The sequence below is a fragment of the Coregonus clupeaformis genome, chromosome 12 (genome assembly GCF_020615455.1).
Source record: "Coregonus clupeaformis isolate EN_2021a chromosome 12, ASM2061545v1, whole genome shotgun sequence".
Lineage (NCBI taxonomy): Eukaryota > Metazoa > Chordata > Actinopteri > Salmoniformes > Salmonidae > Coregonus > Coregonus clupeaformis.
In genome coordinates this window covers 56377536-56521714 of record NC_059203.1, presented here as the reverse complement: position 1 = coordinate 56521714, position 144179 = coordinate 56377536, and the positions used below count along the sequence as shown (strand labels likewise).

At 41.4% G+C, this 144179-nt stretch overlaps 2 protein-coding genes across 2 annotated transcripts; one reads left to right on the top strand and one right to left on the bottom strand.

Annotated features, from left to right (window-relative positions):
• The first annotated feature begins 59291 nt into the window (after positions 1–59291).
• On the top strand, positions 59292–63863 carry abraa (actin binding Rho activating protein a). Its single transcript, XM_045223983.1, has 2 exons — positions 59292–59949; positions 62824–63863. The coding sequence occupies exons 1-2, from the start codon at positions 59383–59385 to the stop codon at positions 63271–63273; spliced, it is 1017 nt and encodes a 338-aa protein (XP_045079918.1). The 5' UTR covers positions 59292–59382; the 3' UTR covers positions 63274–63863.
• A 7993-nt stretch (positions 63864–71856) lies between these two features.
• On the bottom strand, positions 71857–133019 carry LOC123492103 (regulating synaptic membrane exocytosis protein 4-like). Its single transcript, XM_045224090.1, has 6 exons — positions 132378–133019; positions 108065–108203; positions 81981–82093; positions 81540–81641; positions 77221–77360; positions 71857–74226 (listed from the first exon to the last, which is right to left on the bottom strand). Exons 1-6 carry the CDS (start codon positions 132514–132516, stop codon positions 74008–74010), a joined length of 852 nt encoding a protein of 283 aa, XP_045080025.1. The 5' UTR covers positions 132517–133019; the 3' UTR covers positions 71857–74007.
• Positions 133020–144179: the final 11160 nt, after the last annotated feature.

Sequence of the window (144179 nt, the reverse complement as noted above, 5' to 3'; positions counted from 1 at the left end):
ATTATAAATACTTGGTTTGAGACAAAGAAGATCAGAACAGACATATTATTTTGGGACACTGTTCTCCAGATGCTGCAGACGTCTGTAAACTTATGCTGAAATCTTGTGATATAAATAAAACGTATAATCAAAGTACAGTATAAGCGGACTCCTTGGTTTCACAGCATAATTAGCAACGTTTACTCGACACAACACTAACATTGCTAAAACATGTTTTCACTTTGTCATTATGGTGTATTGTGTGTAGATGGCTGAGAAAAAACAAACAATTTAATGATTTTTTAATTCAGGCTGTAACAAAACAAAATGTGGAATAAGTCTAGGGGTATGGATACTTTCTGAAGGCACACCTGCAAATTCGAAAATGTCCTCTTCGTATTGGTAGTCAGACACGTTGGTAGCGTAGTAGTTAAAATTAGCGTCTTCATCATTGACAAAACTGAAGACCTATTTGGGAATTTTGAATTACTATAATAGGTTTCTACCAAAACTCTCCACACCACTGGCACATCTGCACAGGCTGCTGAGGAAAGAAGAGCCATGGAGTTGGGGACCCGAGCAGGAAAGGGCCTTCGAAAAGTCAAAAGAGCTGTTACAGTCAAGCAGCGTGTTAGTGCATTATGATGAGAACAAGAAAATGATTCTCTCGTGATGCATCACCCTACTCGGTGGGAGCGGTGCTGTCCCAATGCATGCCAGCTAGGGCAGAGAGGCCAATCGGATTTGTATCACTCACACTCACATCTGCTGAAAAGAACTATTCACAGCTAGACAAGGAGGGTTTAGGTATCATATTTGTGCGGAATAACTTTCATAAGTACATTTATGGGAGGAAGTTCACAATCTGCACTGATCACAAACCCCTAGTTTCACTGTTTAAGCACCTGCAAGTGCACCACTCCATCCCTGGGAGTGGCCAGACAAGCAATGGAGAAGGCTACACATTGACTGCAGGTCCTTTCATGGTGATAGTAGAAGTATACTTAAAGTGAATGGACATTTATCCAGTTGACACAGCTACAGCTGCACTCACCATTGAGTTCCTGAGGAAGATCTTCAGTACACTAGGCCTTCCTGAAATTTGTGCGTTTGACAATACAACATGTTTGACAAGTGACAGTTTCACAGAATTCATGTCTAGGAATGGAATCACTCACGTGACATTGGCCCCATTCCCTCCATCATTGAATTGATTAGCCAAGAAGGTGGTGCAAACTTTCAAAGAGCTGATGAAAAAGAGCTCAGGAGACACACTGGACACCAGTAGAGAGCCTTGTTTAGTTATAGGATCACTCCACAGTTAACTATAGGACTGTCACCAGCAGAGATGCTGCAGGGTAGGAAGTTGAGGTCAACTTTAGATTTGATTCACCCAGATCTGAAAAGCTAAGTGAAAGCAAAGCAAACAGGTCAGAGCTCATAGCTTAGGAGTAGGTGATGCTGTAAGTACCAAGAACTATGGTTATGGTCCTAAGTGGATCTCAGAGCTGGGGGATTGCAGAGTTGTGCGTAAGTACATTGACCAGCTGGACGTGGAGGACTGCTCCGTAGAGGTATATCTAATTGATGTGAGAAATATCAAAATGTCTGTGTTTGTAGCCAGCACTTTCAGCCAGAAGAATTCGAAATGGAACTGAAGTCTCAGCTGATGGGGTTGCCATGTCGTTGAACATTGAAAAGTGATGCTATTCTATCGATTTTCCCCTTCACTTCACAAAGGAAGCTATCCGATCAGCCAACATCAGCACAGCTGAAAATAAGTCAAGCTGAGGTAACGTAGCTAACGTTACCTAGCTAACTAGCTAGCTAGCGAACTACATTTGTTTATCTAAACCAAAATCTAGCTAGCTAGCTCTCATACTATGCTGGCTAGACAATCCAAAGCATATCAATGTAATTAGCCAGCTGCTATCTGGCGATGTGATTTGTAACTTTGCAAGCTAACGTTAGCTTCATTAGGTTACGTTAGCTAACCGTTAGCTAGCTACTTAACTAACTACCACAGAGGCTAATGTGACTGTGTTCTATTTAGAGTCCGATCCCATCAATATCTGCAGAGGCATCAACATCAAGCTCAGCACCAGGCAGTAGTGTAAGTATCCATCTAAAATCGTACTTAAATCTACTAAATCTTTCCATGACTCCATGATGAGAAAATAAATATACTGGAGCTAGGGATAAACATGGTCCGTGTCTTGTTGTCATAGTTGGTGTGTTTACAACTAGGCTATAACTTCTACTGTAGTTTTCTCTGTATTATGGAGGCTTAGTTGATTGTTCGTGTAAGGCTTGAAGTCTAAATTGGAGAAAAGGAGGTATTAGTAAGGAAGTATTAGTAAGGAGGGGATGGTGTGGGTGACTGACTGGTGTCTGTTGGGGGTAGGTATTGTGTGTATGCATGATCTATTGACATGAGGAGGGTGGGTGGATATAGTATCTTGTTTGAGTGACTAATCCCGACTAATCCTGCTGATGATGACGATGACCTTGATACCAGCTTCAGTACAGAGCCTGTAAACCCATTGTATGAAAGCTTTCAGCCTGGAATAAGCTCAAGCTCAACATCATCTGACTTTGAAACAAGCCGGGATAGCCAAAGGTATTTATAAAAGCACAATACCCTCTTCAGAAAATAAAATCACCAGTACACTAAACTGTCCACAAGACAAGTGCTCCTCAGACTTTTCACACCCTTGCAGTCAGTTCTTTGGCATGGGGAGAGGGGCTGTTAGTATACTCTTCTAGCCTATTCACTCTATTGTTGGCAGTGCTTGTCTACGGACAACTGTAGGTGCTCATACATAACAATACACAACTGTCTACAGGTCAAACCCCCCTCAAACTTTTCACATCTTTGCTAACAGCCCATTTCAATGCCCTATTATTGACTCTGAGTGTAACAACATGGTTTATTGTATGGTTAAACATCCTCATGATCAGTCTTCGTGTCTTTCCAGGAGACTTGCAGTACAAATAAATATTCTGCAAGAGGTCGAAGCAGTGGGTGGTGAAGAAGGTGTACGAGAGGCTTGTCCACCTGGCTGTGGAGTGCAGAAAGGACCAGATGGTTGTCTACAAGGAGCCAGAGTCACAGCCCCCCCAAACCCAACTTCCCTGCCAACATCGCCACAGCGCCAAAGCCTGTTAAACCAGCTGCCATTGGGCAACACAAGAAGAGGTTCACTAGCTAAAGAACATTCTGGAACCTGCCTGGATAACTAACACAACATCCATATTCAGTTAGACTGATGTTGTAGTATAAAATAGAATGCCTAGTATGCTCACAACTGCATTGTGGTATAGATTTTGCTAGCTGTTGTACACATGTATATAATGGTGTTTTATGTCATATTTTTTTTACAAGTGTACTGACAAGTGACTAAATGATTCCAGTTCCATCCGAAACCAATAAAGTGTTGACTTCAACTTCTTGATCAGTTTGTTGTGTTATTCATTATATGTATTTGGATAAACTAGCTTCAATCTTACTACTAAAACAAATGATTCAGGGAGACGGTGTATCATTTAAACTAATTTGTTGGCAAGTAAACATGTTTTTATTTTTTTATTTCACCTTTATTTTACCAGGTAAGCCAGTTGAGAACAAGTTCATTCACAACTACGACCTGGCCAAGTTAAAGCAAAGTAGTGCGATAAAAACAACAACACAGAGTTACATATGGGGTAAAACAAAACATAAAGTCAAAAATACAACAGAAAATCTATATACAGTGTGTGCAAATGTAGCAAGTTATGGAGGTAAGGCAATAAATAGGCCATAGTGCAAAATAATTACAATTAGTATTAACACTGTGTCACGATCGTCGACAGATGAAGCGGACCAAGGCGCAGCGTGATAAGCGTACATTCTTTATTTAGTACACAACACGAACCAAAACAATAAACCAAACGATACGTGAAGTCCTAGGTTATACACAAAACCCTCCGGAACAAGATCCCACAAAAAACTAGTGAAAACAGGCTACCTAAGAATGGTCCCCAATCAGAGACAACGAGCTACAGCTGCCTCTGATTGGGAACCACCCTGGCCAACATAGATCAAAACGAACTAGAACCAAAAACATAGAAAACAAAACATAGAAAATCCACACCCTGGCTCAACATATAAGAGTCCCCAGAGCCAGGGCGTGACACACTGGAATGATAGAGATTATGTGCAAATAGAGATACTGGGGTGCAAATGAGCAAAATAAATAACAATATGGGGATGAGGTAGTTGGGTGGGCTAATTTCAGATGGGCTGTGTACAGGTGCAGTGATCGGTAAGGTGTTCTGACAACTGATGCTTAAAGTTAGTGAGGGAGATAAGAGTCTCCAGCTTCAGAGATTTTTGCAGATCGTTCCAGTCATAGGCAGCAGAGAACTGGAAGGAATGGCGGCCAAAGGAAGTGTTGGCTTTGGGGATGACCAGTGAGATATACCTGCTGGAACGCATACTACGGGTGGGTGTTGCTATGGTGACCAATGAGCTAAGATAAGGCGGGGATTTGCCTAGCAGTGATTTATAGATGGCCTGGAGCCAGTGGGTTTGGGGACGAATATGTAGGGAGGACCAGCCAACAAGAGCGTACAGGTCACAGTGGTGGGTAATATATGGGGCTTTGGTGACAAAACGGATGGCACTGTGATAGACTACATCCAATTTGCTGAGTAGAGTGTTGGAGGCTATTTTGTAAATGACATCGCCAAAGTCAAGGATCGGTAGGTTAGTCAGTTTTACGAGGGCATGTTTGGCAGCATGAGTGAAGGAGGCTTTGTTGCGAAATAGGAAGCCGATTCTAGATTTAACTTTGGATGGGAGATGCTTAATGTGAGTCTGGAAGGAGAGTTTACAGTCTAACCAGACACCTACGTATTTGTAGTTGTCCACATACTCTAGGTCAGACCCGCCGAGAGTAGTGATTCTAGTCAGGTGGGCGGGTGCCAGCAGCGTTCGATTGAAGAGCATGCATTTAGAGGTTTGTTAACACAGTGTCCAATGAAGGGCCAGATGTATACAAAATGGTGTCATCTGCTTAGAGGTGGATCTGAGAGTCACCAGCAGCAAGAGCGACATCATTGATATACACAGATAAAAGAGTCGGCCCAAGAATTGAACCCTGTGGCACCCCCATAGAGACTGTCATAGTTCCAGACAACAGGCCCTCCGATTTGACATATTGAACTCTATCTGAGAAGAAGTTGGTGAACCAGGCGAGGCAGTCATTTGAAAAACCAAGGCTATTTAGTCTGCCAATAAGAATGCGGTGGTTGACAGAGTCAAAAGCCTTGGCCAGGTCGATGAAGACGGCTGCACAGTACTGTCGATTATCGATTGCTGTTATATTATCGTTTAGGACCTTGAGCGTGGCTGAGGTGCACCCATGACCAGCTCGGAAACTGGATTGCATAGCGGAGAAGGTACGGTGTGATTCGAAATGGTCGGTGATCTGTTTGTTAACTTGGCTTTCAAAAACTTTCGAAAGGCAGGGCAGGATGGATATAGGTCTGTAACAGTTTGGATCTAGAGTGTCACCCCCTTTGAAGAGGGATTGACGTGGCAGCTTTCTAATCTCTAGGGATCTCAGACGAAAGAGAGGTTGAACAGGCTAGTAATAGGGGTTGCGACAATTTCGGCGGCTAATTTTAGAAAGAAAGGGTACAGATTGTCTAGCCCAGATGATTTGTAGGGATCCAGATTTTGCAGCTCTATCAGAACATCAGCTGTCGGAATTTGTGTGAAGGAGAAGCGGGGGGCATAGGCAAGTTGCAGCGGAGGGTGCAGAGCTGGTGGCCGGGGTAGTGGTAGCCAGGTGGAAAGCATGGCCAGCCATAGCAAAATGTTTGTTGAAATTCTCGATTATTGTCGGTGGTGATAGTGATTCCTAGCCTCAGTGCAGTGGGCAGCTGGGAGGAGGTGCTCTTATTCTCCATGGACTTTACAGTGTCCCAAAACCTTTTGGAGTTAGTGCTACAGGATGCACATTTCTGTTTGAAAAAGCTAGCCTTTGCTTTCCTAACTGCTTGTGTATATTGGTTCCTAACTTCCCTGAAAAGTTGCATATCGCGGGGGCTATTTGATGCTAATGCAGTACGCCACAGGATGTTTTTGTGCTGGTCAAGGGCAGTCAAGTCTGAGGAGAACCAGGGGCTATATCTGTTCTTAGTTCTGCATTTTTTGAATGGGGCAGGCTTATTTAAGATTGAGAGGAAAGCACTTTTAAAGAACAACCAGGCATCCTCTACTGACGGAATGAGATCGATATCCATCCAGGATAGCTGAGCCAGATCAATTAGGAAGGCCTGCTCGCTAAAGTGTTTTAGGGAGCGTTTGACAGTGATGAGGGGTGGTCGTTTGACCGCAGACCCGTTACGGACGCAGGCAATAAGGCAGTGATCGCTGAGATCCTGGTTGAAGACAGCGGAGGTGTATTTAGAGGGTAAGTTAGTCAGGATGATATCTATGAGGGTGCCCATGTTTACGGATTTAGGGTTGTACCTGGTAGGTTCCTTGATAATTTGTGTGAGATTGAGGGCATCTAGTTTGGATTGTAGGATGGCCGGGTGTTAAGCATATCCCAGTTTAGGTCACCAAGCAGTATGAACTCTGAGGATAGATGGGGGCAATCAATTCACATATGGTGTCCAGGGCACAGCTGGGGGCTGAGGGGGGTCTGTAGCAAGCGGCAACAGTGAGAGACTTATTTCTGGAAAGGTGGATTTTTAGAAGTAGGAGCTCAAACTTTTTGGGCAAAGACCTTGATAGTATGATAGAGCTCTGCAGGCTATCTCTACAGTAGATTGCAACTCCACCCCCTTTGGCAGTTCTATCTAGATGGAAAATGCTGTTGTTGGGGATGGAAATTTCTGCATTTTTGGTGGCCTTCCTAAGCCAGGATTCAGACACTGCTAGAAAATCAGGGTTGGCGTGTGCTAACGCAGTGAATAACTCAAACTTAGGGAGGAGGCTTCTGATGTTAACATGCAAAAAACGAAGGCTTTTACGGTTAAAGAAGTCAACAAATGATAGCTCCTGGGGAGTAGGAGTGATACTGGGGGCTGCAGGGGTTAACCTCTACATCACCAGAGGAACAGAGGAGGACTAGAATCAGGATATGGCTAAAGGCTTTAAGAACTGGTCTTCTAGTGCGTTGGGTACAGAGAAAAAGCGCAGATTTCCGGGCGTTGTAGAATAGATTCAGGGACATTATGTACAGACAAGGATATGGAAGGATATGAGTACAGTGGAGGTAAACCTAAGCGTTGGGTAACAATGAAAGAGATAGCATCACTGGAGGCACCGATTGAGCCGGTCTCCGCGTGTATGGGGGGTGGAACAAAGGAGCTATTTGAGGCAGTTTGAGAGGGACTTGGGGCGCTACAGTGAAATTGTATAATAAGAACTAACTGGAACAGCAATAGGCAAGTCATATTGACATGGGAGAGAGGCATAAAGCAATCACAGGTGTTATTCGAGAGAGCTAAGACAACAACTGGTAATGGCGATGAAAGTTTGGGCTGAGGCTAAACAGATAAACAGGACAGGGTACCGTGTAAAGGAACAGTCCAGCAGGCATCAGCTGTGCAGCTGAGTGATCATAAGGTCCAGTGAACAGCAATATGTGAGTCCGGGAGCAGTTTGAATTGGTGCTACAGCACAGGCGAGCAGGAAGCATGGCTGTTGTTTGCGTGTGCTAGCGGGCCGGGGCTAGCAGATGGACCTTCGTGGTCGTCGCAACGGGAAGCCTGTTGAAACCACAGACGATTACGTCGGCAGACCAGTCGTGATGGATCGGCAGGGCTCCGTGTCGACACTAGGAGGTCCCGTCCAGGTTGACAGAGAGGTAGATAGCCGGGAGATGAGCCTGACTCGAGGCTAGCTCAAGGCTGATTAGCCAACAACAACATCCATTTGGTTGCAGCTAGCTAGTTGCGATGATCCGGTGTTAAAGGTCCAGTGATTCAGTGATTCCGGCAGAAAATCCGATATGTTCTGGGTCGATAACGCGCTGTGCAGACAGTGCAGACTTGCCGATAATAGTCCAGGCTAGAGCTGGCTGGTAGGTAGTGCAGGCCACGGACAACGGTGGCTAATAGCAAGTAGCTAGTTAGCTGGCTACTCCCGTCTGGTAGACAGAGAGGTAGATAGCCGGGATATGGGCCTGGCTCGAGGCTAGCTCAAGGCTAACTGGTGCTTGCTTCGGGGGCAGTGGTGATTAGCCAACAGCAACATTCATTCGGTTGCGGCTAGCTAGTTGCGATCCGGTGTTAAGGTCCAGTGATTAAGTTATTACAGCAGAAAATCCGATGTTCTGGGTGAAAACCGCTAACGGTGGCTAATAACAAGTAGCTAGTTAGCTGGCTAGCTAGTTTCAACTGGAGATTCTAGATAAAAGGTAAGTAAATAATAGAATCCGTTCCACATTGAGTGAGGCGGGTTGCAGGAAAGTATATTTAGTAGAAGGATGAAAAGTGTGATAGGGAAATATATGAAAAGACACAAAAAAAACAAAAAACTGGCTATTTACACGGACACACAACAGAGTACACGACCGCACTGCTACGCCATCTTGGACTGTTTTAATAAAACAGATTAGTATTTCAATATAGCAAATAAGTAGACATGGCTTGTAAGAGTAAGTTTATTTGCTCTGGAGACCGAGGTGAGTTTACACAGCAGTATGCAGGAACAGTTATGGCAATGTATGACATACTGTATATACAGTATAAGAAAAATATACTACTAACGCTTATAATAAATATTACAGTTCTACAAAGGGAATACTTGCATATGATGTGTTTGGGTGATGCAGTCAGGAGTTCGGAGACACTTTGATACAATGGGAGTTTGTTGTTATGGGACTTTTCACACCTCCTCTTGAGAGTCATCTACTTATTTTTATCCATGCGGTATTGTCTGTGAAATAAATACAAAAATGCTATTACACATTCATAGGCAATTGTTGTGCATGTCTGTATTCCTACTATATATGAGACTAATCACAGACACACATTAGCTAGCTAGCTACAACACATAGGTATAGATGGGTTGGTTGTTTAGCAACAAAACCGACGCGTGCGCAACTATGGGGCAAAACAGACGGGGTTGGCTTAGAATGTTGACAACATTTAAACAATATTTCATCTCCAATGTTTATTAAAAACAAATACATTTGCACAATGAGCACCTGTTGTCTCTCAAATAGATAGTTACAGTTGTTGGTTAGCTAGCTAGCGAATTTTTGCCATATTAGCATTGGCATGAAATCAGTCAAAACACCTCAAAACAAGACATGGTATCAAGAACAAGATGAAACTAGCTGAAACAAGCCACTTACGATTCCCCACATGGCAGTTTCTCGTCATTGTTGCTAGCTATCTGCCCATCCAGAATCACAACTCATGGATTTCTGCCCCATTGAAGCGTGCACATTGTTTCCGTGACGTTGTCAGCTGACCCATCTATAGTTACTCCAAGACTAATATGAGTCATTAAGTTTATAGACTCTTTGTTATACATGTTTTTATGTAGTCTTATGTAGCATTGACATAAAACATTATAACACCCACTCCATAACAACTGTTAAAAGCACACGTCATGACAGAAATTTGTTATGAAGGAGAAATAGACAGGAGTTTTTTCGGCAGAGACAAAATTAGCTTATAACAGTTGTTTTTGTCAATGCTGCATAAGACTATACATAAAAGCAGTTATAAAAAGTTTATAAACATATGTAGTGCATTATGACCCTTAATGTCATGCAAATAAAGGCTTTATGAATGCTACATATTGCCACTCTAAGTGTAACCGTTTATTTTCATTATGTGTAGGTCATGAACCAGACATCAAGAATTGAGAGCCAGTTGTTGGAGAATTCAATATCTACAAACAAACTGGAAAAGGAATTATTGGTGCAGACTTCTGAAATCACTAAACTGCAAGACAAGAACAGGTACAGTATAGCATTTAGATATCTGCATAAGTTTGATATTTCCTTAGTAACACGTTGTACAATGTCAACTAAAATAGCTGTTATATATTTCTGCAGCTTTGAGGTGAAAATAATTATTGTTGAAGAGACATTTCAGTGCAAGCGCTTAATATAAATTACAACATTGTTTGACTTTGGAGGTTTCACAACCTAAAAGTATGATTATATGAAATACAAGCCGTCGTAAAAGAGAATAGGAATATATTTTCAGTTGCTGCGAGAAACAAAAATATTTGAAACCACAGCATTATTCCCATACTGAGGAATCTTGGACAGTGCACACTGCAGTAAAATGTATGTAATGAGAAATAATCGTCTAGCTAATTCACTGTTTATAATGCTCAATATCTACAATATAAACAAAACTCTCAAAAGTAAACCTCTGGCAAAACTGTACGGTTTTAATTGAGAAATACGACAGATGGATTTCCCATAAAAGTTCTAGATGTAACAGATAGACCGATGTAATTTGTCTTCTATGAGAACATGGGGCTCACAGCTGAATGTTGTTTTGAGCTCTGTTTTGGATACACAGCAGTCCACATGGGGTATTGTAGACAAATATAATGGGCCACTACATCATAGGGAAATGAGTCCATGAGGGGATCCTTTTTCAGCTCCTTACAACTGAACTGGTGCCCATAATCAACAGCAGCAGGCCACAGTAACATACATTCGGAAAGTATTCAGACCACTTCCCCTTTTTCCAAATGTTGTTACGTTACAGCCTTATTCTAAAATTGATTAAACTGTTTTTTTCCCCTCGTCAATCTACACACAATACCCCATAATGACAAAGGAAAATCATGTTTAGATATTTTTTTATGTATTAAAAATTAAAAACAGACATACCTTATTTACATAAGTATTCAGACCCTTTACTATGAGTCTCTAAATGGAGCTCAGGTGCATCCTGTTTCCACTGATCATCCTTGAGATGTTTCTACAACTTGATTTGAGTCGACCTGTGGTAAATTCAATTGATTGGACATGATTTGGAAAGGCACACACCTGTCAAAATAAGGTCCCACAGTTGACAGTGCATGCCAGAGCAAAAACCAAGCCATGAGGTCGGAGGAATTGTCCTTAGAGCTCCGAGACAGGATTGTGTCAAGGCACAGGTCTGGGGAAGGGTACCAAACACATTCTGCTGCATTGAAGGTCCCCAAGAAAACAGTGGCCTCCATCATTCTTAAGTGGAAGAAGTTTGGAACCACCAAAACTCTTCCTAGAGCTGGCCGCCCGGCCAAACAGAGCAATTGGGGGAAAAGGGCCTTGGTCAGGGAGGTGACCAAGAACCCAATGGTCACTCTGACAGAGCTCCAGAGTTCCTCTGTGGAGATGGGCGAACCTTCCAGAAGGACAACCATCTCTGCAGCACTCCACCAATTAGGTCTTTATGGTAGAGTGGCCAGACAGAAGCCACTCCTCAGTAAAAGGCACATGGCAGCACGCTTGGAGTTTGCCAAAAGGCACCTAAAGACTCTCAGACCATGAGAAACAAGATTCTCTGGTCTGATGAAACCAAGATTGAACTCTTTGGCCTGAATGCCAAGCGTCACGTCTGGAGGAAACCTGGCACCATCCCTACAGTGAAGCATTGTGTTGGGAGCATCATGCTGTGTGGATGTTTTTCAGCAGCAGGGACTGGGAGACAAGTCAGGATCGAGGGAAAGATGAACGGAGCAAAGTACAGAGAGATCCTTGATGAAATCCTGCTCAAGAGCGCTCAGGACCTCAGACTGGGGCGGAGGTTCACCTTCCAACAGGACAATGACCCTAAGCACACAGCCAAGACAACGCAGGAGTGGCTTCGGGACAAGTCTCTGAATGTCCTTGAACGGCCCAGCCAGAGCCCGGACTTGAACCTGATCGAACATCTCTGGATCGACCTGAAAATAGCTGTGCAACAACACTCCCCATCCAACCTGACAGAGCTTAAGAGGATCTGCAGGGAAGAATGGGAGAAACTCCCCAAACACAGGTATGCCAAGCTTGTAGCATCATACCCAAGAAGACTCGAGGCTGTAATCACTGCTAAAGGTGCTTCAACAAAGTACTGAGGAAAGGGTCTGAATACTTATGTAAATGTCATATTTCCGTTTTTTATGTTTAATACATTTGCAAACATTTCTAAAATCCTGCTTTTGCTTTGCCATTATGGGGTATTGTGTGTAGATTGATGAGGGGAAAAAACAATTAAATCAATTTTAGAATAATGCTTTAGCATAACAAAATGTGTAAAAAGTCAAGGGGTCTGAATACTTTCCGAATGCACTGTATTTACCCTGCTCGGATCTTACGCTTGTTTGAGATTTTTTCAAATGTTTAACGTCAATGTGATGTGTATGAAAAAATGTAAATGTGCAACATATTTACTGAACTATGCATGTAGTTACATTATGCCTGCTTGTGTAATTCCCATGTAACACAATTCAGTCAGCCTGGTTTCACAGTTTATATACAGTGTGGAGAACATTTTTGATACACTGCCGATTTTGCAGGTTTTCCTACTTACAAAGCATGTAGGAGTCTGTAATTTTTATCATAGGTACACTTCAACTGTGAGAGACGGAATCTAAAACAAAAATCCAGAAAATCACATTGTATGATTTTTAAGTAATTAATTTGCATTTTATTGCATGACATAAGTATTTGATACATCAGAAAAGCAGAACTTAATATTTGGTACAGAAACCTTTGTTTGCAATTACAGAGATCATACGTTTCCTGTAGGTCTTGACCAGGTTTGCACACACTGCAGCAGGGATTTTGGCCCACTCCTCCATACAGACCTTCTCCAGATCCTTCAGGTTTCGGGGCTGTCACTGGGCAATACGGACTTTCAGCTCCCTCCAAAGATTTTCTATTGGGTTCAGGTCTGGAGACTGGCTAGGCCACTCCAGGACCTTGAGATGCTTCTTACGGAGCCACTCCTTAGTTGCCCTGGCTGTGTGTTTCGGGTCATTGTCATGCTGGAAGACCCAGCCACGACCCATCTTCAATGCTCTTACTCAGGGAAGGAGGTTGTTGGCCAAGATCTCGCGATACATGGCCCCATCCATCCTCCCCTCAATACAGTGCAGTCGTCCGGTCCCCTTTGCAGAAAAGCATCCCAAAAGAATGATGTTTCCACCTCCATGCTTCACAGTTGGGATGGTGTTCTTGGGGTTGTACTCATCCTTCTTCTTCCTCCAAACGCGGCGAGTGGAGTTTAGACCAAAAACCTATATTTTTGTCTCATCAGACCACATGACCTTCTCCCATTCCTCCTCTGGATCATCCAGATGGTCATTGGCAAACTTCAGAGGGGCCTGGACATGCACTGGCTTGAGCAGGGGGACCTTGCGTGCGCTGCATGATTTTAATCCATGATGGCGTAGTGTGTTACTAATGGTTTTCTTTGAGACTGTGGTCCCAGCTCTCTTCAGGTCATTGACCAGGTCCTGCCGTGTAGTTCTGGGCTGATCCCTCACCTTCCTCATGATCATTGATGCCCCACGAGGTGAGATCTTGCATGGAGCCCCAGACCGACGGTGATTGACCGTAATCTTGAACTTCTTCAATTTTCTAATAATTGCGCCAACAGTTGTTGCCTTCTCACCAAGCTGCTTGCCTATTGTGCTGTAGCCCATCCCGGCCTTGTGCAGGTCTACAATTTTATCCCTGATGTCCTTACACATCTCTCTGGTCTTGGCCATTGTGGAGAGGTTGGAGTCTGTTTGATTGAGTGTGTGGACATGTGTCTTTTATACAGGTAACGAGTTCAAACAGGTGCAGTTAATACAGGTAATGAGTGGAGAACAGGAGGGCTTCTTAAAGAAAAACTAACAGGTCTGTGAGAGCCGGAATTCTTACTTGTTGGTAGGTGATCAAATACTTATGTCATGCAATAAAATGGAAATGAATTACTTAAAAATCATACAATGTGATTTTCTGGATTTTTGTTTTAGATTCCGTCTCTCACATTTGAAGTGTACCTATGATAAAAATTACAGACCTCTACATGCTTTGTAAGTAGGAAAACCTGCAAAATCGGCAGTGTATCAAATACTTGTTCTCCCCACTGTACACCTTAGCCAAATACATTTAAACTCAGTTTTTTTTTACAATTCCTGACATTTAATCCTAGTACAAATTCCCTGTCTTAGGTCAGTTATGATCACCACTTTATTTTAAGAATGTGAAATGTCAGAATAATAGTAGAGAGAATTAATTATTTAAGCTTTTATTTCTTTCATCACATTCCCAGTGGGTCAGAAGTTTACATACGCTCAGTTAGTATTTGGTAGCATTGCATTTAAATTGTTTAACTTGGGTCAAACGTTTCGGGTAGCCTTCCACAAGCTTCCCACAATAAGTTGGGTGAATTTTGGCCAATTCCTCCTGACAGAGCTGGTGTAACAGAGTCAGGTTTGTAGGCCTCCTTGCTCACACACGCTTTTTCAGTTCTGCCCACACATTTTCTATAGGATTGTGGTCAGGGCTTTGTGATGGCCACTCCAATACCTTGACTTTGTTGTCCTTAAGCCATTTTGGCACAACTTTGGAAGTCTGCTTGGGGTCATTGTCCATTTGGAAGACCATTTGCAACCAAGCTTTAACTTCCTGACTGATGTCTTGAGCTCAGCTGGTAGAGCACGGCGCTTGTAACGCCAAGGTAGTGGGTTCGATCCCCGGGACCACCCATACAAAAAAAAAAAAAAAAAAAAAAATGGATGCACGCATGACTGTAAGTCGCTTTGGATAAAAGCGTCTGCTAAATGGCATATTATTATATTATTATTATGTCGATATAGGACTCATTCTACTGTGGATATAGATACTTTTGTACCTGTTTCCTCCAGCATCTTCACGAGGTCATTTGCTGTTGTTCTGGGATTGATTTGCACTTTTCACACCAAAGTATGTTCATGTCTAGGAGACAGAACGCGTCTCCTTCCTGAGCGATATGACGGCTGCGTGGTACCATGGTGTTTATACTTGCGTACTATTGTTTGTACAGATGAACGTGGTACCTTCATGCATTTGGAAATTGTTCCCAAGGATGAACCAGACTTGTGGAGATCTACACGTTTTTTTTTTTCTGAGGTCTTGGCTGATTTCTTTTGCTTTTTTCCATGATGTCAAGCAAAGAGGCACTGAGTTTGAAGGTAGGCCTTGAAATACATCCACAGGTACACCTCCAAATGACTCAAATGATGTAAATTAGCTTCTAAAGCCATTACATCATTTTCTGGAATTTTCCAAGCTGTTTAAAGGCACAGTCAACTTAGTGTATGTAAACTTCTGACCCACTGGAATTGTGATACAGTGAATTATAAGTGAAATAGTCTATCTGTAAACAATTGTTGGAAAAATGACTTGTGTCATAAACAAAGTAGATGTCCTAACCGACTTGCCAAAACTATAGTTTGTTAACAAGAAATTTGTGAAGTGGTTGAAAAACGAGTTTTAATGACTCCAACCTAAGTGTATGTAAACTTCCGACTTCAACTGTATATGTTGAAGTATATTACTTTTTTCTTCTATTTATTTATTTATTTATTTTTCTAACCCTACCACCCCTCCCCCAATTCGAGTAAACTAATGGACAACAACACACTTAGGCTTCTACTTCCAGCTTATACTGTACATATTATTTACATTTTAAGGACACAATTTATTTTACAATAGTTCTCTTTTGTCTGTTTTTAAACCCATCCTTCAGCTACCCTCAACCCCTCTCATCTATCTCTGAAGACCATCCAGTTTTGATTTCTATTTGCCATATATTTTTAACTGTGCTGTTTATTATGTTTTTGTTACCACAACAAAACTCAATGCACATGAATAATCCTGGAGCTGATCAATGTTGTTATTAATAATATATATCGTCTTTCCTTTACAAGGAAAATATAACAGTGTTAATATCTGAAAGCAAGTTAAAATTGCTATGAAAAAAATGTATATAGTGTTCCCTTTTTGCTTAAACTTTCCTCACAATATTATCTCACAGCTATTTTCTTATATGGAATGAATTCACATTCACAATGGCCTGGCCTCAAAATGTGACTTTGGCATCAGAAAGTCAATCTGCTATTCCCATCTGCAGGCTGTTCCTGCGGGGCTACATTGGAAAAGCAGGATAGCAGAGCAGCATGGGGTCGCATGGCACCAGTTTCAGCACCGCGACGCCGACAACGACAACTGCCTGTGCAAGTGTGCCCTCATGCTGACAGGGGGTAAGGGTTCAAACTCCTCGTCCATGAGGGTATGACTTCTCGCTTTGGCAAATTAATAACATGAAGCCTTTCATGTCATGACACAAATATATACATGTTTTTGCTTTCATCAAATTACACTGTGTCAACATGTCATAACATGTCATCAGTTGTTTATAACGTGTTGTGACACATATTATGTTGACCTTACAGCAGTGTTAGGACAAGAAAAACACAGCATTAGCACAAGTAAAGTTAGTTGTTTTAATTGTTTAGTGCCATGTGTGACACCCAAAAAAAAAAAAAATGTTTTCAGGTTGACATGTTTTTATACAATCATTATTTTGTTTGCGGTACTATAGTATTGGTCAAATACCGATTGAAAGGGTCATGGATGAATTAATTTCATTCTGAACTTTAACTTTTTGTGGATCACCCTGTAAACCCATTGTACTCCCTACATCAGTTTCAATCTTAGCTTACTCTCTTCTTGACTCTCTTGATTCAAGGTCCAGAGCTAAAGGCAACAAGACAAGGCATTAACACAATTTCTGTGATCTTCACCAGATACAATAATTTCAACGCATCAAACAATTCCCTCAGTCATACATAGTTCCCAATCAAGTATATTTATTCTACAGCTGAGGAGAGAGGAAGCTACATATGTTAACGTGGGCTATTTTTAACACTTTTCTGGGATGCTTGATTATTTTTCTTGCTTTACTGGGAAGCGCAGGTTATTTTTATTTGTGCAGGGTGAGCTGCACACAGTGGACTTCCTACTAGGACACACCACCTCAGTGCTAACAGTATAACTCTGGTTCATAGGCATATGATTACTGCATACAATAGCTGTATGATCAGCAGAGGCATTCCAGGCAGTAAGAGGGACATAAATTAGGTTATTTACATTGTGTTTTCCAACGCCCCTAGTATAATGTACATTTGCTGAATCATTATGACAACACAATGGTAAAGATTAAATGAGATGGACTTGGGTCATTGATACGTCATTGTCTCAACGCAGCCTTATAATGCTGTGAAAGGATTGAGCTGCAATAATCGCGTAGCCAGTTGTGAAGAGAAAAAATCCTACTAAAGCATTCAGTGCCACGATTCAGAGGGCTGTTCAACAGTGTTTGTTTCACTTTAGTTGCTGTTGCCATTTTGCTAACGTGAAGACAACTCCCAGAGTCCATCCTGCTATAACCCACCCACTGTCTCTGTTCTTTAGGTTGGTGGTTCGACGCTTGTCCAACCTCAACGGCATTCACTACACTGTGGGCCACAACATCCGTAAACTCAATGGCATCAAGTGGCATCACTTTCGGGGACCGAGCTACTCGCTTCATTCCACTGCCATGATGATCTGACCGTCTGATTTATAAGACAGGACAGAGTCATTCAGAGAGAAGGGCTGTGAATGTGAAAAGGTATGTACATTTCCTAGAGCTCCTTGCCTCCAGGACACCCTGGTAGCATGGTGACGGCAGACAAACAAACGTAATAACAAACAATCAATCAGTCACCGGATGACTGGGTGTGATTTAGTACAAGTGAACATTTTGGGAGTCAGCAGAAGAGGCCAGCCTGACAGATTCTCCATCACTTGGCAGCTTTATACAGTGCGGCTCTGGCCTCAGATCATTTAAATATACTGTATACTATAATGTGCCAGATTCACAGTCCTCTGATGTCTTGCTTGTAACAGTACGCCTCTACACAGCTCCCTTACTCCCTCAGTCTTTATTCAAGAAAATTCTGAGGCTGTCATCATCAAGACAACATCAAATAAATATATGGGAATGTCTCATATCCATGAGCTAATAAGACTGTTTGACATAAACCACAGATAAAGACACAAAGACAAGTGAATAATAACAAGCAAATAACTTGAAAATAAATGGAGGACATTTTGGTCAGAATGTGCAATAAAATGTTACGATTTACAAGATGTGATATGGACAGATCATACTATTTTTGGCAAAATTGTATTTGTACACTGTAAATGTAAGCTGAGCTTTGACTTACAGTGGGGAAAAACAGTATTTAGTCAGCCACCAATTGTGCAAGTTCTCCCACTTAAAAAGATGAGAGAGGCCTGTAATTTTCATCATAGGTACACGTCAACTATGACAGACAAAATGAGGAAAACAAATCCAGAAAATCACATTGTAGGATTTTTAATGAATTTATTTGCAAATTATGGTGGAAAATAAGTATTTGGTCAATAACAAAAGTTTCTCAATACTTTGTTATATACCCTTTGTTGGCAATGACACAGGTCAAACGTTTTCTGTAAGTCTTCACAAGGTTTTCACACACTGTTGCTGGTATTTTGGCCCATTCCTCCATGCAGATCTCCTCTAGAGCAGTGATGTTTTAGGGCTGTCGCTGGGCAACACAGACTTTCAACTCCCTCCAAAGATTTTCTATGGGGTTGAGATCTGGAGACTGGCTAGGCCACTCCAGGACCTTGAAATGCTTCTTACGAAGCCACTCCTTCGTTGCCCGGGCGGTGTGTTTGGGATCATTGTCATGCTGAAAGACCCAGCCACGTTTCATCTTCAATGCCCTTGCTGATGGAAGGAGGTTTTCACTCAAAATCTCACGATACATGGCCCCATTCATTCTTTCCTTTACACGGATCAGTCGTCCTGGTCCCTTTGCAGAAAAACAGCCCCAAAGCATGATGTTTCCACCCCCATGCTTCACAGTAGGTATGGTGTTCTTTGGATGCAACTCAGCATTCTTTGTCCTCCAAACACGACTGAGTTGAGTTTTTACCAAAAAGTTCTATTTTGGTTTCATCTGACCATATGACATTCTCCCAATCCTCTTCTGGATCATCCAAATGCACTCTAGCAAACTTCAGACGGGCCTGGACATGTACTGGCTTAAGCAGGGGGACACGTCTGGCACTGCAGGATTTTAGTCCCTGGCGGCGTAGTGTGTTACTGATGGTAGGCTTTGTAACTTTGGTCCCAGCTCTCTGCAGGTCATTCACTAGGTCCCCCCCCGTGTGGTTCTGGGATTTTTGCTCACCTTTCTTGTGATCATTTTGACCCCACAGGGTGAGATCTTGCGTGGAGCCCCAGATCGAGGGAGATTATCAGTGGTCTTGTATGTCTTCCATTTCCTAATAATTGCTCCCACAGTTGATTTCTTCAAACCAAGCTGCTTACCTATTGCAGATTCAGTCTTCCCAGCCTGGTGCAGGTCTACAATTTTGTTTCTGGTGTCCTTTGACAGCTCTTTGGTCTTGGCCATAGTGGAGTTTGGAGTGTGACTGTTTGAGGTTGTGGACAGGTGTCTTTTATACTGATAACAAGTTCAAACAGGTGCCATTAATACAGGTAACGAGTGGAGGACAGAGGAGCCACTTAAAGAAGAAGTTACAGGTCTGTGAGAGCCAGAAATCTTTTATTTCAAAAAAATTCTCAATTTGTCTGTCATAGTTGACGTGTACCTATGATGAAAATTACAGGCCTCTCTCATCTTTTTAAGTGGGAGAACTTGCACAATTGGTGGCTGACTAAATACTTTTTTTCCCCACTGTAATTGTTCAATGTTTGTGTTCATTGCTGTGCCATTTTGTGTGAATCTGTTAATATTTCTCTAAGCTTTTTTTTGTGTAATCTCTACAGTTTGTGAATACAAATTGTTTCTGACTTTTGAGATGATGCCCTTTATGAGTACTTAGTATCCGATACAGTAAATGGCCTAAGCTTTATTATACAACTAGGAGGTGAATTATCACATTGAATTACAGTTTAAAGAAGTTACGATCTCTGTCTATGCTGTGCCAGTTTTTCCATATTTTGGCACATTTTGTATAGAATAACAGTCAAGGTTCGAATGACACTGTGAGTTATTGTCTTTTGTATAGCATTGTGGAGCATTAATTAGTCCCATAACTCTTTAACACTTAATTGCAGTGTGACAGTGAAGCCTTCATGATTTTATTGTAACATTTGACAGCTACAGTTGCGACCACAATATATTGGCGCCCTTGCACTTTTTCAATTGAGGTCAATGGACCTCTGTTTTCTCTTTGCAAAACTGATTGAATGGCTATTATTACATGGTAGGCACCTAAACGTACCACAAGTTAGATACATTACACATAAACTAGAATCCCTTGCCTCCAACCAAATTCATTTGAATTTGTTATAATTTTAGTCAAGGCCAAGTGAAAAATCTAAATTTCAAATATTATTATTATTATTATTATTATTATTATTATTATTTTGTCCTGTGCAGTTGTAAAGATTACTTATTTGAAAAGAAATAGTGAATTGTGCAATATATTTAGCTGTATGTATATATATTTTTTCACTTTCCACACGATATTTAAAAAAAATTGTGTTATCACTTTTGCATTGTCAATTGTCATTGATTCTAATTAAAAGCAAAAAAATAAAAAATAAAAAAATTACTGTGAACTCATGTTAATGGCAGCTGTGCTTATGTATGTAACTTAATCATATTAGGCCTCTTACCCTATTGTGCGGATGCAGTATTCTCTTTACCATCAGTACAGAAGTAGAATATTTGGAAACATAGGCCTATGCAAAACACTGTGTACAAAACATTGCTCTTTCCATGACATAGACTCACCAGGTGAATCCAGGTGAAAGCCATGATCCCTTATTGATGTCACTTGTTTAAATCCACTTCAATCAGTGTAGATGAAGGGGAGCCTTGAGACAATTGAGACATGGATTGTGTATATGTGCAATTCAGAGGGTGAATGGGCAAGACAAAATATTTAAGTGCCTTTGAACGGGGTATGGTAGCAGGTGCCAGGCGCACCAGTTTGATGCCAAGAACTGCAACGCTGCTGGGCTTTTCATGCTCAACAGTTTCCCATATGTATCAAGAATGGTCCATCACTCAAAGGACATCCCACCAACTTGACACAAATGTGGGAAGCATTGGAGTCAACATGGGCCAGCATCCCTGTGGGACGCTTTGACACCTTGTAGAGACCATGCGTGCCCCGACGAATTGAGTCTGTTCTGAGGGCAAAAGGGGGTGCAACACAATACTAAGAATGTTCCTGTTTTGTACACTCAGTGTAAGTATTATACTGATTATTGTGAACTGTCTCTTAGTACAGCAATATTCCAGTTATTTTCTCATAAGTGCACATAGATCTTGATTTGAAATGTAACATTTTAACCTGCCAACTGTATGTCATGTAAATGAGAAATATGTCAAAGAGCTCAGCAGGGTCGTAATGAAGTCCAAATGTATTCCTCTGTCTTAAGTGGATCCACTTGTTTTTTCAAAGGTTCACACAAAATTATTTTGTACAGGCCAACACAAACAGAAGCATATGAAACATTCCCTGTTGAAAACACAGTTAAGACCCAAAGCTCACTAACACACAAATTGTAGCTCTCTCTACAGCTATAAAAGGCTTACTTGTAACATCTCAGTCAACTATTGATATTGCTTTTAAATGATAAAATCATTGTATAGTATCTGAAGATTATGCCTTTGTTAAATGTTTTTCATGAAGAAATAGAATGTTGTTTATGGTAGTATCAAGAGGGAATGTTTTAGGTGTAATACCACATACCACAGACAGGGGGTGGGTTGTAGACAGGGGAGACTGGTGATTGGCCAGAAGAGGGAGTCACCCCCCTTTTTGCATTGTTTATAAATAGGGGTTAAACGATGAGACGTTAGAACGGCCATAGCAATCTTGAGGAGCCGTTCTCCGGACAACGCGTGTCTGTATCTATGCTGTAAACTCGTGATTTTAATAAAAGCCTCTAACACGATGCAGCATAGCGGACTTTTTGTTGACAGCAATAATTGCCACCATTCATCATATACGACATAATGGCGCCCAACGTGGGGCTTGGGTTTGCGTCTCTTCCTTGTTTCAGTCAACCGCCGGCCTAACTCTCTCTGAGGCATGGAAAAAGGGTGAGTGTTCTTGCCGCTTCGGAGTTTGTTAGATTGGATATGACTTGTGTACACTGAAGCGATGCTCCATTATAACCTGGCCTCAGGTGGCGGTGTTGCTGGTCGACTAGAGTCTGCTAAAATTTATTCCATTGGAAGCGGCAGTTAATTGGAAGCATTTAGAGCATTAAACGGTAGGATTTAAGTATTGAAAGTGTATGGTCCATTGGTAACGGGTGACAATGGTTGGTAAATTCAGATATGCGCATTCTTTAGGGCACTGGACCGCTTGAAGACTCCCGAGGGGGCCATTTTAGATAATGGGCTGGCAAATCCGTGTGTACGATAGAATGTATATTCGGTGGGTTTCTTTTTGTTTAAAGAGAGCTCAGATTCATGAGGTTTATCTGATTGTGATTATGATTTGACTCTCGTCCGACGGGATGTTTGATTGGATCTGATTTCTCGGTGTAATGGTCATTAGTCTCGGCAACAAAAACGGTAGGAGAAATAGGTTAAAAAATAAATAGGCCAGTGCAGGGTATGTTTCTGTGTAGTAGGCTGCAGTTGGCTAGAGGCTGAAGCTAAGGCTGGATTGTTTTGGGCCACGTGGTATATCGTTGCTCAGGCTAATCTTTGTAAGGCTAAAGTGTGAATCATGCTATAGTGTACCTTAGGCTAAGCTAAATGCTAATGCTACAGGCTAATTGTGTTGTGTGCTACATGTTAACGTATCCTTAGAGATTCCGTTGCGACGGGTGAAAGTCTCTTAAACTTGTTTATGTGTTTGTAAGTCAGGTTATATGTTTTGTGAGCGCTGTTAAATGTTGTTTGACTATAAGGGGGAAATGGGGAATTACAGCTGGACTGGTATTCTGTTTGGAGAGAGAGTAGAGAATCTTCCTTTCACGGTGAAAGTGTAGTGAGGAATGATATTTGTGCATGCGTTTAATTTTGCGACACTACAGTACCAAACGTGGGAGTTGGAGTTTATGGCACGAGATTAGGGAACGTTTTGTTTTACGGCACCATGAGGGGATGCTGAGACTCAAGTGAGGTTAAAATGATATTTGCGCATGTGTGACTTTACGGGGCTAAAAACTACAACATGTGGTTATGTGCTAAGCCTACAAAGCACGGCATTATGGGTAAGGGTCATAGGTCCCATGTGGGGGGTTTTTTGGGGAAAAATCTCTTAGGTGTTAAACGGCTGTTGTTCGAACGGGAAACTATTTGGCGATATGTAGTAAAGTTATAAATCAAATATATGTTGACGGAGTATAATTAATTAAATTAAAAGACGATTAAAATTAAATGAAATGTTTTGGAGCGATCTATGTAATAAATGATATTTGCGCATGCGTGGGATTCTGCAAAACAACACATGGGTTAAACTGCAGGGGGAGACAGAGGAACACAGACGACGGAACAAATAGGCACAAGGAGAGTTTAACACGAAGTTTACACGGCGGTGGGTTAAGATGAAACTTGTTTTGGGACCTATTGAATTTATAAATTAAATATATGGTGGCGGATTATAATAGAGTGAATTAAATAATTAAATGACGGATTAAAATCAAAATGTTTTTGGGCGATCTATAATTAGTCCTGAGTTAAAGTTTTAGAGTGAATGTAGAACGAACGAATATTGAATGGTTGGAAACACTCAGTGATGGCATTAACTATTAAAAGCTGTTTCTGTGTCTTTGTCCCTTGTCATGAGAGACAGGAGAGAGGGGGAGCGAGGAGATACAGGAAGTGATCACGTGACGCGGTGGAGGGATCAAGTCATCAAACAGGTTACTGTTACAAGATATGTGAGTTTATGACGATTTTGCATGGGCTTGGCAAATACTATTTCATTAAAAGTTGTATTTTGGTGGCTCTGTGTATCACTGGGGTTTGATTACAGATGTGTTGGGAATCCAGGATGGATTGAGGATTCTTCTGTAAATTTATGATAATTAGGGGTTATAGAGCAAGGGGTTAAAGGCTTTGTTTATGGGTATTTTAGTCTGAAGATGACTAACTTGCATTTACTTGCAGTTGATGGGTTGTGGTAATATAGCCACCACTAATTGATAAATTGGTGACATAGAATATAGGAATAAAAGAATTGTTTTAAATTATTCATAATTTTTGATTGAGGTTTTAATTGGTTTTTTATTTTTAATTAAAATGGTTTTTGAATAAGGTATTTAATTGAATTTTTTAATATTCATATTTTATTTAATTTGATTTTTTGGGGGGTTCTTAGGGTTATATTAATAATTTAAGAGGGGAAGTCATAGCCATAGGCTATACAGTCTAAAATAACATAGGTCACAATAAAGGAATAGAAAGGCTTGTTACAAGTGGGTAAAAAATTATCAGGACTATGAAAGTCAGTACATTGGTTGATATAGTGCATAGTGGTAATCCTTTAACTAAAGTGTTGCTAGGGTATCCGGCAAGTGAAACAAAAGTTGCCCTTCATTCTCAAACAGAAATTGATAAAATATGTCAGTGATAAGATAGGTTTAAAAAGTAGAGCTTAGGGAGGTTTATTCTCAGCTTACAATAATCATCCAGGAGTGATTATTGCATCAGAAATATAGATTAATAATAGATAGGGTACCAGCAGAAACAACGATGAAGATGAATTCAAAACTCCAGAAGTAAGAAGAACCGACATGTCTGGAAACGAAGAGAAGGAGGTTCAGAAAGATGAAGATGAAGAGAAGAGAAGATGATGAAGAAAAAGGATCCCAACAATAGGAGATGTCTGGAATGTGAAGGAGAAGGGAAGTTAAAGAAGATGGGTGATGATGAAGAGGTTATGCATGGGTGGATATGACTCTGTGATCAGAGGGAAGTGGCAAGAGAGGAAAGAAGAAATGGATACTAGAGATTTGATCTCTGATGGAAGTTGAGGATGAAGAAAGCGATGAAGATTTGGAGATTAAAGGTGCTTTATTTTCAAAAGGAGTTTGTCCTACAAGGACTGGCACAGAAGAAAAGTAAGAAGATGATGGAAGATGATATTTCAAGAACAGAACTTAGAAGATAACCTGTTGAAGAATACTGATAGGTCCACAACGAGAAGAACTGGACGAAGAAAACTCAATCAAATACAACTTATAACTGGTGGTGGAGAAGAAGAAAAGTATGAAGAATCAGAGTGAACCAAATCAACAATCACTGTCACAGCTTCAACTGAACAATATCAAATGCAATTGTACCAGCCAAAGGGGGTTACCAGATGTTCCTTATCCACAGCAACAAGTCAGGAGGAAACAAGAGAACATTTTTAAGGAAGATACAGGGGCAATTCAAGATCACCTGTTCTCCAGGTGAACACTAAATATTCTAGAGTGTCTAGAATATCCAGAAGGGGGTATCAGCTGATAGCATCGATTAGAGAAGAAGAGAAAATAGCCAACAATTGAAGTAAAAACAACCGACCATTAGAAGTGATAGTGAATAGGGGAAAAACTTATCTGGGTTCAGCCTAAGGAGGTTAAACATATCACTCTGTAAAATAAACTAATTAGGTTAGGATAGGGATTTGAAGTAGTAAAACAGTTTACTCTTCGGGAATCAATTGAGCTCTGCTATAGAAGTCAAATAGGAATTACAATAGACATACTAATATTAGGACAATATATCAAGGATATTGTGGGAAGAGATGTATGGTGTAAATTGAAGTGTTCGATCAGAGGCACACTGGACGACTGACTGTCTGGTGGAATATTTTAAGAAGTGGGGTGTTTGGGAATCAGTTGCTTAAAAGATAATATCATAGGAAGGATGATAATGTATTAGATTGCCTGTTAGACAATCTGTCTGGGAAAAACCTTAATAGGGGTGACTGTTATTTTGGGTTACATTCTTACATTAAGAGATTTGAGGTTAGGCTAAAAGGTGTTTAGTCGTTTTGCCAAGTCTGTGTAAAGGAGTCAGGAGCAGGTGGGGAATTCCCAATCACGTATTCTAAAAATTGGTGGGGAAGGAATTTTGTCAATAAATCAGTGGAAAAAGGTTTGTTTAAAGGGTAGGAGAAGATTAGATTAAAATAAGTTAGGAGAACTAGGGGTGAAGGAACTCTGAGACAGTGAGCTAAGTTCAAAGTTAGTAGTAAGAGAGAGAGAGAACAGTAATGAATGACACTTTAGAATAGGAAGATCAAGGTAATTGTGGGTACTTTTTTGTTATAATCAAAAGGTTTAAAGTTTAGAGGTAGAACTGAAAGGGGGAAAAAGTGACACTAATGGTGATGGATGGAAGTACAAGTAAAGAGTTCAGAGCTTTGGGATGAGGTAGTAACAATAATGACATCACCACGTGAGTCTATTAAAACAACAGTGAGAAGTAATTTAACTCTTTCAACATTGATAGTTATTAAAGCCATAAATATAGCGCATTTGATTATAAGGGTCCAGCATCAATTATAGGGGGAAAATACTGTTATTAGAGTTAGGATAATAATAATAATAATATGCCATTTAGGATGATGACGTTTCTTTCACAGAGAGAGAGAGTAATTAGGGAGAATAAGTATTGTTAGCAGGATCAGAAGTAGAAGCTGTTGCACTTAGTCAAATAAGGGATTATTTTGTGTAAGGTTACAGATAAAGATCAGGGAGAATATGTGTACTTATCTAGTGAAAGCATAGAAATTTGTACCGGTTAAGAATTATGGGTTAAAGGGCTATGTAATTTATAAGGTGATGCTTATAATGGAAGATTTGAAGTCTGTAAAACTTTCTACAGTCACAGAGGGAGTTAAGGATAAGTTTATTACAGTAGTCACTCCAACAGGGAATAATCGAATAGGATGTTGGTAGTTTCCCACTAGAGGGAATTAAGGGTTTTAATTCATCAACTAAATCAACAACGTTAATGGTAACTTTGGGAAGGGATTAATGATACGATGGTAATAGCAAATGTAGGAAGGATGACAACAACTTTTCTGAAATTAAAGGAGGCAGCAAGAGAGACTCAGGGGGTTTAGGTTACGACGAATAGGGTTAAAAAAGCAGAGCAGATAGTAGTAGAGAGCAATATAGATTAATCTGAAACGGAGAAGAGAGATTCATCATGGAAGCTGCAGGATGGGGTCTTTTGATTTTGATGACAGAGGGGGGGGGGCATCTGATCAGTGCTGCTCGTTCCTCTGTTGTGAAAATTAGAGATAGATTAACTCATTCTGTAAGAATCAGTGAGGAATCTTGGGGGTTGATGTCTGTTGGGGATGCCAGCCCAAGACGTGTTGGACGGTTGCGCAGCCTCTAGCGGGTCTGGGTCAGGGTTATGCTTTGTCATGACTGTGGTATCGGCAACAGTCATTGACAGATAAAATAATGTAGTTGTCAGAACAGTAGGGTTTAAGTGTTCTTGGGTAAAGGGAGTACCCTATGGGAATTGTTCAATGGGAAAGGAAAATCAGGTAACAACGGAACCCTGAAGTATTCAGGTGAAACAGTGAGGATAAAAGTTGTTGTTGTTCTAATAAAACATATGAGGTAAGGGGGTATGTTTATGGGAATATCAGAGGGTGATGAGTATAGTATAACTTTGGATAAGTATGACTTTAAGGGTAGTAATGACAAATAATAGGTTATTTTTTATATACCAGGTAGTAAGAAGAGCAGGACTTTGATGGTTAAAAGATTAGCTTTTGACTGACAATGTAACTATGGGAATTTGAGAGATATTTGGTGGGTTTGTGATGATAGAGTATATTCTTACCCTATGGGGGATAGGATGTTGTTACAGGTCAATGTTTAAGCTTCCATATGAGGTTTTTACCATTAAAAGAGGAGTGGTACGAACACAGAAATCTGAATCTAGGGTTAAAAGGGTGACATGGCTACATGTCATAGTCTTCAAGCCTACCATTGGAGAATAAGTCTAAGGGAGAAGGGGGACTTCTTCCATGGTATGGTGTAACATTTGGGAAGATCATATGGATAAATATTAGTTATACTTTGAGTCCAGATAGGTCAGATAATATCACTGGGGTTATAGATACATTATAAGAGATGTGTTTGGGAGATCTGAGAAGATTTGGTTACAAGATTAATTAGGCCAGTAGGGGCAGTGATGGGTCAGATTTTAGTTTCAGCTTTGATAACACTGTGATGTTTGTAATTTGTTACTGATCGTTGAGAAAGTTATGATATTGAGATAGGTTGGAGAGTGATTCCTGGAGACAACACTCAGATGCCGGTGTTGACTGTTCCTGATCTGGATAAAGATGGATGGACTACTGATGGATAAATATCATTTTTTTTATGGGTTGATTATTTTTCAAAAAAATGTTTTTCAATAGTAGGGTGATGTTGGTATGATTTATGAATCAAGGGGGGGGATAGGTTAATGTGATTCATACATCATTTATAGGTCATTTTTATATTCTTAAATTGATGTTGAGGTTTAATTTGAAAATGTTGTTTTGCAAAAGATACTGTTTGGTCCTTTATTTTCTTGTCATTCCAGAAGCATTTGGGAGAACATGTGGAGATTGGAATACTCAAACAAAGACAAGATGAAGGGACAATATGACTGGAGGAGATGAAACAAGGAGGGTGTGGCTGATTCCATCATCAACAGGTCCATTGGAAGAGGACACTACAGGGAGATGAAGTGTAGTGGACTACATTCCAGTGTTTGCAATGAAATATAGACATGTGTAATACATAATTGTGTCATATTCTTAGGTATTGATTTTAGTAGAATGATGTTTGATGTTATTGAATGCAGATGAGGATCTTAGATGCTTTTGTTTATTTCGATGGGGTTAGGGAAAGGACGTTTAGGCAGGGAGAGAGTCCCTTTCAAGTCCTATGGGTTGACCAGCTTGAGAGTGGATGTTTCTGGATAGGATTTTGTTTGCAGGGGAAAAACGTGTATTCAATGGCATCATAGTTTCAAATGTCTTTGCATGATTTATGAGTTTATCTGGAGTACCGCGGTGGTTGCCTGGGGCAGAGGGACCGTGAGAGAATTTTACTGTCTTGATTGATGGATGGATGGATTTGGAACAAAGGTTGCCGGACAGGTTTTTCGCTCTCACACTCCATAAAGATTTATTCATAATTCATAGTAATGTGTTCACACTTCATAAACAGTTTGTTCATAATTCATAGTAATGTGTTCACACTTCATAAACAGTTATTCATATGTCATAGAAAGGTATTTTACATTCTAGAGGAGAATGTGTTTGGTTTAATGTTAAAGATACTCAATAAGATAAATGGTTAATAGTCATAATCTTATTCTGTTTGTTTTCGAGACTTAGTTTAGTCTCGAAGGGGGGAATATAGTATCTGAAGATTATGCCTTTGTTAAATGTTTTTCATGAAGAAATAGAATGTTGTTTATGGTAGTATCAAGAGGGAATGTTTTAGGTGTAATACCACATACCACAGACAGGGGTGGGTTGTAGACAGGGGAGACTGGTGATTGGCCAGAAGAGGGAGTCACCCCCTTTTTGCATTGTTTATAAATAGGGGTTAAACGATGAGACGTTAGAACGGCCATAGCAATCTTGAGGAGCCGTTCTCCGGACAACGCGTGTCTGTATCTATGCTGTAAACTCGTGATTTTAATAAAAGCCTCTAACACGATGCAGCATAGCGGACTTTTTGTTGACAGCAATAATTGCCACCATTCATCATATACGACAATTGTTTTTAGGCTCTTTGTGGGGATGAAGAAGACTGCCCTTTCTAATAAAAGCTGTTTTATGAAATGTATCACGTTTCAGGAGAAGACCCAGATGCAGACAGTGTCGAAGTAACAAAAGTTTATTACAAAAACAGGGGGCAGGCAAACGACAGGTCAAGGGCAGGCAGAGGTCAGTAATCCAGATCAGAGTCCAAAAGGTACAGAACGGCGGGCAGGCTCAGGGTCAGGGCAGGCAGAATGGTCAAAACCGGGAAAACAGCAACTTGAAAAAGACAGGAGCAAGGGGAAAAACGAACTGGCAACAGACCAACAGAGAACACAGGTATAAATACACTGGGGATAATGGGGAAGATAGGCGACACCTGGAGGAGCGTGGAGACAATCACAAAGACAGGTGAAAGAGATCAGGGTGTGGAAACAGGAGACAAAGGGCTGTGAGACATGGGTTTGATCCTAGACACATGAATAGTGGGATGTATACGGCAGAACGGGCTCCAGCCCATGATGGCACCAGTAGAAAAGTCAATAAAGGGGTTGTGTTGCTGGAGCCAAGAGAAACCCAATACCATGGGAACCTGAGGAGACTTAATTAGCAGGAAATGCATCGTCTCACTGTGGTTCCCTAATACTCGTAGGTTGATGGGGGTGGTATTGTGGGTGACCATGGGAATGGAGATGGGCTGCCCAGCTCGGACGCCAGGGTAGTATCCATAAAGCTCTCATCGGCCCCAGAGTCAATGAGTACCCGGAGAGATTTCGACTGGTTCACCCACAGCAAGATGGCATGAAAGGGGGTGCGAGTAAGGAGATAGGAAAAGTTATCCGTATGGCCCACCAGAGAACTCGCTCCTACCGGTGAGCCTGGTCTTTTAGTGGACAGGTGGACACAAAATGACCAGTAGTCCCGCAATACAAGCAGCTCTTCGTGTGAAGACTGTATTGCCGTTCGGCTGGAGACAGCCTAGCTCTGCCTAGTTGCATCGGCTTGGAAAGAGGTGTAACAGCAGACTTCGGAGACTCTCGGATAGCCTCGGGTTCTCTCGGCAACGGAGCCCTCGGGGACTTCCAGGATGCCTCGGAGGCGAGGTGGAATCCTCCCTCTCCTTCCATCGGTCCCGTAGTCGCCCATCGATCTGAATGGTCAAGGCGATGAGTGAGTCGAGATCCATCAGTAGTTCCCGGGCTGCAAGCTTATCCTTTACTTCCTCCGATACGCCGTGCAGGAACGTGTCGAACAGCGCTTCCGGGTTCCAGGTACACACAGCTGCCAAAGTGCGGAATTCCACTCCATAGTCTGCCACAATGCGGGATTCTTGCCGAAGCTGGAGTAACTTCCGGGCAGCCTCTCTCCAGGACAATGGAGCTTTGAAAACCTTTTTTACGTCCTGCATGAACTCCTCCAGACTGAAGCATACGGCCGACTGTTGTTCCCACACTGCCGTAGCCCAGACGAGAGCCCTCCCGGACATCAGCGTGATGAGATATGCTATCTTAGATTGTTCCGAGGGGAAGGAGGAGGTCCACAGCTCGGTGATGAGCGAACACTGAGCGAGAAATGTCCGACAGGTTCCCAACTCTCCAGCGAAGCGTTCCGGGGGAGGTAAGCGGGGTTCTCGGGAAACCGGGGTGGCCAGGGAAGCCACGCTGCTAACAGCCGGGTTACTGAGGGGCTGGGAGGTTACCGTCATGGTAGGCTGCCTAACAGACAACCCACGGAATTGCTCCAGCAATGTGTTAAACGCTCGGTCATGGCGTTCGGCCAAGGTCTGGAACCCTTCCATGAGACCACGAAGCAACTCCTCGTGCCTTCCAATGGTGGCTCCTTGGGAGGAGATGGCGTTGCAGAGCTGGTCCGAGTCTGCTGGGTCAGTCATGGCCAGTTCGTACTATCACGTTTCAGGAGAAGACCCAGATGCAGACAGTGTCGAAGTAACAAAAGTTTATTACAAAAACAGGGGGCAGGCAAACAACAGGTCAAGGGCAGGCAGAGGTCAGTAATCCAGATCAGAGTCCAAAAGGTACAGAACGGCAGGCAGTCTCTGGGTCAGGGCAGACAGAGGTCAATAATCCAGAGTGGTGTGACAAGGTACAGAACGGCAGGCAGGCTCAGGGCAGGCAGAATGGTCAAAACAGGGAAAACTAGAAAACAGGAACTTGAAAAAGACAGGAGCAAGAGGAAAAACGCTGGTAGGCTTGACTAAATAAAACGACCTAGCAACAGACAAACAGAGAACACAGGTTTAAATACACTGGGGATAATGGGGAAGATGGGCGACACCTGGAGGGGGGTGGAGACAATCACAAAGACAGGTGAAACAGATCAGGGTATGACAACATTGAATATTTGCTTTTTTACTTGTGTGTTGTAACTATAAAAACACAATCAATGCTTCATATTACCAGTGTTCCATGAAGGCTCTACCAAACCAAATTCATAAATTGTTTATTTTCAAGTATATCTTGCAAGCAGTTCAATTGCAACGGGCATGAGCAATTACAATTTTGATTGACTCTGAAGGGCTTTGTTATCATTGAGACAAGGAAAATGCATCTTATCAACTATTGCAATTCCATGTTGGCAGAGCCTTAATTTCCCAAATGCCATCATCTTCCAGTGCAGAACTTGGACAATGCAAGGTCTCTGTATTATATAGCTCTCCAATGTGTCGATGGAGGGGATAACATCCATATGGAAGTACTTATGCTACATTTATTGTATCTATCCAGTGCCGTGGTTGTCTCAATTAATTCACTTTTTATATATATATATATATATATATATATATATATAATGTAACAAAGGACTGTTGATAAAGAACAAGTCATTTTATTACCATTAGATTGAATGGTCTGCCTCATTTAAATGTCAAATGTCTTGGCTATCAACACTGACTTTGCTCCAGTTAGTGGATTAACATACTGATATAAATCTCTCCTTCCACCCACCCCTCTTTGCCTATGTACGCTTCAGTCCTTTGGCCTGCTCCATTTAACAGATTGGAAACTACCAGAGAGCACTCTCACCAAATAAAAGCTATCAACTTGCACAGGAGAGACTAATACTATGCGCAAGGTTTTAAAGATTCTGGGCCAGCATTTCTAAATCCTTGCACCCGGTGCAAAATTTGCACTAGTAGCAAACAAACCAAAAAACATGAAAATGTCTTAATTTACACTTAATTTATCAATCGTATTATTTCTGTAAACCTTTCTTTTACCTTTTTCAATATTTAAATCCCTGAAACAAACACACAAAGCTTTATATTTTCGATCCACTAACAACCTTTATCAAAGCAACACTGGATATGTAGGGCTGTAAAGATCATATCTACCCATGGAAAACTGTCTGTTCCCTATAGGACCACATACAATAACCAATAATCAGTGGGTTAAAACCAAAAAGGCATTGATTTTGTGTCTCTATGTAGGACATTTTCAACTGACTCAAAATGGCTATTTAGTCTGGATCCTTATTACATGATAAAAATACCATAATGCGCACAATGTCTCTTATATGGTATTACATCTGAAAACATGAACAAATGTTCAGCTACAACCAAGTAAGGAGTTAATATTATGGTATGTTGTGCTACCCTCTGGTGGCAAAGTCAGACAAATTGAATGCACTGCAGCTTACCCTGCATGGCCTGCAGAATTTCAAACATTATCACTTGCAGTATTTACATGGTGGTGTTTTGATATTTTGTCTTGAGTTATATTTTCTTATCTCATATGCTCATGTGTCGAAGAGTGAATTAAACGCCCACACTAGTAGAAATCCACTTTTTCGAGCTGGAAGACGATGGCCAGAGCTTACCCATGATGTTGCACAACAATTTAAGTCAATGGGTCATCGTTTTAGTCAAAGTATGATATATTTGGGATTGAAGTGACATATCCGAACTGCCGAACTGCCTACAAAATATTTTCAGTCTACGTTTCGTTTCAGGGCTGAGTTTATTTTAATGTTACCACCCACCAGCATGGCAGTGTTTATTAATCAGAAACAGCTGCAAAGTTATTATTCTTCATGACTGATATGAGCCAAACGCCAAACACCCACATGGCCACCTGGAGCAAATTAATATAGGGGGTGCAAATATGTTTTTGCACCTCCACTTTTGTTTTACCAGAAAATAATCATAATCCATTGGATAATTTGTCCATTTTCACTTTATATTTGAGCTACTCTGTATTAAAATATATCTGACCATTTTATAAATGGTATAATTGCGTGATATGATAGCATTTTTTAAAGCTGCTCCCCCGTCGCCCCAAGATGAATGGTTTTGACCACTAAAGTTTTGCTTCACTACACTCTCCTCTACTTCGGTGTAACGTTAGCTATAAACCACAAGTGTCTATCCAGAAAATGAAACATGCTAGCAGCCTACCTACCAAAGGTTGCACCATGCCCATTACAATGTAGAAAATGCATATCAGCATATCTTTCAATAGTTATCCATATCACCAGAGCTTCATCAACTATTTATGTGGCGGATTCGTGGCCGCAGTTTATAGAAAATAGCAAAACTTTGGAGATAGCAATAGATGGCAAAGTCAAAGATCCATCTATGGCGAAGTTTTCCCTAAATCAATGATTATGATAAATCCACCTCGAGAACCAACCAGCTGGCTAATCTTTAGAATAAATAAAAACAGCAACAACAGATAACATTAGCTAGCTAGATAAGGTTAGCAAGATAGCTAGCCAGCTAGATACGGTTAGCATGCTAGCTAGCTACACTGACAGCTGTCAGTGGCCTATTTGTTGATCTTCACCTACTCCATGTGGAAGTTCACGCACCCAATTCGTGAATATATATAAGTAGCCTTCGTCATTGTTCGGAGGTGGAACCTACATGTGCATTTCCTCTCTAGGACAGGAAATTCCGTCGAAATAGTGGCAGCAACTTCCTCTGGGGGGGTCCTTTAAAGAGTCCGTCCGTCCCCCCCGTTCCCACACTGGACAGAAATTTCGGTTCGAAATCTCAGTCTTGCTCGCTGTTTTGCTTCACATCTTTGGTTTTGACGATGTGAACCCGAAGCATCTCGGAACTATGGGTTGTAACAAAAAAGTTGTGTTATATGTTTCTTCAAAATAACCAGAGTAACACTCTACATTAATTAAGTTGAGTAGTAACACTGTAATTACTATGTAACTAGCATAACTACACAGGAATGAGAACTTAAAGGGTCAATTCTGCAGTTGCTACATACATTTTTGGACTTAATTTATGATTTTTGAAGAATATAACTCATGAGCTTAGTTCAACTGGTGTACCCCATCAGAACCTAAAATATATGCTTGTATTACTCCAATGTTTGTAAACAAAGTAAATGTAAACAAACACTGTATAGCCTCAAAACATGGTTAAAACTATAATTTTGATATCATGGATGGTCAGCCCCATCCCTCAGCTTTTTACTGAAACAGGGACAGGGAGTACGCTTTGTTATTGTTTCAACTTCTGATTGCCGCAATAATGTGTTTGGTAATAAAGTGTTACCAAATAGAGTAGGTTTAAATAATACTTAATATACATTTCATTTGATATTTTAATCATTTAGCAGACACTCTTATACAGAGTGACTTCAGGAGCAATTAGGGTTAAGTGTCGTGCTCAAGGGCACATCGACAGATTTTTCACCTAGTTGGTTCGGGGATTTAAACCAGTGACCTTTCGGTTACTGGCCCAACGCTCTTAACCGCTAGACTACCAATGCATTACCGTACCCCCACTGTACTACTGCAGTTCACATGTACCGTCACCTCAGTGTGCTCCTACCCATAAGCCACTGCATTACTAAAACATGGTCAGTTGTCAATACATACAGTGCATTCGGAAAGTATTCAGACCCCTTCCTTTTTTCCACATTTTGTAACTTTACAGACTTATTATAAAAGTGATTAAATATTTTTTTAAATGATCAATCTACACACAATACCCCATACTGACAAAGCGACTAGTCAGGATTAAGGGAAAGATGAACGGAGCAAAGTACAAAGAGATCGTTGATGAAAACCTGCTCCAGAGCACTCAGGACCTCAGACTGGGGCGAAGGTTCACCTTCCAACAGGACAACGACCCTAAGCACACAGCCAAGACAATGCAGGAGTGGCTACGAAACAAGTCTCTGAATGTCCTTGAGTGGCCCAGTCAGAGCCCAGACTTGAACCCGATCGAACATCTCTGGAGAGACATGGAAATAGCTGTGCAGAGCTTGAGAGGATCTGCAGAGAAGAATGGGAGCAACTCCCCAAATACAGGTGTGCCAAGCTTGTAGTGTCGTACCCAAGAAGACTCAAGGCTGTAATCGCTGCCAAAGTTGCTTCAACAAAGTACTGAGTAAAGGGTCTGAATACTTATGTAAATGTTATATTTCATTTTTTTTTTTTGTGCAAACATTTCTAAAAACGTGATTTTTCATTGTCATTATGGGGTATGGTGTGGAGATTAATGGGGGGGCGACGACGACAATGTAATCCATTTTAGAATAAGGCTGTAATGTAACAAAATGTGGAAAATTTCAAGGGGTCTGAATACTTTCCGAATGCACTTTACATAACAACCCACTGGGCACAGACATCAGTTCAACGTCTAGTTTTGATTTACATTTGGTTGAGTTGTCAACTAACGTGAATTCAACGAGAAATCAACAAAACATTTCACCATGTCATTGGATTTAGCTTAAAAGTTGGGTAAAAAAAAGACAACATTTCCTTCCGTTGTTTACTTTTTGCAAATCCAATCAGTTTTCTACGTTGTTTCAACGTCATCACATACTTTATTTTGTTGAAATGTTGGGAAACAATGTTGATTGAACCAGTTTTTGCCCAGTGGGAACCAATGCATTTATTTGTCAACCAACTATAGCTATTGCAGCTTAGCAACAGGCAATGCAGCCTTTCCAACTTTCCTGCAGTCGTACAGTCATAACCTCTGGTTTTGAAAGACTGCCCAACAACATGCCTTTGATAGGGAAAATAAAGAGTTATGTTGGGCTCAAAGCCTTTTTTCCAAAACACTCAGGAGGGGGAGGGGGTTGGGTGTTAGATGAATGCAGCTGTCCAGGCCTGTCACTGTCACCATCCCTGAATCTCCTTAGACCGGCGTCACAGGATTGGCAAACCCAAAGTAGCCGCCGTCCTCTGTGTCCCCATGCAGACACCGCAGACAAACAACATCCTTCACACTTAGTCATCATCAGCTCTATGCATAACTCATGGTGTCTGCTCTCTTACAAAATGGTCTGAATAAATGGAATTAATACAAATATAGAAGAAGCAATATATTAATTTACTTTACCATCGACTGTGTTGTTATAATACATAGGTAGCATTTGTTTCCATTGGTATTTAATACACAATTATGTGATAGTGACTACGGTACAATGAGTACTTTCTGGTACTTACTTACAAGACTTTGACACAATTGCTTACTATCTGGTATCAAATGTTTTATAGTTGTGCTTGTTTTAACGTATCCCGAAATAGCAAAAGGTAGTTAAATCGTTTATTACAGTATAATTACCGTGTGAACTCTTAGTAATACCTAGTAATTTCTGTATTGTCAAAAAAATCTGCCAATACATTCTTTGATCATCTCCAAGACATGCTTCATTAATTTAAATATTAAAAAGATGTAAGCTAACTGGATTTAAGCATGCCTTAAAATAGTGACATGACCATAAAACATAATTGTGTCCCACATTAATAAGACATTACCTTTCTCAGACTGACAGCTTGATTTATATTAGCTTAATAATGAATGAACACAGCTCCGATCATTATAACACACATACCACACTAACTCTCTCCATGTAGCAGAAAGGAAAATATGTATTCTAACATAAAGCATATTGTGGCCATGGCTATTTTTCTTGCAATAAGAGCATCTACATTACAGACAAACAAAGCATTTTCACTTACGTAATGGTCTGCTGAATTTCTGGACATTTCTATGATGACAGTTATTTCTGAACCAGTTTTAAATCTTTGTGTGTCTGCTCAGATGCTAAAGGTGAAAGAAATTAGAGGTATTTTGAGCATGGATGAGCTAGTGGCCCAGTTCTTCCTGTATTTAGTCACCCTGGGACGGTGGATGGCCCATATCCAACACTTTGCCTATTTCCCTTGTGGCTTAGAGCAGGATTACACCACCACTGTTCCTAAGGAGGAATGATTAGCCTGGAAACTGAACGGGGATACTGTGCCCCTCTTTGAGTCTCTAGTTATTGTTGAGTTGTGCTTCCAATAACTTGCTTACTGTAGGCATTTATTCATTAATTCATTCTTGTTAGGTAGTGGTAGAATATGGCAGAAACGGGACTTGAAATGAATGAATTCACATTGAAAGACTGTTATTTACAAGGAAACTGCATCATGATTGATGAAGCATTAATGTAAATATCCCACAATACACCCAGTTTAAACTTGTGTGTTTGTTGTTGCTTTCTGTGTACATATAGCAATTACTCTTACTCTTATAGTGCTATATCAGCTTCCCACGTCACATTTAAATATAGCCTCCAGTCTCTTCACCTTCATTCCATGTTTCCAATCTGCTGTCTAGAGGTAATAAAGGGAATATATGAGCGGGGTTACTGTGGGTAAAGAAATAAATCTACTGGATGGGGGCCTCTCTTGGGCTGCTACAGTCCTCTGCATGCCTGGAAGGGTATTTGTAGGAAGGGTATCTGTAGGAACCATTTCTGACTGTTTATATGTTTATTGAGCATACACTGAGTGTACAAAACTTTAGGAATACCTACTCTTTCCATGACATAGACTGACCAGGTGAATCCAGGTTAAAGCTATGATCCCATTGATGTCACTTGTTAAATCCACTTCAATCAGTGTAGCTGAAGGGGAGGAGACAGGTTAAGGAAGGATTGTTCAACCTTGAGACAATTGAGACATGGATTGTGTATGTGTGCCATTCAGAGGGTGAATGGGCAAGACAAAATATTTAAGTGCCTTTGAACGGAGTATGGTAGTAGGTGCCAGGCACACCGGTTTGAGTGTGTCAAGAACTGCAAAGCTGCTGGGTTTTTCACGCTAAAAGTTTTCCATGTGTATCAATAATGGTCCACCACCCAAAGGACATCCAGCCAACTTGACACCACTGTGGGAAGCATTGGAGTCAACATGGGCCAGCATCCCTGTGGAATGCTTTCGACACCTAGTAGAGTCCATGCCACGAACAAATTTGAGGCTGTTCTGAGGGCAAAAGGGGTTGGAATTCAATATTAGGAATGTGTTCCAAATATGTTGTACACTCAGTGTATAATATAATGTATTGGGATGTTTCACTTATTTTCCACACTAGGGGTAGGCCTACACATGTACACACAGGTGACCAGAAAATAGCACACAATCCACTTGGACCCAAAGCAATGCACCTCCGCACAAATGTTTAATCCCAGCCCAAACTCGAGTGGATTATGCGAGTGGATTATGTTTACATTTGAGAATTTAGCGTTTTTCAAACACCTGAAACAGCTTTTTCCTGCAATCTAGAGCCATAATCATTATGCTTAACCCCCTAGAGTCTAAGTAATATAATAAAGAAATCCCCATCAAAATCTGTCAATTTAAACTAGAGATATCTATTTTTTTGCATTGGATGCGTCTCAATCCATCGCATCCGCCAGTGTCGCACTTCCGCATCTGTGGTGAAAGGTGGCAGAGCTACAGCGGTGTTTGTCAGACCATGAGACATCCCGAAAATCGGTAGCGTCCGAACGGTTTGACCAACAAACTATTATGATCCCTCTATGGAAAGTGGAGACCCTCACGAACACGATGGTGTTTTCCGTTTTGTGTCACGAGACTCTTCTGAAGGTAACCGGTACTGGTTTGAAAAAAATTAATGGAAGTATGAAGGTAGTTTTGTGCCTACCCAAAAAAGGGGTTAAATATGTGTATAAAAAAAAGAAAAATATTTCCTTTCTTATATCTCCTAGATACTGTACAGGACAGACACTTCAAAACCTTGTTTCTTTTGATTTATTCTTTGACTGTCTTTTTTGCCATTTATGAATGTGTTATTCAATGTGTTTCTATGAGCTACAGTGGGGAAAAAAAAGTATTTGTCAGTTCAAACACATGCATACACTTATACACTCACACACATATGTGTGTGTGTGTGTGTGTGTGTGTATGTGTATAAGTGTATGCATGTGTTTGAATTGACAAATGCATGCATGCATACAGTGGGGGAAAAAAGTATTTAGTCAGCCACCAATTGTGCAAGTTCTCCCACTTAAAAAGATGAGAGAGGCCTGTAATTTTCATCATAGGTACACGTCAACTATGACAGACAAAATGAGGGGAAAAAATCCAGAAAATCACATTGTAGGATTTTTTATGAATTTATTTGCAAATTATGGTGGAAAATAAGTATTTGGTCAATAACAAAAGTTTCTCAATACTTTGTTATATACCCTTTGCTGGCAATGACACAGGTCAAACGTTTTCTGTAAGTCTTCACAAGGTTTTCACACACTGTTGCTGGTATTTTGGCCCATTCCTCCATGCAGATCTCCTCTAGAGCAGTGATGTTTTGGGGCTGTCGCTGGGCAACACGGACTTTCAACTCCCTCAAAAGATGTTCTATGGGGTTGAGATCTGGAGACTGGCTAGGCCACTCCAGGAACTTGAAATGCTTCTTACGAAGCCACTCCTTCGTTGCCCGGGCGGTGTGTTTGGGATCATTGTCATGCTGAAAGACCCAGCCACGTTTCATCTTCAATGCCCTTGCTGATGGAAGGAGGTTTTCACTCAAAATCTCACGATACATGGCCCCATTCATTCTTTCCTTTACACGGATCAGTCGTCCTGGTCCCTTTGCAGAAAAACAGCCCCAAAGCATGATGTTTCCACCCCCATGCTTCACAGTAGGTATGGTGTTCTTTGGATGCAACTCAGCATTCGTTCTTGTGATCATTTTGACCCCACGGGGTGAGATCTTGTGTGGAGCCCCAGATCGAGGGAGATTATCAGTGGTCTTGTATGTCTTCCATTTCCTAATAATTGCTCCCACAGTTGATTTCTTCAAACCAAGCTGCTTACCTATTGCAGATTCAGTCTTCCCAGCCTGGTGCAGGTCTACAATTTTGTTTCTGGTGTCCTTTGACAGCTCTTTGGTCTTGGCCATAGTGGAGTTTGGAGTGTGAATGTTTGAGGTTGTGGACAGATGTCTTTTATACTGATAACAAGTTCAAACAGGTGCCATTAATACAGGTAACAAGTGGAGGACAGAGGAGCCTCTTAAAGAAGAAGTTACAGGTCTGTGAGAGCCAGAAATCTTGCTTGTTTGTAGGTGACCAAATACTTATTTTCCACCATAATTTGCAAATAAATTCATTAAAAATCCTACAATGTGATTTTCTGGATTTTTTTTTCTCAATTTGTCTGTCATAGTTGACGTGTACCTCTGATGAAAATTACGGGCCTCTCTCATCTTTTTAAGTGGGAGAACTGGCACAATTGGTGGCTGACTAAATACTTTTTTCCCCCACTGTATATATGTGTGTCAGGTATAAATAAAGAAGATAATACAAATCTGTTTTGGACATTGCCGCATCATTGGCTATATTTCATTTTCCACATCTCTGCATTCTTAGTCAGGCACGCACAAGCCTGTGGGTGCCCAGTCTATTTTTGCAACGTCTGCTTGAGGACCCATGCGTCTTGAACAGGTGTTCTCTCCATGTTTGAAGGAATTATTCAACGATCATCAACTGAGTCACTGTTTGAATGACTCATTGAAAACACTAACAGCTTTATTTTTTGCCTCATGCAATGCAAGATACACTGTAGTTTGGCTGATAAACACCTTTTCACCTGCCAGGGTGAATCTTTATTATGGAACATAATGGCACTGTAAGAAGACTTAATAAAGGTTTACGTCAAGACCATGCTGATAATATGATGATGAATGATGTTATCTAGTAAATATAACACCTCTGACGTCTGGTGGATGTCTCTCACATTCAGGTTCATTGTGAGTCACCTGATGTACTGTTTTTTTTGTGAGTCACCTGATGAGACAGTTAAAACATTGTGCGTTTTTATGGGAAAATCCGTGACCGGATCTTTTATTTCTGAGGCTCCATATCCGTAAATGCACAAATTCTTGCAGTATCTCACAGGAATTTGGGACTTCAGTAATGTTTCTCATGCCAAAACATAAATAGATACATAAATGCCAAAAATATTATATTTGCAATGTTACTAAGCAAAAAAACTAAGAAAACATACATATTCACTACAATGTCAAAACATGAGTTCAGTACCATGGCTATGGTTTATCGACATTAGCTAGCTAGCTAACGTTTGCATGCTAGCGACGGTAGTCAGCATAGGCTGCTACATGATAATCAGCTCACGTTAGCTGGCTATCTAGCTAGCGTTAGCTACCTAGCTAACCAGCCTAGCAAGCTCTAATTCAATGGAAACCGATGCAACCCTGCTGGCTAATGGCTAGCTAGATGACCAGCAGTGACAGTGAGGTCCCTATGAGATTCAAGGCTTTAATAAGTGCCTTGTGCAGAAATAGCTAAGAAAATACTTGTTGATGAGCTAGCTAGCAAGATCGCTATGACAGTTACTAATATGCATGCACAAATGCATGACAACACATTGTATCAACGTCAAGAAGGCATGCAGCAGAACGGACTGCCTCTCTGGGACTGGATTGCCCCATCTAGCTAGCTAGTAGAGGGGCACAAAAACGCTGGTACACAGATGCATAGCTTATGCAATTATCTTTTGTTCTAGTCAATGGCAATACATTTAGCAAAATAAATACGTGGGTCATTCCTACAGTCCGGTGCCTTTTCTGTCCACAGGAAATATCACCTCTTATTTAATGTAAAATGTGGATTAAAAAAAGGCTTTAAACATAAGGACAAAAACAAATGAGAATTTGATGCATTTTTAACACTTTTCTTCAGTGGATGTAGGTGTTTTTGACATGTCCCCGGGTGTTATTCATTTTAAACATTTTAAATATTTCTTCATTATTTTATAGTCCTAGTTAAAATCTCACATCAACAAAAAAATGTCTTCATGATTATTGTATTTATTATTATTGTATTTAACATTTTCTGTGTATTCCTGATTTCACTTTCCACTCTGTTAGTTTGTAATAATTCCCAGGCCTCCCGAGTGGCGCAGCAATCTAAGGCACTACATCGCAGTGCTTGAGGCATCACTACAGCCCCGGGTTCGATCACAGGCTGTGTCACAGCCAGCCGTGACCGGGAGACCCATGAGGCGGCGCACAATTGGCCCAGCGTCACCCGGGTTAGGGGAGGGTTTGGCCGACCGGGATTTCCTTGTCCCATCGTGCTCTTGCGACTCCTTGTGGTGGGCCGGGCACCTGCAAGTTGACTTCGGTCATCAGCTGGACAGTGTTTTCTCCGACACATTGGTGCGGCTGGATCCGAGTTAAGCGAGCAGTGTGTCAAGAAGCAGTGCGGCCTCCTGGAGGAAGCTTTGAATTGATCAGTAGCCTACAGAGTGGTATGAGAAGAGAAGAGTGCCATCCTCCTGCCTGCTGGACCCATGGGTTGATGCAAACTCTGTCATATCCAGGATGTCATGCACTACACTCCTCCTGCTGCCTGAATGCACCTGTCTATAACCTGTAATACATTACATAGATTGAAGGGACTTCATCACCCACTGGAGACTTGAAGACAGAACTTCACCCAAAGAGCTGTGCATATCAGTGTGTGGTTAGACAGCCAAATCCTTACTGGCCAAATAGACAAATAGAATGGCATTCTAGTTCTGGTTAGACAGCTGAAGTTGTACTCTACACAACTTATTTTTATTTGCTATGTAAGTGTAGGCATACTGTCTTTATAAGCACATCAATTTGATATTTACAGCAGATATAAATATGTTTTGTCTTTGTAACACGAACACACCCATAAATTCTTCAGTTGATAAATGTATCTACACTCAAGCTGGGCGATGTTTGTGCAATGTCCACATGTAGCCTACACCTGTAGGGATATTAGTAGTTATGGGATTTGTCCCCCAGGAAAGATCTAACAGTGGAGAGAGACGAGACAAAACAAAACTAGCCAGTTATAGAATATTGTGTTGTAGGACAGCTGTGCTGACTGGAGACCACAGGCATTCAACTCACAGTTGATATCATTTCCACGGTAACATATCTTCACATGACGTGATGAAACTTTGAAAGTAAGTTGCCAGCTACTTTCGTAACAAGGTGTTGTAGAACGACCGTCTTATGAAACACATTCCAGACACTGGTTCTTGCTATCTTGGCATAGATGTGATTTGACAGAAAATATCAGCTTGATAGATAGGCTAGCCAGCTACAGCTATCCCCAAGCTTTGCTAGCTAGCTGTTGTCAGCTTGGCTAAACACAAGGTCAGCGCAGGCTTTAGCCTACACATAGAACTGAATTAGTTCACCATCAAGATGGCGAGTCAGGCAGGAGGGGAGAAGTCCTCAACTTCAAAACTTTTCTTCATAGCAAAGCTAGTTTAGTTTACCTCGCTGTCACTGCTCACTTCTGCCCTTGTTTGTTGTGAATGAATGGCAAAGACACATGCAAGAAACACCCACATCAAACCACACCCCCAACACAACTCTTGTTTGGCTTCAGTCATGGCAGCTAGCATTTCTTAATGAGCAATATGAAAAACAAGGCCAAATCAGGAAGTTCAGCCCCTCTTTAAATGCCACAATATATGAGTTTGGTGATGTCAGTTTACCCTCAAAATACATTTGGAAGTTAAGAATACTGAAAAATAGATTGTCATTCAATGTATTTATTTCAGTGTGGAACTTTGTATCCTATGAATATCTGATAACACATTATAATCGTCACAGGATGTCTGTGAAGTGTTACCTTAACCCTTAAAAGAAATGGAACCAAATGGAACCAAACTAAAGGTTAGACCAATTTAGGAAGCTCAAATAACAAGAGACAGTATTGCTGTATGATGATGGTTGGCTGTGAAATCCTTTAAGTATGCTGGCATCTCTGACAGGAAGCTGAGAGTAGGGCAGTGTATTGCAGTGAGCACCAGGAAATAATCTCATCCAATTCTACTGACAAAGCAAGTTATAAATATCAATGGTGTATATAGCTCAAGGGCACTTTTGTGGGTCAGGTTGCCTTGAATGCCTTCTAATAACCGCAAACTGCTAAGAATAAAAATGACTCCTGCTAGATGACTTCAACTGTACAATAATAACAGTAATGATAATACTTTAAGCTTAGGACCTTGTCATAATTCGAGTGACTATACTCCAATTCATTCAATGTTATCAAAACATTTATTTTAATTGAAAAAATATTGTTGCAGGTGCCCAGACATTACATTCAATTACACTTTGTGGACATTAAAGGCAGTCCACCTCTAACCTTCTAAAATGGAGCTGTTAACATGTGCATAACATAATCAGTATCAGTGATGGTTAATAACAACAAGCTTGCATTAAGTATGAAGGGTGTGATATACAGGACAGTGCAAAGTAAGTGACAACTACAACAAAAAGTGACAAAAATGACATTAAAGGGATAGGTATCCCAAATTACAAGATGAGGTAATGGTTTCCTAACCCAGTTTAGAAGTACAGTAGGGAGAACAAGTATTTGATACACTGCCGATTTTGTAGGTTTTCCTACTTACAAAGCATGTAGAGGTCTGTAATTTTTTATCATAGGTACACTTCAAATGTGAGAGACGGAATCTAAAACAAAAATCCAGAAAATCACATTGTATGATTTTTAAGTAATTAATTTGCATTTTATTGCATGACATAAGTATTTGATCACCTACCAACAAGTAAGAATTCCGGCTCTCAGACCTGTTAGTTTTTCTTTAAGAAGCCCTCCTGTTCTCCACTCATTACCTGTATTAACTGCACCTGTTTGAACTCGTTACCTGTATAAAAGACACCTGTCCACACACTCAATCAAACAGACTCCAACCTCTCCACAATGGCCAAGACCAGAGAGCTGTGTAAGGACATCAGGGATAAAATTGTAGACCTGCACAAGGCTGGGATGGGCTACAGGACAATAGGCAAGCAGCTTGGTGAGAAGGCAACAACTGTTGGCGCAATTATTAGAAAATGGAAAAAGTTCAAGATGACGGTCAATCACCCTCGGTCTGGGGCTCCATGCAAGATCTCACCTTGTGGGGCATCAATGATCATGAGGAAGGTGAGGGATCAGCCCAGAACTACACGGCAGGACCTGGTCAATGACCTGAAGAGAGCTGAGACCACAGTCTCAAAGAAAACCATTAGTAACACACTACGCAGTCATGGATTAAAATCCTGCAGTGCACGCAAGGTCCCCCTGCTCAAGCCAGCGCATGTCCAGGCCCGTCTGAAATTTGCCAATGACCATCTGGATGATCCAGAGGAGGAATGGGAGAAGGTCATGTGGTCTGATGAGACAAAAATATAGCTTTTTGGTCTAAACTCCACTCGCCGTGTTTGGAGGAAGAAGAAGGATGAGTACAACCCCAAGAACACCATCCCAACCATGAAGCATGGAGGTGGAAACATCATTCTTTGGGGATGCTTTTCTGCAAAGGGGACAGGACGACTGCACCGTATTGAGGGGAGGATGGATGGGGCCATGTATCGCGAGATCTTGGCCAACAACCTCCTTCCCTCAGTAAGAGCATTGAAGATGGGTCGTGGCTGGGTCTTCCAGCATGACAACGACCCGAAACACACAGCCAGGGCAACTAAGGAGTGACTCCGTAAGAAGCATCTCAAGGCCCTGGAGTGGCCTAGCCAGTCTCCAGACCTGAACCCAATAGAACATCTTTGGAGGGAGCTGAAAGTCTGTATTGCCCAGCGACAGCCCCGAAACCTGAAGGATCTGGAGAAGGTCTGTATGGAGGAGTGGGCCACAATCCCTGCTGCAGTGTGTGCAAACCTGGTCAAGACCTACAGGAAACGTATGACCTCTGTACTTGCATACAAAAGTTTCTGTACCAAATATTAAGTTCTGCTTTTCTGATGTATCAAATACTTATGTCATGCAATAAAATGCAAATTAATTACTTAAAAATCATACAATGTTATTTTCTGGATTTTTGTTTTAGATTCCGTCTCTCACAGTTGAAATGTACCTATGATAAAAATTACAGACCTTTACATGCTTTGTAAGTAGGAAAACCTGCAAAATCGGCAGTGTATCAAATACTTGTTCTCCCCACTGTAAATGGACTAAGTACTGTGTTTTTGACAGCTGTTACGGAGTGGGTGTTATAGTGGCCAGGTTTTGTTTACCTGGCCACAGTCTCCAAACGCTAACCTCTTTAGAATGTTTGTCCTAAAAAACAATGCAAGTCAACATCCCCGACATTACGATAGAATTTTTCGCACTTCATGTTCAAATGATATTCAAGTAACTTTATTGAGCTCACAATCAATTTTAGACACTTTGGGTTGATTATGAATTTGGGTGAACTATCCCCATCAGATTATCTCGATGGACTTGAGATTCCACCCGGTGACCCACCGGTTGCTGGCCCATCTCTCTAACCTCTTGGCTACTTGTCACCCCATTTGTATTTGTATTTGTATTTATTATGGATCCCCATTAGCTGCTGCAAAGGAAGAAGCTACTCTTCCTGGGGTCAAGCAAAATTAAGGCAGTTATACATTTTAAAAACATTACAATACATTCATAACAGATTTCACAACATATTAAGTGTGCGCCCTCAGGCCCCTACTCTACTACCACATATCTATAACGTGTGAGTATAGTGCCTATGTTATTGTGTGTTTGTATGCATGTGTCAGTGTTGGTGTTGCTTCACAGTCCCCGCTGTTCCATAACGTGTATTTTTATCTGCTTGCATGTGTTAATTGATGTGTAATAGAGTTCCATGTAGTCATGGCTCTATGTAGTACTGTGCGCCTCCCATAGTCTGTTATGGACTTGGGGACTGTGAAGAAACTCTGTGTGCCAGTAGTTCAAATAGACAGCTCGGTGCATTCAACATGTCAATACCTCTCACAAATACAAGTAGTGATAAAGTCAATCTCTCCTCCACTTTGAGCCAGGAGAGATTGACATGCATATTATTAATGTTAGCTCTCTGTGTACATCCAAGGGCCAGCCGTGCTGCCCTGTTCTGAGCCAATTGCAATTTTAGGAAGTCCCTCTTTGTGGCACCTGACCATACGACTGAACAGTAGTCCAGGTGCGACAAAACTAGGGCCTGTAGGACCTGCCTTGTTGATAGTGCTGTTAAGAATGCAGAGTGGCACTTTATTATAGACACACTTCTCCCCATCCTAGCTACTGTTGTATCAATATGTTTTTACCATGACAGTTTACAATCCAGGTTTACTCCAAGTAGTTTAGTCACCTCAACTTGCTCAACTTCCACATTATTCATTACAATATTTAGTTGAGGTTTAGGGTTTAGTGAATGATTTGTCCCAAATACAATGCTTTTAGTTTTTGAAATATTTAGGACTAACTTATTCCTTGCCACCCATTCTGAAACTAACTGCAGCTCTTTGTTAAGTGTTGCTGTCATTTCAGTCGCTGTGGTAGCTGACATGGATAGTGTTGGTCATCCGCATACATAGACACTCTGGCTTTACTCAAAGCCAGCGGCATGTCGTTAGTAAAGATTGAAAAAAGTAAGGGGCCTAAACAGCTGTCCTGGGGAATTCCTGATTCTACCTAGATTTAGTTGGAGAGGCTTCCATTAAATAACACCCTCTGTGTTCTGTTAGACAGGTAACTCTTTATCCACAACACAGCAGGGGGTGTAAAGCCATAACACATACGTTTTTCCAGCAGCAGACTATGATCAATAATGTCAAAAGCCGCACTGAAGTCTAACAAAACAGCCCCAACAATCTTTTTATTATCAAGTGATGTGCTTGTTGAATGTCCTTCCCTATTAGTGTGCTGAAAGTCTATTGTCAATTTTTTTACTATAAAATAGCATTGTATCCGGACAAACACAATTTTTCCCAAAAGTTTACTAAGGGTTGGTAACAGGCTGATTGGTCGGCTATTTGAGCCAGTAAAGGGGTCTTTACTATTCTTAGGTAGGGGAATAACTTTTGCTTCCCTCCAGGCCTGAGGGCACAAACATTCTAGTAGGCTTAAATTGAAGATAAGTAGCAGTAGGCTTTAGTGTGTATATATATATATATATATATATATATATATATATATATATATATATATATATATATATATGTGTGTGTGTGTGTGCGACTCGTTTCAGGAAACTAGGTGTATGTCGTGGGTCACTACTTCACAGGAGAGCCATTTGAACGTAAACTTTTTTTTAAAATCAAAATGCTTTCTTTTGCAGAAATGCCTTCTGGAACATGTGAACTTTCATGTGCCTTAATAACAAACTTGTATGCCATCTGTAAATACAAACCTAATTGTTAAATCACGAGCCTAGTTCGTTTAGCAACAGAAAAAGACAACAACCTTCCCGCTAGCCATGATTGTCTATTTGCGCTTCTGTCTATTTGAGCTGGTCAGTATGTGTATGTAATCCTGTCTAACACAGCTTTAAAAAATATATATACAGTGGGGAGAACAAGTATTTGATACACTGCCGATTTTGCAGGTTTTCCTACTTACAAATCATGTAGAGGTCTGTAATTTTTATCATAGGTACACTTCAACTGTGAGAGACAGAATCCAAAACAAAAATCCAGAAAATCACATTGTATGATTTTTAAGTAATTAATTTGCATTTTATTGCATGACATAAGTATTTGATACATCAGAAAAGCAGAACTTAATATTTGGTACAGAAACCTTTGATTGCAATTACAGAGATCATATGTTTCCTGTAGGTCTTGACCAGGTTTGCACACACTGCAGCAGGGATTGTGGCCCACTCCTCCATACAGACCTTCTCCAGATCCTTCAGGTTTTGGGGCTGTCGCTGGGCAATACGGACTTTCAGCTCCCTCCAAAGATGTTCTATTGAGTTCAGGTCTGGAGACTGGCTAGGCCACTCCAGGACCTTGAGATGCTTCTTACGGAGCCACTCCTTAGTTGCTCTGGCTGTGTGTTTCGGGTCGTTGTCATGCTGGAAGATCCAGCCACGACCCATCTTCAATGCTCTTACTGAGGGAAGGAGGTTGTTGGCCAAGATCTCGCGATACATGGCCCCATCCATCCTCCCCTCAATATGGTGCAGTCGTACTGTCCCCTTTTCAGAAAAGCATCCCCAAAGAATGATGTTTCCACCTCCATGCTTCACGGTTGGGATGGTGTTCTTGGGGTTGTACTCATCCTTCTTCTTCCTCCAAACACGGCGAGTGGAGTTTAGACCAAAAAGCTCAATTTTTGTCTCATCAGACCACATTACCTTCTCCCATTCCTTCTCTGGATCATCCAGATGGTCATTGGCAAACTTCAGACGGGCCTGGACATGCGCTGGCTTGAGCAGGGGGACCTTGCGTGCGCTGCAGGATTTTAATCCATGACGGCGTAGTGTGGTCTCAGCTCTCTTCAGGTCATTGACCAGGTCCTGCCGTGTAGTTCTGGGCTGATCCCTCACCTTCCTCATGATCATTGATGCCCCACGAGGTGAGATCTTGCATGGAGGCCCAGGCCGAGGGTGATTGACCGTCATCTTGAACTTCTTCCATTTTCTAATAATTGCGTCAACAGTTGTTGCCTTCTCACCAAGCTGCTTGCCTATTGTCCTGTAGCCCATCCCAGCCTTGTGCAGGTCTACAATTTTATCCCTGATGTCCTTACACAGCTCTCTGATCTTGGCCATTGTGGAGAGGTTGGAGTCTGTTTGATTGAGTGTGTGGACAAGTGTCTTTTATACAGGTAACGAGTTCAAACAGGTGCAGTTAATACAGGTAATGAGTGGAGAACAGGAGGGCTTTTTAAAGAAAAATTAACAGGTCTGTGATAACCGGAATTCTTACTGGTTGGTATGTGATCAAATATTTATGTCATGCAATAAAATGCAAATTAATTACTTAAAAATCATACAATGTGATTTTCTGGATTTTTGGATTCCGTCTCTCACAGTTGAAGTGTACCTATGATAAAAATTACAGACCTCTACATGCTTTGTAAGTAGGAAAACTTGCAGAATCGGCAGTGTATCAAATACTTGTTCTCCCCACTGTATATATATATCGCCTAGTAGAACTGCATAAGTGTTGCTCGCCACTTTCTGGAGGACCGAGTTTTGAAATCAGAGGAATTAGAGCATGATAGCTAAGGAGATGGAGAAACACCTGTCTCCGGATTACATCTTCAAACTAAGGGCAACCATGGCATCCGTGACAGGGAGAAGCATCCATCCATGATGTATACAGGTAAGATAGTCTAGCTAGCTACATGTTCAGATATTACAAATTTCTAATTTTGATAGAAAGTATATTTCATTTCAAGTTCAAGTTAAATTGCACCAAAGCAATTGAAAACTGTAATAAGTGAAATGATAATGTCAACAAGGCGAGTGGGGTTATTCGGTATCACTTTACTTAGAGTGGTGATAATGTAGCATTCATAAAGCATTCATAAAACCTTTATACGGATGAAATAAAGAGTTATAATGTTCTATGTATGTTTATATGCTATTTTGTATGTAGTGTTATGCAACATTAATATAAAACATTATAACACACACCCATCATAACTATCATAGGTACAGTACTTTAAAAAACGTTATGGGCCAATTGCAACCACTGATGGCCCCTAGATTATCGCCAGCTGGTCTCTTGTTAAACCGTCAATAAGTCCTAAAATAACCCACACAGCTAAACTCAACTTGAGCTAAAATCCGCCACCAATGTATCGCTCCATAATGCGGATGTCAGGGTTATCTTTTAGTCCTGACTGCGACCAACCTTTTTCAAAACAATTTTGCCCTGTGGTGGGTTTTATCAGGGTTGCCTCTAGCCTTTTGGGACCCTAAGCCCTGGTGGGCAAAATATTTGAGTGGCCCCCCCTCTTGACGGCGGAGATAAAAATGTATGTTTTAAAGTGAATTTCCTGCATCTATACATTTTGCCATGGGGCAGATATAATTGTTTTAAATGTTATGACACATTTCATGCAATTCTACTCATTTTGCCATGTGGCACAAATATAATTCATTAAAAGTTGGTCTTCAATTACTATATTTTCGCAGAAGAGTAGCTTCGATGTAGGCATAATTTGTATGCAGTTAAAAATGTCAACTAATTAAACATGTCATCGTAATTGGCTACATTTCCAGTTGAGTCCTTTTATTCTATTTATGTATGTTCTTCCTATTTCTATTTCGTCGTCCCGGATAGGATGTTACTTCATTGGAGCGGGAGTAGTTAAGACAGACAATGACCATTTCCCATGCCATTTTCTAGTATAGCATCAAGCCGGCTTAACACTGTATACAGCGTCAGATCAGCTGGTCTGCTAGTTTTACAGTTGCACAGTTATTTTAGCTCGAAGCTTCGTGTAATCTCCTGTTGGTAGCGCGTTAAGAAATCCATCGGTAACCTGCAGGTAACCCGCAGTTGCTATTGCAAAGTTTTTGAGACTCTTAATAAAGGTAATGTCATGATTTAAAATATCATTTTGTTTTCATTTCCTTTCATTAACCACCATGTGAAATGTAATCTGTTTGTAATATACAGTACTAGTCAAAAGTTTGGACACGCCAACTAATTCCAGGGTTTTTCTTTATTTTTGCCATTTTCTACATTGTAAAAGAATAGTGAAGACACCAAAACTATGAAATAACACATATTGAATCAGAGTAGCGACCAGAAAAGTGTTAAACAGATCAGAATGTATATTATATTTGAGATTCATCAAAATGTCGACACCCTTTGCATGGATGACTGCTTTGCACACTCTTGGCATTCTCTCAACCAGCTTCATGAGGTAGTCACCTGGAATGCATTTAAATTAACAGGTGTGCCTTATTAAAAGTTAATTTGTGGAATGTCTTTCCTTAATGCGTTTGAGCCAATAAGTTGTGTCGTGACAAGGTAGGGGTGGTATACAGAAGATAGTCCTATTTGGTAAAATACCAAGTCCATATTATGGCAAGAACAGTTCAAATAAGCAAAGACAAACGACAGTCCATCATTACTTTAAGACATGAAGGTCAGTCAATACGAACATTTCAAAAACATTGAAAGTTTCTTCAAGTGCAGTCGCAAAAACCATCAAGCGCTATGATGAAACTGGCTCTCATGAGGACCACCACAGGAATGGAGTTACCTCTGCTGCAGAGGATAAGTTCATTAGAGTTACCAGCCTCAAAAATTGCAGCCCAAATAAATGCTTCACAGAGTTCAAGTCACAGACACATCTCAACATCAACTGTTCAGAGGGGACTGTGTGAATCAGGCCTTCATGGTCGAATTGCTGCAAAGAAACCTTTACTAAAGGACACCAATAAGAAGAAGAGATGTGCTTGGGCCAAGAAACACGAGCAATGGACATTAGACAGGTGGAAACTTGTCCTTTGGTCTGGAGTCCAAATTTGAGAATTTTGGTTCCAACCGCTGGGTCTTTGTGAAATGTGTTGTGGGTGAACGGATGATCTCTGCATGTGTATTTCCCACCGTAAAGCATGGAGGAAGAGGTGTTATGGTGTCCGGGGTGCTTTGCTGGTTACACTGTCTGTGATTTATTTAGAATTCAAGGCACAATTAACCAGCATGGCTACCACAACGTTCTGCAGCGATAAGCCATCCCATCTGGTTTGGGCTTAGTGGGACTATAATTTGTTTTTCAACAGGACAATGACCCAACACACCTCCAGACTGTGTAAGGGCTATTTTACCAAGAAGGAGAGTGATGGACTGCTGCATCAGATAATCTGGCCTCCACGATCCCCCGACCTCAACCCAATTGAGATCGTTTGGGATGAGTCGGACCGCAGAGTGAAGGAAAAGCAGCCAACAAGTGCTCAGCATATGTGGGAACTCCTTCAAGACTGTTGGAAAAGCATTCCAGGTGAAGCTGTTTGAGAGAATGCCAAGAGTGTGCAAAGCTGTCATCAAGGCAAAGGGTGGCTATTTGAAGAATCTGAAATATAAAATATATTTTGATTTGTTTTTCACTTTTTTGTTTACTACATGATTCCATATGTGTTATTTCATAGTTTTGATGTCTTCATTATTATTCTACAATGTAAAAAATCGTAAAAAGTAAAGAAAAACCCTTGAATGAGTAGGTTTGTCCAAACGTTTGACTTGTAGTGTATATGACCCCACCATTGAAAGCTAAGACTCTCATGAACACGTTTTGCTCTACGATGCCCACAAGCCTCACAAGACTCGTCTGAGGGTAACCCGGTATTAATGAAAGTATGGAAGTACTTGGAAGTGTAGAAGTACTTTAGTGCCAAAAAAAGGGGTTAAATATTGGTGCGGGGGATTTTAATAATTTCCTGAGCGTTATATATCTCTCGGATATAGGACAGATACTTCAAAAGATACTTCCTTTTGATGGTTATTTGGCTATGTGTTTTGCCATGTATGAATATGTTATTCAATGTGTTTCTATGGGCTAATAGCGGTAAGGCCAAATTAAATATTTAATCAAATAATAATAAAACATAATAATTTGATACCTACAGGGGTCCTAAAATTCAAAATCAAAGAGGTAAATTATCCTTGGTATGACCATCTTAAAACAATTCCATATGTTAGCTTAGTAGAAACCCAGCCCCGGGCCCTTTACTCTAGGGATAAGACACCATTTTTATAATTGTAATCATGTTGATCTCCGTGGTTTGTGGTGAGAGAGAAATGTTCCGCCATCGAGGCCCAATCTGTTCTCTCACAGTCAGACACTGCCAGCTTTTTTCCCTGTGTCCACGTTGAAGCTTGGCCGCCTTCTGTGGGGGATATTTTTACAACCATGCAAGGAACAAAGAAGTAACGAGATCTCAATTCTGGCTCCCTTGAAGTGTACGGCTATTGCGTCAATGCCTCAAGAATGCCATATTAAACAGATTTAAATTAAAGGATGTGTGAAATGTGTTATGAGAAATACATACAAATGGCAGTTTTATAAAGGTGTTAAAACCAAATAATCTTTATTGCTCAATGAAAATCTTCCATTGATACAATCCAGATGAGCAGCTTTGGTGATTGAAATATCCATTTAAGGCTGTGAGTTCAGATCTTATAAATCCTTTCAAAGCCTGTTATACTATTCATGTAAGTCTTGCACCTTTATGTCAGCGTTCATGTTAGTGCAAAATGTATCATCATAGGCACACTTATTGAGTGAGCAAATTTTCAAGTGTGTACCAAAGATTGATTTTTCAAGCAGACCTCATTAGAAGTCATACACTGTTGATTTCATTAGATTTTTTAAGACTTGTTTTCTACCATATTTGTTGCTGACACCAATGGAACTTCTACAAATACCAAACACACAAAGGATATTGCACCAATATAATGACATTTCTGGTTGTTGCGACAAAACTACAGTATGTTTGAGGGCCAGACAAAGCGGGAGTCCTTTTAGTCATGTGTGTGTCTTCCCAAAATAACCCAGCTCAAGTTCTCTGGCCAGACCCGTGCATCAATCAGCAGTAGCCGCACATGAACACTCCAGCAGGCTCGCTCCAAAATAGAACAACAGAGCGAACTGTCAAGATATATGCAACATATGTAGCTTAAGAAACAAGGTTCATGAAATCAATAATTTGCTAGTAACAGATGACATTTATATTCTGACTATCTCTGAAACTCACTTAGATAATACCTTTGATGATACAGTGGTAGCAATACAAGTTTATAACATTTACAGAAAAGATAGAAATACCAAGGTGTTGCTGTTTATATTCAGAACCACATTCCTGTGAAGATTAGAGAGGATCTCATGTTAAATACTGTTGAAGTAATATGGCTACAGGTTCAACTGTCTCACCTAAAGCCCATTCTGGTGGGAAGCTGCTATAGACCACCAAGTGCTAACAGTCAGAATCTGGATAACATGTGTGAAATGTTTGATAATGTATGTGATATCAATAGAGAGGTATACTTTCTGGGTGATTTAAATGTTTACTGGCTTTCATCAGGCTGCCCACTCAAGAGAAAGCTTCAAACTGTAACCAGTGCCTGCAACCTGGTTCAGGTTATCAGTCAACCTACCAGGGTAGTTACAAACAGTAACATCTATTGATCATATCTTTACCAATGCTGCAGAGATTTGCTTGAAAGCAGTATCCAAATCCATTGGATGTAGTGATCACAATATAGTAGCCATTTCTAGGAAAACTAAAGTTCCAAAGGCTGGGCCTAATATTGTGTATAAGAGGTCATACAATAGGTTTTGTAGTGATTCATATGTTGTTGATGTAAATAATATACAGTATGTTGGTCCGTGGTGTGTAATGAGGATCAAACAGACACTGCACTTTACACATTTATGAAATTGCTTATTCCAGTTACTAATAAGCATGCACCCATTAAGAAAATGACTGTAAAAACTCTTGATGAGGAATTGGAAAATTGTATGGTTGAGAGGGATGAGGCAAAAGGAATGGCAAATAAGTCTGGCTGCACAACCAATTGGCAAACGTATTGCAAATTGAGAAATCATGTGACTAAACTGAATAAAAAGAAGAAGAAACTACACTATGAAACAAAGATAACTGACAAAGAATGATAGTAAAAAGCTTTGGAGCACCTTAAATTAAATTTTGGGTAAAAAGGCAAACTCAGCTCCATCATTCATTGAATCAGATGGCTCATTCATCACAAAACCAACTGATATTGGCAACTACTTTAATTATTTTTTCATTGGCAAGATTAGCAAACAGTCATTACATTTACATTTTAGTCATTTAGCAGACGCTCTTATCCAGAGCGACTTACAGTTAGTGAGTGCATATATTATTATTTTTCATACCCCCCGTGGGAATCGAACCCACAACCCTGGCGATGCAAACGCCATGCTCTACCAACTGAGCTACATCCCTGCCGGCCAATCCCTCCCCTACCCTGGACGACGCTGGGCCAATTGTGCGCCGCCCCATGGGTCTCCTGGTCGCAGCCGGCTACGACAGAGCCTGGATTCAAACCAGGATCTCTAGTAACACAGCTAGCACTGTGATGCAGTGCCTTAGACCACTGCGCCAATTGTAACAATTGCTGACACTACACATCCAAGTATATCTGACCAAATTATGAAAGCCAAGCATTGTAATTTAGAATTCCGTAAAGTGAGTGTGGAAGAGGTGAAAAAAGTATTTTTGTCTATCAACAATGACAAGCCACCGGGGTCTGACAACTTGGATGGAAAATTACTGAGGATAAAGTGGACGATATTGCCATTCCTATTTGCCATATTTTCAATTTAAGCCTACTAGAATGTGTGTGCCCCCAGGCTTGGAGGGAAGCAAAAGTCATTCCGCTACCTAAGAATAGTAAAGCACCCTTTACTGGCTCAAATAGCCGACCAATCAGCCTGTTACCACCCCTTAGTAAACTATTCGAACAAATTGTGTTTGACCAGCTACAACGCTATTTTACAGTTAACAAATTGACAACAAACTTTCAGCATGCTTATAGAGATGGACATTCAACAAGCACAGCACTTACACAAATTACTGATGATTGGCTGAGAGAAATTGATGATAAAAAGATTGTGGGGGCTGTTTTGTTTGACTTCAGTGAGGCTTTTGACATTATTGATCATAGTCTGCTGCTAGAAAAACGTATGTGTTATGGCTTTACTCCCCCTGCTATATTGTGGATAAAGAGTTACCAGTCTAACAGAACACAGAGGGTGTTCTTTAGTGGAAGCCTCTCCAACATAATCCAGGTAGAATCAGGAATTCCCCAGGGCAGCTGTCTAGTCCCATTACTTTTTTCAATCTTTACTAATGACATGCCACTGGCTTTGAGTAAAGCCAGGGTGTCTATGTATGTGGATGACTCAACACTATACATGTCAGCTATTACAGCGACTGAAATGACTGCAACACTTAACAAAGAGGGTGGCAAGGAATAAGTTAGTCCTAAAAAAAAAAAGCATTGTGTTTGGGACAAATCATTCACTAAACCCTAAACCTCAACTAAATCTTGTTATGAATAATGTGGAAATTGAGCAAGTTGAGGTGACTCAACTGCTTAGAGTAACCCTGGATTGTAAACTGTCATAGTCAAAACATATTGATACAACAGTAGCTAAGATGGGGAGAAGTATGTCCATAATAAAGCGCTGCTCTACCTTCTTAACAGCACTATCAACAAGGCAGGTCCTACAGGCCCTAGTTTTGTCGCACCTGGACTACTGTTTCAGTCGTGTGGTCAGGTGCCACAAAAAAGGACTTAGGAAAATTGCAATTGGCTCAGAACAGGGCAGCATGGCTGGCCCTTGGATGTATACAGAGAGCTAATATTAATAATATGCAGGTCAATCTCTCCTGGCTCAAAGTGGAGGAGAGATTGACTTCATCACTACTTGTATTTGTGAGAGGTATTGACATGTTGAATGCACCTAGCTGTCTATTTGAACTACTGGCGCACAGCTCGGACACCCATGCATACCCCACAAGACATGCCACCAGAGGTCTCTTCATGGTCCCCAAGTCCAGAACAGACTATGGGAGGCGCACAGTACTACATAGAGCCATGACTACATGGAACTCTATTCCACATCAAGTAACTGATGCAAGTAGTCAAATTAGATTTAAAAAAAAACAGATAAAAAAACACCTTATGGAACAGTGGGGACTGTGAAGCAACACAAACATAGACACAGACACATTCATACACACACACACACACGATAACATACGCACTATACACACACCTACACATGGATTTCGTACTGTATATATGTGGTAGTGGTGGAGTAGGGACCTGAGGGCACACAGTGTTTTGTGAAATTTGTGAATGTATTGTAATGTTTTTAAAATTGTATGAACTGCCTTAATTTTGCTGGGCCCCAGGAAGAGTAGCTGCTGCCTTGGCAGCTAATGGTGATCCATAATAAATACAAATACAAACATGGCATGAAAATAAATTATAGCGTGAACCATTAGTATTGATATCACCATTTTAGCAGATGCTCATTATCCAAGGCAATTAGTAGTTACGTAACACATATCCTCTATCAATGTGGGTCATGCAGGAATATGCCTTCGAAATACAAATACAGCATTTATAAATCTAGCAAAAAAAACAAGAATGATGTTTGTGTGAGTGATTACTTCACATACACAAACCTTGGTTGTAGATCAGACACTCAAACGTAAGGATTGATAGAGGTTTGTTTCATCATGTTTTTTTTGTGTATATTTGTACGAGGACAGAACCCTTGTAGACTGTCATCACTGCAGAGAGTGACCACCTGTTGCCCGGCTCTCTTGGGGGGAAATTCCATCAGTGTGTTGGGGTCATAGTAGGCATCCATGTGCGTAGCAAAAAATGTAACACGTTCGGCCTGTGACTGCTCTTTACGACAGCTTATTTAAAGCGCAGCAAAAGGCAGCAAAGGATTATTTCAACTCACTCACTCACTCACTCACTCACTGACTTTCCCTACAACATCAACACAAGATATACAAGCACGGTCAAGCAAGAGCCACGATGAGTACCAGCCAGGAGGATAGACCCTTTGTCAGGGCCGTGATGAAGATCAAATGTGCCGCCATGGTCCACAGTCTTGCCAAGAGCTGGCAGGGCTGGGCCAACGAGAACTCGGTCAAACAAGAGACCATACCCTCCGGGTGGATGCCCACCTCCATCACCGAGGACGAAGAAAGGGAGAAGCAGAACGAGACAAAAATCCTAGTCAAGACGCGTGTGGTCGAGGCGGACAGCAACAGCGGCAGTCTGATCCGAACGGGTGAGGTGACCAAGAGCCACACGCCAAAGTGCAGTGAGTACAGCAGCGATCTGGTGAGCTCAATCAAGGACAAGATCCAGATGGCACCCGAGGATGCCAACAAGCCCTTCCTGGGCAACGAGTCACCCACCCGGAGACGTCTGGGCATGAGAGCTCAGGTACATCTGGGTAGTCAGGAGCGGAAGATGGGCTCCCGTAGCAGCAGCCTGGACTCAGAGGACAGTGGGCTGAGGGAGGAGGCCGGACTCAGCGACAACAGCGACCAGAGCGACCTGAACCAGCTGAAGAAACAGATCAATAGGCCTAAGGTACCGTACCATACTTTTATTGGACCTTCATTTTGTGAGGCCATTCATAAAAATACTAAATACACAAATCAATGCAATACAGTAGACACATTTCAAAGGTAAACCCTCTTTTGTTTCTCAACAATCTTGCATGGGGAATATCATTAAACATCAGAATATTTTTATTTATTACATATTGGCAAAGTGAACAAGAAATGTGGTTGGCTGAAGAAAGGTACAACTCTAAAGTTAATTAATGAATTAGTATAGCTTTTTTTGCAACATCACCAGTACCAATTCAACAAAACCACTGACCTCTCTTTTCAGATTTTGGAATATCATCCAAAGACTTATTAGCAATCGTGTAGGTGCACATTAAGATGTGTAAAGTTTGTAGATCCTGGGTGGACTTGGGTAAAAATATATGGAAGGGGAGTTCCCAAAGTAAAAACCATTTTGCCATGTAAAAAAAATAAGGTTTGAGCTGAATTCCCATTGATGAGTTCACAGGGTGATTTCCCCCCAAATCCACCCTCTTAATTCCACAATGTTTGCCCTACCTATTTTCATACTGTTCTATTGCAGCTGCAGCCACACTACCTGGTGATGTTCAGTAGACTCTAAACAGGAGCAAATATTCACTGAGGCTGAGTTCAACTTCAATTATCTGTGCCTTTGTTATTGTGATATTGGGTCATGGAGTTTGTTCATATTGTCTGGCCTTCAAGAAAATACACAGATGTATAGGTATTGTATCTTCAAACTGTAAACTTTTTACCAACTGAACAAGTCCAATAAGCCCTCCATTCACCCTAGCAAAGAGTTGCATAACTTGGAGGAATATATGTCCTTTAAAAGGCATGAAAATGTATTGTAAAACTCCAACACCTATCATGGAATATACAGTAAATAAATAAATATAGTCACACATGCCTTCCCCTGACCTTCAGAGATAATTATGAGGTCCTGATATCCTTGGTCAGGCACAAGATTTATAATGGTGTTCGTCACCTTACTAATTCGGCTCTAGACGTGTAAGGCTTGGGCCTCAGGTTTCACAAGATGCATTCTCCACGGTTTAAATGACTCTGTTGTGGAAGATTCGCCTGCCACGGAACTTTTTGGAAATGCCAAAGCAAGGATCCCTTACACTGTGTTATATTTTAACGTTATGGCAAAATGTAGATTTCCGCCTAAATAGACATACCAAAAAGTAATAATTTTTCATGAGATGGTCATAAACAATAACTAGTAATGCTGGATAGCTATAGAAAGGGCTGGAAAAAATATTATAAATTGATGAGGTGTACTCAGTTTTGAGGGCACAAGCTCAAGTACATTGTACAAATATTATGAAAATATAAAAAAAAAAATGTATGTGGGGGAATAGGGCTTGAAATTACTGAAATGCTTTCTAAATATAGTAACAATCACGTTATAAACAACTATTTATATGATTTTACCTTTCTTATAACTGTTAAATAAATATGATCATATTTAGTGACAGCACAAATTTGGCCCCATTTCGTATAACTGATGACAGAGAATTTTCTTCCAAGCGTCCTCTGAGCGATGCAGAGACACCTTTAAAATGTCTGCAGACTTATAACTTAATAAGTGATTTCATCCCTCTGTGACCAAGTGAAAGTGGTTGTGTTTCAATTCTACGAAATTATTTTATATTTTTTCATGTTGAGAGCTCTAAAACTGTCTGAGAATATCACAGGGAGATGAAACCATTTTATTTATTTATTTATTTAGCAGACGCTCTTATCCAGAGCGAATTACAGGAGCAATTAGGGTTAAGTGCCTTGCTTAAGGGCACATCGACAGATTTTTCACCTAGTCGGCTCGGAAGATTAGAACCAGCGACCTTTCAGTTACTGGTACAACGCTCTTACCCACTAAGCTACCTGCCGCCCATGATTGCTGAATTCGCTCTACTTTTCCCTTTAACATGCTGTCTCGCAGGCTGGGCTACGTTGCTCAGAGGCAGATGAAATCTTTGTTTGAATAGGCCAGAAAATGTGATACGTCACTCCCTATGCTGATGTCAGGTGTGAAACCTGACACTTCAAGTCAGCTCAGCTGACACAGTGGTAGCAGAAAGCAGACAGATGGGGCTTTCTGGCACTGTAAGGCAATGGACCCTGCGACATTCACAGAGCGCTTTGTACACCAAAATGTCAGTCGGAACCGGTTCAGAACCATTCAAAGTCCCCTAAATAGGGGACTTAACATCTAAGAGAGAAGTGGGGCTACTAATCAACATAAATATGAGCCAGTTTCCTGGACAAAAAAGTACTGGACATTCTCCATTGAGCATTAAATGGATATTCTCCATTGAGCGTTTTTTGGTCAAGGATTATACGTAGCCCTTTTCTGCAGTCAATGACCAAAAGCTCCCGCTTTGGCCTCATGGGTGGAATGTTATTAATATTTTTGAATGTTTTTACTGACGAGAATCCGGTGTTTCTATGTCAAACAGTTTTGTTATATTTCAGTCTTCTGTGATATATATAAAGTGTAATAGTGGGATGCAAACTCAAAATTGAATACATTTCAACTCTATATCTGACATAGGTGGTACAGGTGTCTTGTCTTTTTATTTTTCTGTCCATAACCATGTGTGTGAGGTGTATGGTTTTGTTTCAAAGTAGATTTGTGTAAGACTAACAAGAATCACTCTGTGTGACCCTAATTTAGCCCACTGCAGTAAAAGGTTATTAAAATGGGTCCTGTGTCATTAATAAATGGGAAAACTCGTAGTGTTCGTTGTGAATTTAGTAGTGTAATTTTAGTTGCTGTGACAATCCAATGAAGAGATTGCCACTGCAAATAAACCCACTTTATAATCTGATCTAGTCTAATCTGACGTGCCTTCCTATTCTGCAGATTAGAGTCACCACCATGGGTGACATCAAGAGCAGGTGGCAGCAGTGGTCCCAGCAGCACATAGAGGGTCAGAAGCTCAACCCCTTTAGTGAGGAGTTTGACTACGAGCATGCCATGGCCCAGCGGCTGCAGAAGGGTGATGAAGGTTACGGACACCCCAAAGAGGGATCCAAGACGGCCATGCGTGGCGACCGAGCCCAGAAACATGTCTACAAAGAGATGGAGGAGTTGTGCTGGATCGTCAAGGACATGGGCCTCAAGGACAAGAACGGCAAATCCTACATCACCTTCGGCAGGCTGTTTGACCGCTATGTCAAAATCTCGGACAAAGTGGTGGGCATAGTTTTGCGCTGCCGCAAACACAAAATGCTTGACTTTGAGGGAGAGATGCTGTGGAAAGGCCAGGATGACCATGTCATCATTACTCTGAGAGATGAGAAAGAAGACTGAACCTGCAGATGACCTAGACTTTCACCTATACCTCTCTCACAGTTTACCTAGACCCACAAGTGCCTTTCATATTCTGACCAGCAACAGGTCAGGAGTAGATGTCTTTAGCATTCTAACCATGATAGCCACTGGTCATGAGTTCAACCTCCTCAGTAGGATATTCTAAACATGCTGCAGGCCGTTGCAAAAAAATGATGTGAAAACATAATGCGAAAAAGAAAATACATGTGGTTTGTGGACACATGTATGAACACAATAGCGATGCGTGGGTTGACTCATAACCTGCAGTCCCCGCAGTTATAAAAAGAGAAAACAATACATACAAAAATCCATAAATGTATAATTCTTGTGCAATTCATATCTATAGGCTACATAGAGTTTTTTCTTTCATTATTTTTAAGCTATTTGGCATTAGTGCGTAAGCCTAAGCTTTAGGACCTAACTGTACGAGGCAATCGCCAAATGCTTTTGGGAACGGGCAGAAAGAGGTAACGTTGATCCACTGATTCAATAAAAGAAAAGTTGCAAAATGGAGAGTTGAAAATAAAGAAGTGGTAAAAAAATTGGTGAAGTGGTAAAAGAGGATGATAGCAGTTGTTATGTTATGTGTGATGATTGTGAGGCACTATACAAATTTGACAGTCACAAGACAGGGACTTCAAATAGGCCTATGGCACATCAAGGGAACTGTAGCCTACTGTTCAGATGGGTTAAATGGAGATTGAAATCTGGACACTGACTGTAGGTCTATAACCTCTCCTAGCGGTTAGGATTATTGGGCCGGTAACCGAAAGGTCGCTGATTCAAATCCCAGAGTAGGCTAGGTGAGAAATCTGCCCATGTACATTTGAGCAAGGCACTTAACCCTAATTGCTCCAGGGTCGCCGTCAATAATGGCTGATCCCTGGCTCTGACCCCACTCTCAGATTTGTGAAATAGGACAAATGTAAGCACCCACCTAATTAATTATTCATATTAACTGCTGCAGAATTAAGCATTTCTTGCTGTACAATTATACACCAAATGTACATTTTGATTCTGGAAAATTATTTCTTTCACCATCTTGAAAGAATGTGAGTGTGCAGTTAGGGACCTTCTGTAGAGGTGCTATCTTTATCAGCGTCATAAAAGCTGATAATATTTCGACCACATAAAATATGCATTCAAGCCGAACTGAAATCTTATCAGAAACCTGTTGGGTCATTTTCACAGTTTTCTGTTTCCTTACGAGCATGCCATGGCCCAGAAAATCTTTCAATTTTTGGGGTGGAGTTATTGCATTTTATAGATTGAAGCCTTCATTCTATCGATTTATGACATTATTCTGGTCAGCAAGGGTTTATTTAGTCTTCTAAGGCAACATATAATGACAGAAGAGAAGCAGCATGTATCTAGTTATAGACAAGTTGACTAACAAATAGCCTACCAAAATGTTGTGCACCCCCTGTCAAAAAATCGTTCTGCCGTCTCTGACTGTAGCCTATAGTGCATTTTCTATTTTTGCGGGTTAGGGTCGGGTGCGGTCAGACTTTCACTTTATCACATATAGTCGGGTGGTTGCGGATGGGTTATTAGCAATTGCGGGCGGGTGCAGGTGAACAAACAGCTGACCCGTGCACCACTAGAACACACGTTTGAACAAATCATGTGAAAAATGTCACGTGGATAGTTTGTTTAAATGAGTCAGACATGGTTCTCGGAGGTTTCACATGGATTTTCCCATGTAAATCTTTTTGTAAGGGGGGCTACTGGGCACAACTAATCTTTTGCAGAATGCTAACTATGCTAGCCATTGGCAAATGGATACAGCTCTTCATCATGCAAACAATGATAGCCATTGAACATGAGTAGAAAAATCAAGGGAAAATCAAGTCTGAAATGTCAAAGTGTAAATTACAAACTTCAGAAGCCTTTTTAAACCTCAAATATACTACAAGTTCAAAATGTTCAGCATTGCATGAAAGTGCTCCTGCAACATGGTGATCAAATTAAGATCCTACATCTGTATTGGACATTTGTGGCGTTCCACAAGCTGACAGTGGTGGTTGCAGTTCCTGAGTTTCGATGACCATTTGTGCTAGAAGCTGGTTTTGAATAGAGCCTGCTGTTGCCTGCTGACGATGCGCTATTAGATATGGGAGGCAATCTTGAGTATGCTGAACATGCTATGCTAAACATTTGCAACATGATAAGATCATGTTACTGGAACGTACAATTCTAGCTCTTAAGCTATCAGCAATCAGTGTTGTTTTTTAATTCCATGATTGAAATATGATATACATGAAACAGCTCAAATATTTATATTAACAGGGATAGTTGCTTAATGTGAACATTTCTTTCAAAATGAAAGCATGTAAGTCTTCTTACAGAAGGACAATTTGTACATTTCCAGATTTGTATACAGTGACATAAGTTATTTATTTGTTTATTCTTGACTGTATTATATTTCCCACCAAACAGCTGTAGTTCCAAGGAAAATATTGTTGTGTTACTGGAAATATATTTTTTTTGGGGAAAATGTTGGTTTTCCTCTCTTTGATCATCTTTGACTTGTGGGTGACAGGTTACCATTCGTCTTTGGTTGTGAGCCAAAAGCCCCTTATCTATGAATCGTGTGTGTGTGCGTGGGTGGGTTGGTTTATGTCTACATGTACATATATGAGGTGTGTATGGTCGGGTGTATGCATGAGTGTGACCTTACTGTACTACACACTAATCATTTCAGAGGAAGTTGAAGTGGATCATGACAGAGAGGGAGAGCCTGGATGGCTGCCAGACACAAGGCTGCCAGACAAGCAGAAGTCTGTCTGTCACGTTGACATTCACTAGAAAAAGTACCAGAGTGCAAATTATACCGTGACATTCAGAGGTCTATTCAAACAATTAAAACAAATCAATTCAAAAGTAAGCTACCTGTACATGTTTGTCCACTCCAAAATAATTCCAGCATCCAAACAGTGCACTGTGCATTCGCGGCATTTGATGAATGCAACAGCTCAAAAAGTGTAATGACATTCAGCGATTGTCTTTGGGTTTACACTCTTGTAGCCTGAAATAATGTATGCGTCTTGCTGACAAAAGGATATTTTCTGTCGAAATAAAAGTTGGGACACCTGAAAAGGGGCTGAGATACAGGACTGTCCCGGGATGAGTGCAGCCACATGGAATTCATTTTTTAAAACCATGACACAGAGGTGGGGGTGTTCGTTTAATTTGGAATAAGCTTTTATTTTAATATTTACCACTGTAACAGTAAAAATTGCATTTTAAACAAATAGTAGAATGGTTAAATTTGCATTATTTAGAGACCCCCCCATTTAGGGGGCTCATGTCTCATTCAGGGTGTCTGAGACTCGCCTGGGCCCCCCATAACTTGCACTCTGCAAAGGACAACCAACAACCAGGCTGTGCTCTGTCTATGACCTATACAGTCTACATATGCTGTAGGGAACTTTATTCCTCGGCCAAGACTCTGAAAATGCAGAAAATATTACTTTAGGCTAGGTTGCATTATTGACATAATCTGTTCATAAATAATTACCATTGATGTATCGGTATAGATTTTATTGCTTACCATAATCTGTTGATTTCATGTTGTCTGTCAATGATACACACAGCAATGTTCACAACATGTCGTTGCAAATAGGAGTAAACTATTTTATTGACATTTGGAATAGAACAACAATACACCAAATTGTGCATTACTCAACAATTAGTTTGCAAGAATTTCAAATATGCATGTTATAAATGATTGTGAATAAACCAAGGATCCACACGCTAAACAAGTCACAGCATCAGAAAGGATGTGTCCCCCATTCCATCCCACACCTCTGCACAAGATAATGATATGCTCTGGGTCTAGTTGAAACACACCCATGTATTTTACGAACATAAAACAGTGTTTTCCTCTTGTAAATACCCAAATCCGCATAGCAACAGAGACGCCAACATGGGGCAAATTAAACTGGGGAAAAATAAGCATTGGACAAAATTGAATTCAAAATAAGTTGAGACATGGGAAAAAAAAACAGTTAACATTTTAACACTTTTTTTGCTTCTTTGAATTACATTTTAGAATTGTTAAGTCATCTGGTATGATTCTTTGTGTTTTTAAGGCCTCTACTTGCATTACAATTGATAGCAATGAATTTAGATGTACATGACATATACGAGTAAAACAAAAGTGATAGGGATTCTGATGATAGCGTATTTTGGGGGTTTTGACATTTTCCACCATTTAACCTTTTAATTATAACAAACTCAAAGTCACACACCACTGCATCAGACCCATTAATTAAACTGTTGGATAGGCGAGATTATACTAGTATCGCTGAGATATATGAAACAACCATAAGTTACATTTGAAATCGGGTCGCACTTATAAGTAGTTAAATGGTTCATATTTTGAACATTCTTCAAACACTTCCCACAATACCAACGTGTTTCATTCAATCATAAGATTTTTTTCAAAATTATATCACAATTGGTCAATTTTACAATAAACCATGTTCCATTCCATTTGGAAATCCAAAATGGTACACCGTGAATGTGTAGGTGTAGGTGAATGACAACCATGCAATGTCAATATTATTTTCTTTTCTTAATTTTTCATATAGCTACTTTAAATTAATGTTATAGGGAACAGAAGCCTGGAAAGTATTGTATTTAATTGATAAAGGTTATTCCTCAAACCAAAACCTTCCATCAGTTTTGGAATAGAAAATTATTCAAGTTTTAAAATTATTTAATGCCATGTGTATCTTTCAGTTGACATGGTACTAAATAATATCAGTTATTTTTGAATACATAGATTTTTCCCAAAATATTTGTTTTACATATAAAAAGAAAAGATTTTGGCACCAAGAAATAAAAAACATAAAAACATTACATTTAAGATACGTAAGTTGATTTGATCTATACATTTGATCTAAATATTTTTTTTTTCATGTGTGAAATTTACAAAATACAATCGTACAGTACAATGCACTTTTTACAACTGTTTTAAATCCTTAAAAACAAATTTTTCCAATAATCTTTAATATGGCATCTTTCTTTTTATGTCTATTCTATATAATATGTTCAGGCTAGTAAAAGTTCAATCAAAATGTTTGATTGTAAACTTGGTACAATGTGGTAAATGTGTTTTCTGGTCAGACTGTGAGTGGAACTGATACTCATACAGTAACTCTGTTTAATCTTGTCCTCTTGTCCTATTGTGCCACCCTAATGATTTAGTGTTTGTCAGTTCAAACACATGCATACACTTATACACTCACACACATATGTGTGTGTGTGTGTGTGTGTGTGTGTGTATGTGTATAAGTGTATGCATGTGTTTGAATTGACAAATGCATGCATGCATACAGTGGGGAAAAAAAGTATTTAGTCAGCCACCAATTGTGCAAGTTCTCCCACTTAAAAAGATGAGAGAGGCCTGTAATTTTCATCATAGGTACACGTCAACTATGACAGACAAAATGAGGGGAAAAAATCCAGAAAATCTCATTGTAGGATTTTTTATGAATTTATTTGCAAATTATGGTGGAAAATAAGTATTTGGTCAATAACAAAAGTTTCTCAATACTTTGTTATATACCCTTTGTTGGCAATGACACAGGTCAAACGTTTTCTGTAAGTCTTCACAAGGTTTTCACACACTGTTGCTGGTATTTTGGCCCATTCCTCCATGCAGATCTCCTCTAGAGCAGTGATGTTTTGGGGCTGTCGCTGGGCAACACGGACTTTCAACTCCCTCCAAAGATTTTCTATGGGGTTGAGATCTGGAGACTGGCTAGGCCACTCCAGGACCTTGAAATGCTTCTACGAAGCCACTCCTTCGTTGCCCGGGCGGTGTGTTTGGGATCATTGTCATGCTGAAAGACCCAGCCACGTTTCATCTTCAATGCCCTTGCTGATGGAAGGAGGTTTTCACTCAAAATCTCACGATACATGGCCCCATTCATTCTTTCCTTTACACGGATCAGTCGTCCTGGTCCCTTTGCAGAAAAACAGCCCCAAAGCATGATGTTTCCACCCCCATGCTTCACAGTAGGTATGGTATTCTTTGGATGCAACTCAGCATTCTTTGTCCTCCTAACACGACGAGTTGAGTTTTTACCAAAAAGTTATATTTTGGTTTCATCTGACCATATGACATTCTCCCAATCCTCTTCTGGATCATCCAAATGCACTCTAGCAAACTTCAGACAGGCCTGGACATGTACTGGATTAAGCAGGGGGACACGTCTCACACTGCAGGATTTGAGTCCCTGGCGGCGTAGTGTGTTAATGATGGTAAGCTTTGTTACTTTGGTCCCAGCTCTCTGCAGGTCATTCACTAGGTCCCCCCGTGTGGTTCTGGGATTTTTGCTCACCGTTCTTGTGATCATTTTGACCCCACGGGGTGAGATCTTGCGTGGAGCCCCAGATCGAGGGAGATTATCAGTGGTCTTGTATGTCTTCCATTTCCTAATAATTGCTCCCACAGTTGATTTCTTCAAACCAAGCTGCTTACCTATTGCAGATTCAGTCTTCCCAGCCTGGTGCAGGTCAACAAATGTTGTTTCTGGTGTCCTTTGACAGCTCTTTGGTCTTGGCCATAGTGGAGTTTGGAGTGTGAAAGTTTGAGGTTGTGGACAGGTGTCTTTTATACTGATAACAAGTTCAAACAGGTGCCATTAATACAGGTAACGAGTGGAGGACAGAGGAGCCTCTTAAAGAAGAAGTTACAGGTCTGTGAGAGCCAGAAATCTTGCTTGTTTGTAGGTGACCAAATACTTATTTTCCACCATAATTTGCAAATAAATTCATTAAAAATCCTACAATGTGATTTTATGGATTTTTTTCTCTCTCAATTTGTCTGTCATAGTTGACGTGTACCTATGATGAAAATTACAGGCCTCATCTTTTTAAGTGGGAGAACTTGCACAATTGGTGGCTGACTAAATAATTTTTTCCCCCACTGTACATACAGTACTTTACACAGGTGCTGAACTTATTGTCTACACTGGTTTGCACATAAGTGATGTACAGGTTGTATTAGCTTAATTGTAGTTTTAGCCTTATACAGTGAGGGAAAAAAGTATTTGATCCCCTGCTGATTTTGTACATTTGCCCACTGACAAAGACATGATCAGTCTATAATTTTAATGATATGTTTATTTGAACAGTGAGAGACAGAAAAACGCATGTCAAAAATGTTATAAATGATTTGCATTTTAATGAGGGAAATAAGTATTTGACCCCCTCTCAATCAGAAAGATTTCTGGCTCCCAGGTGTCTTTTCTACAGGTAACGAGCTGAGATTAGGAGCACACTCTTAAAGGGAGTGCTCCTAATCTCACCTTTGTTACCTGTATAAAAACACCTGTCCACAGAAGCAATCAATCAATCAGACTCCAAACTCTCCACCATGGCCAAGACCAAAGAGCTCTCCAAGGATGTCAGGGACAAGATTGTAGACCTACACAAGGCTGGAATGGGCTACAAGACCATCGCCAAGCAGCTTGGTGAGAAGGTGACAACAGTTGGTGCGATTATTCGCAAATGGAAGAAACACAAAATAACTGTCAATCTCCCTCGGCCTGGGGCTCCATGCAAGATCTCACCTCGTGGAGTTGCAGTGATCATGAGAACGGTGAGGAATCAGCCCAGAACTACACGGGAGGATCTTGTCAATGATCTCAAGGCAGCTGGGAGCATAGTCACCAAGAAAACAATTGGTAACACACTACGCCGTGAAGGACTGAAATCCTGCAGCGCCCGCAAGGTCCCCCTGCTCAAGAAAGCACATATACATGCCCGTCTGAAGTTTGCCAATGAACATCTGAATGATTCAGAGAAGAACTGGGTGAAAGTGTTGTGGTCAGATGAGACCAAAATGGAGCTCTTTGGCATCAACTCAACTCGCCGTGTTTGGAGGAGGAGGAATGCTGCCTATGACCCCAAGAACACCATCCCCACCGTCAAACATGGAGGTGGAAACATTATGCTTTGGGGGTGTTTTTCTGCTAAGGGGACAGGACATCTTCACCGCATCAAAGGGACGATGGACTATCAAATCTTGGGTGAGAACCTCCTTCCCTCAGCCAGGGCATTGAAAATGGGTCGTAGATGGGTATTCCAGCATGACAATGACCCAAAACACACGGCCAAGGCAACAAAGGATTGGCTCAAACTGAAGCACATTAAGGTCCTGGAGTGGCCTAGAGAGTCTCCAGACCTTAATCCCATAGGAAATCTGTGGAGGGAGCTGATGGTTTGAGTTGCCAAACGTCATCCTCGAAACCTTAATGACTTGGACAAGATCTGCAAAGAGGAGTGGGACAAAATCCCTCCTGAGATGTGGGCTAACCTGGTGGCCAACTACAAGAAACGTCTGACCTCTGTGATTGCCAACAAGGGTTTTCCACCAAGTACTAAGTCATGTTTTGCAGAGGGGTCAAATACTTATTTCCCTCATTAAAATGCAAATCAATTCATAACATTTTTGACATGCGTTTTTCTGGATTTTTTGTTGTTGTTATTCTGTCTCTCACTGTTCAAATAAACCTACCATTAAAATTATAGACTGATAATTTCTTTGTCAGTGGGCAAACTTACAAAATCAGCAGGGGATCAAATACTTGTTTTCCCTCACTGTACATCACACTTCGAGGGACAAAAACATGGAGGTTTGTTGTGGATTGTTTTGGATGGGTGCTGCTACTTATTGCTTTACAAAATGAAGATATTGAATGAAAAAATAAATGTTTCAAAACAGTAAGTCTTGGTAGCATATTCCTGTACTAGTGCTACTTGCTCTAGTGAGCTCTAATCTTTACCACTTTGATGCTGCGTCTACAATTTAATGTTCATCTTAAGACTTGAATTTAGTCTTCAAGTTAATTTAGCATTTTCAAAATGCTGTCTCTCTCTCTCTATATATATATTTTTACATTCCATTACAATGTTGACTTAATACATTATACACAACATGTATGCTTATTTTAGCTAGATCCAGGTCAAAAACTTTTGTCAAAAACTTTAAAATACTTGAGCTGTGCTTGATTTAGTTTGCATGTACAATGAAACCAATGGAATCGTCCCAGAAGTGCAAGCTCCAAGCTAAATTTAGTATTTGGAAATATTTGACATATGTTTTTGACACGTTTGATTTGTCAGGTGTGGTTTAGAGTTTTTGCACAGCATTGGAAGTTTTCTGTTGTCAAAAAAGATAACAATGTGTGCTGTATAGTACTTAAACGGACCAAATACACTTGTTTCTTAATATTTAATACAGCTATTCTGTTTTCCACAGTAGCACACAAGTCAGTATTGCAATTATCTTTATACATCTGAACTTAACTGCTACATGTTAAGGACAATACACACTGTGCCAGTGAATGGTTAAAAGCAGTGGGTGTCCATCCTATCCCCTCTGACCAGAACATTGGCCATCATTTTCTGTTTATTTCCCAACCATTCTACATGTTGAATCACCACAGTGCCTTTTAACTGTTTGTTGGCGCTGTGTGTGTTTTGTCTTTTAGCTTCTCAATCGATGTACACTTTAGTTTTAACCAACTTGTGTTGTTTCACTTTCCCTTGTAATATCTCATGCTTAATATTATTATTTTGTGATAAGCTAATACGGTATTCTGTCATGCAGATGCTACCACCTAATGCTACAACCTTACTGTGCTACCAAGTTCTGCGTCTCTGCCCTTTGAACATGAATCAAATAAATAATAAAACACACTTTGGCTCACTCAAGACTAACATTCATAGAAAAACATCTATAATAAAGTGCCCAAATAAAAGACATGTTATTCTCAATACCCTACAGCTCTACAATGTTCAGTAAATTCATTTGATGTAATTATATATCTGTCATATTTCCTCTCAGACCTTTATTGATGATTAAAAAATATATTTCAAGCTTTCCTCACTGCTTCACTTGTGGAGTTGTGTTAATCACTACCTGCGTTGACAGTGTAATAATGACGATTGTAATTTTAAAAGGACAGCTCTAACTGAAGCTTCAGTGCCCCTGTCACGAGCTGTAATCAGATGTTTTCGTTCCAAAATTACCCTTTTTCAGTGAACAATGGCACAAGCCACAAATGCAAGACACTTGCTGGTAAATTGGCACAGTTGAAACTGTTAGAATATTAGCCAAGCTTCAAAGACAACTTTAAGTCTATTCAAACAACACTTAAGCTCGATTCAAATCCGAATTCTCAGCCTGGCTTCACAAATTATTTCATCATAGAGAGAATCTGCTTCCATTGGTGGTGGATGTCTAGAACTTGTGTTGGCTTGTTTGCTCCTATACCAGCTACAGTATAACCATGATATTGCACATTCCCCGCTGTGTTGCAACCTTCAGCTTCAGACCCAATGGCTGCCACCAGAACACAGGATGGAAATCTCCCCAGAGGAGAGTTACGAACCTCTCGCTTGCTCCCATGACACTCATTGACATATTATACATCTGGGGCCATGAAAAAAAAAAGCCCAAGTCAAGAGTAGGAACAAGGAAATCCTATTCTCAATGTCTTTCTAGACCTTTGGTGCCCCTTTATCTGCTGTTAAAAAAAAGGATTTCTGAAAAACAGTGCAAGGCCAGTGTCACTCACCATCTCAGAGCAGTACACTATGGTCAGTATATGTCCCTCTGAAGGGGTGGTAACTTCCTTTTGGGGGGCACACAAAGAGAAGGGTATATTCAAAAAGAGCCAGTGAGCAAAGTTCTTAAGAGCGCTCAAAGGATGGGCCCACGGTGCTCTCCAAGGACAGCTGGGAAGAGTGCTGGATCAACGGGGCCATCGTGGGGTCCACCATGGATGAGGTGGGGAAAAGCTTGTACCAGCCAATTACCATGCTCGTCAAATCCAGCTCCTCCAATAAGATGCGGGCAACACCCATGAAGCATTTACGATCCATGTGTCCGTAGTTTCCCCAAACAATCACCTGTTGGAGAAAATAAATGGGAATGTCAGTGAGGGTGCTATTATTTTCTGGGGGCTAGACTCGAAAAACTCCAGATGATTATCTTTGATACTGAATGTCCCCTATTCCAAATGCATATGTTCATACCCTCTAATGTAATACGAGACAAACAGAGATGCTATTTACTGCAGGACGAAATAATCAATGACCATAATTGATTTCCTCTGGGACTCAGTAGACAAATCATCTCTACTAATTTCTCTCCATCTTTGGACAGAAGATTGTTTCACTGTCTCAGCATCCTCTACAAATATGGTTCCTCCTCCACCTCAGGTTTCTAGAGGACGTTTTGCAGAGGGGCTGGGTTCTGTTTAAGCCTTTAACGTTTGTTATGACAGAGAGGAGTAAATGTTCTCCTCCAAAAATGTTATTTCAGATGAATGTTCAACATCCCCTTTTCTCTCTAATACCAGAAAACCAGGCGGTTTATCCCTGTGTTCCCATGCCAAGTCTCCTAGAGGCAGAAATGTGTCTGAACAGAATGATAAGGAGGGAGGTGCAAAGATCTAATTATGCAGTGACGGGACACCAAATCATTGCTGGGATTATTCACAAGCTGTTGAGTAAACAGTGACTGTTTTGAAAGGCTATTAACCTCTCTGTTCTGTTCTAACTGCTAGGGCATGACTGTAGTTAGCCATATCCATGCAGAGCCCTTTTGCAGCTTTAATAGAAAAGCTAAACTCGGGATATACAGAGTCAGGCTCAAATGGATAAGGTTATCAAAATATAAAAATAGGTCTCTCACTACACTTTATTCTTTCCTTGGCACAGTCACTAATGTATGTCGGTTGAGTAAACTCAGCATGCCTTCAGTCCTTCCATTGGGCTTGTTCCCATAGCCGAGTGGGCCAGCCTGATCCCATTCTAATAGAAACCGATGTTGTATGTCTGTTCAGCCACAGGTGTGTGTGATGTGTGAGAAGTAGACAGGAAGAAGGTGTGAGAGGGAGCAGGGAGGAAACAATGAGTGGAGACAAATCTCCTGTGGACTTGTATATCAGCCTTCCTGGAGCACTCGTACAAATCAGCACTTTCCATCATCTGATTGCACCTTTGGGGCAAGGAATTTGTTCCACTAGTGACAAATTCCTATTTATCAACTGCTAATGGTAGATGACTCCACACTTATAGATATACTTTATATGACGTTTTCTTTACATTTTCATAGGTTAGTCTACATAATTAGAAAACAACACTAGTTAACATTAGCCTGGTGTCCTGCATTTGAGGTTTTCGTCAATAGGAGTAAATATTCAGAGGTATCTTTGAGACCACCAAGGTCATGTTCATTGGGCACCAAGAGTAAGAAAACAGATGGAAAATGGGAGGGACTACCTGGACCTGGATGCTCATGATAATTTTCTGTTGCAAAACATTTTAAAACGTTTTCCATTGCGTGCCCATATGAACATGAAACTGATGAACATGTACAGTGGGGAAAAAAAGTATTTAGTCAGCCACCAAATGTGCAAGTTCTCCCACTTAAAAAGATGAGAGAGGCCTGTAATTTTCATCATAGGTACACGTCAACTATGACAGACAAAATGATCTTTTTTTTTCTCCAGAAAATCACATTGTAGGATTTTTTATGAATTTATTTGCAAATTATGGTGGAAAATAAGTATTTGGTCAATAACAAAAGTTTCTCAATACTTTGTTATATACCCTTTGTTGGCAATGACACAGGTCAAACGTTTTCTGTAAGTCTTCACAAGGTTTTCACACACTGTTTCTGGTATTTTGGCCCATTCCTCCATGCAGATCTCCTCTAGAGCAGTGATGTTTTGGGGCTGTCGCTGGGCAACACGGACTTTCAACTCCCTCCAAAGATTTTCTATGGGGTTGAGATCTGGAGACTGGCTAGGCCACTCCAGGACCTTGAAATGCTTCTTACGAAGCCACTCCTTCGTTGCCCGGGCGGTGTGTTTGGGATCATTGTCATGCTGAAAGACCCATCCACGTTTCATCTTCAATGACCTTGCTGATGGAAGGAGGTTTTCACTCAAAATCTCACGATACATGGCCCCATTCATTCTTTCCTTTACACGGATCAGTCGTCCTGGTCCCTTTGCAGATAAACAGCCCCAAAGCATGATGTTTCCACCCCCATGCTTCACAGTAGGTATGGTGTTCTTTGGATGCAACTCAGCATTCTTTGTCCTCCAAACACGACGAGTTGAGTTTTTACCAAAAAGTTCTATTTTGGTTTCATCTGACCATATGACATTCTCCCAATCCTCTTCTGGATAATCCAAATGCACTCTAGCAAACTTCAGACGGGCCTGGACATGTACTGGCTTAAGCAGGGGGACACGTCTGGCACTGCAGGATTTGAGTCCCTGGCGGCGTAGTGTGTTACTGATGGTAGGCTTTGTAACTTTGGTCCCAGCTCTCTGCAGGTCATTCACTAGGTCCTAATAATTGCTCCCACAGTTGATTTCTTCAAACCAAGCTGCTTACCTATTGCAGATTCAGTCTTCCCAGCCTGGTGCAGGTCTACAATTTTGTTTCTGGTGTCCTTTGACAGCTCTTTGGTCTTGGCCATAGTGGAATTTGGAGTGTGACTGTTTGAGGTTGTGGACAGGTGTCTTTTATACTGATAACAAGTTCAAACAGGTGCCATTAATACAGGTAACGAGTGGAGGACAGAGGAGCCTCTTAAAGAAGAAGTTACAGGTCTATGAGAGCCAGAAATCTTGCTTGTTTGTAGGTGACCAAATAATTATTTTCCACCATAATTTGCAAATAAATTCATAAAAAATCCTACAATGTGATTTTCTGGGGGAAAAAAATCTCAAGTTGTCTGTCATAGTTGACGTGTACCTATGATGAAAATTACAGGCCTCTCTCATCTTTTTAAGTTGGAGAACTTGCACAATTGGTGGCTGACTAAATACTTTTTTCCCCCACTGTATATGGAGTGAATGGTGACTGAAGTCTGTTTTACCTTACCTGAACGACTTTTCCCTGTGGACTCTCCGAGAACACCAGCACTTGGTTATACAGAGGGTCCAGGGATTTCCTAACCGACTTTGTCTTCTTTTTTGCAACACAGACCCCCTTTTCAAGTAGGTACACTTTAATGTAAGCCGCTGGCAACAAGAGAAGACAGGTATTTTAATTTTTTATTTTTTTATTTAACCTTTATTTAACCAGGTAAGCTAGTTGAGAACAAGTTCTCATTTACAACTGCAACCTGGCCAAGATAAAGCAAAGTAGTGCGATAAAAACAAAAACACAGTGTTACATATGGGGTAAACAAAACATAAAGTCAAAAATACAACAGAAAATATATATACAGTATGTGCGAAAGTAGTAAGTTATGGAGGTAAGGCAATAAATAGGCCATAATGCAAAATAGTTACATTTTCGTATTAACACTGGAATGATAGATGTGCAAAAGATGATGTGCAAATAGAGATACTGGGGTGCAAATTAGCAAAATAAATAACAATATGGGGATGAGGTAGTTGGGTGGGCTAATTTCAGTATGGCTGTGTACAGGTGCAGTGATCGGTAAGCTGCTCTGACAACTGACGCTTAAAGTTAGTGAGGGAGATAAGAGTCTCCAGCTTCAGAGATTTTTGCAGTTTGTTCCAGTCATTGGCAGCAGAGAACTGGAAGGAATGGCAGCCAAATGAGGTGTTGGCTTTGGGGATGACCAGTGAGATATACCTGCTGGAGCGCAGACTACGGGTGGGTGTTGCAATGGTGACCAGTGAGCTAAGATAAGACGGGGATTTGCCTAGCAGTGATTTATAGATGACCTGGAGCAAGTGGGTTTGGCGACAAATATGTAGTGAGGGCCAGCCAACAAGAGCGTACAGGTCACAATGGTGGGTAGTATATGGGGCTTTGGTGACAAAACGGATGGCACTGTGATTGACTACATCCAATTTGCTGAGTAGAGTGTTGCAGGCTATTTTGTAAATGACATCGCCAAAGTCAAGGATCGGTAGGATAGTCTATTTTACAAGGGCTTGTTTGGCAGCATGAGTGAAGGAGGCTTTGTTTGCGAAATAGGAAGCCGATTCTAGATCAAACTTTTGATTGGAGATGCGAGTCTTAATGTGAGTCTGGAAGGAGAGTTTACAGTCTAACCAGACACCTAGGTATTTGTAGTTGTCCACATACTCTAGGTCAGACCCTCCGAGAGTAGTGATTCTAGTCGGGTGGGCGGGTGCAAGCAGCGTTCGGTTGAAGAGCATGCATTTAGTTTTACTAATGTTTAACCCTCCTGTTATGTTGTGGGTCAATTTGACCCGTTTCCACTTTTGCGTTGTCTAAAATACTAGTTAACCACTCTTTTTCGCCATGAAATTACATGACTTTTCCTCATTTAGGGTCATGAACCTAACTGCAAAATGTGGACACACTGATGTGTTGTGGAATGTCTGTGTACATTTTGTATACAAACATGATGTTGTGGGTCATTTTGACCCGGAGGCTTTCATGTGTATATATATTTGCACAGGTGCAAAACAAAAAAGTGTCTTTGATGTATTTTGTTTTGACTGGTCCTGGTTGCACTTTTAGAATTGTGTTTGGGTTAAAAAGGGCTTTCCCAAGCTTCTCCTCAGTGTGAGAGCAGCAGGTCCCTGACACAGACACTCAAAAATGAGCTCCAAAAGATTTTCAATCAATGAAGTCTTATCACAAATTCTGGACTGTGACAGTGAAAAAGAAGAAGAGGTTTCAGAGACAGAGGATATTTCAGAGATAGAGGACAATGCTGTTGATGATCCAGATTTTGTCTTCATTGAAGAGGATTCAGAGGAGGAGTCTGCCGTACCATCCCCTACATCAGATGAGAGACAGAGCATGCAACAAGCATCATCAAGAGAAGAGAAGACATGGAAGTCTAAAGATGGTCATATTGAATGGTCACCGTCACCACAACGAGGTCAAGGTAGACTCTCAGCTTCCAATGTAATAAAAATGGTTCCAGGACCTACACGATTTGCTGTCACTCGAGTCCATGACATACAATCAGCTTTTGAGCTCTTTTTACCCCAAGCAATAGAGAAGATTGTTCTGGACATGACCAACTTGGAGGGGAGCCGTGTGTTTCAAGAGAACTGGAAGCCACTGGATCGGATTGACTTGCATGCATACATTGGATTGCTCATATTAGCTGGAGTCTACCGGTCAAACGGAGAAGCAACGGCCAGCCTGTGGAATGAAGAGAATGGAAGGCCAATATTTCGGGCAACAATGTCTCTACAAGAATTCCACATAATTTCTCGGGTGATTCGCTTTGATAACCGTGATACCAGACCGGGTCGACGTGAAAGAGACAAACTAGCTGCAATCAGAGATGTATGGGATAAATGGGTGGAAATTCTACCGTTACTGTACAATCCCAGTCCTCATGTTACAGTTGATGAACGCCTTGTTCCATTCAGAGGACGTTGTCCCTTCAGACAGTATATGCCAAACAAGCCTGCAAAATATGGCATCAAAATATGGGCAGCATGTGATGCCACATCAAGCTATGCATGGAATATGCAAGTTTACACTGGGAAGCCACCCGGCGGAGTGCCTGAGAAAAACCAGGGGATGCGGGTGGTGCTGGACATGAGTGAAGGGCTGCAAGGTCATAACATCACGTGTGACAACTTCTTCACATCCTACCGCCTTGGTGTTGAACTACAGAAGAGAAAGCTGACCATGGTTGGAACAATCAGAAAAAACAAACCTGAACTTCCCAGTGAGCTTCTGAAAATGCAGGGCAGAACTGTGCATTCCTCTAAATTTGCTTTCTCTGAAAATGCAACTGTTGTTTCATACTGCCCAAAGAAGAACAAGAATGTTCTTGTAATGAGCACAATGCACAAAGATGCATCGCTGAGTGCAAGAGAGGACATCAAGCCACAAATAATACTGGACTACAATTCCACCAAAGGAGGAGTTGACAATTTGGATAAAGTCACAGCAACATATAGTTGTCAGCGCATGACTGCCCGCTGGCCTTTGGTGATTTTCTACAACATTGTGGATGTGTCTGCTTACAATGCCTATGTCCTGTGGACTGAAATCAACCAGCAATGGAATGGTGGCAAATTGTACCGACGCTGGCTTTTCCTAGAGGAGCTCGGCAAAGCTCTCATCACTCCCAAGATCCAGAGGAGAGTCCGGCCTCCTCGGTCGACAGCAGCTGCATCTGCCGTCCAGAAAATTCAAGCTGGACCATCAACACATGCCTCCAATCAACCAGAAATGGATCCAGTGGATACAGGCAGTGGCAAGAAACGGAAAAGATGCCAGCTCTGCCCCTCTCGACAAGACAGTAAAACAAGCACCACTTGTGTAGAATGCAATAAATACATCTGCAGAAAGCACACACACACATTGTGTTCAACATGTAGAGAGAAAGACTGAAGGGATAATATGGACCAATAGGGGGAAAAAACCCTACTTGGGGAAACTGAAAAATCTTGTTTGTGAGAAAGGAAATATGTTTAACAAATAGTTCTTAAATATTGTTTAAAAAAAATAAAAAGTATTGTATTTCTTCTTTCTGAAATGTCTGATAAGACAAAGTAAAGTTGTTTCTGTTTTTACTTAATTCTTTGACTGTCTTGAGTGTGTTTAAACTGTGCGGGTCAATTTGACCCGTAACATAATGGATGTCATTTTTTTCCAGCAAAGCACAAGGGTTAAGAGCAGTTGGAGGCTACGGAAGGAGTGTTGTATGGCGTTGAAGCTCGTTTGGAGGTTTGTTAACACAGTGTTGGGGGGGCCAAGTTGCAGCGGAGGGTGCAGAGCTTGTGTCCGGGGTAATGGTAGCCAGGTGGAAAGCATGGCCAGCCGTAGCAAAATGCTTGTTGAAATTCTCGATTATTGTAGATTTATCGGTGGTGACAGAGTTTCCTAGCCTCAGTGCAGTGGGCAGTTGGGAGGAGGCACTCTTATTCTCCATGGACTTTACAGTGTCTCTGGGGCACGCATAATACCTCAAAGCAATCAGATCACACAGATACGCTTTTCATCCACCATTTCAGATTACAAGATTAAAGATTAGACTTTAACATCCACCATGAGGAATAAGGTTTGCAGTGTCTTAAATGATTTTTGTTTCTTCCTCTCACTGTAGCAACATTTACATTTTAGTCATTTAGCAGACGCTCTTATCCAGAGCGACTTACAGTTAGTGAGTGCATACATTTTCATACTTTTTTCATACATATGGTTTGGTTTGGTTTGAGTTCTGATTGGATAGCATCCCCCAGAGAACTAAAGGGATTAGATGGTTGCAGGTCCTTGCTCACCTGGAGGTCCTTTGGATCCAGGTTTCTGTGTGAGTCCTCTGGCCTGCATGATCTCCACCTCCAAACCGCCATTTCTCTCCAGCAGGCCTATTTCAACATCACCTGGATAATGATAAACATATCTATTAGCATAGTCACTCACACTCACAAACTTTACCATGTTGGCTGTATGGTTCATACACATGAAATAATATTAATCAATTTCCTAACTCATGAAACCACACAAATGTTTTTACTTTAAGACAAACAATATATATTTTGCTCATGAGTGTGGGGAGGTGTGGCCCCTTCTGTCCAATGAGGTCATTTCTGCACAATATATCTGTCCATTTAGGGGACCTCTTTTGGCTCCAGAGCATTCCAGAGGCAAAGGTTATGTATAGCCACTTTAATGTATAGAGGCACAGGTTTAGCTCAAGCACAGCGTTTAGTTACTCTCACCCAATGATGTTGTGGCTAGTGTCTGTCGCCCAACAAACTGTGCAGGGCCCATCCCATCCAGGAAGTCACTGAATTGCGCGTCAGAGGCCAGGCACATCCCACTGTAATTCAGACTGGCAAAAAGGAGAGAGAGAAGAAGAAATGGGAGAAACGGTTAGCTTCGCTTCTGCAAAGAGGAATCCCAGTTCGGCTTTATTTAATAACGCTTTATTTTACAGCTCCCTGCCAGGTAGTTAGGTAGGAATTACATAGTTAAAGTGGTAATTACCTAATAATTGCATAGTAATTACATTTTGGTTTCTTTGAGATTCATTGACACAACTTTTCTTGAATTCTTAGTTAATACCTTGTAAATAAAAGATATGTATGAGTTTAAACCAGTGTTACCCTTTATTTTACAAATTGTTACCATTTATTTTACAGTCCTGTTTCAGCAGGAATTTGCCTGGTGTTTATTAAGTGGTACCAATTTATCACATTTCTGGTACTTCAACAAAAACAAACTGGGTACCAATGTTTGGGATGGTACATGTTTTGAATACATTTCAAAGCCACAAAAGAGTACATACAGTAACATGTAAATACCAGTGTAAAATAAAATGCACCTGTGAACCTAGAACAATAGGTCAGGTGATGCAATAGATACAGTAATTGTATCTGCAGTCACAATGTCAGCAGTCTGTAACACTGACCTGGGAGCCACAACACCAGACACTGTATTAGACTTTATCACAGTATGTCAGTTGCCATGTCCTGTAATGGGCTGAGTCATTCAATGACAACATCTAAACATAGCAATGGCCACCCCTAGTAAAGCGATAACAAACGCCCTCCTCGCACACCTCCCTTCAACACAACATCAGCCTTTCCCCCTCCAATATTCAAGGCAAACCCCTGTGGGCTAATGGCGATGAAACATTCGATAGAGAACTGCCACTGTATTGGTGCTGTGGAACTCAGTGCTCTTATATAATAGCGGCAGCTTTGGCTTAATGGTGTCTGACAGTGAGGCTGGAGTTTGGGCGGCCTGTCTATGGCAGGAAGCAGCACAGAGTGGTCCTCTGGCAGCAGGCCAGCACGGAGGAGCAGCTAAACCACCAGCCTGGAGGCAGAATTAAGGGAATTACTTGATGTGTGATTTTTGGCAGCATTTTCTCCCCAACGGAATACAATACGAAGGGAAAGGGGACGTGATGAGTACAAGAGCTAAGGTGCGATCACTGTGGTTGAGTGAGAGGGGGGCTCAGGAAGCATTGAATTGAACTAGTATTGTAAGTGGTGAGGAAGGAAAAATATCGTCATTTTATTCTAAGCTAATTATCATATGCCATTTAGCAGACATTTTATCCAAACCGATTTACACTAGTGCGTGTATACATTTTCATATGGGTGGCCCCAGTGGCAAAAAAGGTTAAATAAATGACAGATAGGCCAAATGCTAACGCTCTCATAGCCTATATCATCCTATGACATCAGCCATTGCAAACTTTAGCATCACCCTCTAATTCTTAGAATTATAGCCTTGATTATGAGGTTGGTGACAGGTTGGTGACAGGTTGGTGACAGGTTGGTGACAGGAGGTTGGTGGCACCTTAATTGGGGAGAACAAGCTCGTGGTAATTGCTGGAGCAGAATCAGTGGAATGGTATCAAATACATCAAACATGGTTTCCATGTGTTTGATGCCATTCCATTCACGCCATTCCAGCCATTATTATGAACCGTCCTCCCCTCAGCAGCAGCCACTGGGCAGGTTATAGCGGCTATACGACTGAGCTGATTAATGATTAATTGCTACTCATTAGCGGGTAATCCAGGACTCACGTTCTATAATTAGGGAACGTTGTAGTTACTTATTGTTAGATGATAGGGACATCTTGACGGTAAACGTGTGCAATTAATTCAGTACAAACAATTAAAGCCACAATCTGTCATTACAACTGCCTGACCCTGCCAAAATGTTTAGTATGGAGAGGGATGGGGGGGTGGAAATGTAACCACTCTCAAATGGATGGCTATGGATCCATGAGTATAAATTATAACATGATAGTTCAAAGATGTACAGTGCCTTCAGAAAGTTTTCACAAAATGTTCCACATTAGACTCAAAGCTCTAATTGCTGCCAAAGGTGATTCTAATATATATTGACTCAGGGGGTTGAATACTTATCTAATGAAGATATATTCGTTTTTTATTTTTCATTAATACATTTTTTTCTTCCACTTTGACAATACAACATTTTTGTTGTGTTACAAATTGGGATTAAAATGGATTTAATTGTTGATGTTTTCTTTACAATCTACACAAAATACTCTGTAATATCAAAGTGGAAGAAAAAATGTGACTAACGAAAAATAAAACTAATATATCTTGATTAGATAAGTATTCAACCACCTGAGTCAATATATATATTAGAATCACCTTTGGCAGCAATTAGAGCTGTAAGTCTTTTTGGGTAAGTCTCTAAGAGCTTTGCACACCTGGATTGTACAATATTTGGCCAATATTCTTTTTTAAACTCTTCAAACTCTGTCAAGTTGGTTGTTGATCATTGCCAGACAGCCATTTTTAAGTCTTGCCATAGATTTTCAAGCCGCTTTAAGTCAAAACTGTAACTAGGCCACTCAGGAACATTCAATGTCGTCTTGGTAAGCAACTCCAGTGTATATTTGCCCTTGAGTTTTAGGTTATTGTCCTGCTGACAGGTGCATTTGTCTCCCAGTGTCTGTTGGAAAGCAGACTGAACCATGTTGTCCTCTAGGATTTTGCCTGTGCTTAACTCTATTCTGTTTCTTTTTATTGTAAAAATCTATATATACACTGCTCAAAAAAATTAAGGGAACACTTAAACAACACATCCTAGATCTGAATGAATGAAATAATCTTATTAAATATTTTTTTCTTTACATAGTTGAATGTGCTGACAACAAAATCACACAAAAATTATCAATGGAAATCAAATTTATCAACCCATGGAGGTCTGGATTTGGAGTCACCCTCAAAATTAAAGTGGAAAACCACACTACAGGCTGATCCAACTTTGATGTAATGTCCTTAAAACAAGTCAAAATGAGGCTCAGTAGTGTGTGTGGCCTCCACGTGCCTGTATGACCTCCCTACAACGCCTGGGCATGCTCCTGATGAGGTGGCGGATGGTCTCCTAAGGGATCTCCTCCCAGACCTGGACTAAAGCATCCACCAACTCCTGGACAGTCTGTGGTGCAACGTGGCGTTGGTGGATGGAGCGAGACATGATGTCCCAGATGTGCTCAATTGGATTCAGGTCTGGGGAACGGGCGGGCCAGTCCATAGCATCAATGCCTTCCTCTTGCAGGAACTGCTGACACACTCCAGCCACATGAGGTCTAGCATTGTCTTGCATTAGGAGGAACCCAGGGCCAACCGCACCAGCATATGGTCTCACAAGGGGTCTGAGGATCTCATCTCGGTACCTAATGGCAGTCAGGCTACCTCTGGCGAGCACATGGAGGGCTGTGCGGCCCCCAAAGAAATGCCACCCCACACCATGACTGACCCACCGCCAAACGGTCATGCTGGAGGATGTTGCAGGCAGCAGAACGTTCTCCACGGCGTCTCCAGACTCTGTCACGTCTGTCACATGTGCTCAGTGTGAACCTGCTTTCATCTGTGAAGAGCACAGGGCGCCAGTGGTGAATTTGCCAATCTTGGTGTTCTCTGGCAAATGCCAAACGTCCTGCACGGTGTTGGGCTGTAAGCACAACCCCCACCTGTGGACGCCGGGCCCTCATACCACCCTCATGGAGTCTGTTTCTGACCGTTTGAGCAGACACATGCACATTTGTGGCCTGCTGGAGGTCATTTTGCAGGGCTCTGGCAGTGCTCCTCCTGCTCCTCCTTGCACAAAGGCGGAGGTAGCGGTCCTGCTGCTGGGTTGTTGCCCTCCTACGGCCTCCTCCACGTCTCCTGATGTACTGGCCTGTCTCCTGGTAGCGCCTCCATGCTCTGGACACTACGCTGACAGACACAGCAAACCTTCTTGCCACAGCTCGCATTGATGTGCCATCCTGGATGAGCTGCACTACCTGAGCCACTTGTGTGGGTTGTAGACTCCGTCTCATGCTACCACTAGAGTGAAAGCACCGCCAGCATTCAAAAGTGACCAAAACATCAGCCAGGAAGCATAGGAACTGAGAAGTGGTCTGTGGTCACCACCTGCAGAACCACTCCTTTATTGGGGGGTGTCTTGCTAATTGCCTATAATTTCCACCTGTTGTCTATTCCATTTGCACAACAGCATGTGAAATGTATTGTCAATCAGTGTTGCTTCCTAAGTGGACAGTTTGATTTCACAGAAGTGTGATTGACTTGGAGTTACATTGTGTTGTTTAAGTGTTCCCTTTATTTTTTTGAGCAGTGTATATAATCCCTAGTCCTTGCCAATGACAAGCATATCCATAGCATGATGCAGCCACCACTATGCTTGTAAATATGAAGAGTGATACTCAGTGATGTGTTGGATTTGACCCAAACATAAAACTTCCTTCTTTTCACATTAAGGTTAGTATTGTGGAGTAACTACAATGTTCTTGATCCATCCTCATTTTTCTCCTATCACAGCCATTAAACTCTGTAACTGTTTTAAAATCACCATTGGCCTCATGGTGAAATCCGTGAGCAGTTTCCTTCCTCTCTGGCAACTGAGTCAGGAAGGACGTCTGTATCTTTGTAGTGACTGGGTGTATTGAAACACCATCCAAAGCGTAATAATAACTTCACCATGCTCAAAGGGATATTCTGTTTCTGTTTTTTTTTATCCATCTTTGCGAAGCATTGGAAAACCTCCCTGGTCTGTGTGACATTTTTCTAAAAACAAGATTTCACTTTGACATTGAGGGATATTGTGTGTAGATCAGTGGCACAAAATCTCAATTTGATACATTTTAAATTCAGGCTGTAACAACAAAATGTGGGGAAAGAATCAAGGGGTGTGAATACTTTCTGAAGGCACTTTCTGAATATTCAAATGACAACATAAACATAAACACTAGAATAAGCAAACCCCCCGCCCCATCCCCCTCCCCCCGCTTGTACCGACCTTGCTCATTGAGCTGAACATAGGTGCTGAAGACGCATAATTAATTTCCTCCCTGTTTTAAAGTTATGACCTCGATTCCTCGCTTTTTTCCCCTTCTCTCTGGTTCTTCGCTGATCTATTTTTAAAGCACTTCGGGGACGGTCCAAACCAGCTGCCACACATTTGGACAGGCAGAGTCTTTGGAGATTTCTTACCCTATCTCATCTATCTTCTGCTATCACTCTCCACTCAGGTTCACTGTTCCTTTATCAAATAGCGCTTGAAGAAACACGTCCATTGTGGGTAATGAGCGGAATAACAAAATACAGACTGACCCAGGAACTCTTTTGCTCTCTGTTGATATTATGCATTACCACCTGTCCCATTTAAATTAAAGTTTTGGCCTTGATAAATTAAAATGATTACCCCTATGTCCCTAATGTACTGTATATTCTAATAGGCAATGTTTGAACACACAATATATTATAATTTGACTAACAGGTCTGTTTTCATGCATGAATAATGATACTGTGCCCATTACCTTATTAAAACACACATGCTCAATCATCATGCTTCATTACTTTGCCAGCTTAAATATGCAGAGGTACACTACATGACCAAAAGTATGCTCGTCGAACATCTCATTCCAAAATCTTGGACATTAAAATGGATTTGGTACCCCCTTTGTCTGCTATGACAGCCTCTACTCTTCTGGGAAGGTTTTCCACAAGATGTTGGAACATTGCTGTGGGGACTTGCTTCCATTCAGCCACAAGAGCATTAGTGAGGTCGGGCACTGATGTTGAGCGATTAGGCCTGGCTCGCAGTCGGCATTCCAATTCATCCCAAAGGTGTTCAATAGGTTTGAGGTCAGGGCTCTGTATAGGCCAGTCAAGTTCTTCCACACTGATCTCGACAAACCATTTCTGTATGGTTTTGTGCACGGGGGCATTGTCATGCTGAAACAGGAAAGGTCCTTCCCCAAACTGTTGCCATAAAGTTGGAAGCACAGAATCGTCTAGAATTTCATTGTATGTTGTAGCATTAAGATTTATCTTCACAGGAACTAAGGGGCCTAGCCCGAACCATGAAAAACAACCCCAGACCATTATTTCTCCTCCACCAAACTTTACAGTTGGCACAATGCATTCGGGCAGGTAGCGTTCTCCTGGCATCCGCCAAACCCAGATTAGTCTGTCGGACTGCCAGATGGTGAAGCGTGATTCATCACAGCAGAGAACGTGTTTCCACTGCTCCAGAGTCCAATGGCGGCGAGCTTTACACCACGATTTTTAAGCGCTACAAGCTTCAGTACTCGGCGGTCCTGTTCTGTGAGCTTGTGTGGCCTGCCACTTCGCGGCTGAGCCGTTGTTGCTCCTAGACGTTTCCACTTCACAATAACAGCACTTACAGTTCACCGGGGCAGCTCTAGCAGGGCAGAAATTTGACGAACTGACTTGTTGGAAAGGTGGTATCCTATAATGGTGCTACGTTGAAAGTCAATGAGCACTTCAGTAAGGCTATCCTACTACCAATGTTTGGCTATGGAGATTGCATGGCTGTGTGCTCGATGTTATACACCTGTCAGCAACGGGTGTGGCTGAAATAACCGAATCCACTAATTTGAAGGGTTGTCCACATACTATTGTATATACAGTATAGTGTACCTCAAGCACATTTTAGACTTCTATGTTTGATTGTTGAGCCGGAAACAAAGTCATCATATTTCAGCGACACTGAAACAAATACTATGGTCAAATCCTGCGATTTGTATCTAATGTTGTACGTCAGGCAAGGTTATGTTTCGGGATTATGTACACATTTCTGAGAAAATGAGAGCTAACCTACGGTATATAAAATAGCGTTCGAAATTAGATTAGGTGAGTTGACTGAGAATACATTCTCATTTGCAGCAACGACCTGGGGAAAGTTACAAAACATAGGCCTAGTTACATACAATATATAAGGAAGCAAAAAAACACAACACAATAATACAAAATAAAAAAACATAAGATCAATCATAGAAATATAAACAACAAACACATTATTCCTTAAAAAGGTCCTCACATAGCCGTCTGAACTGCATCAGAGGCACCAATTCATAAAATGTAAACCATTCCACAAGAAACGTACAAAATAGCTAAATGCAGTTTTATCTAACTCTGTCGAGATCGAAGGGACCTCTAGAGTTAACCATTCCTGAGATCTTGTCTGATAGCTTGTATTTCTGTAGGTTACCACAGAAGTCAGGTAGTGTGGTAGTTTACACAAGAGGGCTTTACAGACAAAAAGAGAGCAATGAATCTGCGAGACTTCAAAGAGGGCCAGCCTACTTTCTCATACAGAGTACATTGATGTGTGCTGAACCTAGTGCCCGTAATGAAGCATAATGCATTATTATATACAGCATTCAGTGGCTTCAATACAGTGGCAGCTGCATTCATATAAATTATATTGCCATAGTCTAAAATCGGAATTAATATCGACTTAGTTATTTGTTTTCTGCTATTTAACGTAAGGCATGACCTATTCCTAAAAAAATAAGCCACATTTTATTCTAAACTTTTTAACTAACTCATCAACATGTATTTTGAATGAAAGCCTATTGTCAATCCAGATGCCCAGATATTTATACGCGGGAACAAGATCATTGATGGCACCATCCAAAGTACGTATGCATACATTTTTACGTGAATTCGAAAAACAACATGTACTTGGTTTTACCTGCATTAAGCACTAACTTAAGTTCAACAAAGGCCGTCTGCAGGGCAATAAAGACAGACTGAAGCTCCGAAAGAGCCTGGTCAGCCGTTGTGGCAATAGCATACACAAGAGTGTCATCTGCATACAGGTGAAGGTTGAAAGTTTTTACAGATAAATCAATTGTGATGCGTGATTTGAAGGAGTCAGGCGCAGGAGGGTAAATCACAGTATACAGAGTTTATTATATAATCCAGCGTAACCAGTCCAGTGCGCAAAACAGGCGCTCTGGAACAAACATGCACACAGGGATAATACCCCAGCAATACAAAATACTGAGCTCAACCGAGGTAATAATCCTCACAATGAACAATCACCCACAAGGACAAGGGGGCAGAGGGAACACTTAAACACATACTAATGAGGGGAAGATGAACCAGGTGTGTATAATATACAAGACAAGACAAATGGAATGATGAGATACGGAGCGGCAGTGGCTAGAAGGCCGGTGACGACGAATGCCGAAGCCTGCCCGAACAAGGAGGGGAGGCAGCTTCGGGGGTAGTCGTGACAGTACCCCCCCACCCTTGACGCGCAGATCCAGCATTGCGCCAACCCCGGCCTCAGGGACGGCCAGGAGGACGCGGAGCAGGGCTAGCCGGACGGCGACGGTGGAAATCCAGCGCCGTTCCTCCGGACCGTACCCCTCCCACTCCATGAGGTACTGAAGGCCCCCCAACCGACGCCTCGAATCCAGGATGGAACGGACGGAGTACACCGGGGCCCCCTCGATGTCCAGAGGAGGCGGAGGGACCTCCCGCACCTCAGACTCCTGGAGCGGAACAGCCACCACCGGCCTGAGGCACATGAAACGAGTGCTTAATACGGTAATCATGGGGAGTAATAACCTATAGGAAACCTCGTTGATTCTCCTCAGGACTTTGAACGGCCCCACAAACCGCGGGCTCAGCTTCTGGCAGGGCAGGCGGAGGGGCAGATTCCGGGTCGAGAGCCAATCCCGATCACCCGGTACGAAGACCGGGGCCTCACAGCGGTGTCGGTCAGCATTGGCCTTCAGACGACGCACGGCGCGTTGGAGGTGGACGTGGGCAGCGTCCCACGTCTCCTCCACGCACCGAAACCAGTCATCCACTGCAGGAGCCTCGGTCTGGCTCTGGTGCCACGGTGCTAGAACCGGTTGGTAACCTAAAACACATTGGAATGTTGCTGGGTAAGTGGAGGAGTGGCGGAGAGAGTTCTGGGCATATTCGGACCATGGCAAGAACACCGACCACTCCCCCGGCCGGTCCTGGCAGTAGGACTGCAGGAACCTACCCACATCCTGATTTACCCATTCCACCTGCCCATTAGACTCAGGGTGGAAACCAGAGGTCAGGCTGACCGAGACCCCCAGACGTTCCATGAATGCCTTCCAGACCTTGGATGTGAACTGGGGACCCCAGTCAGACACTATATCCTCTGGTACCTCTTGGTGCCGGAAGACGTGTGTCTGCAGTCTGCAGGGCCATGGGGAGACCAGGCAGAGGAAGGAGACGGCAGGCCTTGGAAAAGCGGTCCACAACGACCATGATGGTGGTGTTACCTTGGGAGAGGGGAAGATCAGTAAGGAAATCAACACTCAGGTGAGACCATGGTCGTTGTGGAACTGGTAAAGGTTGTAACTTACCCGCCGGGAGGGGCCTAAGTGCCTTACTCTGGGCGCACACCAAGCAGGAGGAGACATACACCATCACGTCCTTAGCCAAGGTAGGCCACCAGTACTTTCCGGTCAGGCAGCGCACTGTACGACCGATACCTGGGTGACCAGAGGAGTGTGCCCAGTAGATCAGACGGTCACATCCCATCTGGACACTGAGGTGGAGATGGCTCTGTGCGTAACACCTGCTCTATATCAGCGTCCATCACCCATACTACCGGCGCCACAATGCAGGAGGCTGGGAGTATGGGGGTGTTGTCCCTGGACCTCTCCTCTGTGTCATACAGCCGTGACAATGCGTCTGCCTTCACGTTCTTCGTACCCGGGATGTGTGATAGTGTGAAATCAAACCAGGTGAAAAATAGGGCCCACCTGGCCTGGCGAGGATTTAGCCTCCTCGCTGCCCGGATGTACTCCAGGTTACTGTGGTCCATTCAGACGAGGAAAGGGTGTTTCACCCCTTCGAGCCAATGCCTCCACACGGCCAGGACTCGGACAACATCCAACAACTCCCGATCACCAACGTCGTAGTTCTGCTCCGCCGGGCTGAGCTTCTTAGAGAAGAAGGCACAGGGGCGGAGCTTGGGTGGCGTGCCCGAGCGTTGAGATAGGACAGCGCCTATCCCTACCTCAGATGCATCCACCTCCACTACGAATGGTAGTGATGGATCGGGGTGGGCCAGTACCGGGGCTGAGGTGAACAGACCCCTCAGGTTACTAAAGGCCCTGTCAGCCTCAGCAGACCAGCGGAGCCGGGACGGCCCACCCTTCAACAGAGATGTAATGGGAGCTGCGACCTTGCCAAAGCCCCAGATAAACCTTCTTTAGTAGTTGGCGAAGCCAATAAAGCGCTGCACCTCCTTAACCGTGGTTGGAGTCGGCCAATTACGCACGGCTGAAATGCGAATATCCCTCCATCTCCACACCTGAGGTGGTAATGCGGTATCCGAGGAAGGAGACAGACTGCTGGAAAAACAGAAACTTTTCTGCCTTGGCATGAAGGTAATTTTCCAACAGTCGGGCCAGCACTTTTCGAACCAGGGACACATGCTTGGCGCGCGTAGTGGAATACACCAGAATGTCATCGATGTAGACCACTACACCGCGACCAAGCATGTCCCTAAACATCTCGTTCACAAAGGACTGAAGATGGATGGAGCATTCATCAAACCGTAGGGCATCACCAGGTATTCATAATGCCCTGTGGTTGTACTGAATGCTGTCTTCCACTCATCCCCCTCTCAGACACGTACCAGGATGTACGCACTCCAGAGATCTAATTTGGTGAAGAAGCGCGCCCCATGCATTGACTTGATCACTGAAGGAATGAGGGGGAGAGGATAACTAAATCGTATCATCTCCTTGTTCAGTGATCGATAATCAATGCAAGGGCGCAGACCGCCGTCTTTCTTCTTCACAAAAAATAAACTTGAGGAGACGGGTGAAGTGGAGGGACGTATAAACCCCTGGCACAGGGACTTGGTGACGTATTTTTCCATAGCCTCCATTTCAGCCTGTGACAGGGGATACACATGACTCCTGGGAGGCACAGCGTCTACCCGGAGGTTTATCGCGCAATCCCCCGCCCGATGAAGTGGTAACTTGGTCGCCTGCGTTTTGGAAAACGCATGCGCCAAATCAAGGTATTCGGGGGGGAATGCGCACAGTTGAGGTACTGTCTGGACTTTCCACTGTGGTTGCACCAACGGAAACACCGATACACCTACCCTGACACTCTCGCGACCACCCCGTGAGAACTTTCTGCGGCCATAAGAATCTGGGGTTGTGGAGTGCTAACCAAGGGATACCTAGTACCACAGGGAAAGCAGGAGACTCAATAATAAATAACGTGACTTGCTCGCAATGAGTCTCATGGGTAACCATGGTGATTGGTGCGGTAACTTCCCTAACAAACCCGGACCCTAATGGTCGACTGTCAAGTGCTCTGATTGGGAGTGGAATGGATAGGGGAACCAATGAAATGCCTAGACTGTGTGAGAATGCCCTGTCCATAAAGTTCCCTGCTGCGCCTGTATCGACTAGCGCCTTACACTGTGGAACTACAATGTGATCAGGAAAGTGGATGGGTAGGGAACAGTGCGCAGCAGAGGGCTCGGAACATGTGTGGGTGTTCGCCTCCAGACACAAAAGAACGCTGACGATGTCGTGCAGTTAAAAACATAATTTAGCAGAAGCAGAGATGGCAGTGTACATTTAGAATACATGTTATGGTTAAAAAGTATCTAAGTTGAGTATTTACCAAGGATTCGAAAATGTTTGCTAGGGAAATGGGGCAATAATTATTTCAGTCACACAGGTCACCACCTTTGTGAAGGGGTATATGTGCTGCCTGCCAGACCCTGGGAATGATACCAGAAGTAATCGTAAGGTTACAAACATGTGTTAAAGATTCTGCAATCAGAGCAGCAGAAAGCTACCGCAAGAAGGGATCATGCAAATCTGCCCCGGTAGATTGTTTTTACATCAATCTTCAGCAAGGCATCTAGCACATCACAAGTAGAAAGTTGTTGAAATGTAAACAAAGATTCACCAGAAGTTGACTGATCCTCCATCAAGCCAACCGGGGGCTGGGAGAGGGAGGAGCCATCTATTGACAGACCAGGGTCAGCTAACCAACATTTCTTTCAAATTAAAATTGTGCTGATATAAAATCATGATTAAAAGCATCCCTTATCTAATTTTTCCCAGTAATGATGCCAGAGTCTGACTCAATTTGCTTGGGCAGGGAAGGGTGGGGATTCCCACACTTCATTGCATTAACAGTTTTCAAAAATTTTGACGAATCACTAACAGTCAGAAATAGAACTTAGAAAGTAGCTAGATTTAGCTTTCTTAATTGAGGAAGTACATTTATTTCTCAATTGTCTGAAAAGCTGCCAATTGGCTAACGAGTCTGTTTTTCATGCCTTTGCCCAGGCATGATTTCTCATCATAATGAGATCTGAAAGTTCTATAGAGAACCATGGATTAGCTATATTTGTAACTCCAAGGCGTTTAAAGGGGGCGTTTGTCTGCCAGATATATAAAAATAGATTAGAAAAGATCAAGCCCCAATTCAGGGTCAGGCATGCAGCTGATGGAGGAAAGGTATGAAAAATGCATATCCTCAAAGTTTGTCTGTTTGGTATTTCTAATACATGCAATAGGACAGTGATTACTGATGTCATTAGCAAAGACACCATTCGATACGTACTTGTGGGGGCTATTTGTCAAAATTAGGTCAATCAGCGAGGAATTTGCTGAGTTTCTTACATTAATTCATGTGAGTTTGGAGATAAACTGAGTCAAGTTAAAATCAAGACAGTCGCGAGCGCGCAGCCTTGGGTACGTACATCCTCCCCGATGGACCTCCGCCCGGATCGGGCTCCCGCCGTAGTGCTGCTCTGACCAGCCTATCGATTCCCCACGAAACTGGTGCAGCAATCAGGGCGTTGGGGACAATGGGGTTGTCCCTCTCCACCAGGTCCAAAGGGTCGAAACTATTTGGATGCAAACCCTTGTAAAGCTTGGCCCTCTCCCAGAAGTGGTCCAAATTGTCAACGAACTCCAAATCCAAGGTGGAACAGTAGGATTTAAGCCAGCAGTGTAGACCGAGGAGACGACTAAAGCGATGAACTCTGCGGCCTATTTTTGGTACAGGCCCGGAAATGAGATGATCTACAGTTCAAAAGTTTGGGGTCACTTAGAAATGTCCTTGTTTTCTAAAGAAAAGCTTTTTTTTTTGTCCATTAAAATAACATCAAATTGATCAGAAATACAGTGTAGACATTGTTAATGTTGTAAATGGCTATTGTAGCTGGAAATGGCTGATTTTTTATGGAACATCTACAGAGGCATACAAATGCCCATTATCAGCAACCATCAGTCCTGTGTTCCAATGGCACATTGTGTTTGCTAATCCAAGTTTATCATTTTAAAAGGCTAATTGATCATTAGTAAACCCTTTTGCAATTATGTTAGCACAGCTGAAAACGGTTGTGCTGATTAAAGAAGCAATAAAACTGGCCTTCTTGAGACTAGTTGAGTATCTGGAGCATCAGCAATTGTGGGTTCGATTACAGGCTCAAAATGGCCAGTCAACAGTGAAGAGGCGACTCCGGAATGCTGACCCTCTAGGCAGAGTTGCAAAACTGGTGCAGGAATCAGGGCGTTGGGGACAATGGGGTTGTCCCTCTCCACCAGGTCCAAAGGGTCGAACTGCCTGGAGAGCACGTCAGGCTTGTTGTTCTTCGACCCCGGACGGTATGAGACGGTGAACCGGAACCTGGTGAAGAACAACGCCCACCTGGCCTGGCGCGAGTTGAGCCTCTTGGCCCACTGAATGTAGGCTAAGTTCTTATGGTCCGTCCATACGACAAATGGATGGGCAGCCCCCTCTAGCCAATGCCTCCACTCCCCTAGGGCGAGCTTGACCGCTAGCAACTCACGGTTCCCCACGTCGTAATTCCGCTCCGCCGGGGACAGCCGACGGGAGATAAACGAGCAGGGGTGAGTCTTACCATCCGTGAGGAACCGCTGGGACAGGATTGCTTCCACCGCAACGTCTGAAGCATCCACCTCCACAATGAACGGCTGGGACGGATCAGGATGCCCTAGGACCGGGGCTGATGTAAAGCGCCGCTTAAGCGCATCAAATGCGTTCCCTGCTTCCGGGGTCCAGGCGAAGGAGCGCACACTCGTCTGGGTGAGGGCTGTCAGGGGAGCAGCTGGGGAGCTAAAATTGTGAATAAATCGTCTATAAAAATTTGTAAACACAAAATATCGCTGTAGTTGCTTGAGGGATGAGGGCTGGGGCTAATCCAGTACCGCGCTGACCTTGGCTGGGTCTATCCGTAGGTCCCCCTGGGTGACGATGAACCCCAGGAAGGAGACTGTCTCTGTGTGGAACACGCACTTCTCCACCTTGACGTAGAGCTGGTGACGGAGAAGGCGTTGGAGGACCTGCCGAACGTGCTGCTGGTGTTCACTCATGTCCTTTGAGAATATTAGGATGTCATCCAAATACACAAAGACGCTGTAGTCGAGGAGGTCCCGGAGAACGTCATTGACCAATGCCTGGAACACCGCAGGTGCGTTGGCTAGACCGAAAGGCATGACTTGAAACCAAACATTCAAACTTTTTGGGAATAGTGACACTTAGGGAACATGATGCTACAAGAGTCAATTTGACATATATAGTCCCCCCCCCCTTTTTTTCAGTCTATCACACCTGAAAATGTTGTAATCAGCCATTTCAATGTCCTTATCCATACTCTAGCAATTTATCCAGGTCTCTGTGAGAACCAGAATGTCAGGGTTTGTGTCATGCATCCAGACATCCATATGGTCCATCTTTGACATCAAGCTTCGCACGTTTCTGTGCAACCATCCACGCCCTCTATGTGCTTTGAAAACAGCAGGGGTATCCATATACTGTAGGTATTTAAAATAATAGCACTGGGTGAGCTGACAGCAGGCCTCTCATTTTGGCTAACAGCAACAGAGTTCAACTTTATGGGTATAAGATTACTACTGACAATACCCCTGGGAACATGGAAATCTATAGCAGTACGATGATAATACTGTGAAATAGTGGTAATGGGAAGAATTGAACCCACAATTGCTGATGCTCCAGATACTCAACTAGTCTCAAGAAGGCCAGTTTTATTGCTTCTTTAATCAGCACAACAGTTTTCAGCTGTGCTTACATAATTGCAAAAGGGTTTTCTAATGATCAATTAGCCTTTTAAAATGATAAACTTGGATTAGCAAACACAACGTGCCATTGGAACACAGGACTGATGGTTGCTGATAATGGGCTTCTGTAAGCCTATGTCAATATTCCATTTAAAAATCAGCCAAAAAATATAATTTCTTTTGAAAACAAGGACATTTCTAAGTGACCCCAAACTTTTGAATGGTAGTGTACATTGTATTTTAATCTCTGTTTCACCTCCTCCCACCCTCACACCATCTTTGTCCTCTATTCTCATTGCTTATAGCAAGCTGGGAGTCTGGGGAAAGGAATATCAACAGAGTAGCAATTGATAGTTCAATGTTTGAGTATCTGTAGATAATCTATTGGGGACTATCCAAATAAAGTGTAACCGAATATCATTCCAGCATCAACATAAGGTGCTGACTTGGATAAACCTGAATCGATAAGAATGGAACTTACACACTATAAAGGTTTCTCAAAAAAAGTTACTGTTATTTTAACTGTGTAAGAGCCTCAGCCTATACAATCTAAATTGCTAATCAGGCTTTCAGGTGAGATGGAAAAAAACTACGAAACTGATTGAATAGTGTGAGTGTTTGTTTATGTTCAGCATGAGTCCTCATCTGAACCTTAGCAGAGGAGGATAGTCTTGTTTGGATTGTATAATACACTAAGAAATTGCACCCATTTCTTTGCCATTCAAGCATGTACTTTCAGAGAGAAAACCAAATCAAGATAATAGCCCATTTTGTCCCCGCTGGCAGCCCCAAGTCTTTTGACGGCTTGTTTATATAAAGATTAATTATTTGTTATGTATTCATGAGATTCATAAGATCCAATAAAATATGGTGAACCATCTCTGTGCCAAAGGAGTAATCCCCAACTGTTCAATTCTCTGTAATCCAGCTTCAATGAGGTTGATTTCCCTCCCTGATGCTGTTTCCCCTGAGTGGCCACAGATGTTACGTAACACTACAGCGTGCATGCAGTGGCCATCCCTGGTCCTTTGATGATGGCTCACTTTGCAGAGTACAGAGCTGGCACACGTTTAGCAGTGCCTGGTAGGCTGCTGTCAACAAGGGAAACTTCCAAAGAGGAAAGAAATACGGTATTTTCCTCTTTCTCGTAATAAAATGAAAGCAAAAAAGGCCACCGATAATGACACTCTTTTTTCACTTCTTTGATGTAATGTGTGTAAGCATTGTTCTTTTAATAACACCATAGGACTAGGACGCTGTTACACCAGCTACCATTGGTGCTAGTCTGAGCCAGCCAATCCACATGTTTTGTGTGGTATACATCAAAAGCACACTGCACTTAGAGAGAGTTGTCCTTTCCATCCTAGGGCACCTATCCATATTACATTCCCTTTGCTTTTGAAAAAGAACAGCAACATTGGATACACAAAAGCTTAGCAGAGGTAGTTTGCATTCTGACTCTGGATTAGTACTGTGAGTGCAAATAACTTGCATTGCGATCAATAATTGTATCACATGGATAGAAATTTGAAATAGGAAGTAGTGCCATTCGGTTCATGCCAATTCTTCAGGAATATTTGTATTATAATACCGTAAGCCACAACGTTTCGTACGGATCTCTTTCAAAAATGTTGCGCCGGTTTTCTTCATTTTAGGCACGAAAGAAGCACATCATCCAGTGACATGCCACTTTATGTTCTGCTTTGCTTGTATTTTTGTTTATTTTCCAATTTTTTGTGTTTTCAGAATGTTTGTAATCCGGAGCAACCATGATGTCACAATGCATATGATGTTGGCATTTGTAGGCCTGAAATCCAGAACCTGTTTTGTGCTGACATTCCACTCCTCTGCAGGTGATTGTCTGTGGTCTATTGCATCAGATGTTCTGGGTAGGGCTGCGGTGGACATGGACGGTGTCATTGCCAAATAGTCTGGCTTTTCTGCAATCTTAACATTCAAAATGCAGCTGGACTTTGTGCACGATCACTGATTGGTTGATAAACATAACATCAATAATTCCATGACAATCATTGCACCAAATGTCGTAGTTTCAGTCTCCTAACTACCCTTACACCTCTGAAGACTAGCTACTTCCATGCCAGTCGGAAGAACTTTGGTGTTTTATGTCTGAACACTCAAAACGCTTGTTTCTCCACCAACTGTTGGTGGCGAACCATTGGGTGTTAAAAACACTCGGTGGAAACTAGAGATCCTGACTGCCAATGTGTCGAGGCTGAGACATGCCATGTACTGTAGTTCTCCTGACACTCACACCTCACCATTGTTACGGCCCCCCTCCCCCCCACCCTACACTAATATAGCTAATTTTGTCACCAAATCAAAGAAAGGTCAAGTGTTTACTATATAAACATGCTTTTACTTGTCAAAAAATAAGAACAAGTGTTCAAAAGTAAAATTATAAATACAACATCTCTAATGAAATAAACAATTGTAGATAGTGCACAACAAGACATAAGTAAAACATGTAACATTCCCAAACCCCCTTCCAAAAAAGAAGTAACGAAATAACAAAACAAAAAAACATAACTGTAAGCTCTTAATGGTGCAATACACATTTATCAAAAAATACATGATATCAACACATTTATTTAAAAAAACACGATATCAAGACATTTATAAAAAAAACACGATATCAAGACATTTATCAAAAAAGTACACGATATCAAGATATTTATTAAAAAAACACGATATCAAGACATTTATTTTAAAAAACACGATACCAAGACATTTATAAAAAAATACAATAAGGAGTAAAGAGTAGTAAAAAGAAGAGGGTAATGTTCTGTGTGTGTATATATGTAAGGGTGGGTGAGTGAGTGGGAGTCGGTGCAAAAAGTATCTTGAGAAACAGGTGTGAAGAGTCAGTGAAAACATTTTTTTTACATATGTATTCAGACCCTTTACTCAGTACTTTGTCGAAGCACCTTTGGCGGCCTAAAGTCTTCTTGGGTATGATAATACAAGCTTAGCACACCTGTACAGTTGAGGTCGGAAGTTTGCATACACTTAGGTTGGAGTCATTAAAACTCGCTTTTCAACCACTCCACACATTTCTTGTTAACAAACCATAGTCGGTTAGGACATCTACTTTGTGCATGACAAAAGCAATTTTTCCAACAATTGTTTACAGACAGGTTCTTTCACTTATAATTCACTGTATCACAATTCCAGTGGGTCAGAAGTTTACATACACTAAGTTGACTGTGCCTTTAAACAGCTTGGAAAATTCCAGAAAATGATGTCATGGCTTTAGAAGCTTCTGATAGGCTAATTGACATCATTTGAGTCAATTGGAGGTGTACCTGTGGATGTATTTCAATGCCTACCTTCAAACTCAGTGCCTCTTTGCTTGACATCATAGGAAAATGAAAAGAAATCAGCCAAGACCTCAGAAAAAGAATTGTAGACCTCCACAAGTCTGGTTCCAAATGCCTGAAGGTACCACGTTCATCTGTACAAACAATAATACGCAAGTATAAACACTATGGGACCACACAACCGTCATTCCGCTCAGGAAGGAGACGCGTTCTGTCTCCTAGAGATGAACATACTTTGGTGTGAAAAGTGAAAATCAATCCCAGAACAACAGCAAAGAACCTTGTGAAGATGCTGGAGAAAACAGTACAACAGTAAAACAAGTCCTATATCGACATAACCTGAAAGGCTGCACAGCAAGGAAGAAGCCACTGCTCCAAAACCGCCATAAAAAAGCCAGACTACGGTTTGCAACTGCACATGGGGACAAAGATCATACTTTTTGGAGGAATGTCCTCTGGTCTGATGAAACAAAAATTGAACTGTTTGGCCATAATGACCATCGTTATGTTTGGAGGAAAAAGGGGGTTGCTTGCAAGCCGAAGAACACCATCTCAACCGTGAAGCATGGGGGTGGCAGCATCATGCTGTGGGGGTACTTTGCTGCAGGAGGGACTGGTGCACTTCACAAAATAGATGGCATCATGAGGAAGGAAAATTATGTGGATATATTGAAGCAACATCTCAAGACATCAGTCAGGAAGTTAAAGCTTGGTCGCAAATGGGTCTTCCAAATGGACAATGACCCCAAGCATACTTCCAAAGTTGTGGCAAAATGGCTTAAGGACAACAAGGTCAAGGTATTGGAGTGGCCATCACAAAGCCCTGACCTCAATCTTATAGAACATTTGTGGGCAGAACTGAAAATGCTTGTGCGAGCAAGGAGGCCTACCAACCTGACTCAATTACACCAGCTCTGTCAGGAGGAATGGGCCAAAATTCACCCAACTTATTGTGGGAAGCTTGTGGAAGTCTACCCGAAATGTTTGACCTAAGTTAAACAATTTAAAGGCAATGCTACCAAATACTAATTGTGTGTATGTAAACTTCTGACCCACTGAGAATGTGATGAAATAAATAAAAGCTTAAATAAATCATTCTCTCTACTATTATTCTGACATTTCATATTCTTTCATAAGTTACTAGGATTACACGTAAGGAATTGTGAAAAACTGAGTTTAAATGTATTTGGCTAAGGTGTATGTAAACTTCTGACTTCAGCTGTATTCGGGGAGTTTCTCCCATTCTTCTCTGCAGATCCTCTCAAGCTCTGTCAGGTTGGATGGGGAGCGTCGCTGCACAGCTATTTTCAGGTCTCTCCAGAAATGTTCGATCGGGTTCAAGTCCGAGCTCTGGCTGGGCCACTCAAGGACATTCAAAGACTTGTCCTGAAGCCACTCCTGTGTTGTCTTGGCTCTGTGCTTAGGGTCATTGTCCTGTTGGAAGATGAACCTTTGCCACAGTTTGAGGTCCTGAGCACTCTGTAGCAGGTTTTCATCAAGGATCTCTCTGTAGTTTGCTCCGTTCATCTTTCCCTCGATCCTGACAGTTCCTGCTGCTGAAAAACATCCCACAGCAATGTTGCCTCCACCATGCTTTACCATATGGATGGTGCCAGGTTTCCTCCAGACATGAGGCTTGGCATTCAGGCCAAAGAGTTCAATCTTGGTTTTCTCAGACCAGAGAATCTTGTTTCTCATGGTCTGAGAGTCCTTTACGGGCCTTTTGGCAAACTCCAAGCGGGCTGTCATGTGCCTTTTACTGAGGAGTGGCTTCCGTCTGGCCACCATAAATGCCTGATTGGTGGAGTCCTGCAGAGATGGTTGTCCTCCTGGTAGGTTCTCCCATCTCCACAGAGGAACTCTGGAGCTCTGTCAGAGTGACCATCGGGTTCTTGGTCACCTTCCTGACCAAGGCCCTTCTCCCCCGATTGCTCAGTTTGGCCGGGCGGCCAGCTCTAGCAAGAGTCTTGGTGGTTCCAAACTTCTTCCATTTAAGAATGATGGAGGCCACTGTGTTCTTGGGCACCTTCAATGCTGAATACATTTTTTGGTACCCTTCCGAAGAGCTTTGCTTCGACACAATTCTTTCTCGGAGCTCTACGGACAATTCCTTCGACCTCATGGCTTGGTTTTTGCTCTGACATGCACTGTCAACTGTGGGACCTTATATAGACAGGTGTGTGCCTTTCCAAATCATGTCCAATCAATTGGATTGACCACAGTTGGACTCCAATCAAGTTGTAGAAACATCTCAAGGATGATAAATGGAAACAGGATGCACCTGAGCTCAATTTCGAGTCTCATAACAAAGGGTCTGAATTCTCATGTAAATAAGGTATTTCAGTTTTTTTATTTTAAATACATTTGCAACAATTTCTAAAAACTTGTTTTTGCTCTGTCATTATGGGGTATTGTGTGTAGATTGATGAGGAAAACATTGTATTTAATCAATTTTGGAATAAGGCTGTAACGTAACAAAATGTGGAAAAAGTCAAGAGGTCTGAATACTTTCTGAATGCACTGTATTTAGCTGACCGCCGGTAGAAAACACCCCCAAAGAAGTGGTATGGCAAAGTTTTCAAATCGCGATTGGTCATTTTCAACCGTCTCACCTCACTTCTGTTTTTTTTCTTTTGATTGGATTATTTACCTTTCAATCGCTACGCCTTCCCTTCTATTCCCATGCATTTAATTGGCTGATGAGTTCATGCCGGTGTTTCATGAAACTACACTTCATGTACCATCAAAACAGAAACTGTGATATTTAGTTTATTGTATATTTCACTTGCTTTGGCAATGTAAACATTTGTTTCCCATGCAAATAAAGCCCCTTGCTATTGAATTGATACAAGTGCGTCGCTACCAATGAATGTATATGGTATATGGTCGCTCCAGTTCATATACAAGTAGACCAGACCCAGCTGCTATTGCATTGTGGTCTATAGACGTGTTGGTTGTTTTGCAACAAAACCGAGGTCTGAGCAACTATGGAGCAAAACAGACAGTGTTGGCTTAGATTGTTGACAACATGTAAGCTATATTTTGTCTCCAATGATTATTGAACATAAATACATTGTTACAGTTGTTGGTTAGTTAGCTAGAACATTTTAGCCACATTAACATTAACATGAAATTAGTAAAAACAACTCAAAACAACACATGGTATAAATAACAAGATGAAACGAACTGAAACGAGCCACTTACGATTCTCCACATGGCAGTTTCTTGTCATTCTTGCTAGCAATCTGGCCATCCAGAATCACATCAACACATCCTGCCTAACATATTATTTATTGACGATTGGCTATAAAAATAGTTTTAGTGTCACTATCATGTCAAAGCGCAAGGCAGATTATCTCAAACCCAGGACTTGGCCCATGAAAGAGTGTGGCCACAGCCACATACTTTAGGGAAAGACAGCATACTTTGAACATCATTTCATAAAACTAAATTCTATGATAAATTCACTCATCAATGGACAGTTGAACGGCAAGACACAGCCACCTTTCCTGAGGAATTGCCATTACAGCAAGAACAGACTCAGGAGTTATTTTGTCAGGATGAACATGGTACGTGTGTGTTTATTATTACTGAATTATTTGTGTCTCCTCTGTAAAAGCATTCATAATCTTGTCCCCCAGTAGCCTATTCTCCAACTAATTTACAGTGAGCTCAGACATTATTTGCCTGCCCCCTAAACAGCTGTTTGTCATAGCAAGTGAAGATAGTAATGATCTGTATAGTGTCTTCACATGAATGTATCCAAACAAGGATCTCACCATTGTACAGCTGAATGAACAACATATGATAAGCTAGACATGCTGGGAGAGGTTACAAGCACTGAACAAAGTAGAAGTTTTCACTCATCATGTGTACTTGCAAAGGGGTTTGTCACTGACAGACAGACAGGGCCTACCACACATTCAAACAGATGCAGAGCTAACGCCAAGCATAGTAACACAGTTGTTCTCTTGTGACATGAAAACACACACATTTCTCATGTCATGGCTCGTGTCAATTGGTTCCAGAAACATCCAAATTAATATAATTTCAAGCTGCCTGTTGAGGTTTGGGGCAAAGCATAGGGATCTGTATCAGAGGCACAGTTTATTCCAGTTCCGAGAATTATGAAGTGCATATTGCCAGTTTAAAGTGTAGTTTGTCAGGACTACAGACCAGTAACTGTGGTAGTACCAGTTTCCTCTGTAGCTCAGCTGGTAGAGCACGGCGCTTGTAACGCCAAGGTAGTGGGTTCGATCCCCGGGACCACCCATACACAAAAAAATGTATGCACGCATGACTGTAAGTCGCTTTGGATAAAAGCGTCTGCTAAATGGCATATTATTATTATTATTCAAGCAGGGCTGCTTTTTAGGCATTAGGCTACTTGGAGGTGAAGCTATGAGAACTCAAAAGGCCTAGCATTGGGAATTTGAGAGCAAAACTATACCGTTTATTTCTTAAATTGTACTGACAAAAAAGTTTGATTATTCATCATTGTGTTTCTTTTATAAAGTAAAAGTTTGATATGGAACTGTGCATTGTACTGTGAAACTGCTTGAGGTGTTAAAATCCCATTTGTCAACCGGCGTTTTTTAGCTTGGCCTTTAATCAATGATGCCTTTGTGATTTATGTTCTTTGATAACATTTGATCTCTTTAATTGCTGTGCTTGTTTTTTCATTTGATTGTTTTAAGTGTGCTTCTATTTTAAATGCTTGAATTAAAGGGGGGGTGAGTACAATAGACAAGTTGTTCCAGAGCATACTAATCAAGACTGGTCAAGCTCTATTTTTATTCTGACTTCTCAATACTGAGCTTCTACTTCTTATCATGAAAGATATTCTGACTTACAGTACATTTACACACTTGGAAACAGGCCATTTTACGCAGTGAATATGTGTCTCGAAAATAGAGACAATTGTGATTCAAGGATAACTGTGAGGGTTATCGAATCTGGATCAAATCCTCTATTCTCCAATTGTCTTACGTCAGATTGCGTGATTATTCCGCCAGCACTGATATCTCGTACCTCGCAAATAGTAATCGGATAGATGAAAAGTAGTTTGGCTACAATGTGCTGTCTAACATTCAATATATTACCAAGGTAACATCGTCTGCTGAACCCGATTTCTGCCTCAAAACAGTCGGAATTAATCTAAGCTAAAACAATAAATCTGTCATTAATGTTGAAGTTTTTTTGGTGAGGAAGTCTCAGTCACACCATTTTACATCTAGGTAAGGACTTATGTGGTTTATAGAGCAGTATTTCTGAAGTTTGACAATGGGCACGAAAGCTAGCATAAATCTGTCCAACATTAGCTTGCTAGCTGAGCCAGTCACTGAAACGATGCTGCTAACCAACCAGCTACCTACTTAGTCCTGCTTCCAACAAAAGCAAGTTAGCAAGCTACTGTAGTAGTGTTAATGCTAACATTATTATTACTTTTCATGAAGCAGCTGATCAGCCGTGATTCATTGCAGTAGCCTCCCGAGTCAGCTGCTGTGCTCGGCTGACCCAATGATACAAAGTAACGTTAGCAATCTACGGAATGATTTCGGATAACAGTCCCTCTTAATTTTGGGGCTGCATGTCCACAACTTCAGGGTAATTTAAACAGGCTAAGCAAGCTTTTTATGTCAGTAAAGATAGAGCTAGCTAGCTAACTATGTCAGTAAGATAGCTACAACAGTTAGCTAAGCATCTGATCAAGTCACTGCACTGGCAACCAACGTCCTTGCACATAATCTTTGCAGAAGATAGCCATGCACTGCTTTGTTTTCATTTTCTTGCAATTGCAAGTTATTATATGTAATAATTTATCTAGTTATTCTGCCTATTTCATGGGGAGTCATACGATAGCGCAGTGATATCATAAATTAGGAATTATGTTTTTCATTTTTGAATGGTGGATGCTCGGGAATATTAAAATTGTAATATGAGTTCCATGACCTACAAGATAGGTTGGTTGAAGGATGAGCGTCACTTAGGAGTGATGCCACCTGTTGGACGACAATGCTATTCTCCTCGCTCATTAATTATATAATCTTTATATTGGAAGATTGCCGAAAGGCTAGTCTGTTTGGCATAGAGTGGAATGATAGCAGAAACAAATTGGTACCCAGGCTAGGCCTTTGTAGGCCAATTTGGAAACTGTATGTCACGCCCTGGCTCTGGGGACACTTGTATGTTGAGCCAGGGTGTGAGTTTCCTTTGGGTATTCTAGTTTTGTATATCTATGTTGGCCAGGGTGGCTCCCAATCAGAGACGGCTGTAGCTCGTTGTCTCTGATTGGGAGTCATACTTAGGTAGCCGTTAGGCATTCATTGGGTGTGGTTTCTTGTTCCGTGTTGGTTTGTGTATGTAACCAGGGACGTCACGTTTTCGTTTTGTTGTTTTGTTCGTGTGATCATTATATAAATAAATATGTTCGCATTCAACGCTGCGCCTTGGTCCTCCTCTCTTCCCGACGAGCGTGACACTGTAGAATGACTACATTTCCCAAAATTATATCTGCTTCCATTCCATTATGTGATGTCATGTAAATGCATCATAATGGATGCATCATAATACAATGACTAAACTATTGCTTTCCAAAACAGGTGTTGGAGGTATAATGTGTCCACTCCCAAATAAACAACTGCATCTCATTGCATATAGCTGCTCTGTTTTACCCTCTAATCCGTACTAAAGCAAGGTTCAAATAAGCACTAGGCTTAAAATATAGGCATCAAACGTGAGCTGGTAGATTAGTCAGCCCACACTGGGGAGGGGGAAATTGGACATTGCATTTCCAAGAAAAGGAAATGCCATGATCCCACAGGAAATATGGGAGTTTTTTCAATGCTCCGGAGTTGAGAGCATCAACTGCATATCCAGACACCAAAAAGCTGAACAGAGATACATATTTTTGAGGAGGGAATTACATTGAATCAAATGATTAATTACCAATGATTTACCGCCCATAAGGGCAGGTGCCACTAGTAACAATATACTTCTCTATACTATACTTGTCATGCCCTGGCTCGGGGACTCTGTTATGTTGAGCTGGGGTGTGTAGTTTCTATGTGTTTGTGTTCTAGGTTCTTTATCTAGCTCATGTGTTTCTGTGTTGGCCGGGGTGGTTCTCAATCAGAGGCAACGAGTGTCAGCTGTTGCTTGTTGTCTCTGATTGGGAACCATACTTAGGCAGCCTGTTTTCCACAGTGTTTTGTGGTATCTTGTTCCGTGTAAGGTTTGTGTTTGTTAACCTTGGACTTCACGTATCGTTTATTGTTTTTGTTCGTAGTGTACTTAATAAATAAGAATGTACGCTTATCACGCTGCGCCTTGGTCTACTCCGTTCGACGATCGTGACAATACTACACTTCACCTCACTCAGCAGATGGTTTTATCCAGAGGGACGTACAGTACAGTAAATGCATACACTTTTAGCATGTTTACGTGATCCGCGCTGGAGTGGAACCACAACCTTGGCGTTGTTAGCGCCACACACATACCAACTGATCCACACAGAACAATTGTGAATCAGTGGGTGCCCCAAGTGCTAATGGTGCTAGTTATGTTGCTGTACTCACTTGCCCTCTGAGCCGTAGCTGTTCATGCTGTCTTCAATGGACTCGTGGCTGGCCTGGCGTACAGTGCGGCTGGGCATCTCTACAGCCAGTCCTGTCTCAGTGCTCCTCTGGATCCCCTTTAGCCTCCTACCCTCAGCATCTATAATTCACACAGGGAATAGACATGTTTGGTAAACACAGTTAACACTTTACTGGCTAACTCTAGAGGTCATGTTGATCTCTAGAGAATTAGGTATATCTGCATTAAGTTATTTTGCGATGGGACAAGAATAGCCCTCACAGCGGCCGGCTGCTACAGAGCCTGGACTCGAACCAGGATCTCTAGTGGCACAGCTAGCACCGCGATGCAGAGCCTTAGACCACTGCGCCACTCGGGAGGCCCACTAGATAAATATTCGAACCTCTCTGGATTACAACCAAATTATGATATTACGTATTGGATCACTAAAAAATACAACTTTTTCATTACCGTGTAGTTTACCAATAGAATTGTCTGATGGTGATGTGGATATACTTGGTATACATATCCCGAAATAAATAAATGATCTCACTCCAATACATTTTAATAGAAAGTTAGCAAAAATATAAGATATTGCTACCATGGAAAGGTAAATACCTGTCTATTTGTGGAAAAAATCGCCCTGATTAACTAATTAGTAATATGCCTATTTACCTATTTGCTTATGGTCTTGCCTACTTCTAGCGAACAGTTTTTTAAATTATATGAGAACATTTTCTTCCATTTTATTTGGAACGGCAAGCCAGACAAAATTAAATGGGCCTATTTATATAATGAATATGAATTTGGAGGGCAGAAATTATTAAATATTAAAGCATTAGACCTCTCACTAAAGGCTTCAGTCATACAAAAGTTATACTTAAATCCGAACTGGTTCTCTAGCAAATGAGTAAGAATGTCTCACCCTATGTTCAAGAATAGCCTTTTCCCCTTTATTCAGATTACAACCTCTCACTTTCAGTTATTTGAAAAGGAAATAATCTCCCAAATATCACTATTTCTTAAACAAGCCATAGAAAGTTGGTTGCAATTTCAATTTCATCAACCAGAAACGACAGAACAAATAATACAACAAATACTGTGGTTAAACTCAAATAAACGAATTGATAAAAATCCATTATTTATTGAATAATTTAAAAAATGTATAATCTTCCTAAATGATATCATAGGTAGGACTGGTGGAGTTATGTCACACATGCAGCTAACAAAAACATATGGAAATATCTGCTCTACCCAAAATTACAATCAACTAATTGTAGCATTACCGCAAAAATGGAAAAGGAAGTGGAAGAGGGAAAAAGTAAGGAACTTGTCTGTCGGCCCTGCATTAAAGACCATAATTGGTTAAAGAAAATTGTAATAAATAAAAAAGTATACCAGTTTCATTTAAGGACCAAAAAATTGACAGCCGTGCCATATAGATTACTAAACAGTTGGGAAGAGATTTGTGACGTACAAATTCCATGGCACATGGTTTATGAACTGATATGTAAAACAATGCCGATTCAAAAAATTATTGCAACCAATAGAATGTTATTTATATGGGGGATACAACCTTCCCAGCTCTGCAGATTTTCATGCGAAGAGACAGAATCATTAGATAATTTGTTTTGGTACTGTCCATATGTAGCTTGTTTTTGGTCACAGGTCCAGGAATGGCTGAAGAATTGTAATATTTACCTTGAGCTAACCCTGTAGATAGCACTACTGGGTGATCTGAAAAGTCATAGTCAATCGATCAATAATATAATAATACTTTTAGCCCAAAAAACATTTTTCAATTTACAATCTGTAGAAACAATGAGAATAGAAAGGTTCAGAACTTTTGTGAAACATCACAGCACAGTTGAAAAATATAAGGCAAGTAGAAATCCAATATGGATGGTGTTAAGAGATAGATGGGAGGGGTTGAATGGAGCGGAAGGTTGGGACTAATAACAACTAATAACAACAACATAACTAATGTAAAACATTCTGTGTCCGTAAAATGTATATAGGTTGTAGGTTAAGAACTTTTGTGAAAGAGCACAGTTTGAAAGATATGGCATATAGAAATCAAACCGGATGGACATCAGAAATAGATGGGAGAGGTTGAGGGTAGAGGAAGGACAGGAGTAAAAACAAACTAAATAGAACTATTGTAAAATAGACTGTCCATTAAATGTATATAGTATGTATAAACTGGAAGTAGAGGCCTAAGCGTTGTTGTTCACTAGTTTACTCCAATTAGGGGAGGTGTGGTAGAATTAGAAAAGTAATAAAGGAAAATATGTTTAAAAATAGGAATATGTACAGTACAGTCGTGGTCAAAAGTTTTGAGAATGACACAAGTATTGGTCTTCACAAAGTTCGCTGCTTCAGTGTTATGAGATATTTTTGTCAGATGCTACTATGGTATACTGAAGTATAATTACAAGCATTCCATAAGTATCAAAGGCTTTTATTGACAATTACATTACGTTTATGCAAAGAGTCAATATTTGCATTGTTGACCCTTCTATTTCAAGACCTCTGCAATCCGCCCTGACATGCTGTCAATTAACTTCTGGGCCACATCCTGACTGATGGCAGCCCATTCTTGTATAATCAATGCTTGGAGTTTGTCAGAATTTGTGGGTTTTTGTTTGTCCACCCGCCTCTTGAGGATCGACCACAAGTTCTCAATGGGATTAAGGTCTGGGGAGTTTCCTAGCCATGGACCCAAAATTACATAAAATTAATAAAATGCAAATTAATTACTTAAAAATCAGCCAATGTGATTTTCTGGATTTTTGTTTTAGATTCCGTCTCTCACAGTTTAAGTGTACCTATGATAAAAATTACAGACCTCTACATGCTTTGTAAGTAGGAAAACCTGCAAAATCGGCAGTGTATCAAATACTTGTTCTCCCCACTGTACATACATACACATACATACATACACACATATACATACACATATGAATACATACATATACATACATACATACATACATATAAATACATATACAGTTGAAGTCGGAAGTTTACATACACCTTAGCCAAATACATTTAAACTCAGTTTTTCACAATTCCTGATTTTTTATCCTAGTAAATATTCCCTGTCTTAGGTCAGTTAGGATCACCACTTTATTTTAAGAATGTGAAATGTCAGAATAATAGTAGAGAGAATGATTTATTTCAGCTTTTATTTCTTTCATCACATTCCCAGTGGGTCAGAAGTTTACATACACTCAATTAGTATCAGTCAGGAAATTAAAGCTTGGTCGCAAATGGGTCTTCCAAATGGACAATGACCCCAAGCATACTTCCAAAGTTGTGGCAAAATGGCTTAAGGACAACAAAGTCAAGGTATTGGAGTGGCCATCACAAAGCCCTGACCTCAATCCTATAGAGCATTTGTGGGCAGAACTGAAAAAGCGTGTGCGAGCAAGGAGGCCTACAAACCTGACTCAGTTACACCAGCTCTGTCAGGAGGAGTGGGCCAAAATTCACCCAACTTATTGTGGGAAGCTTGTGGAAGGCTACCCGAAACATTTGACCCAAGTTAAACAATTTAAAGGCAATGCTACCAAATACTAATTGAGTGTATGTAAACTTCTGACCCACTGGGAATGTGATGAAAGAAATAAAAGCTGAAATAAATCACCAATTTTGTTGTTGGTGTTAAAGTACTCATTAAAAGATGTATGCCTATCATGCTGCGCCTTGGTCCGGTTCTTACGACGATCGTGACAGAAGATCCCACCAAAGAAGGACCAAGCAGCGTGTTCAGGAGCAAACACCGGGAAAGGAACTGGAGAAGTTGGCGATGTCCCAGGTGGGCGAATGGTGGTCTTGGGAGGACATGTTCGCGGGCAAAGGGCCATGGGCAAAAGTTAAAGCCCTGGCGAGAGAGGAGGTACGGCGCCAACCGTGCCGTCGTCGGACAGGCGAGAGGCAACCCTAAGACATTTTTTTGGGGGGGGCACACGGCATGGACGACGGGGCTGCTGGAGGCAGCTACAGGGCGAGTTTGTGGACTAGGAGACGAGGCCACCAGGTTACGGGGGCCATTGGTCATGAGGGGGAAGGAGAGTGTAGAGGCACGGCGAGAGGTACTGGGGTGTGTTACCAGTCCGGTCCGGCCCGTTCCTGATCCCCGCACAAAGCCTGTGGTGCGCGTCGCCAGCCCGGTCCGGCCTGTTCCTGTCCCTCGCACCTAGCCTGTGGTGCGCGTCGCCGGCCCTGCCCGGCCTGTTCCTGCCCCTCGCACCAAGCCTGTGGTGCGCGTCGCCAGCCCGTTCCGGCCCGTTCCTGCTCCCCGCACCAAGCCAGTGGTGCGCGTCGCCAGCCCGGTTCGGCCTGTTCCTGCCCCCCGCACCAAGCCAGTGGTGCGCGTCGCCAGCCCGGCCCGGCCTGTTCCTGCCCCTCACACCAAGCCTGTGGTGCGCGTCGCCAGCCCGGTCTGGCCCGTTCCTGCTCCCCGCACCAAGCTAGTGGTGCGCTTCGCCAGCCCGGTTCGGCCTGTTTCTGCTCCCCGCACCAAGCCAGTGGTGCGCGTCGCCAGCCCGGTCCGGCCTGTTCCTGCTCCCCGCACCAAGCCAGTGGTGCGCGTCGCCAGCCCGGTCCGGCCTGTTCCTGCTCCCCGCACCAAGCCAGTGGTGCGCGTCGTCAGCCCGGTCCGGCCCGTTCCTGCTCCCCGCACCAAGCCAGTGGTGCGTGTCGTCAGCACGGTCCGGCCCTTTCCCGCTCCCCGCACCAAGCCAGTGGTGCGCGTCGTCAGTCCGGCACGGTCCGTGCCTGTTCCACCTGTGCCTGGTCCGGCACCAGTCAGCTGCTCCACGCCGGAGCCAGAGCAATCCGCTCCACCGGTGTTCAGTCCAGCTCCGGCCAGCAGGGCCAGACCACGAGGGCGAGAGAGAGAGTGGTGGTCACGCCCGGAGCCGGATCCGCCTCCAAGGCGGAATGCCCACCCGGCCCCTCCCCTGTTGGGTTTAGTTGGCGCGGTCGCAGTCCGCGCCTTTGGGGGGGGTACTGTCACGCCCTGGCTCTGGGGACTCTTTTATGTTGAGCCAGGGTGTTAGTTTCTATGTTGTAGTTTCTATGTGTTTATTATAGATCGTTTAGATCTATGTTGGCCAGGGTGGTTCCCGATCAGAGGCAGCTGTTGCTCGTTGTCTCTGATTGGGAACCATACTTAGGCAGCCTGTTTTGCACAGTTATTGGTGGGATCTTGATCTGTATAGGTTTGTGTTGGTGAACCTGTTAGACTTCACGTATCGTTTTGTTGTTTTGTTGTTGGTGTTAAAGTACTCATTAAAAGATGTACGCCTATCACGCTGCGCCTTGGTCCGGTTCTTACGACGATCGTAACATTCTCTCTGCTATTATTCTGACATTTCACATTCTTAAAATAAAGTGGTGATCCTAACTGACCTAAAACATGGAGTTTGTAGTAGGATTAAATGTCAGGAATTGTGAAAAACTGAGTTTAAATGTATTTGGCTAAGATGTATGTAAACTTCCGACTTCAACTGTATATGTATTTATGTGTATGTTGTATGTATGTATATGTATGTATTCATATGTGTATGTATATGTATGTATGTATGTATGTGTATGTATGTATGCATATGTAATTATATATATATATATACATATTTATATATATATATATATATATATATATATATATTGAGTGTGTGAACTATGCTGAATGGGTGTAGACAAAGAAGAGCTCTCCAGTACGTACCAAAACATTCAACGGCCATTTTCTCAAAAGTGAGGTTACAAGTTTATCAACTTTCAAAGAAGAATGACTTTCCCATTGTTCCTCAACTGTAGTGTATGATATACCATTTTCTAGCTCTGAGTCTCTACTTTTACCCAATGTAAAAAAAACAACGAAATAAACAAATTCTGCTACATAAGACCGAATCGAGCCGGTCGGTCACATATATGATTGATAATGTATGGTTACATTTAATTTGCTCTGTTAACCCTAACCTTTGGAATGACTTTGAAAGCAACAGTGAATCTATTAAGTGGAGATCTCTCAACAATCATTCTCAGGATTGCACATTGGTAATAGTCAGTTACAAATATGAAAGCTGGGCTTGGTTAAAACTCTGGATGGGAGACCAAAGGGTAGCTGTAGATAGATCAACTCTCCAGTAGGAGGTGCTGCCCAGCCTATAGTTTTTTTTTTCTTATAGTGGATATTACGTTGAAGATCTGAAGTTGTTTCAAACATACAAATTCAATATATTTTATACAAGGTTTGTCTATGTTGAAAATTGGTTACCATGATGACCTAATAGTGTGGTGGAAATTCCACCCTTAAAACAACAATGACTATTTTAAAATCCAATGTCTTTTCACGTAGATTCCACATCACAATGTGTTTACAAATTACGTAAAAAAAAACATAGATTTAATCAGTTTGTTCCTGTGTGGCAAGGGTCGATTGGTTGTCTCATTGGGTAATTTGAGGTTAATAATGTGCATCTGTCCATTTCACATATGATCTTGTTTACTGTGTAAGGATTTAGCCTACATCGAAGTCTATTTGAAATGTGAAGTGTAAATGTTACATTCAAACCTCAACCCAAACCTCCTTATCAAAACCCCAAAACAACACTATATCATACTAGGCTATATCAATAACAGGATAATGTTTGCTCCACATACCAGCTCATGAATCATATCCTTGATTTAGCCTCCACTGCAAACACACTAGCAAAATTTGAAAACAGGGCTTTGATTTTCCAAAAGGCAGTATTCCTTAACTCATAGGGAGAATTTTTCCAAATGAAGTTGTTGATATACAGCAGTGCAAAACCTTTATATGGAAATCTACAGACGGACAGAACTGTTGTACAGCAAGTGCCAGCCACACAGCCACATTATTTACAGTAAAGGCTCGGCCTGCTAAATGTCATTCATAATGTTATGAGATCTCTGTGAGTTGGAACAATTCAACGTTATTCCTGTCCTCCAATGCATAACAATGAATGAAGAGGAACCTGAAGGGTTCATAATGTCAAGGTAATAATAAATTGCCTACCTTGCCCTTATGCAAAGTACTATAGCAAGATATAGAGCCAAAGGTAGAAGGGTTTTCAATTTCTAATTCTCAGTAAATACAGCACATAGAATCAGATTTTCAGAGTAGTAGCCTCACCTACCTAACATTTCTCAGAATAAGGGCAATTGAAAGACTGCAGTGAGGTGACATCATTTTAGCAAGGACAAATCCTTCAATGCAGGATTTTCTTCGGGGAAACATATATCTTGATCAAAAATAAATAAACAACTCGATATCCAACAGATTCTGCGGTATCCATCTATCTCAGATATGAGTACAGTAAATGTCCTAATCCTTCTATTTTACCTCATGGGAGGTAAGAGGCACTTTTTGATAGAGTGCTCCAACAGGCTTGACATAAAGTCTTTGACATGGTCAATCTATTATTAAGGCAGGAAAATGTCCCCTTTTTACAGCCTGGTGGAGCAGACAGAGTGCAGTATCAGTTGCAGGTCATCCTAGTCTATGTCTCCATGTTAACTTTGTACTGTGCCATGGCCTCACAGCCATGCAGTACAGTACTGAACGCTATGGACACGTTGCCCAAAGATACAGAGTATTGGCCCATAGACTTTCATGTAATAATCATACTATTGAGATTTGATCATTTGCTGCATGTAAAATAACTGTGATATCTGTACATGGCCCAGTCTTACATAGCAACTCCAGTAGGGGGTGTCAGGGTTTTGGTTTTTATATTGCTCAAATGTGACCCAGAACATTGCTATTTTCATGCTGTTCACTGGGAAATTAAACATTGGCATATTGGGGTTACTCAAAGACTGGTTTCAAATAATTGTGCATTGATACGCATCTTGTCTGCAGGTAACCGAATTACACCCATTAACAATGGGAATAGAATCATGTTCAGCATTCAAATCCTTGATCTTAGACACATTTCATATACTACCTGTTTATACTGTCTGAATCCATATCAACCTGAGTGTATTATATAAAAGCAATGAGCAGCATGCAGTCCTACAGTAACAACATCTCTAAAGCTATGTCTGAAAAAGGACATTCTGCCCACAAGAAGAATGAAAAAGGATGTTGTTGCTGTGGGAGAACGAACCAAAGACATTCTGAAATTGTGTCCCGTGGCTTTGAAAATGTCTTAACCCTGTTAACATTTTAGAGAAGCATCATTATGTCTTACTTATGTTCTCTTAGAGTTTAACACTATTTCACCTTTCCAGCAAGATACAGCTGAACAATAGTGTTATGCACAGCAGGTAGGACTATAATGGATCTTGCAAGGTTGAAATGTAATAAGAATTGATATACCATAGAAAGGGCCAATAAACGGTCAATAAACCCTGAACACAGAGACCTGTTCTGTTGCAAATAATATAATAAATTACTTGCTATTAAACACAGTGCTCTAAATTGAAGTAAAATACACAGGCTTATTGATATCTCATCATAACAAATATTCTTGGTACAATTTTATATGCGTACTAGTCTACGAACATTCAATTATCTGGCAACAGCTCTGGTGGACAGTCCTGCAATCAGCATGCCAATTGCACACTCCCTCAAAACTTGAGATATCTGTGGCATTGTGTTATGTGACAAAACTGCATATTTTAGAGTGGCCTTTTATTGTCCCCAGCACAAGGTGCACCTGTGTAATGACCATGCTGTTTAATCAGCTTCTTGATATGCCACACCTGTCAGGTGAATGGATTATCTTTGCAAATGAGAAATGCTCACTAACAGGGATATAAACAAATTGGTGCACAGAATTGGAGAGAATTTTCTGGGATCTTTTATTTCAGCTCATGAAACATAGGACCAAAACTTTACATGTTGAGTTTATATTTTTGTTCAGCATAGCAGTAATATAACAAATGGATCATGTATACAGTATTTAAATACATTTCAATTCACTGTAACAAATGTATACTGAGAAACAGACTCAGAAAGCAATGCATTTTCAGCTGAATACCTTATTTCGTCATTTCAACATTGGTGCAGGTTTGTTTTCAAGCATCTGCTTTTTTGCATGAAAAGAGACTATCTTTGTCTTTACATAGAGGCCTCTAGGAAACCACCAATCTACAGATACAATGTTTGCATATCAAGACAAGAATTGGGACCGTATGACGCACGTACCTTCCCATCAATTTGAACCAGATTGATAACTTTGAAGTCCAGTCTAATGTAGCACATGCACAAGTAGGTCTCATTACAGAGGTCCCTAGTGTGGGGATATAAATGACATAGAGCACATTGATTAAGTTAGCTGAATTCATTTATCATATCAATTTTAAACAGGGAAAGGGAATATGTATTTTTAAAGCACCTGCTGATCATTTTGCTTATTAAATGGTTCACAAGACAGCAGTAGCGGTGCATGGGTAAAATCACTGCTGAAGCCAAGCAAAACCTATGTTGTGATAATTGCGTTGTTGGCTCTATAACCCCTTCGTTCATATGCCACCATGATATACAATAAGGCCAAGACAACAAAAAGACAACAGCCACACAGTGGCGGTTTTGTGTTTCATTATAAACCGGGAGAGCAACATCTGTCCAGTGAAGTCCACAAAGCAAATATTGCTTGTAACAAACAGTTACATGACCTACAGCATGGTCAAGCAATTGAATGTTTTCGACAACTACTGATTTAGAACGACGGCAGAGAGTTACCACAAGTCAGCACAAAGACAACAGGAGCACTGCCTCAGCTATTCCAGCACCATTTCAACTTCAACATTTCAACATCATCAAATCAACAAGGCTATCTACATATGCTTAACTTAATACAGTGAAAACAAACTTAAAGATACCAAAAACGATTTAGTCCAATCAATGTTCCTAAATATAATGTGGCTGTCCACTGTACTGATTTATGTGTGTGTGTGTGTGTGTGTGTGTGTGTGTGTGTGTGTGTGTGTGTGTGTGTGTGTGTGTGTGTGTGTGTGTGTGTGTGTGTGTGTGTGTGTGTGTGTGTGTGTGTGTGTGTGTGTGTGTGTGTGTGTGTGTGTGTGTGTGTGTGTGTTTCAGAGATGTTCACAAGTCTTTGAGGTAGAGTCCAAGTCAAGTCTCAAGTCTTTTAGGGCCAAGTCTAAGTCAAGTCTCAAGTATTTTAGGGCCAAGTCTAAGTCAAGTCTCAAGTCTGCCTGCTGTGGGTTAGGTCTATAAACCTTGTAAATTATTTGAAGAGACTCCCTTGTTCATTAGTCCATGCTTGTATGAAATAAAGCACATCAGGCACTATTTAAATCAAAATAAACTTCCTTTAAAATGTAGACAGTTTACATTAATAAAAGTAACTGTACCGGATATGAAAAAAAGCAAACATAACATTTTATAGTGCATGGTATTTTGTGGCAGACATTGTCTATATTTCACTTCATTCTGTCACACAAACAGAAAATCTGTAAGTGAGGGAAGATAAATGACAAGTATAAATGTAAACTAAAATGACTGACAACTGTTCAATAACAGCACTACTAAAGTGATCTATTTACCTAAAATATACTTACTGACCTGGACACATAACAACAGAAACACAATTTCCTGTAACAAGTAGCAAATTACGTCCTGTGCCCTAAGACAGAGAACATTTCTGTTGCAGACAGGTTACATTTCAGAAAGATCAAGTTTGTCAGTGTTCTTGCGCTGAGCCTGGCACGATGAGGACGCATGATGAGGCCTCCATGACTAAACACTCTCTCCACTGGTGCACTGGTGGCAGGCACAACCAGCACTGTCATTGCTACCTGTTTGCGCCTTGGAAAGTCTTTCGCATGGATTCTCCAAAGATCCAAGCAATCAACTTCATTTTCATCAGAAGATACTTGAATGCAGCGAATAATCTCTGCTCTGACAGATGACTGTATGTCTCCTTTCTTCTTGCTGATCGTGTTGCGGTCGCCAGAGAACAGTCTGGAGGTTTTGGCAGGTGGTTGTTCTTCTTCTTCTCTACTACTGCTCTCCGTAACGGTGACTTTCCGTGCCTCTGACAAAACAAGGTCTGAAAAAAACATTGTTGCCTGTTCATCCGAGTGCTCCATTCTGACATTCACAAACACCCCCTGGAATCGGAGTTTGAGTGACTGCTGCAGTGCTTTTACTAGACTGACTAGGTGACTAGGTGACGACTGCAGATGATAGTTGAGTGACAGTACACAAGGAAGGGCAGCACTGAGAGTCACCACTTTCCCCCCCTGAGTGAGTTCGGTGGCCTGGACAAAAGGGTCCAAAATGTCCACCAGCTCCAATAGCTGGCTCCATTCCCTTGGTGATAATCACCAGTTGTAATGAATGGGCATCTCTAATCACCAGTTGTAATGAATGGGCAAAGCACTGTAAGCGCTGTTGCCTGCAGTTGGTTTGGATAGCTTCAACATCAGCATTGTACTCTTCACCAAATTCTTCCCATAGGCTGGGGTTATCCACATCATAATCATCATGATCATTGGTTGCTTTGGGGAAACAAACTGTGAAGGCCTATTTCATATGATATAATCTAATTGATGTTTTATGCCAAAATTATCACATATTACTTCAAATGTATCACTGATTCTTTCCCCAGTGTGTGACCCTGTGAATCTATCACAGCTCAACAGAACTGACTTCAGTCAGGGAGTTTTTTTCTCTTCTATGGCCATGTAATGGGCCGTTACTGCCATGAAGCCCCTCATGGTCCTGTCAGTCCATATATCTACAGTGACAGACACTGATTCTGTCTTCACTAGGGCCCTTCTATTTTTTTTTTTTTTTTTTTTTTTAGGGGGTACTTTTGATTGTAGCCTCTTTGTTCAGTGTTAAGTCATGCAGGCACCTGGTCAACGTGGGCCTACTTACTGGTCTATATTTGTCATCTACCACTGACATGAAATGCCTAAAGTAAGGGTTGTCCACTAAGGACATAGGCAGGTTGCAGGAAATGATCAGGTCTTGCAGTATAGCCTCTGTTATGGCCTTCTGCCTGTGGTGGCCCTGGCTGTACACATGGACACCTGTGGTGGTCAAGAATGAGTCAATGCTGCTCTGTCCTTCTGTCCCTGCGCTGGTTACCTTTGCTTTGCAGTATTCAGTGAACCTGCATATGAACAACATGATGGATAGTTGTTGCTGACTTGAGATAGAAGTACAAGGACACAAACAAATATATATGGTCTATGGGATTTTTCAGCAGAAATGTCCAAGAAGTTGCATGCTTTGAACTATCGTTTTATATTAAGTGACTTCCTAGGACCAGGCTACAACAGAAAGTATATTAAATCTCAGAGTGATATGCATATCGCCGAGATGTAACTTAATAATCTCTGCTAACAAGTAGGCCTAGCTATCTGACAACCCACCTCTTAACCTTTTCGAGAAATATTTGACATTAATACATTTCCAGTTAGCTAAAAGATGACACACAAGAAAGCTAGCTATATCAAGCTGGCATCTGCTAAACCATCTATTATTAGTCTAACCACATTGTAACATTGTTAGCTAGCTAGCCTAACTGACGTTTCGATGTGAGTTTTCAAATGTCGGATGAAGTTAGATGTAGTTGCGCCAGCATCTTTAATGTTAATTCCACAAGTTTTGCAAACAGCATTTCGTTTTTTGCCACTGGCATTATACTGCAGGTTCTTGTAACCAAATGTAATAATGAAAGCCTCACCACCTGATGACATTGTTGCTGATTACAATTGTTTAGCCGTAGTACTACAGTGACGTACAAATGACACAGACGTTCTAGAACGCTTTTCAGCCCTCTGTATTAAACGACTTTCTCTGTGTTACAATGCCGCCTGTTCCATGTTATCTGACAGAATGCACAACAAAAACGTATCCCAGTACTGACTTGCATTGCTCACGAGTCTCTCATCTAGAGTCCAAGTCAAGTCTCAAGTCAATTGATCACGAGTCTAAGTCAAGTCGCAAGTCATTTTCTTTGTGACTTATGTGCGACTCGAGTCCGAGTCTCAGACTTGAGTTTCCATCTCTCGTGTATGTGTGTTGTGTGTGTGTGTGTGTGTGTGTGTGTGTGTGTGTGTGTGTGTGTGTGTGTGTAGACTACTTGTAGACTAGTTGATCGCCAATGCCATCCTCCTCACTTTCATGTTGGCAAAACGTTCTATGGCTCTATCATACAGTACACTTTTTAGTTTTTTGTTGTCATAGGCTACCTAGATAAAATGCTTGCAAGCCTAACTTCCTCGCATGGGCAACAATTAACCAGCTAAGTTAGCCAGATAGTTAACGTGAGCCTACTAGGTAGGCTACATCTAGGCTACATATTGAACTTCAATCGTCTCAGGCCAGTGCACAATATATGAATTTATGGTTAGATCAGAATTGCCGTCATAATCACTGGCCTGTACAAAACCACAAGTCCAAATCCCTACCTCCATCCATGGCTTAGGAAAAGGCAGATTTAGCAAGCTAGCTACTGCAGGACAACACCTGTGAGATTCAGGCACTTGTTAATTGAAGGAAAATTATGAAAACAAAGTATTTTGTCTGTAATGTATTTTTCATTATGTGTCGGACCCCAGTAAGACTAGCTGTCGCTAATGGGGATCCTAATCATATATTTTTTGTATTTATTTGCCTGGCTTTCCTTGGCATCCATGAATACACGTCACTGCAAGACAGGCACTGGCCTTGCAAATGCCTGTGGTGTGATAATCCCATACTGATTCAAGAGATAGATTCTTGTTTTTTAAATTGAAGAAACTGGACATTGTATTTGTTATCTTCAAAATCTCATGCATCAGAAACAACATATTTTATCCCTATCTCTATCAACATCTGTATCTGCTCTTCCTCCCATAGAGAATAGCTTGTGAAAGGGATATTTTCTAATGTTTTAATATAATTAAATGTACCATTCCTATCGCCTGGGGGGTTATCGATCCAAAACCCCAGTCGTCAATGCTCTTTATAATTCTGGTCATTGATTGGGCCGTCATATAGCACTTCATTACTCACTCTTCAATTAATGAGCCATTAAACAGGTGATGGATTGGTGGTGCCTGTAACTCATCAATCCCTAATGATTTCAAGGAATGGTCTGCCAGAGGTAAGGGTATTGCTATAGACCACACTGCCTCTGGGGTGTCTTCTGTGTCCGATGGTTTGATCAGAAGACCCAGGTCATGAGGTTTGAAAGTCACTGAACAGAATATGCAATCCCACACCTGATGCCCTATTAGAGAAGGATATACACAGGGTTTCAGATGTCTCTAATGAAACATACTCTAATCCCTTGTTTGGAACTCATCAAATGCACAATATGACCATTTCCCAACCTTTGCAACTCTATTTATGTTGTAACTTGTCTGACGTGATATAGTCGTGCCGGTTAATGGCATCTAAATCAAATCTCATGAGTAATTACATCCCATAATACAATAGAAATGAAATTTGACATTGATGCGGAGGACACAAATACCCTACTAACAATGCTACAGTAAGGCCAATGGGTTTGGGATGGGCTCATTGTGTTAAGCCCTAAGTAGTCCCATTTTGCAAAGCTGATAAGAGCATGTTATGTAAATGCCTAAAACAAAACCAACAGCCATCCTAATAGACCTCCAAGAGAAACATATGATTTAGGTCTGTCACACAGTCCTGGGCCACGTTCAGTAGGCAAACGTGGAACATTGCAGATAGAAATGTCATGAATAGGGCCAACATGATTCCTCATTCTACATGTCAGAGAGGCATGTAGCTCAGTTGATGGAGCATGGCGTTTGCAACGCCAGGGTTGTGGGTTCGATTCCCACGGGGGGCCAGTATAAAAAAAAAAATGTATTCACTAACTGTAAGTCGCTCTGGATAAGAGCGTCTGCTAAATGACTAAAATGTAAATGTAAATGTAAATGCATGTTTGCTCTACATCATATATTTATATATGAATGTTACACAGAGTTTTGCCCTGCTGAACGTGCTCCTATTGGGGAGTTGTAGCTGTAGCACATATTTGCTTAAAGGTCAGACCAGTGGTTGTTCTTTACAGACCTTGCTTTCATAGAACACATGTTTGTGCATATCCACAGCATTGTATTAGCTGGAACAAAGCAAGCGAGGAAAGGAGGAGGAGGAGGAGGAGGGGGAGGAGGAGGAGGGGTTGAGACCGGCAAGCTGCATGAATGGGTTTCACATGGCTAACAAGAGAACATCAATTGATTGCTAATAGGGTTACTTAATCTCATATTTGTGTAAATTACATATGGATTTGCCATTTTTAGAGGATTGCTCTAGGATGAAATCTCATACATTGTGATAGATTATATAAATTGTGGAGGGATTATACACTTCATAAAGCCTAAAAAAGTCACATTGCCACTGTGTAACTTCAGATTGATACACATATTTTTTTATTCAAAGTCCATTAGGTACCAAAGGATATTTACCCCCTATACGCACATGACAACTTGACAACTTTAATTCCTCATTGTCTTAAACAATGCAGACTGCAAGTGCATGGGTATGGGAACTAATTTGCTCAAGACAGTGTCTCTTTCGCTCTCCCTCTCTTTCTCTCTCTCTAATTCTCTCTCTCTATTCCTCTCTCAGTCTCAATAGTATTTTGAGAGGCAGCATCAAACCAGGCTTGACAGTGTGGGAGTGTTAACAAGCATAGGAAGTTCTGAGATTTTCTTCAATAGATCCCAGTTCCTCTCCTGGAGGCGCTAGAAAACAGGCTTGGCATATAGATCCTCAGTAGTGCGTCAATACAAGTGGTAAACACAAACATTTGATGCAAAAGATGATACTTTAAATATATTGGGAACAAGTTGTGCTGTGGGTTGGATCTGAAGACACGTTTCTTACAAGTAGTCCATTATGGGACCCTATGAACACAGCTGAGACACTGACCTCAGGAAAGGTAATAGATACTTGACCTTTGACGACCTCCTCTCTTCTATTTATCTGTGCGTGCATGCGTGGGAGCGAGTGAGCGTGAGTGCGTGCGTGATTGAGGCATTGGTTGAGCTGTGGACCCAATAGAGAGGTTATGCATTCATGCCATGAGGCTATGAAGTGAACATGGAGATAACTGTCAAACTTCAAACTCAAGAAGCATCTTTAATATACTACCACTGACTCAGGATGACAGTACTTCTAGGTCTCAGGATGGCACTTAGTCATCCACTTTGATCTCCTCCTCCAGCAGCAACCCCAACAGCCAGATGAAGCACGACTGTGTGATTTGAGTCAAGTGCACGGTGCACCACTGTGACAGGGCGCAAACTCACAACCTTTCGCACCGTAACACAAGGTACCCAAGAAGCACCATCAATATCACTGACCCGTCTCCGGGACGACAATACTTCTAGGTGTCAGGAAGGCAGTAGTGATGCACTTAGCCATCTGCTGCATAACCATAGGCACCTGAGCAATGGAACCAATGGAGCAGCTGCACACCTCACTTTCAAAATAGGGGTGCAAATGCATGTTTTTGCACCCCCACTGTTTTACCAGAAAATTATCACGATCCACTGGGTAATCTGTCAGTTTTAATTATTTGTAATGTTTTGAGCTATTCTGTAATAATATAGATATGTCAATTTTATATATGATATAATAATTAACAGATTGCATTTTGCACCCCCTCCTCCAGTCGCCTCAAGATGAATGGTTTTGACCACTGGAGAGTTTTGCTTACCTCCTGCGTGCCACTGTTTAAGTTAAGTGCAGTTAGAAAACACTAATTGCACCACTGGTGTTTAAAATGAAAAGGCAACTGCAAAATAAAATGGTTTATCTATTTTGCTGTGCTGTTGTTACATTTGTATTGATGGTGTTGGTCCAATGGTGCTGTTACATATAATTTGAGCTGCGTGCACCACCAGCAAATTCATTGTGTCATTTCACTTTGCCTGTAGGACCATGATGAGCATGTCTGATTCGCTGTAGTGCAGACTCTGACTCTGAGTAGCCTTCCATCAGCCTACCAAAGGTTGCACCTTAGCAGAAAACTGCCTATCCAGTAGCTCGTAGGCTGTCAATGAGTAGCATGCCAGTAGATAGTGATATTAGACCTAATATTACGTAATGAATTCTGTGAAATATTTTTTCTCCCAAGCTGTTTACAGGTATTTAACACCATTCTCCATTTTTGCCATCTATTAATGAGTATTTTCATGATTATCATGATTATTCTGTTTCTTCACCATTGGTTGTAAGATATGTAGCCTACTCACTGTGGTTGTTGTTCAAAAGGCCACTATTAAACAGAATGACAATTTAACAATAATTGGAAATTAATTGATAGTAGCCTAGTCCTGTATAAATTATTGTTGTAAAAAATGTGTGGTTTTAAGAACATAAACACAATTAAGTTATGTATGCAGTGCTGTTCTTTGTTTTTATTCATCAAATTTGGCCTACACAATAACAACATTGCAAGCTGTATATGAGTAGCTTGCAAAAACATGTTTTAGTATGAAATAGCTTTTATGAAAGAAAAGGTTGGAGAACCCTACTCTAGCCCAAACTGTTCAAATATGACCCATATTACCTGAGCAACATTTTATTATTTCTATTGCAGATTCAGGGCCGCAAGTTATGGATATTTATATAGCTGTCCAAACAATGCTAATTTGATAATGAAACATTTATAATACGTTTGCAAAATTATGTTTATGTGAACATAATCAATTACCAAATTGAAATGCAAAACTCCAGTTTGCATTTTCAAGTTCATAGTTCTTGTTCAATGCCCTGACATATTACACTGCCATATTTAGAAAGAAAATAGTTAAAAGATAAATCAAAGTTCACATTTGTAATTGTACTGCATTATTGTGATTGCATTATTTGTGACAAAAAGAAGATGAAACTTCATGTGCTATTTAAAAATGCTTTTTCTTAAACTACCAAGTACAAAATTCTAATTCAAATCCATTTGGTGTAAAACAATAGTATTCCTCCCATTTACTATTTCATTTTCTCAATGTCATGCGTTATCCTGGCCACATAGATCACTGTGGGTGGGATTGTCAGGGGACGAGCAGGATATTTGTAATAGTCACAGAGTTGGCAGGGTTTCAGAGCTGTCAATCGATATCTATGGGTGGGATTTTCAGGGAAGGGGGTAGATTAGTAATCTAGTCATTAAAACACTTTTTCAATATAATTTTTTGTGGCAAAATCTAAGAAAGATTGTTGTGTTCTGTTCATTAATATGGATTCCCCCTGTTAACCCTTTACACTCGTGGGAATTGGCCTATATGGATAGGGCTAAATTAAAATGTTTTTTACAGAATAAATATGAAAAGCATATGGGTAACCATGGTAGCAATGGTAAGGGAACAGTTTCGAGATTATGGGGACACAACAGTTCACCTGACACAAGACTGAATCCAAACATTGCACTGTTGATTTTATGTGCATTTTACATTTACTGTACTTTTCGTCGCATTTGTTGGTAACGAAATCTGAAAGGACTCTGGATACATTCAGTAACATGATAAGAATATTCCTGGAAAATGTGGGGTAGGTGTAACATAAGACAAACAATTATAAGGGTTTGAGTGAGAGGACTAACTGGTGTCTCCAAGTGGCCACACACCTCTCCAAAGTGTGCACAGTTCCTAAGCAATTTTAATGCACATTTATGAAGAAGAGTCTTCAACTATAATGTACTTTTTTGAGCTCTCCTAGCTGTGCCGTTGAGGAACTAGAGCAAGCACACTTGTAATGGAACACAACCCTGCATCCCCGCCATCACACAATTAGTGTTGCTGTTTACACAATCCAAAAACGGTCCATTATAAATTGCAATCTGGGTCAGGTAGGCATCATTTGAAAGCCTGCTCTATTGCCAACATGACTAGCTCAGTTATAAAATATGATGTTAAGCTTTTTTACAATTCAATTCAGGGAAACAGAAAGGAGTCATGAGTGCATTCAGGTGCGTGTGCCGCGGCAAATTGTCTTCATAATAGACAAACATAGGCTCATTCTGTTCAGAACAACCCAGGGTATGACGCCATGTCATCTTGTAACTGTACATCAAACATAGTGATCATAAAAGTCGACACTGTAAATGATCTGGAAATGTGAAGTGCACATCTGGACTCACAGGTGTTTGGCTTGCTTGTATGACATCAAAGCAGTATTTATTATAATCCTCAACGTCTCATCTTTCAAAATACATAGAGTCCAACATGTTAATAATGTTAATAGTGTTAATACAGCTATACTACACAGATATAAGAACAACTTAATGCAAAGTGTTACAGAGTATATTTAAACAAAGCTTACTGTATGCACAAATGGCAAACAGTAAATAACGCTATCACTAGATATCTAAGTGAGCATTTCATTTCTAAACCCACCCTTAAGGAAATCAACTCTACTAACACTGAAAAACGAAGCGATGCAAAATATCACAGGAATCAGTAGATATAATGTACAGTATGTTCTTCAATGGATTGCCTCTTTTCACCACCGAATAGACCTCCTTTTCTGCAAATAAACTTTTTATTGGTGACTTTTCTGGGTTGTTTCTCCGACATGGCCGCCAAGGGAACCTTTTTTGCTCCATGTTTTAGCCCTGACTATGCAGCCTCCAGCCATTTCACTGCTCAGACCTGACTGATTGATCAACGTAAAATGTTCAGTTTCCTCTGGATATAACTGATGTGTAATTAATAGCTCTGTCATCCATTACCTGCACATTCATAGATCACCAGGACCAATATGACAACAGTTGATTCATTTTTTCACCAATATGTGTTGTTTCTATATTTGCGCCCAATTTCTCCTCTTAGAAATTGATTTATGGTAGGTATTACTAGGAGGGTGCCCCGGGGTTATTCCTTAATTAGTCCAATGTTGTTGGTTTTTACTGTTGTTTCATCCAATTGTTCTGTTAGAAACGTCACAGCGTTCTTCAACTCCTGTTTTAGGTTAGTTTGTAGATATTTAGAGATGCTGTTTTCATTTTCTGTCAAACCAGATTTGACAGATTCTGTGGATTTAGAAACATCCCTCATCCATATGAAATGGCTTATAGTACTGCATCTATATGACAGTATCTACTATTATGAAACAGGATTCTTTCCATGACTTTTTAATTTCCTCCATCACTCTGTTTCTATTTCTTCCCCAATTTTCCTCACTTTTGGCATTGAAATAGTGCTCATAACAATTGGGCCCCAAATATATTCCCAAATGCTGTATATTCATATACATTCACTTCTTCCCCTGGCTGTGACATGGTGACAAGGGTCAGTGACGGTCTTCGAGCTGTAATCAAGGCTGAGTGCCAGTACATGTCTCAACAGGCAATAATCCTCCCCTCTGGCTCCAAGCACCACTAGGTCCACTACACTATGGCCACAGCCACGAATTCTGCCAGCATTAGCTTCACAGTAGCATCACTACCATATGCTCACCTGCTTCATTCCATTCCGGTGATTCTTAATGTACACGCAAGGAAATGACCATGATGAAAATGTCTGCTGTCTGACAAGACTACGTCTAATGAGATGCGAGTTATGGAAAGCTGATGAGATCCTGAGATAGACATTTACATTTACATTTACGTCATTTAGCAGACGCTCTTATCCAGAGCGACTTACAAATTGGTGCATTCACCTTATAGCCAGTGGGATAACCACTTAGACATGTATAGACATACATATAATACATGTAGGCTACATACGTAGATCAGTGACCATGGGTTGTAACTATACATGCAAGGATTCGATCATATAATGAAACATCAGCCGTCTAATTGAGTGTAATGACATGTTAGCATGAAAGGGCTGATGAAGAAATCCAGCGATTTCTATCTGTGATAGATCTGTGGCAACGGGCTGCTGTGTGTGACTCTTCTGACTGTACGTAGAGCTAGAGCCTGTCATGGAGGTCCAGTCTGATGTGTTGTTACTGTTGGAGGTGAGGTGGTCGCTGGGGAGATGTGATGTCTGGCCTGGTAGCGCTTTGTCTCACATGCAGACACCCACAGGCTGACAGTCAGAAAAGGGAGATGAGGAGATAGAGACATATACAGATACAGTGGGGGAAAAAATATTTTGTCAGCCACCAATTGTGCATGTTCTCCCACTTAAAAAGATGAGAGAGGCCTGTAATTTTCATCAAAGGTACACGTCAACTATGACAGACAAAATGAGGAAAAAAAATCCAGAAAATCACATTGTAGGATTTTTTATGAATTTATTTGCAAATTATGGTGGAAAATAAGTATTTGGTCAATAACAAAAGTTTCTCAATACTTTGTTATATACCCTTTGTTGGCAATGACACAGGTCAAATGTTTTCTGTAAGTCTTCACAAGTTTTTCACACACTGTTGCTGGTATTTTGGCCCATTCCTCCATGCAGATCTCTTCTAGAGCAGTGATGTTTTGGGGCTGTCGCTGGGCAACACGGACTTTCAACTCCCTCCAAAGATTATCTATGGGGTTGAGATCTGGAGACTGGCTAGGCCACTCCAGGACCTTGAAATGCTTCTTACGAAGCCACTCCTTCGTTGCCCGGGCGGTGTGTTTGGGATCATTGTCATGCTGAAAGACCCAGCCACGTTTCATCTTCAATGCCTTTGCTGATGGAAGGAGGTTTTCACTAAAAATCTCACGATACATGGCCCCATTCATTCTTTCCTTTACACGGATCAGTCGTCCTGGTCCCTTTGCAGAAAAACAGCCCCAAAGCATGATGTTTCCACCCCCATGCTTCACAGTAGGTATGGTGTTCTTTGGATGCAACTCAGCATTCTTTGTCCTCCAAACACGACTAGTTGAGTTTTTACCAAAAAGTTATATTTTGGTTTCATCTGACCATATGACATTCTCCCAATCCTCTTCTGGATCATCCAAATGCACTCTAGCAAACATCAGACGGGCCTGGACATGTACTGGCTTAAGCAGGGGGACACGTCTGGCATTGCAGGATTTGAGTCCCTGGCGGCGTAGTGTGTTACTGATGGTAGGCTTTGTTACTTTGGTCCCAGCTCTCTGCAGGTCATTCACTAGGTCCCCCCGTGTGGTTCTGTGATTTTTGCTCACCGTTCTTGTGATCATTTTGACCCCACGGGGTGAGATCTTGCGTGGAGCCCCAGATCGAGGGAGATTATCAGTGGTCTTGTATGTCTTCCATTTCCTAATAATTGCTCCCACAGTTGATTTCTTCTAAACCAAGCTGCTTACCTATTGCATATTCACTCTTCCCAGCCTGGTGCAGGTCTACAATTTTGTTTCTGGTGTCCTTTGACAGCTATTTGGTCTTGGCCATAGTGGAGTTTGGAGTGTGACAGTTTGAGGTTGTGGACAGGTGTCTTTTATACTGATAACAAGTTCAAACAGGTGCCATTAATACAGGTAACGAGTGGAGGACAGAGGAGCCTCTTAAAGAAGAGGTTACAGGTCTGTGAGAGCCAGAAATCTTGCTTGTTTGTAGGTGACCAAATACTTATTTTCCACCATAATTTGCAAATAAATTCATTAAAAATCCTACAATGTGATTTTCTGGAAAAGAACATCTCAATTTGTCTGTCATAGTTGACATCTACCTATGATGAAAATTACAGGCCTCTCTCATCTTTTTAAGTGGGAGAACTTGCACAATTGGTGGCTGACTAAATACTTTTTCCCCCCACTGTATACCTGTACAGTGTCTTCAGAAAGAATTTACACACCTTGACTGTTTCCAAATTTTGTTGTGTAACAGCCTAACTTAAAAATTGATTCATCAAAACATCAAAGTGGAATTATGTTTTCATTTTTTTTGCAAATTAATAAAAAATGATAAGCTGAAATGTATTCAACCCCTTTGTTATGGCAAGCCTAAATAAGTTCAGGAGTAAAAATGTGCTTACCAAGTCACATAATAAGTTGTGTGGATTCACTTTGTGTGCAATAATAGTGTTTAACATGATTTTTGAATGACTACCTCATCTCTGTACCCCACAAATATAATTATCTGTAAGGTCCCTCAGTCGAGAAGTGAATTTCAAACACAGATTCAACCACAAAGACCAGGGAGGTTTTTCAATTCCTCGTAAATAATGTTTTTGCAATTTGATAAATGTTGAATTCAGGCTGTAACACAACAAAATGGGGAATAAGTCAAGGGGTATGAATACTTTCTGATGGCACTGCATACAGTGAAAGAGAGGGGGAGATAGAGACATAAAACCGAGGAGATGATAGAGATTGAGATATACAATGAAAGAGAATGGGAGAAGGGGAGATGTAGACAGAGAAATAGAGGGGGTAATGGAGACAGTGAAAGAGAGGGGGAGATAGAACATAGACAGCGAAAAGAGAGAGGAAGAGATGAGATGGAAACATGCTCAGCGACAGTAGTGATCTCACAATCAATTCACCTCACCTGCACACAGTTGGCTGGCAATGTGCACCGGATCAGCCTAAATATAATGACAGTGATGGATTGAATGAGAAGTGAAATGATGAAGGCATATTTGCGGCTCAACTCAACAGAGGAGAAATGAACCTGTAATCAGTGGGTGTTGAACTTGAGTAGTGCAGTTTGTCAAATCGCAAAGGAATTAGCATTTCAATTGCGCACACAGACACAGAAATACTACTCTCTTTTGCATGTGTCCTTCTGATTACAGTAGGTCAAGTAGCCAACTTTTGTGTGTGTGTGTGTGTGTGTGTGTGTGTGTGTGTGTGTGTGTGTGTGTGTGTGTGTGTGTGTGTGTGTGTGTGTGTGTGTGTGTGTGTGTGTGTGTGTGTGTGTGTGTGTGTGTGTGCTGGCAGCAGTCATGGGAATAGTTGTGCTTATGCATCCAGACCTTTATAATGAGATTGGGCTGGATAAATCATTTCTCAGAGAGAGACTGAATTGCTTTGTGCTCAAAGCTTCACATTAAAATGGCAGTTCTAATATTTGCAATTTATCAAGTTGGGTGATACCTATAATGTTCCTTTTGGAGCTGTTAACAGTCACCCATCAGCCATCTGCATTTGCAAATCTATTACACACTTAAAATTACATGGTGGCAACATTTGATCAGAAGCTATATTCACTATGCTCCAAAACAACTTCCCAAACGGTTTATCAGACATGCAAACCACCTCTAAACCATAAGACTCACAAATACACTTGAATTGAGTTCAAGAGACGGATACCGACATGCATAACCATGCTCCTCTCACAAACTTTCACAACCTTGTCTACCAACTTGTCACACCAACTATGAGCTACTATGAGCAGCCCACGAGCAGTGAAGATAGATGGGATGGCAGTAGTGAATGAGGAAGCTGCTGCTAGCATCTTTAGGCTGCTTACCGACATCGTCCTCATCAAAAGAGTTCATACAGGGGAAGTAGATGGCCAGGGCCTCGAAGGAGGCCGACAGGCTGATCCGACTCTGCGAGCGCTCCATGTAGAGCCCCGGTGTGGGCGCCGGTTCAGCTGGCTTGGCCATCCTCGCCTGGGCATTCTTCACGCGGAGCACGGCACGCGGCGTCTTGACAGACTTTCACAGACCCACCAGCAGAGACAAAAATATCCCCCCCTTTCTTTCGCTCTCTCTCTGCACTGGAAGGTCACCGTAAATCCGCCCGTATAGATAGGCTTCTCTCCAAAGTTGATAGGTTTCCACAACTTTTGTTTGGTCAGACTGGGGTGTCCTGGTGTGTTGTGGGAGTGTCCGCTCCGAGGGTAGTCGCTGAGGAGAGGAGCAATGCTGTCCTAGAATGAGAAAATAGAATAATTCTGGGGAGAATTGCAAGGAAAAACCGACTCTCAGTTCAGTGGAGGGTGTTGTTTTGTTGAGGAGAAGGTATATTCCTATGTAGCATGGTCTGTTGATGTAGCTTCATCCAGGGTAGGGTTCTCCTGTGCACTGCAATGGCGTCAGTGTCTGTCTGGTTGCTCTGGGTGATAAAGATCGTCGGAGAGAGGCTTTTACTATTTCAACAGCTTGTGCTTGACTCAGTTCATTCACTGGTGAGTCCTTTGTGGAGAAAGAGAGGGGAGGAGGGAGAGCAGGCTGTTGCTGGAATTTTGCGGCTCAGCCAATAGGAAAACCGATGTAGGAAACTGGGTGTGGTTTAGGGCTGTCAGCAGCACTCCCCCGGCACAATGGGGCTGTGCAAGTTTATTACATCCTCTATCCATCTCTCGCTCTCACTGGCTCTCTTTTCTTTCTCTCTCTCACTCACCTTCTCTGTCTCTTCCTTTTACTTTCTGTCTCTCTCTTTTCTGGTCTTCCATTTGTCTCGTCTTCTCTCTCTTTTGCTCTGTCTCTCCTCTTTCTCTCTGTTACCATGTTTTCACCCCTCATTGTTCAGCCCGGTGTTACTCAACCACCTCCATGTCAACATTCAAACACAGTGCGTTCACTTTCTAAACGTTTGCTCCGCCGAATAGCACCCCACGTCCACTCATCCGCCTAGCGTCGGCTCTTCCAGCAGCAGCCTAATGTGTCACGCAGCTAAATATCCTTAAAGTTCCTATGCAGCTGTTTTTATCTCAATATCAAATAATTTCTGGGTAACAATTAAGTACTTTACTGTGATTGTCTTCAATTAAAATGGTCAAAAATCTATAAAAATAGCTTTTTAGCAAAGGGCAATTTCTCAAGCAAGAATTTTGCTAGGACTGTCTGGGAGTGGTCTGAGTGGGGAGGGGAAAACTGAAAATTGGCTGTTATTGGCAGAGAGGTTTGGAATTCTCTTTCTTATTGGTCTATTAACAGCATGGTGATGTCACCATGGGAGGCCAAAACTGCATCCCACCAAAACAGTCTGAAATTTCAGGCAGTCTTTTCAAATAGCTCTTACACTAAAATGGCATTTTAGTGTAATAATAATTTTCACAATTTCACAGTATTATTCCAACCTCATATTGTGGAAATATACACTGAGTATACAAAACAGTAAGGACACCTGCTCTTTCCATAACATAGACTGACCAGGTGAATCCATGTGAAAGCTATGATACCTTATTGATGTAATTTGTTAAATCCACTTCAATCAGTGTAGATGAAGGGGAGGAGACAGGTTAAAGATAGGATTTTTAAGTCTTGAGTCAATTGAGACATTGATTGTGTATGTGCCATTCAGAGGGTGAATAGGCAAAACAAAATATTTAAGTGTCTTTGAATGGGATATGGTAGCAGGTGCTAGGCGCACCGGTTTGTGTCAAGAACTGCAACTCTGCTGGGTTTTTCATGCTCAACAGTTTCCCATGTGTTTCAAGAATGGTTCACCACCCAAAGGACATCCAGCCAACTTGACACAACTGTGGGAAGCATTGGAATCAACATGGGCCAGCATCATGGGCAAGCATCCCTGTGGAATGCTTTCGACACCTTGTAGAGTCCATGCCCCAATGAATTGAGGCTGTTCTGATGGCAAAACAGGCTGGTGCAACTCAATATTAGGAAGGTGTTCTTAAAGTTTTGTACACACAGGAAAATCACATTTTTGACTGCACTGGGACTTTAAATCTGTTCAATCTTTTAGGTCGCTAAATACATGTTTACCTTTAGACTGTGCCACTATACCACAGTGTAGAAATAACACTAAAAGTATGTGTCCTCAAATCTGGAATCATATCCAGGTATTTGAAAATAACTGTTGTGTACAGTCACCCAAGTCTGTCCCATATATTATCATATGACACTGTATACAGCTCTGTTCCCGTTGTCCTACAGCATTGACCTACCTTTGAGGGACTTCTACTATAGAAACCAGGTCAGGCATGTTATGTTTGTATTTATTTGTCTCAACTAACACTTTCCAATTCCTATGTTTCCAGATGTATTTCTAAGAAACCCCTGGGCTGTGTGACGTTGAGCTCATGTGCTCTGAAGTATACACACTGCAAACCGAGTGCACTCACATTGAGATGACAAGTGCGCTGGCCCCCCTTTTGTGTTGTCCTGGCATGCCTCCTCACAGAGGCACTGACCTTTCAACAGAGCCTTATAGCTCTGTCTCCCCGGCCCCCATGGGGACGCCTGGACACTGGTGTCAGTACGGCAACAGGTTGTCACGTGACACAACGTCGGTACGACTGAGGTTGTGACGTGACAGTTTGTGGGCAACTGATGAGCAGATGACCAAATGGGTTTGTATTGACATACTCTGCATAATGGAGAAGATCTGATATCCAAGGAGAGCCATATACTAAAAAAAGATTTGATTTTAACACAAATGCTGGCTTATTTTGTGGCCCATTTTGACCAACTACTGTCTGATGCCATCATCTGCAGTGCAGTTGTGCCATGGCACAGTGTCACATATACCAATGCAGAATCCAATTAAAGGATTGGGTGAACATTGTGTCTGTTCACTGGCAAATCCTCCAAACAGATTTTTCTGTAGTAACAGCAGACCAGGAGCATTTGGATTACTCCTGGCCACTGTACCCGGTTACCGTCAGGTCACTTTAATTCTCCCAATGAAATTTGATAGGGACTCCGTAGAGCAAGTGGAGTGGAGGGAACTCAGCTAAGATTTACAATGTAAATCAGGTCCATTGTCTGATCCAAGTCTTTAAGGGCCTCTCCAAAACCACACAACTCTCAATTCATCAGCCAACACTGCCCCTGTTTAGCCTGTGGGGATTATGCGATGAAATGTGTGTTATTTCCAAGTAATCCCGACTCTGTCGGTATTAACATTCTAACTTTTATATGTAGAGCAGTTCAACAGTTCAGGTCTTTTTTGCAACCTTGGGAAATGGTAACCTGCAGGCTTACTGCAATGTTTGATTCAGTACAAGATTGTTTACTATGTTTAAAAAGTTGCATTTTGGTTCGCACGACACAATGCGATTGGCTACATGCAATTTTCTAATTCCTCTAACATTGCAAGACAGTCAAGTAAGTTTTGATACAAGTCGCAAGATGCGAGGAATTTACTGTACAACGTCTGAATTTGCATCGGGGACAACATTTAGGGTAACACATGAAGGGTAACAAATAGAGCAGGGCAACTGTAGGCTAGCATTTCAACAGGATCTTGCAAACTCACATAAATTCTTGACATTTGGCCCAAATGTCAAATTGGAAACGTCAAAACTGGCGCAAACGTCAAATTGTGAGGCTGTGGTGAAATATCAAATTATGCGCAGCATTTACTGTGAATGCAATCTCTGCAAACATTGTGGAAAAGGGTGACTGCACTTCCTGATTTGGCCTCGTTTTAGATTTGGTTCATTAAGAAATGCTAGCAGCCATGACTGAAGAGTTGGTTTTGGGGTGTGGTTTGATGTGGGTGTCTCATGTGTTCGCAGGTGGGAAGAGTTGGCCCAATTATCTAGCCAATTAGCTTCAGCCGGCTGGTGCGACAGTGGCAAAATTAGCTTCACTTTGGATAGCCTATCTCCGGGGCTAGTTAGGGGCCATCAATAAATTACGCAATGTAAATGAGACAATAATTTCATGTTGCACACCTTTTAGTTTTCCCAATAAATGGTTTCAATATTTGTATATGAATTTCTACAATTTATAGTTGGTCTGAGGTTTTTAAGTCCTTGAAATTTGGAGCTATTAGTATTGTTTACATATTGTCACTTGTACATTGTGGGCAGGATTGAAGTAAACCCAACCTTCATTTAAGTTGTGACATACTCATGTACAAAACTCGTCTCGGACGAGACTGACTTTAATGACCAAAAATATCCTATTAACACTTTGTAGTAAATTGTTATAGTAGAATACATGTTTTGGACCATATTGATGCCACATAGGCTTTTTTCTAAATGAGAAGTTGGTTTTTAGGGGCAGTTGCTCTATAAAAGTTGCAATGTTGACTGTCTAGTGCACTGCTCTAGAATGTGCCTTGGATTGAATCCCGGCCTTGATAAATTACACTGAGTGTGTGATTAACTCAATTTCAATTAATAACAAAAAGGCTAGTATGCACCAGAGGAGGCTGGTGTGAGGAGCTATAGGAGGACATGCTAATTGTAATGGCTGGAATGGAATTAATAGAATTAATGTGTTTGATACCGTTCCATTTAATTCCATTTCAGCTATTACAATGAGCCCGTCCTCCTATAGCTCCTCCCTCCAGCCTCCTCTGGTATGCTCCATACTTCGCCCCCTGCAGGTAACAACGTCCTGAAATTAATTAATTGAGAGTAGTCTTTGTCCTTCTTTAAGGATGAGCCTTCAGTGGTTTATTGTTCAAAATGCCAGGCATGTTTGACATTTTGGCTAGGCAGTTACACTGTTTTTTTATGATGGTTCTCGCTCAGCCATGCTTATAGGCCTCAGGTAATTTCTACCTAGTATTCTTCCTCTAGATGCTGTTTGACATCCGAGACAGGCTTTCATTCTGGAATCATATCTGATTCTCTACTCTGTCACAGTGGCTGCATAACAACCCTGTCATTGTTGCATAAAATCCTCCAGGCGACTTGTGCTGGGTGTCACCTGTGTACAAAAATGAATGCCATCATATCATATTCCACTACTCTTTAATAACTTTTTAATTAATACATGCTGTCCATGTGCATGTCTGTATTGCTGAGCATCCTTTCATTCTTGGAAGGGTTTCTATTTTTTTTTCTTTTTTTATTTTGCTAAGCATCCTTTCATTCTTGGAAGGGTTTCAATTTTTTTCTGTATATTATGTAACAGCTACTGGTTTTCACAACCATTATTAAATCAAGGAGTATTTAATCCGGAACTATTGGTTTTCCCCGATTTTGAATATTCTAATTTGTTGTTGTAGAATATCTGCTGTTTGTGAGACATGCAGAGCTTTATGGGGGGCAAAGGTGTAATCATATTTCTGTGGCACCATTTTTCAGGGATTTTCTTCCTGTCCTGTTTAGTCAGTTAAGACTGTTGGGGATGAGTCACATTTCAATAATGTCATTGGAATGTGAAAATCATATTAAAACCAGATAATTAATTGACAGGACAGTTGTAGACCACTCCACAATACCCAGAGTAAGCAAGCAGCCACAGACATCCTGTATTTTTCAAGCAACATTTTCTTCAACTGAAGTCTGCCACTGCTGTAAAGAGCTCTGTAGAAAACCATTTTGGGAACCCGGACACTGTTAGTCTCTGTTGTATCAACAATAGCTTAAATAAAACCCTGCTACTGTCCAAGCCACAGGATAATCGTACGTGCCAACGCAGTACTTATTACAAATCTCACAATAGACAAGATTAGAACATAGAAACAGAGAGTCCTTTCATCTAACCACCATGTTTCAGTCTTGTCTGTCCTTTCATATGTGACCAGTGTTGCACCTCTTACCAAACGGTGACATCATTTTGGCAACTTCATTGCATCATTTGGGAAGTTGTCCAGGAGTGAACAGCACCAAGAATTAGAAAGTACAGAATGTACAGTGTACTCCTGCCCCACACTCAACAGAGCAGCCCTTGAGGGTATTGAGATGATGGAGTCTACTAAAAGTAGTGCAAATAGAGAATAGGGTGCTATTTAGGACACAGAATCTATGTCCTGGTGGACAGGTGAAGGAAAAAAGGGTGGATGTGGGGGGGGGCATAATCAAATCATGATAGATCAGTAAGTGGCTTTAGATCCAGTCACACCAAACTAGCATCTCTGGTCCTTCCTGCAAGAGCGGTCAGAGCCGATCTGCCTCAAACGCATGGCTTCACAGCAGTACCTCTGCTCGAGAGCATGTGACTCGACTGCATAGGCTCCAGTGCAGATGTGGGGAAAGTACCCAGTTGTCTTACTTGAGTAAAAGTATAGATATCTTAATAGAAAGTTACTCAAGTAAAAGTGAAAGTCACCCAGTAATATACTACTTGAGTAAAAATCTAAAAGTATTTGGTTATAAATATACTTCAGTATCAAAAGTAAATGTAATTGCTAAAATATACTTAAGTATCAAAAGTTGTGTTGTGACAAGGTAGGGGTGGTGTACAGAAGATAGCCCTATTTGATAAAAGACCAAGTCCATATTATGGCAAGAACAGCTCAAATAAGATAAGAGAAACGACAGTCTATCATTACTTTAAGACAATTGGCTAATCTTGCCAATGAAAAAAATAATTAAAGTAGTTGGCAATATCAGTGGGTTTTGCGATGAATGAGCCATCTGATTCAATGACTGATGGAGCCGAGTATGCCTTTTTGCCCAAAATGTAAGGTGCTCCAAAGATTTTTACTATCATTCTTTAAGTAATTTGTGACTCACCACCTGGATTTGGTCTTATGTAGCAACATTTTAAATTGTGTTTTTTACCCCAAGCATACTTCCAAAGTTGTGGCAAAATGGCTTAAGGACAACAAAGTCAAGGTATTGGAGTGGCCATCACAAAGCCCTGACCTCAATCCTGTAAAAAATGTGTGGGCAGAACTGAAAAAGCGTGTGCGAGCAAGGAGGCCTACAAACCTGACTCAGTTACACCAGCTCTGTCAGGAGGAATGGGCCAAAATTCACCCAACTTATTGTGGGAAGCTTGTGGAAGGCTACCCAAAATGTTTGACCCAAGTTAAACAATTTAAAGGCAATGCTACCAAATACTAATTGAGTGTATGTAAACTTCTGACCCAATGTGATGAAAGAAATAAAAGCTGAAATAAATCATTCTCTCTACTATTATTCTGACATTTCACATTCTTAAAATAAAGTGGTGATCCTAACTGACCTAAAACAGGGAATATTTACTAGGATTAAATGTCAGGAATTGTGAAGAACTGAGTTTAAATGTATTTGGCTAAGATGTATGTAAACTTCCGACTTCAACTTTAGATGCTCCCTCCATGGCCGCAGATGCCCCCACCAGCCCCCCGTACAAAGGTGTTGTTGTCTGTCTCTCGTTGAATGTGAGAGCGAGAGAGAAGAGCAGGGTGGCGGGTGATGTCTGGGTCGGTTATCAGTGGCAGGTCGCCGGCTGTTTCTTTCTACGCACCAGCCCGGCTGAATGTTTGTGTTCGGTGTAGCCTCTCAGAACTGTGTCAGGCGTGTCCCCAGTGTCAGATGATGATAATTTGAAACTTAACTTCTTGTTGAAAGTTATTCTTGAAAAGGGAGAAGCTAACAAATTAGCAACAACATCCTCTTTGATAACACCTGCTGCACCCACTGCAAACCAACCGACAAAAAAAGCTAGCTAGCTAGACCGTGGGAAAACTACTGCTCGCTATTGCGCAGTGACCTGTTAGTTAATTAGTTTGTTAGATTAGGACTATAAAATAACTTACCTCATACTGGTACCAAATGTTATGTAGTGCAGCTTGTTACAGTGAATCCCAAATTAACTGAATTTTTTGGGGGGGGTAATTATTTTTGCAATTGCTATATGTTTACAACGTATACAGTGGGGAAAAAAAGTATTTAGTCAGCCACCAATTGCGCAAGTTCTCCCACTTAAAAAGATGAGAGAGGCCTGTAATTTTCATCATAGGTACACGTCAACTATGACAGACAAATTGAGGAAAAAAAATCCAGAAAATCACATTGTAGGATTTTTAATGAATTTATTTGCAAATTATGGTGGAAAATAAGTATTTGGTCACCTACAAACAACCAAGATTTCTGGCTCTCACAGACCTGTAACTTCTTCTTTAAGAGGCTCCTCTGTCCTCCACTCGTTACCTGTATTAATGGCAACTGTTTGAACTTGTTATCAGTATAAAAGACACCTGTCCACAACCTCAAACAGTCACACTCCAAACTCCACTATGGCCAAGACCAAAGAGCTGTCAAAGGACACCAGAAATAAAATTGTAGACCTGCACCAGGCTGGGAAGACTGAATCTGCAATAGGTAAGCAGCTTGGTTTGAAGAAATCAACTGTGGGAGCAATTATTAGGAAATGGAAGACATACAAGACCACTGATAATCTCCCTCGATCTGGGGCTCCACGCAAGATCTCACCCCGTGGGGTCAAAATGATCACAAGAACGGTGAGCAAAAATCCCAGAACCACACGGGGGGACCTAGTGAATGACCTGCAGAGAGCTGGGACCAAAGTAACAAAGCCTACCATCAGTAACACACTACGCCGCCAGGGACTCAAATCCTGCAGTGCCAGACGTGTCCCCCTGCTTAAGCCAGTACATGTCCAGGCCCGTCTGAAGTTTGCTAGAGTGCATTTGGATGATCCAGAAGAGGATTGGGAGAATGTCATATGGTCAGATCAAACCAAAATATAATTTTTGGGTAAAAACTCAACTCAGTCGTGTTTGGAGGACAAAGAATGCTGATTTGCATCCAAAGAACACCATACCTACTGTGAAGCATGGGGGTGGAAACATCATGCTTTGGGGCTGTTTTTCTGCAAAGGGACCAGGACAACTGATCCGTGTAAAGGAAAGAATGAATGGGGCCATGTATCGTGAGATTGTGAGTGAAAACCTCCTTCCATCAGCAAGGGCATTGAAGATGAAACGTGGCTGGGTCTTTCAGCATGACAATGATCCCAAACACACCGCCCGGGCAACGAAGGAGTGGCTTCGTAAGAAGCATTTCAAGGTCCTGGAGTGGCCTAGCCAGTCTCCAGATCTCAACCCCATAGAAAATCTTTGGAGGGAGTTGAAAGTCCGTATTGCCCAGCGACAGCCCCAAAACATCACTGCTCTAGAGGAGATCTGCATGGAGGAATGGGCCAAAATACCAGCAACAGTGTGTGAAAACCTTGTGAAGACTTACAGAAAACGTTTGACCTGTGTCATTGCCAACAAAGGGTATATAACAAAGTATTGAGAAACTTTTGTTATTGACCAAATACTTATTTTCCACCATAATTTGCAAATAAATTCATGAAAAATCCTACAATGTGATTTTCTGGAGAAAAAAAATCTCATTTTGTCTGTCATAGTTGACGTGTACCTATGATGAAAATTACAGGCCTCTCTCATCTTTTTAAGTGGGAGAACTTGCACAATTGGTGGTTGACTAAAAACTTTTTTTCCCCACTGTAAATAAACACTAGGTAAAATGGGAAATAAAATAAAACATAATCATTATTTTCATTCACGCATTCAAACCTGACCCTTTGCAGCAGTGGGCCTCTATTATGTTAAACATGTTTTTTGTTGTGACTATGGAACTGCCACGCTGTGTAGTAGACCTGGATTCAAATACTATTTAAATATTTTCATATACTTTGTCTGGGCTAGATTGACCTTGCCTGGTCCAATGGAACCATTAGAACAGTGGCAAAAGTGCAAACTCCGCCCATCTGGCACTACAGGCAGGCTAAAGCAAATGCTAAAAGTATTTGTAAGATTTCAAATAGTATTTGAACCCAGGTCTTCTGTGTAGCATACTGTATAGTCTCCAAGCTGTTCTCTCAGCGCTTGTTAGCTGCTGAGGCTTTGAGATTCGGTCGTAAGGTACCATAAATCATAGTTGAGTCATTTGCGCTTACTTGTTCCAGCTGCAATAAAGGTCGTTAGCTGCATTGTTCGGTGTGAGGGACTGGGCCAGCTGCAAAATCAAAATTGGCTATATCGTAAAAATGTATGAAAACAGAAATTAGCTTTTTGGTCTTAATTTAAGGTTAGAGTTAGGCATTAGGGTTAGCAGTGTGGTTAAGGTTAGGGTTAAAGTTAAGTTTAAAATCGGATTTATGTATTTGTGGCTGTGCCAGCTAGTGACCACTCTGCAGAGCTCGTTCCAGGGTAATATTCATTACAATAAATGCCAACCTGCTCCTCAGTAGGGCAGGATGTGTATGACATTGATTTGCCTTTGACAGCTGCTCTCTCCAGGCTGCTCTCCCCTCCTCCTATTCTCCCTCTCCTCTCTCTCCTTCCTGGTCCAGGGAGGTAGCGGCAGGCAGCTGCTCCGTTCCATGTCCTGACATAGCCTGGTCTTATAGACTAGACGTCACACAGTAAACATAAATCAGGGACACTCAAATTAGTATGATACAGTGCCTTCAGTATTCATACCCCTTGACTTATTTCACATTTTGTTGTGTTACATTCTGAATTCAAAATGGATTAAATAAATAAAAATCCTCACCCATCTACACACAATACCCCACAATGACAAAGTAAAAACATGTTATTAGACAGTTTGCTAATTTAGTGAAATTAAATACATAAATATCTAATTTGGATAAGTATTCACACTCAATACATGTTAGAATCACCTTTGGCAGCGATTTCAGCTGTGAGTCTTTCTGGGTAAGTCTCTAAGAGCTTTGCACACCTGGATTGTACAATATTTGCACATTATTCTTTAAATAATTCTTCAAGCTCTGTCAAGTTGGTTGTTGATCATTGCTAGACAGCCATTTTCAAGTCTTGTCATATATCTTCAAATCAATTTAAGTCAAAACTGTAACTAGGCCACTGAGGAACATTTAATGTCGTCTTGGTAAGCAACTCCAGTGTATATGTGGCCTTGTGTTTTCAGGAGACTGAACCAGGTTTTCCTCTAAGATTTTGCCTGTGGTTAGCTCTATTCCGTTTCTTTTTATCCTAAAAAACTCCCTAGTCCTTGCCGATGACAAGCATATCCATAACATGATGCAGCCACCACCATGCTTGAAAATATGAAGAGTGGTACTCATTGATGTGTTGTGTTGGATTAGCCCCAAACATAAAGCTTTGTATTGAGGACATAAAGTTATATTTCTTAGCCAAATTTTTTGCAGTTTTACTTTAGTGCCTTATAGTCCACCACAATTGATGCATTATAATACCATAAAACCTAGCGTTCAAAAACGGAAATGGTTCCGATAATTTTTTCACCTTCATTTTTCACATAATGAATTTTACAAACACTTCAAACTAAGTATGTGTTTGGTGTAGGCTTACCCTGGCGTGAAGTTTTGATAATTGTGTAATTCTCTCTCGGACAAGGTGAGTTTTATCAATATATTAACCTAAATTTACTCAAAAAAATGCGAAATGCTAATTAGCAACAGAGAAGACCTCAGTAAGACTACAAATTCCTGCAGGAAGCTCCTGCACGTCATCTCTAGCCGACACTGTCAGCTACCGTTCACCAGCGCGATCAGAGACCTGTGCCCAATCCATGATGAATTGAAATAAACTGAATAAAGTGTTTAACTTCTTTTGTCCCCTTTCTCTGTTTTAGCTAGCCACTGACTGCACTTTAGCTAGCTAGTTAGCAGAGCAATAGATACAAAAATAATTTTGTATTACTTAGCCTACATAA

Coding starts and splice junctions, on each gene's coding strand:
- abraa (XM_045223983.1), top strand. CDS start 59,383: ATGAGTACCAGCCAGGAGGATAGACCCTTTGTCAGGGCCGTGATGAAG. Junction 59,950..62,823: donor AACAGATCAATAGGCCTAAG/GTACCGTACCAT, acceptor CCTATTCTGCAG/ATTAGAGTCACCACCATGGG.
- LOC123492103 (XM_045224090.1), bottom strand. CDS start 132,516: ATGGCCAAGCCAGCTGAACCGGCGCCCACACCGGGGCTCTACATGGAG. Junction 81,642..81,980: donor ACTAGCCACAACATCATTGG/GTGAGAGTAACT, acceptor ATCATTATCCAG/GTGATGTTGAAATAGGCCTG. Junction 77,361..81,539: donor TGGATCCAAAGGACCTCCAG/GTGAGCAAGGAC, acceptor TCTTGTTGCCAG/CGGCTTACATTAAAGTGTAC.